The sequence below is a fragment of the Haemaphysalis longicornis genome, unplaced genomic scaffold, assembly GCF_048455015.1.
Source record: "Haemaphysalis longicornis isolate Haplotype H1 unplaced genomic scaffold, Haemaphysalis longicornis Haplotype H1 scaffold_3, whole genome shotgun sequence".
NCBI lineage: Eukaryota > Metazoa > Arthropoda > Arachnida > Ixodida > Ixodidae > Haemaphysalis > Haemaphysalis longicornis.
Window position 1 is genome coordinate 213,834,614 of NW_027526335.1, and position 142,646 is coordinate 213,977,259.

Below are 142,646 nucleotides of genomic sequence, written 5' to 3' on the forward strand. Positions count from 1 at the left end.
GTATACAAGTGAACCGGACGATTCGTGTCTGCACTCGCCGATGATTCTATTGACCCCTTCACTGTGAACGTGCTTTTTGTCTTTTAGAGCGGAAGTGTTTTATTCCCGGTTACACGGAGATTTCGCTGACGTCATATCCATCACGGAAGTGACGCCATGAAGACGAAGCAAGCGGCCTGTAAAGGGTGCACCCCTGCGCACAGGATCTTCTTGCGGGGAAGCAACCTCTAGTACTAACGAGTACGTTATACTTATGGTTGTTCGTTTTCAGGTTTTATATTTTAACACGAAAGTGTTTTATTCCGCGATACCCCAAGATTTCATCCTGGTCCTCACCAACGTCACTCCGACTAAATTTCGTGAAAGGGGGAATCACGACTGCCCTCCCTAAGGAGGAACAATCCTGAACCCCATCGGTCACGCAGGTTCGGTGTGTGACAAAAACTGACACCAACCATGAATGTTTACAAAAACCAAAAGGGACGTTTCGGCTCCCGAAGGCTCACGGTGTGATTGCGGACGGGAGCCTAAATGTCTTTTTCGGAAGTCTCTTACGGGACCCTTGATCATCATGGTCGGTGCCACTTTTTAATCGTTGTCATGCGTTTTCCAGACCAGACGGGCGACCGTCCAACCCTTGATTTCAGGTTTGGAGTGTGAGCACAATCAAAATCCGCACTGTTTCACGCATGAGCTTCACGCCCGCATTCTTGTGGAGAACTGATTCGTGGTTTTTGTTTACATTTGCCCCCCGTCTTTTCTTTGCCTGCACCAAGCTTTTGTAAGGTACGTTTTCTTTCCCTGTGTCCGTCTCAGTGATCACAGCAAGCGCAACTTACCTTCAAAAGCATGTTACACGAACTAGCCCGACATCAAGCTTTACTCAGCCTGCACCAAGCTCACGAGTTTTGAAGACGTCAGTGGCACCGAAGTTTCCAATGCTTACTTTTTTTTACAAACTAAGCAGTACATGCGCCACTGAGACACTTGTATCGCGGGCTCCATTTGTGTGCAGCACGCGTCGAACACGTCAGCTGCGTGTGGCCAGCGGGGCGAGGAAAGGTGTCAACCCAAAACTTCGGGGTCTTTGGACATCCTCATCCATCCTCGCGTGCCTGCACCACTGAAGCAGACCCTTTGGAAAAGAGGGCGGTAGCAGGAGTAAACCAAAACGATGCGATCGTGTCGACGGCACCTGGCACCTTCTTCGACCGTTACTATACGCGTTCACCCCTCCGCTTTTGAGAGCACAGAAGAGACATAACATTTATTGAGAGTTTGTCTTCGACGCAGGCCGTGATGGAGACGCCACGCATGTGCACATCCACGCGTGGACGCTGGCTTCTGCCGCGAACAAAAGGCAGCTGGACAAAAGAACAACAACAGGGGATGTAGCTGACATGATATACGTGCACACACAAGAGAAAAAAAAAGTCACGATTCACCGTAATTCACCAACTGTGGCTTAGTTTATCAATGCTTGCATTTATTTTTTCGTTCGCAGCCACGCCTATGGGCTAGTGTTTGTAACCGCTCATTCTAATATTACTGAGTGGAAAAGCGTGGTCAGGTTGGCTGAGATTTCGGCGCACGTTAAAGATCCCCAGGAGGTGAAAATCCGGAGCCCTCCACTACGGCGTGCCTCGTCGCCTGCGTTGCGTCGGCGCGTTAAACCCTGCAATCAATCAATCAATCCTCTTTAACTTTTTTTAATATTTTCTCACACCTTTTGTAACATAAATTCGATTTTTTTTTGTGCTCAACCTCATTCACTACGTGTGTTCGCATCCCGCTTTCTTGCTCTGTTTTTTACAAGGAATCTGTCTATGTTTTGGATCCAGCAGACTGTCTCTGACAACCACGGGGACAAGAAAGTTCCCCCCCCCCCCCCCCCGAGGCGCGTTGGGAGAAGTGTGGAGGAAGTCACGTGGTTTTTTCACGCTCATCGGAGGCCACTGGCAACTGACTTGACGACAATAACAGCGCTTTAACGGGACGCTGTTATTGTCGTCAAGTATGTATCAACAAGCCCGCACTACCACGCTTTTTCACTGGCAACCGCTTCCTGGCGCCGAATGCCGGCCCCCCGAGGCCCAGCCGGTAGCCAATGGTCGGCAGGCGGAGATGAAGAGCAGACGGCGCCCGAAGCGCCGCTTGCCACTTTGAGCGCCGAGGTGCCATCTTTCAGCGCCCGAAGAGCCGAGAAAGATGGCGGCGGCACAAAGACAAAATAGAAGCATGACAGGGTAGCGCAACAACCTCAGTCAGAGGAACTACTGCCCAAGCGGATGGGCCCCAAGCAACGCAAAACAAATCATAAGAGTCTCTGCTCCACGAAATTTCACCCGCACAGCTGAAGCGGGCCACATCGAGTGCTTGAAAAATCAGAAAGCAGCCGGCCTGGACGAGACTGCCAATGAAGCACTCCTCTGCAGGTGCCACAAGATTGTAAGAAAGCACGAATTACACTCCTACGCAAGGGCAAAGGCAAAACCAACGATGAATTTATTTGTGTCCTAGCGACCAATAGCTGTATTCAGTACAATGCTAAAGGTCTTGTGCACAATAATGAATCTCAGAATCCAATGATATTGCGAGAAAAACAACAAATTAGCAGGTTCCCAAAATGGTTTTCACCCTAACCGCTGAACAAGTGACCACTTCTCATCAACCTAGGCCATAGAAATGAAACACAAAGACAAGTCACAACTATTCCTGGCATTTATTGACACGGAGGGACAAGAATAGCAAAATTAAACGTACAAGATAGACTGAATTAACTAATAAAGGAGGTGTACAGAGACTGCACTGCAATATAGGTGGTATTCATTGAAAAGTTTAGCTGTAAATTTCTTCGCTTGGCCACACTGGAAACGGCCACAGATATGGCGCGGCTTATGCCACTGCGCCCGCATGCCGAAGAAAAAAAAAAACACCAGCGTGCGTCGTCTGCTCCGTTTCAACCCTATTCTCAACGTTGGTGTCAACACAGATGTTATTAATCGCACTCACGTTGGTCTCGAGGCATTACTTTGAGTTCGGTGGCATAGAGTTTGGAACGTCCAACACAAATCCTGTGCTTAGCACGTACAAGTACCGCCATCCCGCGGAGCCCGACGTAACCAGTGACGGTGCACTCACATGGTTGCCTGCATGCGTGCCTCGCCAGTGAATACAAGCAATATAGACCAGACAAATGCAAGTCACCGGATGTCAATATGTATCACCATTGGGCTGAAGCAAGGCTGCGCGTTATCTACAACGCTCTTCAGCATCTACGCCAACAAACTCTCAAATACCCTTAACAAGGAGGGAGCAAATCTACGCATATTGACCATCAGGAAAAACGGACAAGAAGAACACACCAAAATAACACGCCTCGTTTTTGCCGATGACATTGTTCTTCTAGCAGAATCCGCAACAGACCTGCTCGACATCTGCTCAAAGATAGCAACAAAAGACCAATTGAAATTTAACACAGCAAAAACGCAGTGGATGGGCATAAATGTAAATAACGAGGAGATCAAAGGTCCATCCACGCTCCAAAATGAAAAGCCACACGGGGCGAGTTCATACCAGTACCTGGGCATCACCATGGGAAGTCAAACGAACTGCCTCGAACAACACGAGAAGGACACCGTGAAAAAAATCGAACACGTTGAAAAGGCTGGCTAACATGGTCCCTACACTGTAGGGCGCACACTATGGAATACACTCGGATTCCGTAACATATGCAGATGATGTGCTGATCCAGACCAGCAGTGAAATGCATGGAGCAGCACTTAGATGATCTGGGACCCCAAACTCCGCCATCACAGATGAAATGGGCTGGCCCCCTACGAAGTCAGAGAGGCGAGGGCAAAACTACGCTACCTCGGTGGGATCAGGCTCATGCCGACCACGAATTACTGCAACGGCATATACATGCACCTCCGGCACAGAAATAAGAAAGCCGACGGGTTAAAAGCACTCGGCAGCCGCGAAATGAAGTACAACCAAAACTCGACAAAGCACGAAGCTAAATCAGAACCGAAGTGGCAACAAAACATCAACAAAGAGCTCGCAAACGTGAGAAAATGACCCTGGTGCATAGCGCCCTCCAAAAAGCAAAGCATCGCCGAGTACACATAATGCCACACTGTCTCTAGTGCCATACTGCAGTGGCGACAGAACCAGAGTCCTGTCGTTCCAGGCACGCACGGAGCAAAGGCAACATGAGCTATTCGGCGCGGATCCAACATGTCGGCTGTACTTGTGGAGCTCAGAACGAGACGATAGATCATGTTCTCCACGAATGTCAGAAGCTGAACGGAGAGCATCAACAAGCGGAGACATTAGCCGACAGCCTGGCACTCACGGACAACACTGAAAAAAACAAAACAAGAAAAAACAGCAAGCTTCGCACACCAAGCGGCGACTGCGTCGTTGAGCAATACTGCAGTGCGGACGTGTCGAAAACGGGGTCTTTCCTGTACAGATCAGCAGGTGGGGAGCTGATTGGACTCGCCCGCCCGACACTTCGACTGCCTGGCAAACACCCTAGACTGGCATCGCTCTCTGCCACAACTGGACCGGCCATGGACGGACCGGCCTTACGCGCGTCGCCCACGAAGTGTGTGTGCGCGCGCGCTCGGTGTATGCCGTGTACTGATGATGATGGTGATTGGTAATGGTATCCCCTTTGTAACGGGGTGATGACGCGTCATCCCACCAATGAATCTAATATACCTATGTTGCACTCGGTTTATTTCTAGCGCTGCTTTTAGGGCGGGCTCCAAATAAATTTCGTCTGCTACATGTGGTAGCTGTCCTAGGCACTATTCCCCTTTGTGCTCTTTTTCCGCCAGCATTCTAATCTTCTTTTAATCACCTCGAGATCCTTGAAGTTTACTCCCTCTGTGTTGCCCTGAAATTCTAGGGCTTCGGGAAGCCGAATATTTCCCTCGTGTAGATTTGGATGGACACACTCACATTCCAACACTATAGTTTGTTTCTTTACGGCAGACCACGCGTACCCCATCATTTTGTGAATACTTCACCACAAAGCTCTTAGTTCTCAAGCAACCTGCTCTAGCCTAAAAAAAGCGAAGCACTGGCCTTAGAATTATCCTAGAAATTTTCCTTTCTGATGTTCAATTTCTCTGCCCTGTAGATGTCTAACGACGTTTCAGCTTCCATTTTTTTCTCTCTCCGTTCACTTCTTTCTATCTTCCTTACTTCTTTTTTTTTGGTATACCCTGGCTGTGTTTGAGTCTTGACTGTTCTTTCTATATTTAATCGTTAGCCTTTTAGTCTTTCTTGGCCATGTCCACGCTTATCATGTATAGGTACCAAAAACTTCAGCTGTCCACCTACACGTGGATTTGCTGCTCTCAACCTCCCCTCAAAAGATATTTCACTCTCGAAGTTCAAACGACGCTCAGCACGCATCTCCCTGCACCACTACTTCGTTACTTGTTTTACCATGCGCTCCTAAGGCCAGATGCTCTATCGTTCTCTGGTTCACTCCAAGGCATAATACAGCGTCTTATTGCAAGTAGAGTACAGCATTCGCAAATGTGAGACCCGGAACCATTACACCTGTCCGCATTCCTCTCACTACTTCGTATTTGTTATGCCCCAACAAAGCTATTAGCTTCATTATAGCTGCGTTTCGCTTTCCTATAGTGGATATCCCCTTCGTCTACTCTCGCTCCCAAGTATTTACATTCCTTGCCTCTGGATATAATTCGCCATTCTGGATTGACACTGCGTCATTGAAAACCATTGTTCCCGATTTTTTAGTGCTAAAATTAAACCCGACGTTTGTGGCTTCCTGGCCACAGATGTTTATGAGCCGTTGAATATATCTCTCGTTATCAGCTAAAATAACAATGTCGTCAAAGTTTAACATTCCCGGAATAAGCTGTTCTACCACTTCGCCTAGCCACATGTGCATTAGGCTGAAACCTAATTGATTTTCTTACACAATTTCTTTTTCAACCCTGCCGTGTAAAGCAACAACAGCATCGGGCTCAAAGGGCGTCCCTGTTTCAGTCCCCGATGGGTGTTTACTTGCTACGTGCATTTCTGCCCCTCCCATGTCGGGTGTACTCTATTATCTTTATAGATTGCTTTAAGGAACTGTATTAACTGTACTGCTGACGCCCCTGAAGCCACCAGACGGGGAAAAAAAAAAACTACTGTGCCAGGAAACGTTCTGGTGGTGCTGGTGCTAAAACATCATTCCAGACACTACACCATGGGTGGTAACAATTACTTGTTCACGTTCCTTCATGTGTGCAAATGTGCAAGCTTTCTGTGGCGCTCGAAGCGCCTGCTCTTAGTCAGAAGAAATCAGGAGAAGAAATCCCCGCGATAGTAAAACTGCGCACCGCGCCTTCACCGTATTGAACATTTCATAAAAAATGAAGAAAGAATGTCCCGGGCCTTCATACTTTGCCATTGGACGGCTTAAATTGTCCTGGAATACTACCTTCCCAGCAATGCATTTGTGTTCAGAGGTGAAACCGACTTCGTGTGAGCTCGCACACTGTACGCTGGCTTTCCCACATTGTTTGTTGCTCAGTGCAGTATGGATCATTCCACGGAGGTAGATTGATTACAGAAAGCGGCTCCAACCTTTGTGCTACTGAAAGTACCATCCCGAAGCAAAGTAAACGTCGATTGGCCGCTAAGACGACTCCACCGTTTCGCCGAGTTCCATTTACTTTTGTCGTGATTAGTTCGCAGTGAAGTTGCAGAATCACTGTCTCCTCCTGTCAATACGTGGCCATCTGCGCAGGGAGTACGCATGGTTACAGAAAACGGTTGTAGCTTGTTTTGCCGGAACTATACGGAAATAATGACAGTTAGCCGCTCAGACGGCTCTAGATATGTATTTAGAAATGTATCTAGATATGTGTATATGAACATATGTATATATGTATTTCTTGTGTAATGTTTTCTTGGACTCTGGTTTTTTGTAGTGCTTTTTTGAAAATATTGTCCATTTCGCATTTTTCTTATGTACCCCCCCTTACTCGATTCCCTGCCAGGGCCTGTAAGGTACTTTAAATAAATAAATAAACATTACTCCCCACAGCTTCGCTGGTCATCCTGCTTCAAAGAATTCTTTCAGTTAAACTTTTACGGTTTCCAAGAGCGGCCGTTATTTCCTTCGGAGCCCCAATTCTGCCCCCCCCCCCACCCCCTGTCACCAGTGAGTACGTATGGGACATTTTTATTTTACGTGAATGTCCATAGGTGGTGTGAGCTAGGGCTTGGGCGAAAAAGAAGAAATAAAGGTGGAACGGGGTGTTAGCAGATTGTTGGTCCGCGGCGCCGTTCATGTCGTACTTAACCGAACCATACTGCACCAATCTACTCACCTGCGATGACGCCTTCGGGTTGTCGCTCAGGGCAAAAGTAGCTGCAAAAGTGATTTCCTCGCGGCAGCTGCGGTAGATGACTTGGCGTCCCTTTTCGCTGTGAAGAACGAATAACCGTACAAAGCGTGAGAAAACCGAAGATCAAATAGTACCGTCATCGCCGCTCTTCACAAAAACAACAAAAAGCGTCATATTATGCATAGCAGTCACGGGTTCATGCAGTTCGGGGTGCAGTGCTCTCGCACCGTTCATTTGTCAGGACGCCGCCTTTCTACCGCGGCACTGCCCGGTGGTGTGGATATAATTGTGGAGAGGGCGTAGAGTTCCATATGGAGAGGGTGCCGAAACAACGACCAACAGGGCACGCGTGCGCGTCCAGGGCCCGCTTGCTCGAACAAACGTGCTTTATTGGCAGTCTTATTGACAGTCCAGTCTTATCACAGAACAGGGAGGAACGGGTTGGTCACGTGGGGCGTCGATTTTTACGCCGCTAGGGAAGAGCGGGGAACGCGGCAGAAATACTGTCGCTTTGGCGTTGCCGGCCAAGAGCAAGCGTTTGTTTTGAGCCATTATCGGTGGAATTCTATAAATGTGTCCCACCGGGCGACCTATGTGAACACTATTACGATTCATTCACAATAACCCGGTAACTGGGCAACTCACGCGACGCGGCCTCTCTGCGCCGTTTCCGACGGCACGCAGTGTATGCCCACCCCATGCTTTCTCTGCGCGATAGAGGCCCTGCGCAGGCGGAGGGTATCCGGGGCATGAGGCATGAATTGGTGGCCTGTTTCGAAACCGTCTGCAAAGCGGCGCAGCTGTTCCGAAGTCGTATGCAAAGCGGCCCGCCCGTCGTGTGCGAAATCAATTGATACTCATGACAGCTCGCGTAATGTATATATGCTACCGGAGTGCGATGTCACATGAGCGCAACCTTCGCGCACGTTTTGTCTCGTGAGGAATCAGTCACGAGTGGGCTTCGGGTTCATCGCCCCCCACACGGATGCAAATAGCCCTACAGTGCGGGTCAGCATAAGCCTGTGAACAAGACTGCTCGAAGCAGGCTTATTTGAAGTCTTATCGCAATGTTATTGAGAGTCTCATTGGCTGTCTTATAAGTTTGGGGGAAGCGTATTATAGCGTAGGCAACATAAGACCCCAAATAAGTCTGCCACTAAGACTACACTGTGAATAGGTCTGTCTTATTGGGCTTCGAGCAAGTGGGCCCAGGTGCTGGAAAGGAAAATCAAACGAACACAGCGCGCGGAAACGACCCTTCGGCAACAAAAAGTGAGGACTTCTCACATCTCTATTTCCCAAGCCAGCCAACCCCCATCCCCTAGATTTCTTCTTCCTCCTCCCCCTCCTCCTACTCTCGAGCAGAGATCGGGATACGAGCCGCTTTCCCTTTTCTTTTTTGCGTACGAATGACGCTTTCCACTTACTTGTCCATTGCACGGAGGAAAAATTCGGGGTCTCGTTTGCCGTCAGATACATTTAGGGTGAGGTGAAACTCTACGCCTCAGCACAAAACGTATTCGGATAATCAAGAATCCACGACTCAACGTTGACTAATTAAGCGCGAGACGCAATCTGGCACGTAGCGCTTCACGTATTGTGCGCTCTTTGTACGAGCCACCTGTTCACTTGTCCGTACGTGGTATACGTACGTTGTATAGTCAATGGATGTGTCTTTCTCCTCACTATTATTTTGGTGAATGTTCTTGTACCGCGTTCACCCACTCCAGCTTAAAACCTGGCAATCAGGCTAGCAATAACTAAAATACAAAACCTCTAAGCCCCAAGAAAAAAAAATGCGGTTAGGGAGGTTCCGGGAATCACACCCGGGGACTTCACGCCGTGAAACAGGCAACCTAACCAATAAGCCACCCCAAAGGCCAAAGAGGTATGGGTTAGCAGCACTGGGGAACAGCAACACACGCAGCCAATTGGAAAGGGAAAAAAACGCCTTCCGTCGTCGGAATGGAACCTGGGACACTCGCATTGGGCAACCGATGTCCATCCAATTTAGCTATCATCGCTTTTTTTTTTTATTATCGCCCGGTTTGGGTCAATACATACACCCAAAACTAACAAAATTTCACCACACGAAAAGGCAGTGTGTCAGGTTTAAAAAAGCGGCAGAGAGAGAGAGAGAATAAACTTTATGGTAGCCTCGCCACGCTCTCCAGCACAGTCACCCACCCGGGTGGACTAGGCTCGGCTCCGAACACCTCGATTATGTAACGGATATTCTCCCAAAGATATTGCCTCCCTGGCCTCGCATCTACATCGGTGTACCTACGGGCCACGTGAGCCTCCCATATAGCCATTTAGCGCCTGAAGGCAGCCACGGATTAGTGTACCATCGCTTTAGCGCAGTGGTTCGTGCTGCCCATGAACTACCCTTTGCGAAAATTATGGGGGACCCCACAATGGAGCGCATGTTGGTAGATGTCATAATTTCGAACAATTTGCATTTACCTCTTACGTCACGCATTCTATGCCCGCCTTTTGTGCTTGGCATTTACACGATGCGCGTCATAACGTTGAACTAGTTGCTCTTGGATCGAAAAGTCTTCCGCCTTTACTGTGCCTGGTGTTTTTCTTCTCGTAGCTGGCGTGTTGTGCAAAAAGCAGATGTTAAAATAAGTGCTACGCGGGGAAGCTAAGTGTACATGTCACGTGGCGAAGCCACCTTTCTGCACTGCCAGCAAAATTCTTGATCGATGAGGAGGGGAAGCATTTAGAAGGAGAGCACGCGTTGGCGCACATTCATCGAGTGATTAGTGAGAAGTTTAGGGCAATAGTGGTAGGGAAGCGTGCACCGATGACATCAGCGCCACAGAAAACTGCGGAAAGGGAAATAAGTTTGAGCAGCCTTGATTGGAAAAACGCAGGAAAAAAGCTTTCCCCCCAGACAGCAGTGGGCCCAGACGGAATACGAATGCAACTGCTAAACCTGCTTGGACTTAAAAGTAAGGAATCGGTTGTGAAGGCAACAGATAAGGTGATATAAACCAAACAAATACCAGAGGACTGGCTAGAAAGTAGGATGAATTTAATATATAAAGGCAGAGGCGACAAAGCCAGTATTGATTCATACAGACCACTCACAGTAACGTCACTGATGTATAGATTCGCAATTCAGGGGATAAAATCAGAAATTCAAGCATGTATGGAAGAAAATAAAATACATGGGGAACTGCAGAATGGATTTAGGCAAGACAGACGTTTGGATGATAACTAGTTCGTGATGACGCAATGCATTGAAATTTCGAAAGCGCAGAATAGACCACTATGGATTACGTTCTTGGACATTAAAGGGGCATATGACAATGTAAACAGACCCCGGATCCCAACCATGAGGCATAGATAATTAGAAGGATAAGAATGGGGTGGAGTGCATACGGCAAACATTCTCAGATAATGAATGGCAGCCTACCATTGTCCCTGAAGAAGAAAGTGTATGACAGCTGCATCTTACCGGTACTCACCTACGGGGCAGAAACTTGGAGGCTCACTAAGAGGGTTCAACTTAAATTGAGAACGACTCAGCGGGCAATGGAGCGGAAAATGATAGGCGTAACATTAAGGGACAAGAAGAGAGCGGAGTGGGTCAGGGAACAAACGCGCTTTAAGGACATATTAGTAGAAATTAAGAACAAGAAATGGACGTGGGCAGGGCATGTAATGCGAAGGCAAGATAACCGTTGGTCATTGAGGGTAACAGAGTGGATCCCTAGAGAAGGCAAGCGTTGCAGGGGGCGGCAGAAAGTTAGATGAGCAGACGGGATCAAGAAGTTTGCGGGGATAAATTGGTCGCAGTTAGCACATGACCGGGATAATTGGAGATTAATGGGAGAGGCCTTTGCCCTGCCGCGGAGAATTCTGAAACTCCGGGGATTAGATGACGAGTTAATACAGTTCCTTATAGCAATCTATAAAGACAATACAGTGCATCTTACATGGGAAGGAGAGAAATGCGCCCAGCAGGTCAACACCCATCGGGGACTGAAACAGGGATGCCCTTTGAGCCCAATACCGTTTATGCTTTACATGGCAGGGTTAGAAAAGAAACTGGAACAAAGTCAAGTAGGGTTCAGCCTTACCCACATGCTGCAAGGCGAAGTGGTACAACAGCGTATTCCGGGAATGTTATACGCAGACGACATTGTTGTTTTAGCATGATAACCAGACAGATATGCAACGGCTAATAAATACTAGCGGCCAGGAATCCACCGACCTCGGGTTAAATTTTAGCGCAGAAAAATCGGGAATAATGGTTTTCAATGACGCTACCACTGACGCAGTGTCTATCCAGCAAGGCGAATCACCCAGACTAACGGAATATAAATATTTGGGAGTGTGGATAAACGAAGGGGATAACTACTTAAGAACTCACGGTGAGCAAATTCAGGGTAAGGGAAAGCGAAACGCAGCTATAATGAAGCATATAGCTCTGTGGGAATATAACAAATATGAAGTAGTGAGAGGAATGTAGAAGGAGTAATGGTTACGGGTCTCACATTTGCCAATGCTGTACTCTGCTTAAAATCAGGCGTTCTAGAAGGCCTTGAAGTGAACCAGAGAACGGTAGGCCGTTTGGCCCTAGGCGCGCATGGAAAAACAAATAACGAAACAGTGCAGGGAGATCTGGGCTGGGCGTCGTCTGGAGCTGGAGAAGCACAGAGTAAAATATGTTTTGAGATGAGGCTGAGAGCAATGGATCAACGAAGGTGGGCAGCTAAGGTTTTTAGGTACGTATACTTGAAAAGCGTGGATACGCAGTGGTTAAGGAAGGCTAGAAGGCTAACGATGAAATACGGAAAGAACAGTGGAGAATCCAAAACAGCCAAGATAACCAAAAAAGAGGCAAGGCAGATTGAAACCAATAAATGGAGAGGAAAAAAATGGAAGCTAAAACATCGTTAGAGATGTACAGGGCTGAGAAATTGAACATCAGAAAGGAAAGTTTCTAGGATAATTCCCAGGGCAGTGCTTTGCTTTTTGAGGCTAGAGCAGGTTGCTTGCGAACTAAGAGCTTTGTGGGGAAGTATTCACACAATGATGGGGTATGCGTGGTCTGCGGTAAAGAAACAGAAACTATGCGGCACATAGTCTTAGAATGCAATGAGGGAAATATAACCTAGGACAGTTACCACCTGTAACATAAAAAAATGACACCACCCTCCCGCGAGGGAACCCTGAGTTGATGCGAAGCATCTCGGAGGTTCCGAAACGTTCACGAGATTGGGTATCCAAATAACGGAAAATGACGGAACTCCGGACGGCGCAGCGTGACTCAACCGAAGCAGCAACTGAGGGAGCGGCGCGAGGACCGGGTTTATTATATAGAGCAGATGGAGTGGAGAGGAGGAGATGAGAGAGGAGACGCGCATGTGCGCTTATCGCGCAGCTGCGGTGATGAGTAGCGCGCGCGCTCTCGCACAGCTGGCGTGGAGAGGGGGGGGAGGAGGAGCAGCGCGCGCGCTATCGCACAGCTGGTAACGAGAGGGGGAGAGGTACGTACGGACGGACGACGGACGACGGAGCCGAGAGCAAGAGATGCTTTGCATCTAAAAGTATTTTGTGCCTAATAAGCTTTTTGGGACTGCCCTAGCAGCGCTAGTACTAAACCAAAAGTGTAAAACATTGGTATATTAGTCCTTTTTGGTAACATGACACGTCATCACCCCGCTACAAAGGGGAAATCAGTAGAAATCGTCAGCAGCAGCAGCAGCAGCAAGTTCTGGCCAAATAGAGGTAAGAATGGCGGGGGGAGGTTTTGGAGGAGGCTTGGCGGACCCCTGAAATGCTCTCGCAGGCCCCCATTTGAGAAGCATCGCTTTGGCGTGTCTGTCGCTGCTGGTGGACCAACTCGTATGCCGCACTAAGGTCTCCCTGCAGCGGGGATATCGGTGTCAAACGAGGATTTGTTTTTCTCCCACTGCGCCCTCCTCCTTTGGTCCACGCTTGTGTGAGCGGCTTTGGGAAGCGAGGCGTCTCTTCGGTTCGCGCACACTTGCCGGCCGTTCAGCCGGACATTCGACGCGCGTCGTCGCTGCAAAACCCGGCAGTATGTGCAGCTATTCATAAATATACATGTCCCTTCGCTAGCAAAAATAGTTTGTCCCTCGTGCATGGCGCACATGGTGCAAAATGTTGCACTTTATAAGCGAGAAACGCGCCTTACCTCTGAGAAGGGGTGCTCCTTTCTCACATCACCCTCCAACGATGCCTAATCATGCCTGACTGCTCGTCACCTGCTCTTCCCCCCTTCCCTTTCCCCAACTACGGCCACGTGGCCTCCCCGATCTCAGTAAAGTCATATAATCCAATGCGACGTCGAAGTCTGCGGGACGCATGGTGGCCGCTACACACGGCCCTCAACGAAACGGCCACCACAAGTGCGCCTAGAGTTCCTGTATATGCTCCCTACGGGAGCATATGAGCATATACAGGAACTCTAAGTGCGCCTAGCTCAGCGCGACATCCCGCGGACGCCGGCTGCATAAAAGTGGCAACCACGAGCCGCCCCTTCCTTCGGGCGGCGGATGACTTCCTCCGTGGGCCTCCCCGGTGGACGCCACGGCCCAAGTGATGACGAGGAGCGCGCGCATGCCTACACTCACGCTTCGACACGAGGCTGAGCAGCAAGAAGACGGTGGGGAAGATGACGAGCGCCATGAGCCCGATCATGCCGATGATGGGCAGCCACGAGCGAGGCCGCGGCCCCGCCTCCACGGGGAACTTGTCCCGAGCAGCCCTGCGCCGGGGAGGAGGGGGAGGAGAGAGGGAAAAGAAGCTCTTTATTAGAAAAACAGTGCTTATATGGCGTACAAAATCACACCTCCGTGCTACTCTGTTCGGGTAGGGGGAAAAGGAAAAAAAGGCCCAAGAGAGAGGAGGGCAGAAAATAGATACAAGCTGAGAGAAGGAGCAAAGAAGTTAGGTAAGAAAAGGCAAGTGCAAAAGTCTCAGAGGGAAAAGATCGAAAGTTTTTGAAGCCGGTGTCGCCGAGGTATGAAAACAAATTTTACGGCTAGGCTTTGCTGAGAACAAGAAGGTCAGGACCCTAAAATGGTTTTTAAAGTCACTGGTCCTTGCGTGTAACCAATGCGTGCAATGTTGTGTGGCAAGATGGATCTGGAGTCCTTGTAAGCAGGGCAGTGGAGCAAAACATGCTCGGTGGGGTCTTCCGATGCACAGTTGTTGCACAGGAGAGAGGGAAAAACCTTGCCTTTAGAGTGAAAGGTGCGCTACGCCGTGCCTCGCAAGGTCACTCATCGCGTCGCAATGACATTGAACCACCGGACCGCAGGCGTGGCACGTGTGACGTCACAGCACGTGATTCGCTGTGTTACCACGTGACTGTAGCGAGGGTTTAACGGCTGCTTCTTCGGCGCCTGGCCAGTCAATCTCGGCGTGCCGGCTGGGACGTCTGTGCGCGCGCTTCAGCGCAAGCGACAGGCTGAGTCCAATCATGCAGTCGCCGAACTGTCATAAAACACTGTGTGCATGTATCGTTTGCAAAATTAAGCGAGACGCACATTTGGCTCGTGATAACTTGGTGTACAAGTGATAAATCATTATTTTGGCCTCTCCCGCCTTGGAGTTTCGCTCACGCCAGAAACATTTCACACCAGCTTTAGTTAGAGTCAAGAATTCAGTTTTTGTGCGTCTCCGTCGATTTTGATTGGCTGTAAGTTTATAAACTTTTCCTGTAAATCCGTTTTTGTAAACATTTTCAAACCAACGACGCATTATTTGAAGGGCTGCGCTGTACTGATATTGTCACGAAGCCAAAGACGACCGAGTTATCTTCAAGGAAAATAAGTTTATTGGAGCAAACTTGTGCTCCCTTAACAACTCAAAGAATACACAGGCGGCGAAGCAGCAGTCAACAAGTGACGTGCACATGCGAGCGTCGGTAGTCGAATGCCGAGGCGTCGACTTCGCGGGAATTTATCTTTGGGCGCGAGTGTTTCTGCAACCATCGGTTTACATCCAGAATAAAGATTATTCTAGGCTGTTCACGTTAGTTCGGAATGCTCTCCCTATCAGAAGAGATAACACATGCGGCATAGAAAGAAAGAATGGAACACGCGCTTCCCTTGGCACACAGATAACACAGACCGGCTCAGCGGGGCGGTAAAAGCAAAACATAAATAAACAAACCCAATGCATGGTTCGCGGCAATATATAATAAAGGCGGAACGGGATTCCGAAATTATTCCACGTGCACGAAACACTCTTCGTTCATCGATGTAACAGAGATGGAAGCTAGAATGTCCCAGGTCCTTCATAACGACATCAAGTATGTGCCGCGTCAAGCCACAGCAATTGTCCTTGAGTGTTTTAAGTGCGAATGCACTTTATAAGCGACCCCAAACCATCCACCGCCGGCGGCGGCGGCGGCGGCGTCGGCGTCCGCAGTGCTCCTCTATATTTAAAAAAGAAACAGCATCCGGCGCCAGGTTTCGATCCGAGGACTTTGCGGCCGCAGCGCGACGCTCTACCGACCAAGCCACGGACGCGACGGTGATATCAGTGTTAGTGACGCGCCTTATATCTTTAACGCATTCAAACTACGTCGTCAGCGGCGTGCGTTGGCGACTCAGCGGCGTTATAGCGGCTTGATAACTGCGTGGTGTACACGTGATACTACAAACCCGATGGAAGCGATGGAAGAGAAGGCGGCGAGGCGGTGGGCTGCGGGGGCCGAGCGCAAGCGCCGCAAGCGGGCCGACAACCGTGCATTCGCACTTTCACATTCTCCCCCTCGGGGAAATGCGGGGGAATTTTTCCTGCGCTCTCGTGTGATTTATGTTTAACCAACTAGCCCAGGCTTCAGCTTTTCTTGATGTCGAGGCTGAACCTCAACTTGCTGAACACAAGGAGGCCTCTTTTATTCCTGGTGAAGAGGTGCATTCGGGGAACGCACGGCTTGCGAGACACCACTTTGATTCCAGTGCCAGCCAGTAAGTTATGCCGGGAGATTGCAGAAAATGCGCGAGTTGTAGCGGAAATGACACTCCCGCAGGCTGCGTCATGTGCGCGCCACGGCAAGATGCAGCGATATGCGGACGCGGTACCACCCATCAGGGCCCGCCTTTTCCAGCCGCTTCATTTCGTGGGGATCGCGACGTTCCGCGCAAGAAATATGCTACGCAACGCGCCTTGCGCACGCGCGACGGGAGTGCGTCCGTGGTCAGCTGTTCGGAGTTCCTTAGGATGGTGATCGCTTTGGAATCGGAGTGAAGGCATACGCCACCTCGCCCCCGTATGTTACTTACCTACTCCAGCTTATTTATGCCTTTATTTACATACCCTAGGGGCCGGAGGGAGGGGTTACGAGCCGGGGCAATATGCCCTTAAAATACACTCGACGTTGCCGCGCGTAATTACACACAGATTTTAAGTGAGAAGGCTCGCCAAAATCACCTCATATCCCTTTTTTAACTCCAACTCATATTTCGTTTTAGGCTGTTGATGGCTTCAGTGGCCCTTCTACGGCTACTTCCCTGTTTCTTCTCACCAACACTCGCTTTTCGCCAGTGCCCTCTGCAGGCCAGTTAATAGTTTCCTCGGCGGCGAAACGCAGTGCCTCAAGAAGGAGGCCTTATTTCCCCCCATTGGCTACAGGTATTTTGCCTTTGGTGCCAGTGTCGCAAAAGTTATCTTCCCTGATATCCTGCATGCCTGCATTACAGCTTCCCCATTGTCCCTTTGTGTCCGTTCTTTAACGTCCACACAACGGTCTCCGTTACCTTCACTTTTGTAATGGCCCTCGAGACTGTTTGTTGTCCTCATTAATTCCGAATTCTGCCGCTATATTTCATGTCCACTTCCGCCATTGAGCCCCCTGTGCTCTCCGTTTGCCCGTTTCTTCTCATCTCAGTTTCTAATACCCCAGCCACACGGCAAATATAATGTCGCTCCCATCTCGAATGTCATTTGCAAATGACATTTTGGGAGAGAGCGCGCAGCTTTCGTCGCGTTGTCCGCGGTCGAGTTGAGAGGGAACGATTATGCGCGATTTCTCATCGCGCGTAGTTTCGTTAATTGTGAACGGATTTTCATAATTCTTGCGGGAGGAGATTTCTGGGACAATAGACTTTATCCCAAAATACATTACTAGTAGTCGATGGCAAGTGCTGCAGGGTCCCTTTAATGCCATTTTCTTGATGCGCTGCTACACGGCCTAAGTTAATGTCATTTGCAAATGATGGCAGCTGCGATGGGTAAAAACTTCCGTAGAAAAAATGTTTTAGTATTAAGCGCGCAACCCGCCGCGGTGGCTCAGTGGCTAAGGCGTTGCGCTGCTGAGCACGAGGTCGCGGGTTCGATTCCCGGCCGCGGCGGCCGCTTTTCTGATGGAGGCGAAAAGCAAAAACGCCCGTGTGTACGAGATTTCGGCGCACGTTAAAGATCCCCAGGTGGTCAAAATTAATCCGGAGCCCTCCACTACGGCGCGCCTCATCGCCTGCGTTGCGTCGGCGCGTTAAACCCTACAATCAGATCAGAATCAGTATTAAGCGCTTCAATTCGTAAAAACTCAGCGAAAAGAGCTTGAACACCTTTACTGCACTTTAAAATGCACTTTAAGCACAGTTGCAGCAACTTGCCGTCGCACCAGCATGGAGCATATTGGCCGCGAGGCCTAGAGTCACTAAAACCGTATATAGTGACACTAGCGAGGCCCAAGGCTGGCCTTGTAGCGAGATTAGCACTTTCCTTTTATGCCGCAGCCCTTCGGAGCCCGTCTCTTGGCAGAGCCGCGTCGCCGTCATAACCGAGTGATCGATGGCAAGACCGAACAGTGAAAGAACGCAGAGGAGGAGAGTGTCGCGAAATTGTGAGGGGAGGGCGGTTCGCCGTGGCGGCGCGAACACTCTCCGAAAGTGTGCAGTAGGGGAGCGGGGAAGGCCGTTTGCTGTGCCCCCACGAGACGCTCGTCTGCGCGACGCTGGCGAAAATGTGTGGGGGTCGTGCGCGTGAAGCTACGTGCACACTGGCGTCGAACTTGCCGTGCCGCCCTGCCGTCGGCCGCCAGCGACGTCGCCCGCGCTGCAAGTGAAGGCTGCAGAGCAACGCCGGTGGCGGCATGTTTGACGCTTCACGATGGTGTGCGTTCCCTGCCTAAGACGCGGGTCGCGGTCCCTTCCTGAGACGCACTTCGCGCCGCCGACGCAGAGGCTCATCATCGCTGCCGCCGATAGAACCATGAGTGCTGCCTCAGCGCACTGCTGCTGCGCCCAAGTATCGCATTCGGGTGTATCGTAATCGCCAGCCAATTTTTACAACTCTTCGGCTTGTTTCATATGAATAAATAAATGAATAAAAATTATGCGCATGTATATATTATATTGCTACTGACGCTTTATTAAGCTGTTACGGATGGGCATTCCCACCGAGTCTCTGCTGGTGCCGAGATAATACATACTTGCTGGCAGAACGCAGTCGAATGGGTTCACAAGCTGATTCTTAATATGATTTTGAACGAATGACAGTCGATGGGAATGACATTAAATTTGCCGTGTGGCAAACGTAGTGTACTTTACGCTTCCCTGCAGCTTTCAAACCAGCCCGCTTCATTTGTTCCGTGCGCTAATCGACTGGCTGCAGCCCTTTGGTTGACTTCCAGCCTCGACAGGATTTCCGACTTTACGTATACCTCCTCCGTCTCTAGTGAGATGCACCTTTTTTCTAATACATGTCGTTCCTGCAGGTTGCAAAATCTAAAGGAACATTAGAGTGCAGCGTGATCCCTTCATAAATGGTGACGCGTGTATACGGGCACAGCACCTCGTATGCACTCATCATATATTTACGGCTTTTCCTGTTTGCAATGCGTCGTGGTTTTAAAATTTCAAGATCATGGTCGAATGCTCTAGGCGCTTCTCTGCACATAGTGCTCACATACTAAAAGCGCCCTTATTTTAGGTCGCCCATTGGTTTAAAACAAATTGCTCCTGCAACATTAAATTAACACGTGCGAGCAGCTAGGACACACCGCAGGGAACATTACGTGGCGTCACGAAATACTTACGGATGAGGAAGTTCGGCTGTATACAGATGATACAAATAAATAAATAAATAAGCGAATAAGGCATTCAACTGAGCTCTTAGTTTCCCGAAGAGGCCGCTTCCTAGAAGTATGCAATTACAGCGCAGGAACTAGTGCAGTTGTGAGGTTACGTAATCAAACAACTTTTCAATGTATTGCGAGAGGCGATACTTCATTTTTATTCAGATACCCTAAAAGCCCTGGAGGGCATTACATAAAGCAAATTGATGAGAGTAGCCCATGGCACCTCAGTTCTAGCTTACACTGTGAGTAATAGTTAAGTCGCTAGAAAATGCACCAGTCTAGCTGAAGGCGATGCATTCGAACTAGAGTTAGAGTCACCATTTTTGGCTAGAGTGACCATTTCCATCTGAATCTACCATTTCCACCTAGATCGAAATATTGTCCCAGCTTGGAGTTTTCATTTCTAACTAGTTTGTCAATCCTGCTGGAAAAACATAAGCGTTTCTAGCTGAAACTTATCCTTAGCAGCTGGATCCAGATTTTTTCCAGCTGTCATTTTTATCTAGCATTTGCCAGTCCAGCTAGAAATGGCACTGAAAATCTATATTTTTGCTATAATTTCATTTCCTATTTTTACGGGGTTTGTGAGCATGACGCAAGAAGGACCAATTTTAATGGGAAGCATCTTGTCGCTGCTAATCCCGGCTTTAAATGTACAGGCCTGCCTATCCGTCTTCCTATCGCGAATAGACCGGACACAACAGCTGCTTGGATTGACTGTTTTTGGCATCCCGTTGTGATTCGGAATGAAGACATGGGTCATCTCACATACCATATAAGCCGTGTTATACCATGTTATATTCACCTACTAGCCTCCTCATTTGAGTGCTGCTATTGGCGGTAACTCCAAATTAAATTAGGCACGTAACGGGTGCGCTATGTCGCGTTGTGTTCTTCTCGCTGCCTCTCCTCCTCTACAAGCATTGCAGCCTGCTTTCAGTCAGTTCCACTGCTTTCTACTTTACGTTCTGTACCTTACCCTTAAACGTAAACCTAATTAGGGCGTCAGGGAGGCGGTCGTATCCCTCACCTGTATTTGCATAATTACGATCACTTCCCGGTGAAATATGAATCGCTTGATTTTTTTTTTGTGCAGGCCATAGATGGCCCATAATTGTGGGCACAACTTTAAATCTCTTTGTTCACAAACAACCGTCTCTGGCTTATAGACGGTTGTTTATATAATATATATATATATATTGTGAGCTCCAGCAGAATCTACAGTCCTGGGACAATCTACTGTGCTGGGACAATCGCCGTACTCCGATAGGACACCCTATCGTCATCGCTTCATCTTCATCATCTCGGTTTCTAGCATCATCATCACCGCTTCCTGACGGGGTCTTCCTGGGTCCTCGGCTCTCGGAATAAACCGCTCTCCTTCGCGAGTCCTCGACTCTCTCAATAAAAAGAAAACTTCGAACAAGGTAGAAACTACGGTTGTTGCCAACGTTTCAGCAAAGAGACTTGCCTTCTTTCTACCTTGTTCGAAGTTTTCTTTTCTTGTGTTCTCTACCATCTTCAAAGTTTTACTGCTCCCTGGATTATATATATATATATATATATGTATATATATATATATATATATATATATATATATATATATATATATATATATATATATATATATATATATATATATATATGTATATATATATATATATATATATATATATATATATATATATATATATATATATATATGATGTATGCCATCACTGTATCTGACGAAGGCCGGTCCCTCGGCCGAAACGTTATTAAATCTGTTCTCTGTTTTTACCGTGGTCGAAACCATTTTTGTGTATATTCTACCGGCGTCCAGGAAAACTTTGTTGCTGTATATATATATATATATATATATATATATATATATATATATATATATATATATATATATATATATATATATATATCGGGAGTATTAGAACTTTGAAGATGGTAGAGAACACAAGAGAAGAAAAACTTCGAACAAGGTAAAAGCACGATTGAACTATCCTATTAAGTGAAGCTATCCTATCCAACTTGAAGCTACCCTATTAAGCTCTTTTCCGCATAAACCTCAGGTTTACCTCCGCTACATAGACGACATCTTCATGATTTGGGAACACGGTCGCGCGACTCTAGAAACGTTTATATCCCATATCAATTCTTCGCATCCGACTATTAAATTCTCCTGCCAGTATTCTGAAAAAGAAGTGAACTTCCTAGATACTACCGTCATTCTAGACAACGGTAAACTTAAAACCACGCTTTTTAGAAAGCCAACAGACAGGCAGCAGTACCTAGATTATAAAAGCCATCACCCCAGACACTGCAAACAAGGGATCTTTGTAGAACAAGCCACCAGGCTTAGAAGAGTATGCAGTGATGACAGTGACTACGTAGAGCACCTAGACGAACTCAAGGCCACCCTTATGAACAGGAACCACCCCAAAAGCTCGCTCGATCAGGCGTACCAACGTGTGTCTAATCTCAAAAGGGATGACGTTCTCAACAAACAGCGGCAAAACGAAAGCGCCAGGCCACCTGCCCTAATAATTAAATTTTCAAACGCCCTCCCAAACGTAAACAATATACTGCGGAAGTACTACCCCATTTTAGCCAGTAACGACCGACTTAAAAAGACTTTCCCGGAAGCACCAAGGGTTACCTACCGGAGAAACAGGAATCTAAAAGATATTTTAGTGCATGCTAAAACAGGGCCTTCAAAGCAACCAGTCATAGCCAGCTGCTCCCGCCCCAGACGCAAGACTTGTAGGCACCTGCAAACAGACTGCGTTGTAAAAAGCACAGCCAGTAATTATGTCCACAAGATTAATTCAAGTTTTACGTGCACTTCATCTAACATTGTGTATATGTTGGAATGCTCAATGTGCCACAAACAGTATATAGGCGAAACGAGCCAACCTATGAGCCTACGGCTTAATGGTCACCGGGCAGATACTCTTAGCAAATCCTCCATAGCTGTAGCGCAGCATTTCAACCAACCAGGTCACAATTTTGATGACCTTAAGTTATATATACTTCAGTCAAATTTTAAGTCTCGTAGGGACAGGAAATACCGAGAATCCTACTTAATTCACAAATTCAACTCCATGGAACCTGCTGGAATTAATGCGTCTAAGGGCAACTTGGAATCCTTGCGATATTCACCGGGAATACAGCATGAGGCATTTTCGTGCATATACCTCATCCAAAGACTATGACCTATCACTCTGCTCTGTACCTGGTCACCTATTTTTATTTTTTTTTTCATTCCTTAGCGTCTAGCTTAATACTCGCCCTCATCCCTCCAACCTTTGCTTTTGGAATTCAATTTTATTTATTTAATTTCTCTCTTTTTTTTTTTTTACTCCGCGTGGTCTTGTGCCCCGTACGTCACTATAACTTTATCTTTTCGTTTTTGAGTTTCAGGACAGGCCTGTTCCAGGAATGTTGCCGTGGGTGACACGTGCCATTTCAGTTGCCGGGTCATTGCTTTTTCTTTTGTGTATGGGTTTATGTGGTTTCCCTCCCTGTTTTTTTTCTCCTTTTTTTTTCTTTTTTCCTTGACCTAGTTAGTTTCCCTCCGTCTCTATCTTTTCTTTTGACCTAAGGCTTGCAGATAGTTTCTGATAAGGACCCCACCCTCACCGCCTGGTCTACTTCCGGCGGTTCTGAGATCGGGTCCACAAACACCCTCTCATCCTTTCTCTCCTAAAATTCCACGAATATCAACCACCAGCTGACTTCCGTGTGACCTACTTCGCGGCTTAAAGTAGACAACCTTCTTGGCCCCTCAATCTCTCCCCCGACATACTCCCAAACCAACCAGCTTGCTCAATTTCGCTTCCATCTTTCCCTCTCCTTTCACCTGGGGTCCTACCCCTATATAAACCGTGCCTGCCAGGCGAGAGATTGCCCTGAGGAAAGCAAGTTCTCTTTGCTGAAACGTAGGCCACAATCGTGCTTTTACCTTGTTCGAAGTTTTTCTTCTCTTATATATATATATATATATATATATATATATATATATATATATATATATATATATATATATATATATATATATATATATATATATATATATATATATATATATATATATACAGAATCAGTATGGGAAGAAATGAGGGGCTCGTTGAAATGTTACAGAAATAAGGATTGGCAGTTTAGAATGCCAAGGAAAGCAAAGGGAAGGATGTGGTAGGTAACAGATAAAGAATTTTTGGGAGAAAGAAACAAAGTGGAGAAAAAATGCCCGCCGAGTGGGATCCGAACCAATGACCTCCAGAATACGCGTCTGGTGCGATACCCACTACGCTACCGGCGGGGATGTTTTCCCCTCCACTTTCTCGGCTATTTACGTGAAGGAATTTTTCGTCTGCGCTTTAGGGTGGTAGCCAGCGCCACTCGGACTAATATTCGTTTCTGTCTGTTTGTCATGTCCGTTAATATTGGTTGTCTTTTGGCTCAGTGGCTAAGGCGTTGCGCTGCTGAGCACGAGGTCGTGGGTTCGATTCCCGCCCGCAGCGGTAGCTTTTTTGATGGAGGCGAAAAGCAAAAAAGCCCGTGTGTACGACATTTCGGCGCACGTTAAAGATCCCCAGGTGGTCAAAATTAATCCGGAGCCCCACGGCGCGCCTCATCGCCAATATTGGTTGTCTTTACTTCACTCTTGTTACACGCCGTTACTGTAAAAAGCGCACCCCCCCCCCCCCCGACCCCGGACACTTTGGGGCCATTGAAATTGATACAATACACCGATACACAGAGAAGCTAATACACTACACAGGACTTCCCAGCAAGGATGTTGTTGAAGCCATATGCGATGCGTGTATACGACGTACGCGGATATCAGGCATTTTTGTGGTTTTCTTTGGCCCTGCAAGCGAGTATTGAAAAGCTTAGATCTACTTTCGCGGCAACAGATGTAGCGGCCATGCCGTCGATCAAGCGATGCAAGGAGCTCAAACTGGACGTTGCTCGTTGAATGTTCGCTGGCGTACTTGTGCCACACGCTGTCACCGTCTCGAACCAGTTGCGGCGCTACATAGCGCTGCAAATGGCTCGGGGAGACTAGAAAAACGCATGCTATGTGATATCTTGGTATGCGGTACCGTTAAAGCATATGACATTTACGAAATTCTTGCGAAATTAAGTTACTCAAACAACATGTGCTGTGGCGAACGCTGTGCTTCATGGCGCCGGCGGAGGGTGCTTTACGGAACCGTATACCTGTTTTTTTTTCTGAAACAACGGACTTCTGGCGGCAACAAAAACCTCGTCAGGTAACACAAAGAGCTATATTCACCTGGTGGTTCAGGGGCTGGTGCGGGCTCCATTGTCAGTCAAATTTGTAGTTCCCACGCCTTCGACCAAGCAGCCGTCGTGGCCGTCGTCTGCAGCATCGTCTTCGTCGCTACGCCGCACGGGCCAAGAACCGAAACTGAAACTGCAAATAAACACGTAGATAAGCATAACTGTAATAACTTTAGTCAATAATAATCCAAAAATTAGATTTTTAAACATTTATTTTAAAAATTACAATAGTACAAAAATAAATAAAGCGGGCACAAGACTCCCGTCACAACAAACTTCAAACTTACTGGACTTGTGACCAGACCGACCAGACTTGGCTAGAGTTGTCAGCTTGTTTCAACATGGCTCCTGTGCAGTCCACGCGCGGTCGCTGGTTGGTGTAGTTTTTTCTGCATAATCGCGTGTTGACGGCTACAAAATGAAAGTGAAGGTATTGTCTAGAAACCCAGATGACTATCTGAGAGAAACAAAGCATGACATTCATAAAGGTATGTATGAATTTTTTAGTATGTGAACATCGATCGGTTGCCAAGTCGTCCCGGCGTAGCAAGCATGTTCACACGCATGCTTACAGTACGGACACGACGGACATGCAACGGCTGGTGTTGTAAAATAACATCCATACTTCGCATAGTGTTGTTTGATGCCATTTTCTGTCTGTTTGCGTCGTGTTTTGTGTGCTGGTTTGCTGTGCTTAGGAGTGGAGGCGTCAAGACTGCCGTTGAGAATAATGTGGACATGTGCCAAAAGACGTAACGATGTCAGATGTGCTCCGCTAGTGAATAAGCCGCATCGGGTCATCCCTCGTGCAGATTCAGTATCTCCGCCTCGTAGAACAAAAATAGGCCAGCTGAGCCAAGCCCTCTGTTTTGGTGGGAAGCTTGCATTGGTCGTAAATATCGCACAGGCCTTCCTGGAGAATCAAGATGCACTACGTTGTACTGCTCGCTAGCCGCTGCAGGTGCACTACAGACAAGGCTCAGGGCACGCATACCATTTCAAAGCTCTGTACCAAAGCGAAAAAAAAAAAAAGGAATCGCGGTGATGTATGTACAAATTCTGTCTTTACTACTTGTCACTGCCCTGCTCTTACCTCAATTTGGGAGAGTGAGAGCGACACCAAAGCTTCTGGGCAGCTTGAAATGCTTGTGTGCGGGGAAGAACCACAGCCCTGTCATATGTGCAACACCCGTGCCTGCTGCCTTCTGTGTCGCAGTGCAGCGCAACTTCGACCCCTCGCTGCACCCGTTCGAGGTGTGCCGGGAGTACGCGCGCGCCCTGAACGCGGTGAAGCTGGACAAGATCTTTGCGCGTCCCTTCCTGGGCAACCTGGAGGGCCACCGGGACGGGGTGCAGGTGCTGCACAAGCACCCCCGCTCCCTCTCCCTCCTCCTCTCGGGGGCCTGCGACGGAGAGGTGGGCTTTTCTCTCTCTCTCTCTCTCTCTCTCTCTCTCTCTCTCTCTCTCTCTCTCTCTCTCTCTCTCTCTCTCTCTCTCTCTCTCTCTCTCTCTCTCTCCCCCCCCCCCCCCCATCCTAGCCGACTGTTTCTTTTGTGGAAAGGGCCAGGCAGTGGTGGGAGCAACGCATGATGTCTAAAATGTTCTTGTCCTGCATCTACACCAACCCACCCGGCTGTCAGTCTTGCTTGGCCAAGGTGGAGTTCCGTGTCCTTGAATTCACAGAGCAACCATGAGAGGGGGACTGAGAATGTGCGTCTTGCTCTCCCTCTCATCCGTGTCTGCTTCTTGGTTGCACTGTGATTTCAAGGACATGTTGAAATTGATGACAGAGCACGCAGCATGTGTGGCTTGATCATGAGCAGGAGGATGCTTGCTGAGTTGCCGCACTGCATGTGAGTGCGCAGAAGGCAGAGCAGCAGCTCACTGAAACTGAAGAAAGGGAAGGGGGAGATAGGCCATTAAATCTTTTTCTGAGAAAGTCGTTGAATGCGTGAAGGGCAGATATAAGCTTTCCAATGTGGTGCCAGCATGCGGCGGTGGATTTGAAAACACAGTTGGAGTGCTGATGTCACTTGGTGATGACACCTTACCGCCTGTAACATTAGGCCAGTGGAGCAGGAGTACATGCAAATTTGGCAGGTCCTGTGGCTGAATCAAGATGCAAACTCGTGCCAAAGGGCTCGTTCTTTTCCCTCTGAACTTGGCCTGTAGCTTTGCATGGCTGTCTTGTAGCGGGAATGGAGGGGCCTGTCAGCTTTTCTATTCCAGAACAGGTTGTATGCACGGTTGGTGCAAAGTGTTTGTTTGTTCTGTTCCTCCACCATGTTTCCATCCTACTCATCATCATACCCTCTGGCTGAGGCCAAAAAGTGTAGCAATCTGGTGAGGTGTTGTGCTGCTACGCAAGGTTGTTCTGAGTCTTGCCTGTGCTGTTGCTATGTGTGCTTCTAAGTAGGGCTGTATTTTGGATCTCTGCCTGGTGCCAGGTGCGTCATGCAGACAAAGTACGAGTTTGTTTTAATCGAAAGATTTTGTGTTTCATAGTGCCCCCAGCGCTTGGCCATAAGCAAACAATGCTTTATTCACCAATAAGTTAATTTACGTTAAAATTTTTATTCTCCCATCAAATCGTGTGTTTTCGTGGAGTCTGCAATGACATCACAGGAACCGCTCTGCAGGCGATCGCGGAGCCTTGCTTACTGTTAGCAGGGCTCGCAAGCTTGGACGTTCCCTGTCTTCCCTATAGGCGGCGTAAAAATCGACGCCCCACGTGACCAACCTTGACCAACCTAAAGCGCTGTTTTCGACCATCAAGCCCACCAGACGGCGCAGGCAAAATGTTACTTTTGGTATAGAATACAAAACATTCATTCCGTGACTCAAAGAGCCCACACAGTTCGCTTACAATGTGTTATTTAAAAATACTATTAACAAGTTCCGCATCAAACATCCGTTGAGCAAAAATGTACGCAACTTTTTACGAACAGCCGACTGGTGCACCACCTTGTTTCTGAATTCGCAACCACAAAGCCGCCAATTCAAATTGAAACCGCTGCAACGGCCGACCGTTTCAATGTGCGCGGAGCACCGGTTTCGTGACTGTTATTGCTGTTATGTGCTTTTGCGTCCATCAGTTGTTGAGAGGACTGGCAAAACACGAGAATTGAGTGCTTGTGGAATGACAAATGTGGGAAATTCCGCATCGGAAGGCAGCTGTCGAGGCCAGAATATTCGATTCTTCAAACAGAAGGTGAGTGTTATGCACTCCGCTAGAAAGACGGTGCAAAGGAAACCGTTGTCGCCGTCAATACTTCATTTGTGCCCTTCGTTCGAAATCTTAGCGCAAGTGAACGAGTTGTTATGGCAAAAAAAAAAAAAAATGTTGTCACGAAAGCGACGTACAATTGCAGCGATCGAAATGAAATGATGTCCTGGCCTCTGTAAACTTGCGGATGTCAATAAACGATTTGTTCTCACTTGCTGCTCACTGTGGTCTGTGCCAGTCGAGGCCATCTGGTCACCTGGCGTAACATCACTTCACTAGCGCGGCGCAAGTAAACACGCGACCAGCGTGCCAGCCAGGAGCCAGCAGGAGCAGCCACGGCCGGACTCGACGCCCCTTTCGCGCGCGGGAGGAGGAGAGTCGAGTCCGGCCGTGGAGCAGCGAGCCGGCGGCCGCCGCGCGAGGGCAGCCATGTTATTAAGGAGCTCAAGCGGCCTGTGCAAAAAGCATCCGCCATGTTTACAAAGCCGTGTTTACAGCGCCATCAAGCGGGCGTACTGGGTAGTTCACGACGCCGCCACTACGCTTTTTCTGGCACTACAGGCAAAGCTAGACCTTTGCTTCTCTAAAATCCTCCCTGTTCTGTGCTGTTAGTCAACCTACATGGCACCACCTTACTGCACTAGGCCGTTTTCTGCCTTTGCTTTGTTTTTGACATATTTGTACCTGGCTTGTTTTTGTTGAGGTAGAAAATAATCGTTTCGTGAAACATGGTGTTCGCTTGACAAATATAGTCACGTAAGACACTGTCACTTACGCCAATCAGCCAGTGTCGTCTGAGACAACCCCAAAGTGCTGCAGGGCTGCGCAGCTAAAACAAGCATAGTGTGCGCAGCACCAATAGCAGTACGCGTCAATACTTCTACGTTTACGAGTATTTTAGTAACTTCCACTGTTACCCCACCATTCTTACTACTGTGGAATGAATATGCATTACATTCAAGCAAAAACAGCTCGTTGAGCAAGCTTATAAGCCCCGCATAATTCGCGTTTGCGTTTTCCGGCCTCAGCCAACTGCACACCTGGGCACATGACATCATAGGTTCTGTTGTTGGAAATGAGCTAGTGGGTTGCATGGCCATTCCCTTTCTTCCCAATTATGTAGCTTGTTTGAGTAAAGTTTGTCTTCAAAGTGGTGACAGTACGCTTCTAATGAGGCAATCTTTCGAATGAACCATACTTGTGTTTTGTCTGCATAGCCGCTTTATGTAGCAAGCTCCCTGAGCCACGAGGGGATGACCTGCACCCCCCCTGATAGTCAAGACGGCACTCGTAAGAGCCAGTGGTGCTCATCCCCCCGCATAAGCAAGGGCCAAGGGGTGCATGTGCAGTCAGTTGGAACATTGCTTCCCGCACCACAGCAGACACAGACGCAAAAAGACAGCCATCATTCTTTACCGGAGGCCATGACGCTTCCTGCTTTGAATCCCCAACATTCATGTATTGGACGCCCGTGTGTTCGAGATTTCGGCGCGCATGAACGATCCCCAGGTGGTCAAAATCAATCCGGAGCCCTCCACCGTGGCACGCCTCATCGCGCATGTAGCGTCGGCGCAATAAGCGTTACAATCAAACCACCAATTGACGTGTTGGTATCCCACTCAATTCCTCAGGACCTCTTCGCCTTGCCCCATGCTTCACGTGTGTTTGTGGCTTCCTTGCACACCTTGTGCGTCATGCAGGAAAGCCAACGCTGAGGAGATTTCAGTTAGTGAGGTCGGCCTGGCAGGCTGCCTGACCTGCTATGCCAGGCCTCCATGAGGATGTGGGCTGCGAAATGAAGCCAGTGTGGGGATGGTGTTGCGTCACAGGCAAACTTCAGGGAGACTTGTGCCATGCACTGATCCACAGATGGCAGCCCCCGTTTGCTGCAAGCCCTTGCTGATCCCCCGTGCTCTCCCAGGTGAAGGTGTGGAACCTGGCGGAGCGCACGTGCGTGCGCACCCTGCAGGCCCACCGGGGCATGGTGCGGGGCATCACCTTCCCTGGGGACGGCCACCGCTTCATCACGGTGAGCACCCGGTGGTCCTGCTCCTCTCCAGGGCTGCCACCGCTGACTTTGCGCTGCCGTTTCATGAGTGGCTGTACCTGGGAAATTTCGTTTGGAACTTGGCTTGCAGAGAATCTGGGAAATTTTTGCCATAACGGTAGAGCTATTGCGATGCCCTGCAGTTGGGCTATTCTTTCCTCAATGTGCTTACCCTTTTTCCACCATTACATATGAACCTGGAAACGGCAGCCCGTTGCCCTAGAGGTAAGTGTGCAAGCTTTTAGCGCTGGAGCAGTGCATTAGGGATGCTGCAGTGCGGGTGAGCCACACGTAGGGATGGTGCTCAATGGAAACAAAAAATGCAGCGCACAAGCCACGAGAAGTCTCGTGGCAAGTGAAGAATGGAGCACCTCCCAGTGGTTGCGGAATAGCACACGGCTACAGCGACGCATTCCCTTCTTGAGTGTTCTAGCATGAAACTCTAAGCAAATGAGGACATGTTCCCTTTTCCCAACGTGAGATGGCAGCAGGGTGGCGTGTTGCGTGAGTGGCACACCTCTCTTGCAGGTGGGTGATGACAAGAACATCAAGACGTGGCGGACAGAGTCACCAGCGTGGGGTGAGCCGGACGAGCCGGTGAACACCATCATCACCCGGGTGAGCAGGACACAGTCCGAGAAGGACGGGATGGCAGCCTGTGTCATGGTTCTGGGCAGGGGAGTGGGATACAGTGAAGCCTCGTTACAAAAGACACGTGGTCATGAGGGACATTTGAATGAAAAACGGTTTGGTCGGTTCTTCTAAGACCCGCCGCGGTGGCTCAGTGGCTAAGGCATTGTGCCGCTGAGCGCGAGGTGGCGAGTTCGATTCCCAGCCACGATTTCGGATGGAGGCAAAAGGGGTCAAAATTAATCCGGTGCCCTCCACTACAGTGTGCCTCATCGCCTGCATTGTGTCAGCACGTTAAATCCTGCAATCAGTCAATGAACCGGTTTTCCTACGTTTGCCATGTTCGCAACATTGCATGCAAGAGACGTTGGTTATGAGAGACATGTTTCTTGGGTCCCTTGAGTGCCTCTTGCTACACAGTTTTACTGTAGCAGGGGACTGACTGGAGTTAGTCCCTACATTCCCTTCCCAGTTGTGCTCCCATGTGTGGGCAGGCACTTTTGTTGGAAAACGGAATCCGAACCCACAAGAAAGAAAACAACTATTTACGCTACACCGAGTCTTTTGCTACTCATGAACAGAGTGTCCAAGATCCGCATCTTTTTTTTTTTCTCTCTCTTTTCCTGAAGCCATCCAAGCTGGCCCTGTGACATGTCCTCTTCTTTATCTGCTGTGCCTGACAGTGTAAAAAATCAACAACCCCTCTGCCAGAGCGCCGACGATTGGGGAACGCAAAGCTTTCCACAAGGAAGAGCATCAAACGAACTAACCCAGAAGCTATTTATTTGTGATTAGTGCGAGGGGGGTAATGCCTTATGCGCGTAATGAAGGGCTGCGATGTGGGTCCTCTGGGGTGGTGGTGCAATCGGATTGATGTCGGCTTCACAACGCGGGGGACCCAGGTTCGATTCCTACTACGGGAAGCGATTTGATTTCTCTTCACTTCGTCCATGATCAGAGAGAGTTGGCTTCTCTGCAGTGCATTTTGGGCAGACTACAGAGGAGGTCAGTGGGAGGCTGAAAGCTTTGCAGGAATACGCTCAAGGGGGAACACGGACCTTCTCTCGAGGGAATTTTTAGGACACACGTGGAACTGTATTTTCTTCCGTGTGCAGGGCATGCCTAAGGCTTGTATGGCGTTGCTTCTACGTTGAAGCCACTTGCAGCAGCTGTACTTGTGCAGTAGCGCTGGAGCAGTAGCAGGGCCTTCCAGTGAAAACAGTCCTACCAAGCTGTTGTACCCGTGCAGCAGTGATCAAATTGGGGAATAAATGTTAACATTTTGTGTTGCACTGCAGACTAGGGGCACATTCGAGACAAAACATTAGTGCACAGGTCGGGCAAGCGATGATTCAGTAACTACAAGAGCCTGTTGCATGCAGCTAGGCCAAAACTGGTGCAGAAAACAAAACTGCTGTGTTAAAGAAAAACTTTCTAAGTGCAAGTGGCCTAAAATTATCCACTTGGGAATGTGTGTTAACCTGGAGGAGTGTAACTTCAGGTAGCCACACGCCACTTTGGAGTAGCACTGCAGAAAGTTCTCTTTGGGCGTGTTGCTATATTCTTCTCAGGTGTTAAGTTGCACCAACAATTTTATACTTTTATCACAGCTGGACAGAAATGGTTTTTGGGGTTCAATCATTGCCCACCTACTAGTATATCGCTCATTGCATGCAATGTGCCAGAATTGGTAGTCGGCAGTAATGAATGAGGGATTCAAGAGTGGGTGTTTCTCAAGTATGCACTTTTAATCTGTACATCAGTGATATTGTTTGAGAGTGTCAAGAAGTAAAAATTACTCCCACCTCCTCTCACGGGAACCCCTGTGTAGATGCGACGCATAGGAAGTTTCGTTGTTGTTTCCGTTAGGTTGATTCTCCCATCGCGTGAAACGTGCCATGAACCCCCTGCCGCGGCTATGACGCAACGTGGCGCGGCTATGACACAACACAATCCAACACAATCCACTTTAATCCAATCCAATGCCCCTCGTGAGAGAGTGTTCGCTATTGGAGAGGAGAGGGGGTGAGCGGCGGAGAGCGCAGCTTGTGCGGCAAGGAGAATGGGGGAGGGGTGTGGACGGACAATGACAACGCCGTATGCAGGGACAAGGCGAGTGAATGAGATGCCGTCACAATGTTGCTTGTCTGCCGATGGTGTGACCCTACTTTTTTGGTTGAACTCATCTGAAAGTCACAGAATCAAAGCTAATGCTGTTTTTCGCACTGGGTTTAGTTGATCAGTAAAAATGAATGTGATCACATCAAAACAACAAGCCAGATATTATTCCACAAAGCATCTCGTTCAGTTCAGACTCTGTAGAAATAGTGTAGAGCTGAATTTATCAAGGAGTGCACAGAATATTCACCTCAGTTTGGGGGATCATGTTACTTGCGTGGTTGTTAAATGATCTCGCATTTTAGCTAATACCCTCGCTTCGTTCCACTTGCAGATAAGCTTTTGGCTGGATGACTCTCCACTCTTTGTATATTATTATGCATGCCTACTTTGCTCACAGTGATTGTCCCCTGGGTGGTATGCATTGCAGGTGAAAGGGACAGTTGTGTTTCCTCATAGTTTCCTTAGAATTGCAATGTCTTTAGAAACTAAGGAATCGGTTTGCACTGCGGGTGTGGAGGTGACTGCTGACCTTTTCCCCTTCCTGGTTGCATGCAGGGGGTGCTGACGGGCATAGCGCACCACCTGCAGGAGCCCTTGTTTGCCACGTGCGGGGAGAGCGTGCACCTGTGGGAGCACCAGCGCTCCGAGCCCCTGCGCACGCTCAACTGGGGCGTGGACACCGTCTACGCCATCCGCTTCAACCCCATCCAGGTGGGCCCCTCCCGGAGAGTGGGTAGGGAGGAAGACAGAGCCTCTGGGGGGAGGGAGAGCCAAATGATGTGGCAGAGCAGCTGGACGGCTAAGTGAACATATGTCAGCTGTTTATGCATCTCTCACTTCCCCTGGCTCTCTCTTGGTGGCACTGGGTTAACTAAGGGAGTAATGGCAAACAGATCTATGGAGATGCATAGCAGAGACATTCTGAGAGCCCATGCTTGCCAAGCACTTCTTCTGCTGTTAAGCGCTTGATCAGATGTCACCGAGACAGCCTTGCTTTGACTTGGGGAAATACACTGCTTATAATTGTACACACAGTTAACGTTGTACGCAATGTTGCAGCGCGGCACTGTGTGCAAATAAGCTGATTTGATTTAAAGGTACTCTGAAGACAAAGCTGGAGTCGGTCTAAATCGACAGATGGGCATCCCCAGGAAACGAGGTACCAATCTCTGGGCCAGTACCTTTAAAGTAGTCTCACAAATGATCAGAAAATGAAGCTGTCCGTTTCTCAGCAGAGATGGCCTAAACAGCGGCTGACTGGGTGAGCCAAGAGTCACGGGACAAACAACAGAACAAGAAGCGTGCACACAAGCTCTCAAAGAAATGCGCAAAATCTTTCTTTACACATTAACTTTTACAGGTCATAAACAATTATTAATGTACAATACGCGGCAAATGAAATGCGAACATGAAAATAGGAATCGGAAGACGCAAATGGCGCGATTTTTTTCCATACAAATCGAAATGACGCATGGCTTGGTTACAAAGACCAAGTGCGGAAATGTGGCTTTCCGAATGTACTAATGGCGTGCCATTATGAGACCCCCACGGACAGTATTTTTCAATCTGGCATGTTCTCATTCACATTTTCGTGTTCGAGTTTCACTTGCCGCGTATTGTACAGGTGCAATGCAAGCTGTGCCGCCATTCACAAGCTGCCAAGCTGCACCATTGCTGGCGGCTGCAGTGGTTATTGCAGGTTCGCCCTAGTGGCTGTGGCCGAGATGCCTCACTTGGTAGGTTTTCGTTTTCCTGCTTGACCACACCGCTGTCTCACTCGCTTTCGCCACGGAATAAATGCTGAGAGGGCCACGGGGCAGTTGAACTTTCGTCTGAACCAAACTTGCTAGTTGCCCTCACTTTCGTCATCCACACCTTTTACAATCTCGCATTTCATACTCATGGGAAAGCGGGGCCGCTCCTCTGCCTCATGTGAAATTATGATATGAAATTTAGTCTGTTGTAGCCGATAGTCTGCTCTAGCCGGGTCTGTTATGAGCAGAGTGGACTCCATTTAAAATGCATGGCGACCAGACAAACCAACAGAAATGGTCTGTTGTAACCGGAAGTCCGTTGTTGCCAGATGCTCAGTAACGAGCGTAGACTGTACTCATAGTATGAGAGGGGGCGCTTGATCGATATTTTACGGTAGTACGACCGTGCGCTTGATGCAGTCTTGCCCTGACCTGTTCTCTTCCGATGATGGCACCGCGCAGACCAACGTGATGGCCAGTGCGTCGAGTGACCGGAGCATCGTGCTGTACGACACGCGGGAGTCGCAGCCCCTGCGGCGGGTGGTCCTGGAGATGCGCTCCAACGCCGTCTGCTGGAACCCCATGGAGGCCTTCCTCTTCACCTGCGCCAACGAGGACTACAAGTGAGCGAGGGCATCCATTCCTGTCATGGTCTGGGGCCCAAGTGTTGTCTGCGACTTGGGCACCTTGACCTCTGGCATTGTGGTTTTGCCAGCTCTATACGTGGGGGCGCAGGAACCCATCAACCTGCTGCAATACGGCGATAAGCTGACCTTCTTAAGGTTCAAGAACTGGGCCAGTTGGTACACCAACGCCGCTTGTATAACATGGCCTATCGTTTCCGCCGGTAATGGCAAAGCAGCCACTGTCCCATTCCTCTCTCCTGCTCCTCCCCTCCTCTCACCAGCCTTTCTGCTTGTCACCGACCGGAGTTGACCCGACTGATTGGCGCATGCCGTCAAACAGTCAGGCATGCACTGAAGGTGAGGCCTAATGTTCCGCTTTAAGGGCCCCACAACGTGAGCCGGTACTGAGAGCTTGATATACAGCAATTGTGATAGGTACTTTTTTCAATGGGTGCTGGCTGACATCAGATCTCAAAGCATGACGTTAGACCTAGCATTGCAAGTGTATGCTTCATGTTAGGTAACCTTTGAGTTGAGTACTATGATGTGCCAAGAAACGTTGTACTCATTGTACATTCAGCTGCACGCACTGGTTAACGACGTTTTACTCACGCACTGGTTAACAACGTTTTACTTTGAAGCGTTACATTAGGCCTAACGTCAGGTCGTCGCATACTCGTGTAGTCCCCTCCCTCTGCTGCACATCAACCCTTGTGCAAGTGAGCTGTAAACTGGAGAATACATGAGGACTTCACTGAATGAACAATTTTATACATTTGCAAAAGTGGCTGAGGCAGGCAAATAGTGCTCTTGCGTTGTATAAAAATAGGTGCACAGAGGTGGACATGGGCACCAAAAGCTAGTATTCAGCTCAGGGGCCAAGAAAAACGATAGCCGCAATGCAGCAGGTTTGCAGACTTGCATGCAGTCGGTGCAGATGTTGCTTGTTGTCAGAGAGGAAGAAAGAAGCCTGCCTCCAGTCTTGAAGCTGCTGACCGTTGTGCTGCAGCTGCCGCCCTTTGAAGCAGCATAGACATAAACATGGTCCCATATCAAGATCTGAAACCTTTTGTAAAAAGGAAGCTGCGGGACCACTGGCAGCAACAATGGGACAGAGAAGCAGAGAATAAACTACATGTCGTTAAACCCAAAATAGAAAAGCCCCCTGCTGAAAAACATGACAGATTTGTGGAGGTAGCTTTATGCAGATTGAGAATTGGCCACACACACATCACACACTCGTACCTTTTAACAGACGCAAACAAGCCACACTGTCATCGGTGTGGGGGGCAGCTCTCAGTTCTTCATATGCTTATTGAATGCGAGATGTGCAACCTAGAGAGAAAACGTCACTTTCAAGAAATGTACACTCATTGCATGCCCTTGCACCCTTCATTATTTTTAGCAGATAGTCCCATGTTTTCTTACAGAAGAGTGTTTAATTACCTTGCCGATGTTGACTTCTTAAGGGGGGACGCGGGTCTTAGAATGGTCCAAAATCGCGAAAATACGCATTTTGGGAAAAACACATTTTTGAAGTCTTTATACCTTCAAGCACCTACTCTAAAAGTTTCACCGCTGAATTTGATCGGGAATAATCTCAAAAACGACTTTGAAAACGCAGCGGGAGCCGCAAAACGCCGAAAAACGGGCTAAAAAAGCTTGAACTTCGCGCGCGCGCCACACTCGAAGCAGACTGCCGGCGGCGGCCATCTTGGGCTCGCTTTGTAGCTGATTTCTTTGTGCGTATTTTGCGCCAACTCAAAATGGCGTCGCATGAGGAGAACGAGCGGTACCGCCGATTTACCGAAGGTCGTTTCGGAGCCGCTGATTGGCAGGAGCAGGCGCGCTCGAGTCGAGCCCCCCGTTCCGCGTCTCTGATTGGTCGGCGCCGTTGAGCCGCCATTTTTTTTTTTTTTTTTTTCGTTTTGTTTTTGTAGGCGCGCGTTCGGCGCCGCAGTATTTTCAATTCAGGTGTGCTTTCTCTGCCGTTAGTGACTGCAATTCTGTCACAACGTCTTTACGTCTCGTGCCGCAATGCCTGGAGACTTTTACCTCAAGGAACTACGCGCTGCAAGCGTACGGAAACACGATGGAAGACGCCGTAGACGGTGGTGCCGAGATCGCCTGTCACGTACGAATCTGGTCCGAGAAGCGCCGTGTGAAAACGTCCGGATTTAGTTAGCTGTTGTGCTTTGGTCTCATTTGTGAAAAACAAAGTTGGCAGCACAATATGTTTGTGCTTTTCTTTAGTTTGCATAGACATTGAAGGAAGTGCAAAGTAGGAACTACCGTACTTGAAGTTCAGCAAAAAGTGCAGTTTTCCAGCGCTGTTTACAAAAGTTTTTCATTACTTGCATAGAGCCTTCCTGATTATTTTTGTGGTACGGTCGCATATTGTTTTTTTTTTTTTTTTTCTTGAGGAACAGAGTGACACGGCGCTTTTTATATTGGGCCATGCTGTAGCAAGAGTTAGAAACTAAAGATGCATTTCTCTCTTATTTTGCGATGTCATGCTCTGCCTGAGTGTTTCACTATCAGGCTTTTGACCTAGGGTGATAAGACTGGTATCATTTATTTATTAGATCTAGCAGGTGATGCTGTTTTTATCACTCTGGTATCCATCGCCAAATTGTCTAGCAGGTGATGCTGTTTTTATCACTCTGGTATCCATCGCCAAATTGAAGTCCACTTGCAGCTCTACAGTTTATTTTGTGAGGTCACGCTTTTCTTTGCGGGGTGTTTCCTTATCTTACTCTTGAGCCAGGATAACAAGACTGGTATAGTTTCATTTGTATTGAATTGGTCTAGCAGCTGATGCTATTTGCATCACTGAAGCATTGATGACCAAAGTGCATTTCACCTACAGCCTTGCTGTAGGTTTGAGATGCATTGCAGGACAATCTAGTTCTGGGTGGCTGCTGTGCTTTAGTCTCATTGGTAGCACAAAAATAACAACAGCACATGGTATTTGTGCCTTTCTGTATTCTGTAAAGACACAGAGAAAAGGTGAATGAGGATATACAGTTTCTGAGGTGTAACAGTAGAAAATTTAATTTTCCTTTGCAATTTGTGCGGTATTCGTGTGAATTTACGTCAATCTTTTCAGAGTTATTTTTGTGTTACAGTCACATACTTGGTATGCTTTTCTGCATGAAGAATAGAGCTACAAAATGATGCTATTTATATTGTTGTAGCTATGCTGTAGCAAAAGTTACCGTGATCTGAAACTTCAAATGCATTTTTCTCAGTTTCTTTTTTTGCAAGACCAAGCTCTGCCTTACGGGGTTTTTTGTAATGTTGCTCTTGGGCTAGGATGACAAGACTGGTACCATTGTATTCGTACTGAATTGATCTAGGGGGTGATGCTATTTTTATTGCTCTGTCATTGTTTACCTATTTCCAGAAATTAATAAAAATGAGGCAATTTTATACGAATTGCTGATATCAAATGTTCACCTCTTTCATGCTTTGCAAAAGTCTTCAAAATTAATAAAAATAGCATAGCCCCCCAGAGTAGACCTTTGGCATTATGTCCGTATAAATCATCATTGAGTTTGCTAAAGCGAAATTGCTCTAAACCCCCGTAAGAAATGCCTCAATAAATAAATTTCAAAGTGTTGTATTTCTTGAACAAATGAAGCTATGTCAAAACCAATTACATATTTGAAATCAGTGTAAAAAACTGCTTAAGACTGCCAATTTTCATCTAGCTGGCACTAATAATAAAAAAAATTGTCTAAAGACCCACCTCCCCCCTTAAAGTACATAACATACTCCCCATGATCTCGCTTGGCCTCGTGTTCCGTCACAAAACAATGGCGGTATTGTGGGGTTTTTAACACCTTGCATACCAATATTTTTTACTTTTAATATAGCCCTATACACCAACTTCCATAGTTTAATTTTTATGTAGTGGATTTTTTACAGATTCCATTTTAATATCGTCTCGTAGCATTCCACCATTGTCATGGTGCTCTTTGCCTTCGTCGGCCTTGCAGCATAAAACCCTAAATCATCATCAGCCTCCAGTCTTTTCCTGAAGGTGCAGGGTACTGCAAGTAATCAGTTCTAATGTGCCCCTTTTTTCTGGGAATGTGCCCCCAAGAGCAGAAGTTTACGGACTACGAAAGCAGCAATTTTGAGTTATTTCTCTGCCGCACAACAGCCCAGAGTACTACGTGCGGTAGTTTTCATTAGTTCACTACTTATACGACATCTCGCATGCATTCGACAGTTTGTCGGGCTGCCATAGGAAGAGGAATAAGCTAAAATTGCCATTTCCCTGGTCCGTAAACTTTTTATCGTGGCTGTACACCCAAAAATAGCACGTGTGTTAAAATTGAGCACCAGCCTTAACCATGATAATGGTTGCTTATCACTGCTGACAGAGCAGGGAAACCATGGTCACACGTTAGCATCTGTGAGGCGTAAAGACTATTGCACAAGCCACAACAGGGCTAAGACAAAAATCAGAAAAATGCACACAAAAGTTTACCGTTTTGGACACGGCTAAGGCATCTACTGCATGGTATTTTACATGAAGGCAACTGAATGCATAAATGATTTGTGCTTTAGAGAAAACGTTTTGCACTTTTCTTTCTTCTCTGTCATGAAAAACCAGGTTCAAATTAGTTTTGATAAATGCTACTGTAACTGGCCTTGAGGGTTGCACTACAGTGGCACGGTCTATACTTACTTTCACTGAATGTGTATGGCTAGAAAGCATGTGGCCAGGATCGAGGTATGGAGTTCCGTAATCTTCGGTTTCGTTGCAATGAGATCTAAGTCTGCCATTTTAGTTCTTCGTCCCCTGGTTGCGCCGTCCCATTTTATACACGATACAGAAGTGACAGCACCTAGCACCACCTACTGGTTTACTTTCAACACTGGGGACACTGTTTTGATCGACTGCTAAAGAGGGCCCACCATTCGATCTTCGTGGCTTTGATGTAGACTCTTTGGTTCCTGTTAAAACAGCCAGCATTTGAGTCCCCGTATTCCTGCTTGTGTTTTTTTTTTTTTCTGTTTTCACAGTTGAGAAATTTTGTGCAAAAATGTTCTTACGAGTGCCTGTACCCATTTTTTTGCGGATAGCAGCGGTTAGGCATCTTCTAGACTGTGGTAGGCAGTGTGCAACCTACCACTGTAGTGGTCCTGAAGGGGGCTTCGAGCACACTAAATGACCAAGCACAATCGTTAGGTTGGGCGGTCAACGTCATCTGGGCCATGTATACCTCTTTTACGTGCAGCGGAAAGCTCACACTTTCGTTGCAAAGTTTGTCGCCCCGTTCCCACCCATTCCTGCGCATTTTTGGGCTCCGCCATTTAAACGCATACATGTCATCGATTCTCCCATGTGTGTCGTGAAGCAGAAATCCTGCTATTGGACAGCTTTTTCTCACACTTCCGGCTAAAAGAATCGTCGTCTGCTCAGTACTAGCGCTTTCTGCAGCGCGCTTAACCCTTTTGTGTTCATTTATATTTATCTTTTCTATTCTTTTACCATGCTTCTTGTTAAGGCGCGTTCGGTAGGCCGACACGACGCCGACACCAACTTCTGAGTTGGCAGACCGCCTTGTCACACGACGGCGACGACACAACACGAACAAATCAGCCGATCGAAAGTCCGCGTGGTGTGACTGGCTCGCTGACTGAAGACGCCGACAATACCGACCAGCCAAATGGCCGACGGATTGTCGGAAATCGATTGAGAAGCAAAAACTGCACCCTGGCAACATTCATGGTGTAATGAATGCAGCTCTATTCTGTTCGTTCCTAGAGTGTAACAAACATAGTAAGGTCCACGAAGCCCATGCAACTCAACAGTAGCGCTAGTGCGATCCACATTTAGGCCTTTGACGCTTCGGCCGTTCGCTTTGACGACAATTCGTTTCTTGGAGTTGCAAACTGCATGTTCACGTGCAACCAGCAATGCTTGTAGAAAATTTAGGCTCAGTTAGGAGCAGAAGCGGAGTTACGGAATGTTTATTAGGTAATAAGGAACCAATATAACCAATATATACTATTCTCAGAGGGCGAAATCGCAGTCGCAGCTGAAACAGAGCTGTTGGTGGATGTCAGCTATAGTGGCGGCTTTATGGAACCTTACTGCACAACTGTTATCCACGAAATGTTCAGTTAACCAGCCAGGAATCCTTGAAATCAGGTAGAAATGCATGCCACACAAAGGGTGAGTCTCAATGTAGTATACAGGTTGTTTCGGCGAAATCTCTGCTCATTTTGTGGCGCAGTAGGCTAAAGCCTCGCACCAGCTTAAAGGCCAACTGCACTCAAATTTTCGACAATGTAAAAATATTGTCACCTAACAGTACGTATAAAAAGGGTGCGAACTGCAAAATACTGCGCTTCAAACATCAACGCGCGCGACACAAACGGCTCGCGTCATGAGCATTTTCGGAAATGAAATCAGAATAGAAAATGTGGCCATAGCGGCGGGCGGACGTGACGTACGTGATGGAACGGAAGCGGCCGCGCCAGAACCGGTGGCCGCTCAGAGCCGCCTTCAAATGCGTGTGATAGCACCAAGTTTCGCTCTGTTATTTTTACAGAAGAACTTCCACTAACGTTTGCCCAGGATGATGGAGTTAGGCGCAATTCCGGCATCGCATTGCTATCAGTCAAGATGAAGTAGACCGCCCGACAGTAATTTTTTCCATCATAATAACTGCCGGAGTAGCAATTTTTGGCATTGCAAGTAAAAAAGCGGACCCTGATTTACAGAGCTACTTGCCCGTACTACTCCGAAAAGCAGCTTTCGTTATAGCCGACGCCTCGGCTATCAGGTCGCTCTCTTTGAAGGGAACAAACCGCATGCGGGCGGCGATCAGTGACTATTTCTACCATACATTACGTACAAACAGCTTCGTGAATGTCGGCCCAGTATTTTTCGCCTTGCTGCGCATCGAAAATCTAATTATAAAAGTGGTCTGAAACTATAAGCCAGCTTGCACAGCTAAATGATGCACTAAAGCACTTCCTATCTACTGCTTTTTTCTACTTCAACCAGAGACAGGTGCCGTTGACAACATTTTACTTTCAAATAAACTAAATCTAACGCTCAAAGTAAATACTTCACTTGGGAATTGAACAAAAATCTAGTCTATTATTTAGGAGAGGAGCAGTTTCGTTAGTTTTCGCACTTCGCGAAGACCACGACCGATATTTGTGGGGATGTTTGTTACTACGAGCTAGGCTGATTTTGGTTCACTTAGCGAGTGAGGCAAAAGTCGCACAAATTTTTATAGCCGCGTGTACAACAACTCTATTTAGGTCAAACTTTTTGAAAGGTCGAAAAGACGTAGATTGCGTTGGGCCAGCCCAAATATGGCCAATATTGGACGCGGAAATGCAAGTGGTCAAGAATTTATAAAATGTCGTTTTTTTTCTGTGGTTAATGCAATAGCAATGACAAATAAAAGGCAAGTGCTCGTTTCGCGCTTTTTTTTTTTTCTTTGAGTAAAAATATTATTTTCAAGTAAAAAGAGTTTTGCTAACTCCAAGATGTTCGCAGCGCGTGAATAGTTTGTAGGCTTCTAATCTTTTTTATTGCATTGATAAAAAATGGCGGATATGTGGTTAGTTGTGAACATGCGATGGCGACGGCGATGCAGCGCACTGGTGTAGCAGAGAAACCCCGGGCAAACGCATCCCTGCGCCCGGCAGAGCGCCCTGCAAGTCGCCGGAGAAGCGCGAGCTTCACGGGACAGGTTCCCCAACCTTCGTCACGGGCCGCTCGGAACTTGTTTCGGTGACACTCCGCCAGGTGCGAACGTCGTCTGCTCGGGGGTACTTTGAATGGCGGTACCTAGCGCTCACTACTTATTTGAACAAAGAAAAATTTGTGTGCAGTTGGCTTTTAAAGGAATACTGACACCAATTTTTGACGTTAACATTATTGCACAGTTCGCTTCCTTTACTCAACAGAATACCCTGGCTGAAATATGAGTGGCCTGCGACGCGAAGAACACGCTTTAATTGGATCTCATTTATCGCGCCGACGGAACAGCACGTGGAGCGGCACTCAGCAAATGGATGTCAGCGTGACATCATCCTGTGGTAGCCAAAAGAAGTGACGCGGACAGCGCTCGTCAAAAACTCGTGACGTCACTTCACGCGCGCGGCCCCGCGAGTGGCGACTGGGCGCCGGCGTATTCACAAACGCGTGCACGTAGCCAGAGCTACAGGCATAACCGCTGTCCAAAAAGTCACTGTTGGCAAAAATAAAAGTTCCACACACGGGAAAGGAAGCGATAATATAGCCCGGAATCGTAATAGAAGTCGCCATCAGGATTTTTCTGAAAGCGGTCATCGAATTTCCGCTGCAATGGTAAGCCTGGCACTTTCAGGCAGCTCAAAGCTTAGCCGTTCAGCTCCGGTGGCGGTACGGTCGAAACAACGCCCCCGCCGGCCTCCGCAATGTTTTGACGTCCGCACAAAGCAGTGAGGTCATGCTGGGATTCTGTCATATGCGGCTTTCGGGGTGAGAGCATGGGAATTGGAAACAAACGATTTTCATTCTGTTCAATGTAATTAATTATTGCACGCTGAAGTATTAAAAGTAGAGTTTCGGGTTCGCCAGACCATTAAGCATCGATAAAAGCAAAAAAAGTGGAACACGAAATTTTCGTGTCGGTACTCCTTCAATTAAAGTCGTGGGTTCAAATTCTGGCAGCATGCTGCTTTTTTTTTCCTATCTAAGTGGCATGGTTTGCGAATGGTATTTGCAAATCCAAAACAAAACTTTTTGGTTGAACTGTGGAACTACCATATCAAAAGTCAAGTCATAGGCACGATATGTTAGTTCTAAATCGTGCTTTTTATATATAAGAAGGCACTTGTACTTTCAGAGGACGAAATACTGATGTGTGTATTTTGTAGACTTGGTAGGTCTTCATATAGTGTCAAGATATTTTCCCCCCTCCACTTAAACAAGACACAACGTAGGCTTGTGGGTGGGGGGGAATATAGGGCCACTTCCGGCAGCCAGACCCTCCGCATATCGCAAGTGGAAGCACTGAGCACGTAAAAAACGAACAGCCTCTGTAGAGAGAGAACGGGCTCGAGGCCACCCGGAGAAAAAGCGAGGGTGGAATAATTGTTTCGTGCAATCATATGCGGTCAGACAAAGAGGCAGGGGCGCACCGCCCCACAACTCGCACTACTCGAGACCACTCGTTATATCTGCTACGACGTACTTGTCTAGTAGTTGATAAACGCAGGGTTGCGTAGGAGTTTCCTGGAAAGTAAGGGGGGAGGGGAAGGGCAAATGGAATGCACACGCATTCTGAAGAACGTCTTTGTGCCGTACCGTGCAGCCCTTCGGCAGCTCTTTGTTATGGTTATAAATGTTTAGAACCGGTTGGAATAATGGAATGGAATAGTACAGTTGAAACTCGATTTTAATCAAGAAACCCGATTTTACAAATTTCCCGATTTAGCGAACAAATTCGGGTTCCCTGCGTAGTTGCCCATAGGTGTAATGCTTTTACGAACTCGAAATAACGAAACAAACTTCGCCGCCAAACCCGATATAATGAAGCATTGGTGGGAAAAAAATATGCATAGAGAAAGCGCTTTTTCCAAATTTATGGCGTCTAGCATGTCTGGAAGTGTGCTGCTAGCGCAGTGCAAGCACACGAGCTGGCAGTGTGCTCGCAGCTTGTGTTGCGGGCTCCACAAGCCCACAACACGAGCAGGAAGAGGCATCGCCCAGTTGTTGGGAAGAGCTTCGTTGGCGTGACGAGGTGGCCGCAGATGAGAACTTTGACGACTTTGTGAACGCCGACGTAGACGCGCACACTGACACAGCAGAAGTTCTCGACGACGAGGAGATATTGCAGCTTGTTTCCGGCGCACAAGAGGAGTCTGAAGGTGCGAATGATCCGGATACTGTCGAAGCTCTCGTGCCCACACCATGGACGCCGTCGATTTTCTGAGGCGGTTTGCCGGGGCACGCGAGGGTGTCGAGGGCGCTTTGACTTCACTGGCCAGCTGCGAGAAGTGTGTGCTCCCTCTGCTCACAAAGGGCGCTCAGGCGAAAATCGCAAGCTTTTTCTCGAGGCACTAAGTTTGTCATTCTCTCGATTTTGTGAAGTTCCCGATTTAACGAAATAATTTGCGGGTCCCGGTGAATTTGTTAAATTTCAACTGTACTACAACTGCCTCGCATCGCATACATGACGTCACCACGACACGACCAAGCTCGACATTGGTGCGAGCGATCCGCCAATTAGGCAATATATAAACCGACGTCGGTTCGGAACGCATGTTTGTGCTCACTCTAATGAATTTTGAGGCAATTCTTTAGTCATTCGCTCACATATTTTAGACTCCCATACGTACCACAACATGTGTGGTGACTGGGTCGTTCTCTTTCCGTGTGATCCTTCAGCATGGTGTGGAAGCTCGCGCCCTATTCCTTCCGTCAGCTTTTGCAGCCGTGAGCGGAGTGCAGGATTCATAAGCAAAATAATAAAAAATGGCCCAAACGGAACCCAGAAGGTCAGACCAAAGCGAAGCTGCGGCGCAGAATATCGCTGTAGCAGACGACGACCCCAACCAGATGTTCTTGCAGATGTCACCGAGAAGCGAGGCATCATGGGCAGTCACGCTTTCGCAGTGGGAAGAAGTGGACGAAACAAGAGAGAATCACTGCGCGGGCAAAAATGCGCTGGTTTGATTTGCAATAACTCCACTAGTACTCAAGTCATCGCTTTAACAAAATTCTTGAAGGATGGGACATTGATTTACCCGAGAATATGAACAGTCGTGTATTGGCAAAACCTCTTTCAGGGCCACTTTAACTGATGCTCTGTGTCGTGCAGAAAGGGGTGCTTCTGTACAATGTACAAAATGCGTAATCACCCCTTGCTCTTGTGGGGCCTTTGTTGCTTGGAGTTGCTGACTGCGGCACCTCTGTGTTCTCCTGTCGTCGTGCCTCTCTCTCTCTCTCTCTCTCTCTCTCTCTCTCTCTCTCTCTCTCTCTCTCTCTCTCTCTCTCTCTCTCTCTCTCTCTCTCTCTCTCTCTCTGCCTCCCTCCCTCCCTCTCCCTCTCTCTCTGCCTCACGTGGCCTCTTGACAGTCAGTTCAAATAATGTGCACTAAACAAGGGGGATGATGTTTTAGAGCCCGATGATCACTTTGTGTACTGCTGCTGAGACCACCCTTGCAAAACTGCCACACCAGAGCAGTAGCATTGCCTAGTGGACGTGTCTGGTCTGCTGGCAGTCACCTCAGAGCACACAAAGAGCTCTGCTACTGTTGTCGGTGGGTGCTGTGCGTGCGCTCCTGCTCTCTTGCCTGTTCCTTTCCTGTAATGGGTGGTTCTGTTTTGGTCGCCTCCTCTTTCGAGCCCATCTTTTTCTCTTGTAGTTGTTGTTAAGTGTAACTGTGTAAGCTCTTTAGTCTATATGAGGTGGCCAAGGTGCCTGTGCCCCACTCATTTCCACACTGCTGTCTAAATCGCATCATGTGCGTGCCGAGCGTCCAATCTCGCTGCTGTGGGGAGCTCAAGCGGGAGGTTTCAGTGTGGCCTCCCTCCTCCATTGCAGCCTGTACACCTTCGACATGCGCAAGCTCAAGTCGGCCGTTAACGTGCACATCGACCACGTCTCAGCTGGTGAGTGGAGCTGCCATATAGTGCATGGGTGGGCTCTTGTTGGGTGGCTCAGGGTCTGCGTCACGGCACCAGCCCCCGTGGCCACCCGGCAGCCACTTGGGCACCAAGGCAGCTGGGAACTTGTGCAGCACAGCCGAGGGCACCAGTTGTGGCCAATCAGAGGGGACGTACAGGCCGGGTGGGATGCAGGGACAGGGGCGCCTGCCTCCACGCCCAATGAAGGCTGAGGGAGCCAGCCAGACAGGGGCACTGCCTTCTCTCACCGCCGCGACAAGCATTGTGGGTTTCAGCTAGCTCACAGGGCCTGGTTTACACGAACAGTGGAAGGAATAAGTTACGCCGAAGTGGTTTCTTTTGAGGCTTGGGTAAGAGGTAGCGAAAAGGAATGCTTCAGGATGCACACATTGGTTGGTTGTACGAGGTGAACAGTTTTGTGACCAGTAGCGAGCAGTCAGTGAATCATGTGTTGGTATATTTTCTTGGCGTTAAAGTCGGGGGTACAACACTGGTCTTAAAACAACTTCTTTTAATTTTCACATAAACTTTGTGAGACTTGCCAGTCTTGCTGCTTTTTTCGCACTGATATCAAATATGCCATAATTTTTTTCAGTTGGTCAGTTAGTTTCCAAGATAATTAGAGATAATTAGCCATTTTTTGGTCAAGCGATAGACAAAACGGTGTTGGTCATAAAACTGTAATTTCTATATTTTTCAGTACTATGAACTTTAATGAATGCAATAATCAAAGCAGTTTTTTGATGCATTGCTTGGAACTAATTTTACAGCTCATTAAACTTTGGTGGCACCAGTGGCAAGGAACCTTATTTTAAACACCGAAGTTTAATTGGCTGTAAAATGATTCCAAGCAATGCATCAAAAAACTGCTTTGATTATTGCTTTTACCAGGGTTCATAGTATTGGAAAGTATAAAGATTGCAGTTTTATGACTAATACTGTTTTGTGTATTGTTTGACCAAAAATGGCTAATTATCTCCCGGAACTAATTGACCAACTGAAAAATAATGGCATATTTGAAATCAGTGGGGCAAAAGCAGCAAGGCTGGCAAGTTTCACAAAGTTCACTTAAAAATTAAAAGAAGTTGTTTTAAGACCAGTGTCTCCCCGTATGTCCGAAATTTCCAGTAATGTTATTTACACAGCAAATGCTATTTGTTTGGCAGTAAGTCTCTTTGGGTAATGGTTGTTGATTCAATAATTAGACAAGAAACAATGGTCATAGCTGTGTATTGCATAAGTTAGCTGTCGGGAAATGTCAGCCATCACTCAACCTTGGTCTCTGTCAGCCCGCTTATTTAGCGTGGCTTTTGGTTATAGAACATTGACCTTCCCCGACTCTGTACGGCAACGTGGCAGCCTCCATAAAAGCAATGACTGGTATGAAAGAGTGAACGAATTAACGCTTTATTTCCACTTACGTACAGTGGAACCCCAGTGATAGGTCCTGCGGTCTTGCGACACACTGCTTCTTACGACAGATCGCCATGGTCGCGGCAAACTCCCCACAGAAACAATGCATTAAAGATCTTAATTATACAATGCTTGGGTGCACACAGTCCGCCTCGTACGACGGACCCTGGTGGGAATAAAGCTGCGTTTTTCTCATCTTTTACTCCACTTGGCCACCTTGTTCCATCGTTGCCTTATTCTTAATTAACCGCTTTTGATGCTGCCTGGTGTGCTAGACGTGTTAGCTGCTCTGCTGCTTCGGAGGCACCGTGGCCTTTGTTGTTGGCAATGTGCTTGTGAACAGCAGGCAGGTCTTGTGCTGGGGAAGCGGGATGGGACTTTGTGGTAGCAGGAGAGGAACAGCACTCTGCTCTCACGAGCGACTGTCTCTGTTCGCTTCACTGGTGAAAACTATGCGACTGGCCCTATGCACGGGTGCTGAGAGGGGCCAGTGTGGTTCACTGCACCGGTGAAGGCCGGGAGGGAGCTCTGGGCTGTGGTCTCATCTAACAGGCCCTGCGCGCACTCACTCGCCCCCTCTGTGGCCCATCCCGCAGTGATGGACGTTGACTACTCCCCAACCGGGAAGGAGCTCGTGTCGGGCAGCTATGACAAGACGGTCCGCATCTTCACCACCGACCACGGTCGCAGCAGGTACCACATCATCATGTTTTGAGGCACTCGTATTTTACTTTGAAATGCTACGGCATTGGCTAGCCCACTTAGAAGCCTCATTGTGCCCCAGGGTATTTAGAAGGTGATTGGTCATTTACGGAGTCGCAAAACTGTGATCTCTGTATTTTGCAAAACTATGAGCCCTGGTGAATGCAATAAGAGAATCGGTTTTATGAGGCACAGGTTGGAACTAATTTCACAGCTTTGGTGTTTGCAGTGGGCATTCAGAGTGGTTCCTTGTCACTGGTGCCACCAAGGTTTGACACTTTCGTGACGACGGAAAAATCTGCTGTTTTGAGGTGCTCCGGGATTTTTTTTTTTTTCCTTGCCGCAGAAAAGTAATTGATGCTGAAATGCAAGATACAAAATGTTAGAGGAAGAATAGGATTTTCCAGCAGTAATAATTTCAAACAACAAATTTTATTTAAAAATTATCAAAAAATTAACAAAAAGAAAAAAATGATGAAAAGAACAATGCCACTTTGCACAGGGTAGGCGTAAAAACAATTTCAAATATGCACTCTTATAGAATAACACTTCAAATATGAGCGGTGTAAGTGCAATAGTTATTTACATACAAAAATATAAACACTAGTGCCTATCATGCCATCGTGCGAAGCAGTTCCTTGACTCAGGGAAATAGAGACTGGCCGTGCAAGTTTCGCAGGCAGCATTTGTTTTCTGCTCAACCTTCTCATCTTTGTAGCACAGCTTGCAGTTCCGGTATTTCTCAGTTTTTTGCGGTTGGTGCTGGGGAGCCCGAGTTGCAGTTGTAGGGGACACGACCCGCGAAATGTTGCCCAGCAGCTGTTCAATGAGCTCTCGCTGTATGTTGGCTGTCTGAAAATATGCATCCATGCATACTACTTATTCGTGCGGTTGCGTATCTCTCTGGTGACTTCGTCGGTGAAAAGCAACACAAAGAAATGGACGGCTCTAATGAACTGCCACGCGCTGCTCAGGTGCGCTCTGCCAAGGTCAACTCCGGGCCGTCTTCGTGGAGAAAACTCTGCTCTTTGTGCAGCCTGCACCAAGTGGTCTCGCCTGAACAAACCCTGCAGATAAGAGCTGTGACGTTTAGAACAGGGCCGGGTCTGTTTACAACAATGCGTGCCCGCGATAAAGCGAAACTCAGCGACGCACACTTGTTGATGGTCCCGGGGCGACTTGACGTCCGTTCGCTGTCCGTGCTAAAGTCTGACGAATTGAAGCCGTCTTCCATGTCTGCTGCTACTATCATGCACAGATTCATAGACCAGAATCCGTCAAAATTCGCCATTCACATGAAGCATCGGCGACAGCAGCGACGCCATAACTGAAACCGCATGAGCTCGTCTCCCCACCGGCGAAGGACATTTAAAAATATACCCCCCGCGACAGGAAAACGAAACTCGATAGTGAAACTGACATAATACTTCCTCCTTTACCATTTGGATGGTGTTAGCGGTCCAGAAGCGCTCAGAGAGCACCAAAATTCGTATTTGTATTCATCAGTAACATACCATCGATGAGAACAGGCGCGGTCGCGAAATTGTTAAAATGAGCTGTCAAATTAGTTGTAAGCGGTGCATCATAAAACCGCTTCTCTTGCTGCATTCACCAGGGTTCATAGAATTGCAAAATACAAAGATTAGTTTCATAACTAACACTGTTTTGTCTATTTTGTTCCTCCAAGAATGGCTAATTATCTGTAATTTTCTTGAGATCTAATTGACCAACTGAAAAAATATGGCATTTGAAATCAGTGAGAGAAAAGCAGCAAGACTGACAAGTTGCACAGAGTTTACTTGAAAATTAAAAGAAATTGTCTTAAGGACAGTGCCTTAAGCCAAAGGCAGTGGGGCGGCTTCGTTGCGGTTGCTTTATTCCTTCAAAAAATGTTACATATGCTTTTAAAAAATGAGCCCCTTTTGCTTCAACATGCTTTGGTAGAGCACTATTTGCAGAGGCTTAGTATTGGGGTGATTTTAGTCCACTTTCACCTCCCTTCTGTGCCAGTAGCTCAGCTGTAAATGTACATTATACAAAGTCAGATAAGCTGGTGTCAGGCTTAGTCACCGGTATGGCTAGGAACGGGACTGGAAATGACTTGACTGTATGGCTACAGACAAAGAGAAAGAAAACTAGAAAAGTTTGCATGATAAACGATGCAACATACTAACCTATCCTGGCGTCAGCTTAACTGAATCAAACAGAACCTACGGTGGCGGGAGGTTCCCGTGCTGCCGCTGCCAAGTTAGGCCTCACTTTGGCGGCTGACTTCGAGACAGAGGTGCCCGCCTCGGATCAGTGCTGATCACTGAGCAAAAAGAAGTGCGCAGTTTCAGATTGATATTGAAAGAGCCTAGGGGTAGTGCTTTCACCAGTTACACCATGAGAGCCAGTGAAGAGTCCCTCTGGTATCTTCTGCAGGGAGGTGTACCACACCAAGCGCATGCAGCGGCTGTCGTGCGTCCTGTGGTCCCTGGACAACCGGTACATCATCACCGGCTCGGACGAGATGAACATCCGCCTCTGGAAGGCCTACGCCTCGCAGAAGCTCGGCACCGTACGTGTTCTCTCACTCTCCCCTGCGTTTCTCTTTGCTTACGCTACACTTGTGCAGTGGAAACTCGTATTAACCTCGTGTCGCCTGCTAGTCAGCCAGCCATTTCTATCTAGTGGGAAGGTGCACAAGACCCAGTCAGTTAACTTTTCCCCATGCTGGAAATTCGTTATTAACAGATGTATAGCGCAAAAAAGACGAAGGACAAAGAATGCACGAGGACGAGGTCGTGCATTCTTTGTCCTTCGTCTTTTTTGCGCTATACATCTGTTAATAATGATCGACCAACTAGCCCAACAACGTGCTTTACTGGAAATTCGACTGGAATTTCTCTACGAACCGTGAGAGTGATTTGGTAATGCTGGCACATTTGCGCAGTGCAAGTTACCATCCTGGACACCACTGAAGGTCACGGACTAAACTATAGCGGCAGCACTGATGACGTCATTATCGCCGTTTAGTGGGTGACTACAGGTCCATGAATAAGGTGCCTGTATTGAATAGCTGGGAATACTAGTAACAAAAAAGTTGGCATAACAAAGAGGCAAACTTAAGAATGTATTTCCGTACTTGCACTTTTCAAATTAAAGTGTTTTGTTTATTTCAGTATTTTTTTCTCTATTTGGATGAATTGAAATGGGCTGTAGCAGTTGTAGATTGCATTGTGTTACCAGCAAGTGAAAAAACTAGATTTTGTTCTTGGCTGACTCTGTGGGGTTCTACATTTCACACACTAGTGATTTCCCACCCCGCAGCCATCCGCGCTCAGCAAACATGCCTTGCGAGCGCCGGCTGCGGACGGGTCTGTTGTTTGCGGAGACAAAGGCAGGAGGCGGCGAGGGCAAAACATCAATGGCAGCATTTATTGCAAAGTGCAAATCAAATACACTGCATACAGACTAATCGTAGGCCATAACGGTAACACTGGGAGCGAGACATTAAACAACGCTAGAGATCGAGATGGTTCGACTCACCGATGGCATACCGGAGCAGCGGAGCGCGGCGGAGTGCGAACGCTGTTGCAGTCTCCCAGCTCGTCCGGACGCGTCCCATTGTGGCGCGTTCCCCAGGTCAGGACAAGCGCTCCGAAACGTCCGCGCGCTACCGGATCCCCAAGACAAGAGCGCGTCCTCACGTCATCCTACAACCCACCACACCTCGCCTTTTTGGTGGCGCTAGTATCGAGGAAGAACTGGTTCTCGGGTAAGGCAGAGGGGAAAAGGGTCAACGCCTTCACCAGGGCGACAACAAACCGTCCGGTCGCTGGCGCCCTCCCGTATGGTTCCCGTCGCATGAGCGAGGCGCGTGTGCACACCGGCCGCGATGGGACACTAGCCAGAAAGGGGTTCGCGTGAAAGTCGCGATCCCCACAACTCCTAATAGAGGGTGGAACGTGCAAATTTGTTTTGTCCTCAGGCACCTCTTGCTTTTGTTTCCCCTTCACTTTTCAAAGGTCACCGGCACACCTCAGCTCGGGCAGAAAACTCGTGTCAAAACAAAGCGGAATCGCAGATATTCTTTCACGGACAAGCTGAGGGCAGCTGGCCCACTTTCGTGCAGCTTTTGAGGCCGGCTCGGTATCTGCTGTCTGCGAGTGCTTTTTATTAATTGCCGAGGAATGAGCAATCGAAAAGCGCATTTCATTCCTCACGCCATTTCATGATATTCACGTGACGTCAAAAGTTGCCGGAAGAGGGTGAGACGGCGGTGCAGTCTAACAGTAAAAGCAAAACCTACCAAGGGAACCGTCGTGGCCGCAGGAGCCACTGGTCATACGACAAAACAAATTGCCTGCCTTCCATTACCTTCCACTATCTTGTGCATCAATCTTGGTGCCGTACGGGACGCGAGATGGTGATTAAAAATGTGAATGTGCCACGCGGCCTTTTCCTTACCCACAAAACAGTGCAACCGCAGCGAGGACGACGACAGGGGTGCTCTTTTGGTTTGCACTATCGTTATGGATAGTTGGGTTTTAGTCGCTTTGATGCACTTGGCTTAACAACTTGGCCTTATCTGTTAGATTAACTTGTAACAGTGTGTGCAGCACTAAATTTCTTCCGTCACGATATGGTAACACTAGTGATTTGCCTGTTAGCCTATCTGCCAGGTGTGTGCCTAAAGTGTTTACAAGTGCCCAAACCACTACTAACAAACACACCAGTATGGAACAAAAAATGTGCATAACATGATACAAATATCATTTGCCTAAGTACATACCATAGTGGAAGCGTAGCAGCACACACAACACCCTGAATCAAAAGACTTGGTTTGATGCACACATTTTATTCAACTTCAAGACAATTAAGCAGTGGTTTTGAACAAGCACTTCATCACGGCATGCACTTCTAGGCCGAAGCACAAAATGGACAGGTGATCAACTGCCTCCTGCACGTAAGGGTAGCAGACTAATGAACTCATACTTCTAGCGAACTATAACACAGGACGAAGAAAGAAAGAAAGAAAGAAAGAAAAGACGAAACACACGCTAGACTTCAACTTGGTTAATGCGAAAGGAACAGGAAAACACGCATATATGTACATGATTCGAAAAAACAAAAACAAACAAGCTCATGATTCCGCAGAAATGAAACGGTGCAAAGTTTTCACTCGCTCTTATCACTTTTCCATTGATGCACAAACAACGCCTGGTCACATTACAGGACATGGTCTTCACCGACACGTGTGCACATCGGTCGCCGATTGCGCATGATCATGGGACACCCCCTCTCTTACCAAAAAGTCAATTTCACTTGTTGAAAGTGTCAAAGATGGGGCACTGGCGCAGTTCTCGCCCTCCCTGTTAATCACAAAAGCCTCGAAAACTTCCCTATCAGTTTGAGAACGACTTCTAAGTTCTAAACAAGACTCTCGTCTGCATGACGCTCGTCTGCTCATCTGCAAGCACTCCTTTCTTGCAATTTCCAGTGGGTGGACTGTGTTGGAAAACAAGTGACTTCACTCCAGCGCAAGCCGAGGAGATGTTGAAGAAAACACATGCACACTGTACATACCCAGTGCTGGGTTGAATCGTCACTAGTGACAATTCCAACATAGTAAGCACAGTCCACCCGCTGGAGCGTGCCGTCGCATTTTATCGCGAAGCGAACGCGACAACACACGCGCAGCTTCGGCCGCCGCTGGCCTGGGTGCAAAACTTCGTTCGGACAGACAGCGCTTCGGGAAGTAGGGAAAGACTTGTTCTATCGAACGCAAATTACTGTCCACAGAAGAGGGGCACTGTGGAAGGCCGACGCACCACTGGCCGCCATGATGTAAACAAGGAGGTGACAGACATGCGACTTCGCCGAACCTGCAATAACCACTGAAACCGCCACTGGCGCCACTGCTTGGCAGCTTGTGAACGTTGGCATGGCTTGGATTTATACCTGTACATTTGTAATTGCATACGACTTGTGAAAGTTAATGTGTAAAGGAATATTTTATGTGTTTCCTTGGGAGCTTGTGCACGCAGTTCTCGTTCTGTTGATTGTCACGTGGCTCTTGGCTGACATCATCTCTGCAGGGCGGCTGATAGCTACATTTTTTTATTATTTACGTGGTTATTTTCGAGGCACTGACCCGGAGACTGGTGTGTTCGCTTTCTCTGTGGATGCCTGTTGCTCTGCCAATGCCACTCTGCCATGCAGCTGGGCCACCGGGAGCGGATGGCGTTCCAGTACCAGGAGAAGCTGAAGGAGCGCTTTGGCCAGCACCCGCAGGTGCGCCGCATATCCCGGCACCGGCACGTGCCCAAGCACATCTACAACGCCCAGCGGGAGAAGCACGCCATGGTCGTCTCCCGCAAGCGCAAGTACGCCCCACTGCCGCAACTCTTACTGGGATTGCACCTGTTGTTCTGCCTCTCGTGTCAGGGTTGGTGTAGCCCTACTAGCCCGGACCACATGTGCATTGCCCCAGTTTGCCTGAAGATTGGCTTTCTTGCGCTGGTACTTGGCAGTCGTTGGTCTAGCTTCTCATGTCAGACTACAAAACAGGGAGGGGACGTGCTTGGTTCCCAAACTGCATTTCCAGTTCACTGGCAGTTTTGGGCAGGTAAATTCCTTTTGTCGACTAATGGTGGAACAGGCAGAGGCAGTGATGGCCTGGCGACATAGGTGAAAGAAAGAGAGCAGTTGGATCTGCCGTTTTCCAAAATGTTTGAGGCAGTTTTTGGAGCTCCCGTCAGGGTGCATCGAGGCGAAAAGTAACATTTCTTCTCAACTGAAAAGTGCTAAAAGCCAAAAAGAAATGTTAGGCTTTTGGCCCTGTTGTGTGCGGCCAAGCACACAGGGTTGCCTTCTCCGACACCCGAGTGTTAACTGAATTCCCCCTACCCTTTCTATCCTTTGCTTACAAACACAGTTTGCCCGTGCTACATGGAAAGAAAGCTTATGTAATGCTTTGCAGCTGAATTCCCTCACGGTCAATTCAAGAAATTGCCGTCTCCTTCTAAGCACCCATTGTTAATCACCAGGAGAGTGGGGCCAGCCTCAACCTTGGCATACAAATACAAGGTCAGGGCCTGCAACTCGCTGCCGAAGCGAGGTCAGGCTTGGCTGACACTGGGCCCAAGTACTGGCACGAACCTTTGAAGCTGCGGTAACTAATAGGAAGTGCTTAGGTGGTGGCCTCAGGGTATTTTAATTTGCTTTTCATTTTTCGCATACTTTGCTCTATAGAACAATGCTGCCCGACACTCGGAATGTTAATAGACGACAGAAATGTTGGCCACAACTTCCATGGCACACAGTGTTTATTGCCTCTGGCTCCAGATACAGGCTTTGCGACGACCTGGTTCTTACAACGGATCACTACGGTCCCGGCAAACTTTCCATAGAAACAATGCTTTAGAAACCCCGATGATACAATGCTCAAGTGCACGCGGTCCGCTTCAGACCTCTTGCACCGCTTTCTCCCAACCTTTAGTACTTAGCGCCCATTTGATGCTGCTTGATGTAAGAGCAAAAAGTTCAGCGGTGTGCCCGACCACTTGACAGACTCGAGCAGGCGGGTGCTGGCATGCGGGAGCCTTCGACGGCCCTACTGGCCCCACACAGCAGCAGAGCGCTGACTGCGAGAAGTCGAAGTCCAGGTACCTGGCGGACCGCAATTTGATGGTCCCGTTGAGCCGGCAAACGTGAAAGCACTTGCGCAACACCCCGCGCCGCTGACCGGACTCCCACTTTGTTCGCCTCTTGCCCTCCCCCGTATCACTTCCCCGCGGCACTTGCATGTTACCCTCTCGTACTGCTCGGCGGCGCTGACACGACTTACGTCGCACAAGCTAGCACAGGCAGGGCATGAAATGGGAGTTTTGTTTCAGAAACTTGGGATTTCTGTGAGGGGCTTGCAAATTACACAAGAATGCGCTAAATATAGTAGTTTAAATAGGCCAGGGGTGGAACACGATCCAAGGGTGGCAGGCAGAAGTGCCTTTTGTAGCACCCTTGGAGCAGCCAGAGAGGCCGTTTGTAGTAGTATGGGACACCGTTTCACACCACGATGGGGCCCCCTAATCTCCCTACATGCCACTGTGCAAGCCCCCTGCCAAGTATGCCTTTCATCCGTCTACTATCCCAAGTGACCTGGGAACGCAGTTCTTGTACTATATCTGGAGGTTTACAAGATGCGGAGTTATCTACCTTCAGCCCCAGCGAGCACACCTCATTATAGGTAATTGTTCAAAGGTCACACCTCATGCGCAGAGCTAAAGGGGTTCAGATAACGGGCCTTGCTTCGTGTCCGGTAAACGGCAGTGCTTAATCAAACTCGTGGTGGCATTCCGTAAAACAAGGTTTCATTTTTTCTATCAAACTGCGGTTTTAGTGCCTGCAATGCTGAACCTGGTTTTGTCTTTGCCCGTCGCCGGGGCTGCGAGAGTCAATGAACTGCGGGCGTAGACTACGTAACTGGATGTTATTAAAAGGCATGATTAATGTTGGACCATCCCCCACAAAACAGAGCTAACCCAAAGCTCACAGGCGAAATTGGTAATTACCTCAAAGCAAAAGCAAACCGAATTAACAAGCGAGGGCAAAGTGTCCAGAAACGCGTTTGTTCGTACATGCTGCTACGAAAAGTTGCAGGCAGCCAAGCCAGCATCATCAAATATGGGTGACTAAATTTACCTCTAATAAACTACAACTTTTCATGTTACTATTATTCTGCTTGTGATAAGCCACAAAAATATTGTAACGAGATGAAGAGGAAGTGGACAGTGCACTGCAGCGCCGTTTTCATCCTATGATGACCATGAAGATGATGATGATACTTTCTTGATTATAATTCCTGCATAGCAGAGCACATTTTGGGCACGATGGGATTGGGCTAATGTGGTCCCATCATCCCCACAACATGTAGCTCCCTTTTTGCAGGGAATTCAATTGATGCCCCGTAACAACATTTTACTTTTGGTCATTTTTCACCGATTGTGGCGCAGCAGCCGAATCGCAAACAAAAGTTTGCAAATGCGAAACAAAGAAATGCAGAGAGAAGGCAGAGCAGCAGGTGGGAGAAGGAGCTTCGAGCCTGCTGCCTTACGGCTAAGCCATAGCCAACTTTTATAGCCGCTCGTAGCCCTGATGAAATTGAAACCATAACTGCCCTGATGAGAATGAAAACGCGATGTTCAAGCCAAGTTTTCGGGCACAGGGCATAATGGCAGTCGTATCTAGCAGCTCAATTCAGGTGCTGCGGTGCTTGGCGCCTAATGGCGCAGCTGTTCCACCCCTGTAGGCCCACCTGTCACGCCTGACTGCCTACTAGGGCGGTATTTACTTGTACCCAGATCGTGTGACACCCCGGTCGGAGGACGTTGTCCCTTGAAAGTCGTATTATTGGGTTCCACTGTACTAGCTCACACTGCTTCACTTGAAGGAAGCTCTGGGTTGGCATGGGGCTAGGAGCCAGCCAATTCCTGTTCTTGAAGCGAGGCAGAGTTTAGGTTGATGCGAGCTCATCTACAAGCGCGGGCAGACAACTGATTTTTCTATCCCTATTGAAAGGGCCTTAAAACACCGTTGCGCAAAACGGTGTTGGTGATAGTGCCCTAGCACTTTTTAAATTGAAATTTTTATATCTGTGAGCCATGTTAGCCTTAAGTGTCGACCAAAAAATAATGCTGGTAGCGCAACAACATACTTTTGTGTGTATGCAAGATGAAAAGCGGTATTTGAAAACTTGTCTGTAGCTTAAAAAAAAAAAATGTTTTTTTAATCACTACAAGCAGCCAGCTCTATGTATTGGCCATCTGCTTGGATGGATGAGGTAAAATGCTGGCTTCATGTTGTGGAAGTCGACAGTTCAATTCCCCCTGGGGTGCATCCTTTTTTTATTTATTAAAGCTGCTGTTGGTGTTTTTGGAAACTGAGAACATATCTTGGCATAAGAAACACCCCCAACTCTGGCAGAATTATGGAACAACGTACAAGGAGGAAGCTGCTTTACTGGGTCTGCTTACTGAACGCCGCCATTGATTCTGGCATGCAGGTTCTGTTAGCCACACTTGCGGGGTCTTGCTCTCCAAAAAGGCAGTGCTGCAGAACCCCTCCCCCCCAAAAATGCGCACCTTGGGGGGGCTGCTGCTGTCTTTCACAAAGGACGTGCACGGAGTTCCTTGCACACCCGTGTTGCATCAGTGCTAGCAATGGGCAGCAGGTGTGGCAAAACAGGTGCCTTTTCCCGGAGGTTAGGCTTACTAATCGGGTCACAGTAGGGCAGCGCATCTTCTTCTTGGCCTGTTCTGATGCGAGTGCCACCTGTGCTTTTCTGTCTGGTGTAGAGTTTGTGAAATGGTACGTTGCATGCGCTTGTTGCACACACACACACACTTTTCAATGCCTGTCCCTTCTCTCCCAACGCAGGGAAGCCAACCGCAGGGCCCACAGTCGTCCAGGCACCGTGCCCTTCAAGGCCGAGCGGTCCAAGCACGTCGTTTCCGAAGAGCAGTGAGAAGAAGAATAAAAGTCACCACACACTCTCTCTCTCTCGATCCTGTTTATTGTTGTGCTGCCGTGGGTGATCCAGGTTCCCCCATTCCAGCCTAGCAAAAGAACACCGGTAACAAAAGCCAGACAAAGGATTTCACTCGCCAGCCAGATCTATATGTACAAGAAGCCGTCGCTTCCCTCTCACAGCTAGTCTTGCGTTGCTGGCAAGCGCTGAAAGACGATGTGTGCGTGTGGTGCCTGGGCAGCCCGAGGCAAGCAGTCTAATTAACTTAGCGGCAGACCATGGCGGAGCTCTCAGTAGACCCTGACGGCAGGGGGCACCATCTTGCACTCGCTCTGGTCCAGTGTTTCATCGATGACTGGCCGGTAGTTCAGTGTGACCTGCACGCAAGCGGTGTGGTCAAAAACACTGCACTGAAGAGACAAAAGAGTGTGCCCACATAAACCAGAATATGGGTCGCTCCCTCCTTGCACTGAAGTTGATCAGGTAAGTTTTAGAACAGCACTAGGGTTGCACTATCACCATTGCGTGCCAGCTGTCGTATGCGTGCCTATTCTAACTCATTTAATTCCTGTTTCATACTGCGTCAGCCCATTAGGATGAGTGCTGGAGCAAAGATACAATTCACAACTGTACTAACATGCAAGCGGCTAGAGCTCACAAAACCAAGCGCCAATTTGGCATGCCCATGGAAAGTGTCTGATACTGGTCGAACTATCTAGATACACTCGGAAGAAATAATGTTACAAACACTGCTAGGTGCATCCAAAGTTGGAGAATAGGGCGGTGGGATCTGCAAGTTTCACGCAGTGTCATTACTGTTCACATTGGACACCATCTGGTGAAAGGCGATTGCGCTTGCGTGCAAGTGACTGTGCGGCGAAATGAAGGCTCAGGTCCTAGTTGCACCATTTTGTGCAAGTACAAAACGCAAGGATTTTGCCTTTCAAGAAAAGTTCCAACACGTCTGATGAGTGACTTGAGCACACTGCAATGCTGATGAAAGATGAGGAATGATGGTAAATAAAGTATGTTCCTGGTGAGCTTTCTAGGATTTTTCTTTTTTTTTTACACCTTTTTTCACCTCAGTAAGTGGGTCAACCTACGTAAATTATAATCTGACCTATAATCCTGCTGATGTGCCAGGTGCATACTTCAAGAAGCACGCAGCCCAATGAGAAATAAACCACATCCTTGAACGGGTGCTTTAATCAGGCGCTAGAATCGATGCAAGCCTGCTGACAAGGGGATCACGAGTAGTGTTCAGCACTGGCGCCCACGCAGACAACAAAAATTTCCCCTTTCTTCTGTCTACAAAAGTGCAACACAAGCTTTGCAGCAGGCCGACAGAATGAACCAGCACGCACTCCAGCACCGATAAACCCAACGGCTAGCGCTACGTAGACAAGCCACCAGCTGCCAATGCCAACACTACTACAATGTACTAAAGCAGATTAGAGGAGGAACCCCTGTTGTAAGCAGCGCCCCTGGTGACCACTGCTTACCAGTTGGCTTCAGAAGTTTTGTTTGTTACATCAGTGCTCATTTATTGCCCTAAATAGTCTAATTTCTTTGTTCCATTATAAGAACTTTTATAAAACCCATCAAATTATAGTTTGGTTTAAAAATGCTTAGGTGCAACAGGAGTTCTCTGGGGAACGCCTGTGCTCCATACAATTTTTTCATCGTAAAAGGGACCCGCACCCTCCATTGGTTCTTCCCCCACACGACACCTTCTAGTGCACTAACGCTACTCATGAATCACAGGCACTGCGGTGCCTTCCCTGCCTCCTTGCACATGTGGACAACATTGGACCTCGCATTGCTCCCTCCCTCTGTTGTGCATCAAACACGGCACAAATGAGTTAAAACATAAAAAAAACATTGCAGGTGTCGTCGAGTGCGCGACATCTGTCAGCGAAATCGGCCAAGGAAGGCCAGAAATGCTCTTGCACCAAAATAACGATAACAGCCCAGTCCCCTGCTGCACTGCTCTGGTGAGCCCTGGCCGGAGCCCACCTTGCCCGAGGCGATGTCCATGTCGGAGAGGGTGTGCTTCCGCCAGTGCTTGTCCATGGGCAGCTTCTGCTGGCCCTCCAGGGGCTTGGCATAGTTCAACTCGTCCACCCGGTCCTGGAGGGGCCAAACAAGGGCACCAGCCAATCAGGGCACAGCCACAGGCGCGACCAGAAAAGGCCACAAGATTGGCAGATGGCCCTCCCCTGCCGCACCTTGAAGTCCTCGCGGGCATGTGCCCCCCGGCTCTCCTTGCGTGCCTCGGCAGCGTAGATGGCCTGGCGGGAGCACAGCAGCAGGTTCTGCAGCTCCAGCCCCTCCACCAGGTCCGTGTTCCACACCATGCCCCGGTCCGTCACCTGCCACAGGGGTGAAGTCGCACAGCTGCTCCCAACAAATGGCTTTGGCTTTAAACCTGCCGCCCCTGGGATTCTTTCCTCTTTCATGGGGGAGGGGGAACACGCAATTTTTGAAAGGATTTCAAAGGCAAACTAGACACTGTTTAGCATAGGTTCTTTTTTTGTACCTTGCGTTCATTTTTGAGCTCGCACCACAGCAAAACATCTCACACACTCAACGTAAGGAAATTGCTTCCGGGTCCCCGCTCCATTTGACTACTCAGTAATCACTGGCACTGCTGCAAGTGCTGGCAATAAACGTGACTGTGTGGATAGGATGCGTCGGTATGACAGACACTCAGCTAGCTCTCTCCTTGGAACGATTTTATAACGACTGAACCTTGCCTGCACACGCCATCCACTGTGGGAGAGTGGTTGGTTGTCTGCACATGTGTTGTCTGGAACCTCTGAATAGAGCAGCGCACCTTGCACACCTAGTCCCCTCGTTGCTGGCAGCGATACCAACCCTACCCAACAGGCTCTGCTGTGGCCCAGTACGTGAGCATGTGCGTGCATCATAGAAAGGCAGCCTCGATCAGCCAGCAAAGCGCACGGGTGCAAGTCAGGGGAGCTGCTGGCTTGTGTCGGGCAGCCGGAGACATCCCGACGATTATGCCTGTGCTCGACCCGTTACCTGTGCGCTAAGCAGCCGGGCCACAAGCCATTTAGGTGCACCTGCCACAGTGCCCAGAAACATGTCGGAACAAAACAGCGACAAGAGCACGTATCACTGCATGTATCGTAGAACCTCGCTATTCAAGCTGCTTTATTTCAAGCATCTAGGCAGTGACGCATGTCATCGTCAGCGGTGCCAAGAGTGTGCACTGACGTCATAGTGTGGTAACCACACGCAGGTGCCTGCACCTTTGCGTTCATGTGTCTACACACTTGTGCATTGCAAAGCGTGCAAAGGGGGTGTGGGCAAGCACCCACACGTAGGCGTGCAAGCGCGCACTGTGCCGTGCCCTGTCGAAGTGGCCCAACTATATTTCTCAAATAGCGCGCTATTTACAGTGATCAACACTGCTGTAGTAATACGCAGTAACATCTCACAGCAGAGCAAAACAACCTCCAATGTCAGCTTCTCACTGAAACATGGCAGCACTGACGCATCACTAGACACACACGTGGCAGTGAGAGTCGGGCCAAGCAGACGAAGTTCGATCTCGCACCCATTTTTCCTTCCCAGCGGTGTCTAACACAGCTGTGATGGGGGAAGCGCACACACACCCAATAAGCCTCAGTGGCTGGCTACCATCGAATGTAAGGCGAGGGTTTTTTGGACCTCAAAGTCACACTCTGGCTTATATTCGAAGCTCAGTATATATCTGGCGATTTTTTTGACCCTCCAAACTGCACCCTCGCCTTATAATCGTGACTGCCTTACAATCGAATAAACACAGTGTGCCGGTGAACTGTGACGAGACAAGATCAAGCTTAATGACAGCAGTGTTGCTTGCTCCAGTCGCTGGCTCCATGGTTTGGGCAGTGCAGCAGTGGCTGCAGAACCGAAGTGTGTCGGGTGGTGACTGCAATTGGTCCCGGTGGATGAGGAGCTTCCAGCGTGCTCCCAAACGCCTGGCCCCACCAGACCTTGGAGAACACGATGCACTTCACCATTTGTGGCGCACAGGTGCGTGTGCGCGTGCGGTTACTGCTTTGCGGCTGTGCTTCCATCACTCAGCAACCCTGGACAGTGTAGCGGAGCCTACGACACTGCTTCCGCACCCACCACTCTTCTGTACACTGGAGTTCCCACACTCAAGACAATGGCATCCAAAATGGGGCACAGCCCAACCAAGACAAAGGACTGCATGCAGGCGCAACGAGATGGCAAAAGACCAGCTGGAGATCAAGGGTTGAACACAATGCCCGCCACCGCACGGAGTACCTTGATGTCCTTGAGCTCGTTGTAGACGCCGTCCATCTTGCGGCAGCCCTCCAGCAGGCTCTCCCCCGTCCGGAACACAGCTGCGTGCTGCTGCATCGTCTGCGGGCGAGGGGGAAATAGGGAGTGAATGTCGCGCTCGAGCAGTCTCCTCCGTTCCCATCTCCCTCAAGCTGCAGCTTCTGGGTCACACAGCAAGGCACTGCCTGTGGGGACGGTCATGTCCTCCTTCCTCGACCAAGGGCAATGCCGCTGAGCAGAGCTCCAAAAGGGCACGCCTGTTCCGAGCCCCAACCCTCGATGCAGTTTAATGCCCAAGAAAGTGGCCACGGAATGGGGCCCCCACAAGGGGTGCACTGCCAGTGCCCAGGTGAACACAAACGCCCCTTCAGATAAAAACATTTGCACCTGGAACCGATTCAAAAAAGCAAGTGCCTCAAATCAGCCTACTTCAGATGACACTTGCACACTGTGTGCAAGTGTCATCTGAAGTAGGCTGAGTAGGCTGCTTAAAATAGTAGTACACATCTCTGACAAGTTGTTCAACATCAAAGCAAAAGGCATCTAGGCCCTTTGAAAATGCATTGTGCACTTTGTGCAGAGTGCACTCTCCAACGTCGACCAGATTTGGGTTAATTCTTTGTTTCAACTTGGACTTCACACTCTTCATGACGTTAGGGCCATCACTGAAGAAGCAGAGTAAGCCTTGCCTCGGTAGCTCAGCCAGGGCATCCTCTATGCACTCCACGATTATGTCACCAGTGGCCCGGCCAAGGTTAAACGAATGCAAGTGCTCAACAACCACCTGCTGCCTACTCTCGGAGAAATACCGCACAAGTAGATCTAACTGCTGGACACGCTGCTCAGGCTTTGGAGTTTCATCAATCACAAGGGCAAAAAACACATTCGGCCGACACAACTCTGCAACGAGCTTTGATTTGAAGAAGGGCCCCAGCCCATCAGAGATGACGTAAGAAAGCTTGGCCCTTGCGCAGTTGAAATTTTTGGCCACGTCACTGTCAGTAAACATTTTTTTATAAATGTCCGTAGCAGTGGTGCCCCAGGCATAGGGAATGTCCTTTGAAACAACAGCCATAGCAAAAATGGCTTCCGCCCCACACACTTGATCTTGCAATGTGGCACGAGGCGTTCCCTGCGAAAAATCTATCGTGGCTTGCACAGTTTTGGGAGCTAGCAGCACACCACTCGAGTCTCGCCGCTTCGCTGCTGCCTCCAGATGCTTCTTTTGGCTTGCATGCCGCTTGACAGCAGCAGTGCCATGCTGCGCACAGAAAATTGTCACACTGCAAAGAATGCAAAAAGCCTGCGTGTCCTTTACAACTGGCTTGCACCACTTGCTGATAGCATCGCCGTTGCAATCCACTTCGTTTACCACCGACGCACTGAATTTCGTACTTCTCCCTGTAAGAAACAAAATCATGAAAAGCCCATCTAAAACAGAAAGCGCACGCACACAAAAAGTGCAATATGAAATACAACGGTGCAAAAATCGGCATCGTTTTATTAAAACGCGGTGCCTTTTGCCGCATGGATCCAAGCCTCGTCGCCTACTAAGCTCACGCCAATTCACTGTCCGTGCGCTTGCTGCACCGTGCGAGTGTTCTTCGTACCGGCCCGGCCGTGACCGCAAGCTCGGATAATGCTAGGATCTTCTTGGATGCAGCTTCCGATAGTGCATGTGCTACGCACTCCTTGTCGTTCCGCAGGAGGAGGTTGCAGCGAACATCACGTTTCCGTTGCCCCGTACTAAATGCGTGCAACACGTTTATAGCCGCGCCAACAAGGCTACGCCACACGCACTCACTAGAAAGCTAAAGATGCCTATCGCGAGAGACGTCGGCACTAGCACGCCTGATCGTAAACGCCGTCACGCGTAACCCTTGTGCGTTTGCCATGCTTACCAGCATACTCGTGCCAAAGTTAAAATCTCTCTCTGAAATTTCAATCTGTCTCGGAAATTCAGCCGTTAGAACATTTAGAACGGGTGCGTATTAACATTTTACGACACGCGAATTAGTGAACGTGAGCCCTGCTACTTTAACAACGGCGGTGTGCTGACCCGGCCTCCATTCTACTGGCTATGTCGGCAGCGTTCGTCAAAAGGTTCCACTCGCTCGAATAAACCGGTGGCACACCCACAAAGTTTTTTGCGCGAAACGGAGTTTGAATAGGTGCTTACCTTTGCTCATGTTGAATGTCCATGCACAGCCAGCAGCGTTGTAGCCAGCGGTCAAAATACAGCAAAACGCAACAACTTGTCGAGTGCCCAGCCCCAGCACCCGCCCGCACCAACGTTTATACAACGTTGGCCCAAGGTTGGCCCGCACAGCGTCTGGGCAACTGGATTGGATTAGATAATGCCTTGTAAAGGTTGCCAACAGAGCATTTATTTCCCACTAAAATTAGCGCAGCTGAGAATTTTTGCGGCTAGTCGAACATTTTGGCGCAGCGTGGCGCAATTTCAACAAATTTCAGGGTTTTAGCGCAGCGTGGCTCAAAGAAATGAAATTGTATCAAAATGGCGCAATTGGCGCAGCTGTAGCACCCCTGCACACATCAACAAATTTTACAGCGCAACGTCTCACAGTTTTACACGTGGGTCGGCCACATCTCAGTGCAGTTCATCAGGAATTTTTATTCCATCAGCTGGGAAAGCCCTATCATACCGGCTTGAGCAACTACGTCGGCTGAGCTTCATGGGATAAAAGAAGCCATCCGATACACTCTTCGCCAGCCGTCGACACAGTGGACCATTTTTTTGTGATTAGAAGGCAGCTCTTCAAACCCTGCAACAGGCTAGCTGCTTCAGCCTTCATGAACATGCCCAGCGAGAAATGTGAAGTATCTCCACCATCTCGCATTCGTCTCCGGACATCGTGTGACACTACAGTGGCTCCCAGGCCAGGGTAACCAGAAAGCGGATGAGGCTGCCCGCAGGGGCCTAGAATTGAGAACGCCGAGGAGGATTTTTTTCACGAAAAATGACGCCTCAGCTAACGACGAAGGCAGTAGTTTTGGCTGAAAGAAAGCGCTTATGGTCCCTTCCGGAGTTTTATCAGGCCTTTCTATATTGCATAGACCCGTACACGAGAATGAGGCTGCCGGAACATACCTCGCCCACTTGTGGAGACACTGTACCATCGACTGCGCCTTGATGCAGCGTTTACAAATTCATTCCTTTATCGTATAGGCCAGACTTCCAACCCATACTGTGACAACTGTGGCTCACCCGAAGCCGTCGAACATATATTACTAGAGGGCTCTGCTTATGCTGTATCAAGGGGCCGCTTACAGCAAAGAATTGAATGCCTCCAACCTGGACCATTAACCCTAAGCTTGATGCTTGGACCATTCCGCTCACCATCCTCCCAGCGCAAAGCTCTGCCTGCATTATTTGAGTACCTCGAGGACGTTGGCGTCGCTACAATATTGTAGCCATCTCCCTAGCGCGTACAGTCAAGCTTTTACTCAGCGCCCTTAAACAGGACTCTAGTCATTTTTAATTTTTATTCTTTTCTTCTCGTCTCCTACTCTTCTTCTTCCATCTACTTCCTTTGTTTCCTTCTCCCCCCTTCCCCGCAGAGTAGCATGTCTGGCAAACCTCTCTGCTCTCTCTGTAATAAAGAGTCTCTTCTCTCTCTCTCACTAACAGAATGTTCACAGCAATTTCCTTTGCATACAACACACACTACAGAGGCTGTTCTGGAACAGACAGACAGACAAACTACCCTGTGAAGGTCCCCTGCAGTAAATGTTTGGACACCAGCAATGGTGCTCGCTGCTAGGACCACTCCACACTCCCGTCCTCACGCACAACCACTGACAACCAGTGTGTCCCAGTGGTGCAGACCACTCCCTCCCTCGAGCTTCGAGTGACGACGTGCTCACCTTCTGCATGTTGAGCCTGATCTTGGAGACGGGCAGCGACCCATTGGCATGCCGGAGCTTGTCCAGGTTGGCCACAGACTCCTCACCAGCATTCTGCAGAGGAGGGGGAAAGGGCAGCTCAGTCTCGCTCATTTCAGCGCGGCTTCTCTTTCTTCCGTACAAAAATATAAGCAATACCAAAAAAGGAAAGGAAAACGAACGTGTTTCCGAGGCACACTACGCTGCAAAACAATCAATTCAAGAGGACAAGGATTTGCAAAAAAAAAAAACGTTTTTTAGAGAACAAGGACATAGAAGCCTTGTAATGATAAATTTGTAGCCAGAAAGCAAGAAATAAAATAGTAGAGAAAATTTTGAAGTACAGTAGAAACTTATTGATACATTAAAAAAAAAAAAAAGAAAACAACGCGAGGGAGAAACGTACTATCCAGGAAAATGTACGGTCCGCCACAGAAACCAAACGAGAGACAAAAACGATGATTTCACTTTTTCACTTGTACATGTCAGTGAACGTGTGCTGGTACATGTTGTGGCCCTTTGAGAGCAAGAGCTCCTTTTCCAAACCGGGGTCATCCTTCACACCAAAGTAACTCCGCACCTCTTCCTCCCTGCCCTCATCGCCATCTTTCTCAGAGGCTTTCTCATGGTGTGATTCAGCCAGGATTTCTTCCACGGGTAGTGTTTTCCATGTTGGGATGTCGTTATACAGGCGACGTTTACTAAAGGCAGCCGCATTACCAAGTCACTCCAATTTTTTAATTTTGATTGCAGGGTTTAAGTGCCGATGCAACGCATGTGATGAGGTGCACCGTAGAGGAGGGCTCCGGATTAATTTTGACCACCTGGGCTCTTTAACGTGCACACCAAAATCACACACAGACGTTTTTGCTTTTCGCCTCCATCAGAAACACCCGCGACCAAGTGACTCCGGCAAGCCCAGCACTGCAGAAAAGCCGCCATGATGACTCAGGCAGCCTGACCGTCACTTGGCGCCTGCTTATTGCGCCGCGTGCACCGAGGCTCGGTCTGCATGCACGTCAGCACATTTTTTGCTCACCATAAAACCTATCATCCGGGTGTTGTTGAATGAAATTTTTAAAATTCTAAACGTGCTTACCGGGAAATCATGTTACACAGGAACGTAGTAACTGAGGAAAAAACCCTGCAACGCTCTGGGGCATTTTTAGTGTTCATGATTGAGAGCGTAGTAACCAGGTAATTGTATGAACAGGAACAAATGAATGGGGCTCTACTGTACACAAAACGTTTTACTACACAATAGCCTTTCAGTGTGAGAAAGAAGCACCGAAGTTCGTCCCTGGCTGTAAAACAATAGCTGGAAGTCGTACAAACAAGCGAGCTGTGCCAAGTGGCGAAACAGTCCCTTGAAGTCGAATAGGAGGGCAACACTGCAAGCCTGGCAGCACACTCATAGCACCTGGGGGTGCATCCTGATGTCCCCCCCATCCACAGTGCAGCCAATCAGTGCTTGCAAGCTTCGGATGCCATCTGATGCAGCTATTGACACCAGTGAACATGGGGTCTCGTCTTTTTACCACCCCGTAAAAACTTGTTGCTTGCCCCATACAATTTCCCCGAATCGTCACAAAGGCGGCGGGCGGGAGAGAGAGATACGCACGGCGGGCAGGTCGGGCGCCTTGTCCCCCGGCCGGCACTGCTTGGCGATGGTGTGGGCGCAGGCGCGGCCGAAGACGACGATGTCCAGCAGCGAGTTGGCGCCCAGCCGGTTGGCGCCGTGCACCGAGGCGCAGGCGGCCTCGCCCGCCGCGTACAGGCCCGGTACCACCTTCTCGCCGTGGGTGAGCACCTGGCCCCGGTAGTTGGTGGGGATGCCGCCCATGTTGTAGTGCACCGTGGGCAGCACAGGGATGGGCTCGCGCGTCACGTCCACGCCCGCAAAGATCATGGCCGTCTCCGAGATGCCCGGCAGCCGCGTCGCCAGCTGCTCGGGGGGCAGGTGGTGCAGCTGCAGGAACACGTGGTCCTTGTCCGGCCCACAGCCCCTGCAGGGCCACATCCATCCCGGAATGGGACACCATCCGCGGCAACTCGGGCGCCAAAACACTACACCGCTGTTAGAGGCCAACTGCACTCGCATTTTTCACCAATGTAAAAATAACGTCATCTAATGGTACACATAAAAAGAATGAGAACTTCAAATAGGAACACGGGCAATGCAAACGGCTCATGAGCATTGGCATTTTCGAAACCAAAACTTAAAAAAAAAAAAAAAAAAGGTGGCCATTACCGGTGGACGGATGTGACGTACGTGATGGAACGGAAGCGGGCGCACCAGGGATGGCGGCCACGCGCTGCAGCCTCCTAATGCGCATGGTAGCATCATGTTTCACACTTATTTCCCCAAAAGAACTTCTACTGACATTTTTCTGAGGATAACGGAGTTAGGCGCAATTGCGACATCATGTTGCTATCAGTCGAGATGAACTAGACCATCGGCAGTTATTCTTGCGCCAAAATACCAGCCGGAGTAGCAATCCTTGGCATTGCGAGGAAAAGCACACCCAGATTTACGAAGCTGTTTGCTCGTATGATATTGAAAAGCAGCTTTGGCTACCCAGTGCCTTGGCTATCATCTTGTTTTCTTTTTTCTTTCCTTTGGTGGGAACTTTAGTAGGCCACAATACTGGTGTAAACCAGTGGGGGGACTCAAGAGGCCTATAGTTCATCTCACAAGCTATCTGCAGCACTGTGGAGGCTACATTGTTATCAATAGTGCGCCCACTGAGGGCGCCTACTCCGCCGTGAAGGGGGTCCTGAAAGGACACTCCCTTCTCCCCTCTCGGCAAGTGGCACCGCGCGGCCCCGGCGCCTTTTGTCGCTTCCTTCGCGGTGAGTTAGGCGCCCTGAGGGGGACAACAATGTAGCCTCCAGAGTGCTGCAGCTAGCTTGTGAGATGAACTATAGGTTCGATATCTATTTAGGCCTAACTGTGCGCAATTTTCTGTCCGGTTATATTTCTTCGCTTCTGCACAATCAGTTTAGGAACTGCTTCACTGCTACAGACACCCCACCAGCTTTTCCCCTCAATGGGCCACTTAATGGCCTCACATTAGAACAACACAAAGGGAGCGGGGAAGTGATAAGAGGACACATTCGGCAATAGGACACCAACGCTTTTTCAAGTGCTTACAAAGCATCATAATGTTTCTTGTGTGTGTATGTGGATTACGGCCCACACAGGCGAGAAATGGGGCACGCCAAGCGGCAGCCCAGAATAATCGGTGCTGACCTGCCCTCCCGGATCTCGATGGTCATGGCCCGGGAGACGACGTCCCTGGAGGCCAGGTCCTTGGCGACGGGCGCGTACCGCTCCATGAAGCGCTCGCCCTCACTGTTGATCAGGTAGCCACCCTCCCCTCGGCAGCCTGCATGCCACCACAGTGGGCCTACTCAGCGAGGGATCACCATCGCCCCCCACCACTCAAGGCACGGAGCGAGAATACGTGTAGGAGGCCAAACTGCCCACGACAGCAGGCGCAGGCGAGCGACCAGATAATGTCACAATGGCAACCAAGGCAAAAAAGAAGGCAACAGCACCTGATGGACGAAATGATTGCGGCTACAATTCCTTCCAGGGCTGCACAGTGAAATGCCAACTGCAGCTGGGCCGCACAGTTTCTTCTCCCACAACAGAAGAAACTTGACCTACTGCTGGTGACATCTGGCCACCCTAGAAAGCACCGTTTCCCCTCCTGGCTTGTTCTTACTCCTCAATCGTGACCACTGCAGGGCCTCTCCCGCAAGCTTCCAACATGGACACAAGAGTGAGTGGACAACGGTTTACAGGCACAGCCAGCCAATCTGTCCCCGGAGCCCACTGCAAGACGGCCGCTGCTTTCTGGCCAAACCTCTGCCATTCTCACTCAGACTGAACAAGAGTTTCTTCCCTTTACACTAAATCAGGAAGCACACTTCCAGTTGGCATCTGGTGCGAAGAATGCACTTCCCAACATACAGAAGCAAATGCATCAAGAACTGTTACTAACCTCTGGTGTGCTACACAATTTGACCACTACCCCAAAACTGCCAGCCACTTAGCAAGCTGGCTGTCCTTGTGTGCGTTTTTTGTGCAATACTCGGGAACATCTGGTGCCCACTAGACCAAGATTCAACTCTAGCAAATAAAAGCTGCGGAATATTGTGCCCTACATAGCACCAACTGCCTGCAAGCGTACACACTTGTTTACGGCAGTGATGTACAGTTGATCCCGGATATATCGAACACAGATATATCGAATTATTGCATATATTGAACACTCCAAAATCCCCTTAGAAATCCTATGCGAAAGCAAGGATTTTATATATCGAACTTATTTGCTATCCCCTTGGAGTTCCATATATCCGGAATCGACTGTATTCATTATTTTATTTTATTTGGATAAGTGCCCACAAACAGCATGATGCACCAAACAAACAAAGGAAAGGAGAGGAAAGGAAGATGTGTACAATAGAGAAAGAAGAGCATAAGAAATGAAAATAACATTAATGCAACAAGCATTACATGGCTGGCTCACACATGGTTCTACAACACAAAAGAACACACTCAGGCTTTAGGCGCATTGTTAACAACTCACACAAAAGTGCTGTTACAGTCAAAGATACTCAGGTCAGGCGCTTCAAGTGAGTTGTAAAGGAGCCATTCTCGGGATAGGACTGACGGCATGATAAAATAGTGGCGAGGAACAGCGTCATGTGGGGGCATGAAAATTGATGGAAGTTAGCAAATCGGCAGAGTGAACAGCACCATGAATGAGCTTGTGAAAAAAGCACACATCGAGGTGTGTTCTTCTGTCACTCAGTCTCCTTAATCCAATGTGGTCGAGCGATGTGTCGTACGTGTAGTATATTCTCCTGAAAAGGTAATGGTCATAACAGATTCTCATCTGGACTCGTTCCAGAGAAAGTGACAAGTATGGAGGAACAGAGTTCCATACAACCGAGCAGTACTCTAGCCGGGAACAGGGCCAAATAGCAGGTAGGATGAGTGAACTCTTTCGTGATGTGTATTAAAAGTCCAAGAAATTTAACTCCATCACTGCCTGTTCTTTCCATGTGGTGTTTAAAACTTTGTGATGAATCAATATGCACTCTTAAAGCGGTCCTGAAATACCTTCCGCCGATGCATGGATGTACATGTAACCAAATAAAGCAATGTATTAGCAATCTCCTCCTGCAAGAATTTTGTTAAAGCGATGAGTATTAGCTGAGAAATCGTAAATCAAAAGCCGCGCATTATCGTCGCGCCATATTTCCTCCTCCTTTCAACTTTTTCTTCGCTGTTGTCGGCACGCGAGCCTTCCCTCCCATGATGCTGCGCTCCTCAGCGGTGACGTACTTCCGCTATTGCGCTCCTCAGGCTGCTGTCTGCTACGGGCAAGCTCTTTTTCGGCCTTTTCATTTTTGTTGACACCATGGACATGGATCCCGCACTCCGCTCAAGGCTGGAAAAGCGAATGAAGGACCTGGCGACATGTGTGTGGCCTGGCCTTGCCCTTGCGCGGTGCACGTTGCTGCAGTTGCTATCGGCGGCACGTGACTTTTTATCGGCGGCGAACTTGCAGCCGCACGGGGAGAATCGTGCGCTCGTTCCCTTTGATGCACCGCGCACTGTTTATCCAAAAAGTCGTCTCAGATGTGGCCTCGCTGGTGCCGGATCTTATTTTGCGGCGGTGGTAATTCCTACTGGCGGCATGTGAAAAAGACATTTTAAACCGACACAGAACCCATGCACAAAACGCGCTGGATCGGATCGCTTTATCAGTGGCGATGAACGGGAAGGCGCAGAGCAAACCAGTGCCGCACTCGAGCAGCGAGCACCCGTGTTCTGACAAGTTGCACCTATGAGTTGCATTCAACACTGACGGGAAAGCGTTTGTTTGTTTGCAGTTGTTTGGATAGTCGTAAAATGTCTAAGCACTCCGCTGGCAGATCAGCTGGCGAGTCATTTCGCAAAACATCTGACAGATGGCGCCGTATGCATTAGTGTGTCGCTACGCAAAACTGATGAGACGCTCTACTAAAACTCCCCTCGCGGTGTTTATGTAGCGGGACGCAAAAATTTAGTGTTTAGCGTATGAAAAGGCAACAAACACTGTACTAAAACTCTCTATTAGCAGCAAAATAGCGTGCGCACGTGAGGCCGCAACATGGCGGCAAGTAGCACGAGATGGAGGAAAGATTTTTTGCTTCCGATGAACCGATGAACCAAGTTCTTTGCCCCTGTGTTTTTAAATACGTCAAGTGGTTAGCACGTCGCTTTCACGCAGCTCTGTATCGTCGTAACATTGCTGACTGTCTGAACGAAGCTTACAGCTAAGCCAAGGCAGCCACCGAAGCTGTGTGTGTGTGTGTGCATCGCCTCCTGTGTTGTGGACGCATTCGTTTCACGATGAAGTGCAACGTTGTACTTCTGCGGGTGGATAGTGCTTCCCATGGTCTGGATTATCTTTCTCGAGCGATGTACGACTCAACCTCGCATGGGGTATGTCCAGTGTGCCTGGCTAAAAGCCTTCTCGGCTTGCGCGCCAGAGTTAAGCGACTTGCTGTTCGTCCCCACAAACCGGGTGTGAGGGGAGTGCCGAATTTACGACGGGCAGAAGGAAGCAAACGATCGTCTGTCAATCACGGTTCAGACTTGCAATGCATGTTGTGACGTGTTCGTTCGAAACGCATCTCTGGATTGTTTTGAAGTTGAATAAAATGTATGCGTCAAACCCGGGCATTCGGCTCAGGGCGTTCTCTGCGATTGCACGAAAGAAGTGCCACGGGGCTTAGACGCTTTCTTTATGGAACGTACTCAGGTAAGAGAATATCCATGTCGTGTTATGGCCGTGTTGCATTCAATACAAACGGTTAAGCGCTTGTTTATACTTGTTTGGATAGTCGTAAAATGTCCAAGCACTCCGGCATTCCGCTGGCAGATCAGCCGGCGAGCCGATGCTAAGCAGACATATCTCTTTGCCGGAAGTGCGTGAAAAAGCCGCCCAATAGCAGGATGTCTACCTCATGACGAACATCTGGGAATCGATGACGCAGACATGTGAAGATCATCATCATCATCATCACCAGCCTATCTACGCCCACTGCAGGGCAAAGGCCTCTCCCATTATTCTCCAATTACCTCGGTCCTGTGCCAACTGTGACCAATTTATCCCCGCAAACTTCTTGATCTCATCTGCCCATCTAACTTTCTGCCGCCCCCTGCAACGCTTGCCTTCTCTAGGGATCCACTCTGTTACCCTTAATGACCAGCGGCTATCTTGCCTTCGCATTACATGCCCTGCCCACGTCCATTTCTTCTTCTTAATTTCTACTAATATGTCTTTAACACCAGTTTGCTCTCTGACCCACTCCGCTCTCTTCTTGTCCCTTAATGTTACACCTATCATTTTCCGCTCCATTGCCCGCTGAGTCGTTCTCAATTTAAGTTGAACCCTCTTAGTGAGCCTCTGTGAGCCTCTGAAGATGGCAGCGCCCAAAAACACGCAGGGAAGGGTGAGAAAAGGGCTACAAGCGTTGCAACAAAAGTGTGAGCTTTCCGCTGCACGTAAAAGAGTAATACTTGGCACAGCTGACGTTGACGACCCAATCCAACGATTGCGCTGTTAATTTAGTGTGCTCAAAACGCCTCTCAGGGCCCCTTTAAGTCCCGTACTGTTGACACTCTAGTAATGGAACCACCGTGCAGCTTACACAAACACTGAATCGGTACCTGTTGACGATGGTATATCACATTTGCCTTGGATGGGTCGATGCGAAGCGAATTTTCTGAACACCATGCCGAGACGGTGTTGATGTCATGTTGTAGAAGAGAGCACTCGCCAACCCTGTCTAACGCTTTTTCTGAAAAATCTTAGTCTCATGAGCAAAGAGGAGCATTTCAGGGTGTTGCACGCACTAAGCCAAGCCATTGATAAAAATCAAGAACAGCAGGGGGCCCAAGTTGCTTCCCTGAGGCCCTCCAGAAGTTGACCAAAATTCACCAGAGAAACAGCCCGAGGCTCGTACAACGTTTGTACGGTTAGACAAATAACTTTCCAAAAGCATCAAGTACATCTTACATATTCCACAGTATTCCATGCGTGCTGGCTTCCCCAACTCACCCTCGGTGATGAGGCAGCCGGCACCGTAGATGCCCGTCGGGTGGAACTGGATGAACTCCATGTCCTGGAGGGGCAGTCCCGCGCGCGTCACCATGGCGTTGCCGTCGCCCGTGCAGGTGTGCGCCGAGGTGCAGGAGAAGAAGGTGCGGCCGTAGCCGCCCGTGGCCAGCACCGTGTTGCGGGCGCGGAAGCGGTGCAGCTTGCCGTCCTCCATGCCCAGGGCCAGCACCCCGCGGCACTCGCCGTTCACCATCAGCAGGTCCATGGCGAAGTACTCGATGAAGAAGGCGCAGTCGAAGCTGAGCGACTGGCCGTACAGTGTGTGCAAGAGCGAGTGGCCCGTGCGGTCGGCCACCGCGCAGCACCGGTGCGCCTGGCCCCCCTTGCCGTAGTTGTACGACTGGCCTCCGAAGGCCCGCTGGTAGATCTTGCCCTCCTGCGTCCGGCTGAACGGCATGCCGTAGTTCTCCAGCTGCACACCACGGGGGGCGGTCAGGCAGCGACCCCAGACGCAGTCCCACTCCCACCCCGCATCTTAGCGTACAGCAGCTCCAAAGTTTTGAGGCCGTCCCTCAAACCCCTGGCTGCAGCTTCTCCTCACTGGCAAAACTCTGCACGTTCCCTGGTCATCCACTGCAGAGCAGCCGCTACAACAGAGCCCCGCAATGGGGCTCATAAAGAGCTCGGCCTCTCTCTCCTTCGAGCCCAAAAGCACGGCAAAAGCTAAGTTATTACGCCACAGAATGGCACACCGCCGTGGTTCGCCCAGTGAACTGGATCTGCTTTGCTTCCACTGCCATTCGGTTTAAATTGGCAATTGAATGTTTCTGCTGCTGCAAGTGAAAGGCAGCCAGCCCATAGCAATGACTTTATAGAGAATTGCCCATAAAAAAAAAATTCCTCCAAAAAATGTGGGAAGACAAGGAAACCTCCAGTGCAGGTTTTTCTAGTTACCTTGGCCTCCAGATGTGAGAACTGGACATTGTTTCTGGATACTGTTCTTTCAGTTGTTCAAGAAAGTATTTCAGAGGGCCTTAAAGAGGGGAATAAACAGGAAAGTCCACTTGCAGGAGGAAATTACAATACTGTCCTGTAGGAGGACCACCAGTGAAATGAAGTGCACTCAGAGTATCTGGCTGCATTGTTACACTGCTGCAATGCGCTGTTCTGCTTTAAAAAAGTACGTGCACAGTGGCAACTCATCTCTGCCGAGGCAACTGTCCTTGAAGGCCCAAGTTTTCGCAGAACTTGCATAATGTGCAGCCACTGCCATGTGTGGCTTCACTGGCTAAGCTGCTGCGCCCAAGTACGCAGGGTGGATCTTGGCCACAGCGGCCATTTTGTGGTTTGTCTGCACCAACGACGTAACACTCTTCAAATCTGAGGAATACGTGATAAGCCTGTTGGTGTGTGCAGTTCGAGCACCATAGAACACAGTTGTAGCCCCACTCACACAATGGACGAGACCTTAGCCACTGGGTACTCCTATCATCACCGGCCTCACCTCGAGGACTGTGTAGGGGGCCTCCTTGGTCATGTAGTGGATCGCGTCCTGGTCTCCCAGCCAATCGGAACCCTTCACCGTGTCATACCTGTCCCAACAAGAGAGAGACACCGGTCAGCCATTACCGACAGTTTTGCTTGCTGCCTTGTTATCTCGCACCTCTTCGACTGAAAGTCGGCAATGGGCACTCTTACTTCAACAAATATGCTGGGGGCTTTGCTTGTATTTTGTGGAACTACTGGCATGACAGCACTCACACCGACCTAGCACAAGAGCCGGTTATCATGATAACACTTCTCAATGCCTCGTACATGTTAACGGTAGAAGCTTTGCGAAACAGAATCCCCATCTCAACTATGTCGCAGTTAACCGCACCCCTGCGCATCTAAGACGTGAAAAATGGCCTCCCCCAAGCCACACCCCCACTCTTATAAGAAACCGGCTCCCAACGGCCTCTCCTAGATAAGCACGGGCCCCTCGAAACTTGTGCTCGGGAACAAAGACAGCACCACAAGACAACCCTGCAGGACTGCCTCCTCGTAATAACTACGGTTCAGGGAAGATACCATCTGGGAGAGGCCAAAGGAGAAACGCACATGTGCCACCGCCAGTCGTCCGGCTCCATGTTTCCCAGGGCTGCATTGATGCCTCCCTACAAGAGGGGAAGGGAAAGAGCACTGCAGTCAGGGCCACAAACACAGCTGGGAACCCTGCTCTCACAAAAAAAGGAAAGGAGCAACGATTGCCCACGTGGGCTTGCTGTGATTGCTTGCGTGTGTTAGGACCCCGTTCTTTTGTTACAGCCTTCTAGCGATATTGAAACAAATCCTGACACAACACTTCACTCCCATATTACGCAAACAGGATCAGAGAACACTGGCAAGCTACTTGAACTACCGTATTTACTCGCATAATGAACCCACTCACGCATTGAACCCTCCCCCCACTTTTCTTCTTGGGAATTTGCTTTTTTGTCACTTTGAATAGAACATACAGAGGGGATCTCAGCATGGTTGCTGATACCGTAGACAATCGCAGTAACTTGATTTCACGCAACGGTACACGCAGAAACGCTAAAAACGCATTCCAACAAAAAGAAATCTCAACAGTAGCCAGAGACGTGAGCGCGAATGCCGTGGCTCACAATTTAAAAATAGCGAGCTTGCAGAGCACCACCTGCTGAACGCAAAACAAACCTTCTGGCGTCATGAAAACGTTGCTGCCTGCAAACGAAGCGCAAAACGTACTCCGCACTCATTCCCTACTCTTCGAAAGATTAATTGATTGTAGGGTTTAACGCGCTGACGAAATGTAGGCGATGAGGCGCGCTGTAGTGAAGGGCTCTGATTAATTTTGACCACCTGTGGATCTTTATTGTGCTCCGAAATCTCGCACACACCAGCATTTTTGCTTTTCGCCTCCATTAGCCACTAAACCACCACGGCGGGTCTTCCCTCCTCTTTACTGCTCTGGCTGGTTCCGGCAGCGTGCAAACAAAGCGCTAAACGTACTCCGCATTCCTCTGCTGTTGCTCTTTCGCAAATTCGCCATTACGCTCCACGGTTTCGTTGTTCAGATGTGTTCCGACCTTTTTTTGTGCTCCTGGTGCACGCCGTACGATGAGCCAGTACATGCGCCACACAGCCGGTTTTAAACTGAAGGTGGTGGAGCATGCGTTGATGCACATCGAAACCGCGCGGCTGGGTGACACTTCAGTGTTGACCCAGTGCGTGTACGCTACAGGCAAAAGTGAGAGGTTTTTGGACAGGAATCGCCGTGTGTTTGGTGGGCCCAAAGAAGGGAAGTTTCCCGGCGGGGGAAAAGAAGTTTTGGAGGGCCTTGACGGCAGGGAAGACGGTGCACTGTGGGCCGACAACAAATGTGAAGCCGCAAGCGACTTCAGTGAGGAGGACAGCTCCATGGCGAGTAGGGGGCCACTGGCATGTTGTGAATAAAAAAGATACTTAATTACATAATTACCTACGTGTTTTTACGAAAATGGTACAGCTCTCACAGCGCTTCTCAGCAACTTCATGGTATGAAATTTCGACTTTTAAAACTTTTCTGCAACTTTTTCCACATAATGAACCCTCCCTCCAAATTCATGTCGAATTTTCTGGAAAAAAGTGGGTTCATTACGCGAGTAAATACAGTACTAACACCAACTGACGTGTATTCCACAAGCTTAGCACCTACAATAAATCAATTAAATCGAGTCAGGTTACCACAGAATCCAAACTTGTAGATATGTTTGCTTGACTCGAATCTTTCAGAACTTCAAACAATGCCAGCTGCATACTAGAAACAGCAACTTGAAATTGTAAAGGTTGCTTCCCAGCGCTTGACAACTTAGCACGATGCCCTACTGTCTTAACTACAACACCTTGAGACAGGTCCAGGCGCAGCAATGTCATTCTTTAAGGCATTCCAGATGAGCACAACAGTACATGGGATCAGACTGGGGAGGAAAAAAAAAAAAAAAGCAGTTTCCGCATTTTAAACAGCACTTCTGAAATAGAGCACGTGCACCATACCAGCACTCCCCCACTTCCAATATAACTCCTTGTCCTTCAAAGTTAAAAACCAGATGTTTGCACTCAAAATTAAAAAAAAAAAAACAGGAAATTCAACTAACTATATCTGAAGACTATTCACCTGCTACCCGTCATGAAAGGCGAAAACTTCTTGTTTTTTGGCAAAAACTTACCACACACGCCCTCCTTTTATTCACGACATAATGAGCCATTGGTTGATAAAAACTTCTACAACTACAATAAGCGAAAGCGTAGCAAAATCTCCAGGCATGACACGAAGCCCAAAATCTCAGACCTTCCCAGTCCTAGTCTTCCTTTGTGCTGCTGTCACAGGGAACGCACACCAACTGGTCCAGTTTGCCACGCTCGATTACGCCGGTTGCAACGACAGCGACCCCGGCACCCCAGCCCGAGGAGTACAGCACTAGCTTGATGAAGGGAGCTCACCTGGGCGGCGACCGTGTGCGAGCGCGTGGGGAAGAGCTTGGTGATGCAGGCCGTCTTGAAGCCGGCCTCCACCAGCCCGGAGGCTGCCCGCAGTCCAGCTCCGCCAGCGCCCACCACCACTGCGTCAAACGTGTGGTCCACCAACTCGTAGCCGCCCACCTGCCACACCGGGAAGGAGGAGGGTTCACTTGTTGCACACCAATCCCTCCCCAGCCTCGTCCCGTGCACACCCCAACTCGACCTTGTTCCGGGGGCCATACACTCCGAGCCCAAACTGGCTCAACGCATCCCTTAATGGATTATTCAAATGCACAGACACCTCGAGATGCACATCTTGAGGTCCTCAAAGAGGTCCTCATCAAAGAGGCCCTCACACGGACAGACTGAGGGGAGGAAGCTCAAACTAACACACAAGGCTTGAAGGTAGCGAAGCCGTACGCAACCTTCACGACCATTACGAAGGTTTAAGTAAGTGATTGCAGCCAATTTGCTCCCTCTTTGCTGCCGCTACGACCTTTACTCCATCACTGTTGCTACAAGTGTGAGCTTCTTTCGTTCTTTTTTTGAAGTTATAATCACTGCACATCACCTTGGAGGGGCGTACACTATGACGCGCGTTTCTCGTTCCGAGGAAGTGTTGCCACAATTACGGCGAACACTGGAGTCTTCTTTTGGCCAACCCTAGCCAATCTCCCTTCGTGACAGCGCCTGGCTCGACAAACATGTGCCGGGGACACTGGGCAGTCGCCGTGAGGCACGCACACACGAGCATGGGCCATTTTCTTGGTTTCGTTAACTGCCAGGTGGTTGCCACGAGGCCTACGCTCACGTGCGCGCTGCCGGCAATTTCCAGGTATTTTTAACTGCAGACCCAAAAAACTGCTACGCAGCTCCACTGTCAAAACTACAAATACTGACACCTCCCACCTCCCCTTCTTCCACGAACACACTTCCCACGTGCTTCCAGTGCCACAAAGCCACAAGGGGGCTGTGGACCGATTTTAATCCCCCCGGGGTTCTCTAACGTGCCTGAACCTCCGGCGCACCACGGCTCCTTCCCCTCTGCCCTCTTTCAAGGGTGGTGGCGTTCCAGTGGAGGAGAGAATGAGTGCCCAGTGTAGTTTGGCTTGACGCAGCAGCCCCACGGGGGCTGGCAATGGTCCTCTTTCGCGACTGCCAACAGCTGTGCCACATCAGTGTGTGAGCCAAAAGGCAAGTGGGGGAAACACCTCCTCACCTTTTCACCTTTCAACACGCCTTGTCGTTTGGATCATCGCTGCTCATGATGGCCCACAGATGCTGCAAATTCTCTACTCCAACGTACTACTCGGAAGTGTGCTGCTTGCAGGTTCACAACATGAGAACGCCCAGACTCCAATGCCAGCAGAGGCAAACTCATTTCACACTGGGGACCAGAGGTCGCAGAAAGGTCAAGCAGCTGTGCAGCGGTCAACTCCTTATAAATGCTACAGGAGACAGACTGAACCCTGTCCAGTGCCACATAGTGTGCACTTCCCCCGTTAGAGAGCTTTGGCATTCCGTGTATGCCCAGTGTACAGTGCGTACCGGGACCCGACTGGATACGTGCACCTTCGATCCCGATAGGGCGGTTTAGTTCTTGCCGTGCCTGCCCATTCATTCCGGCGAGGGGTGGCCTTTCTTGCCCTGCCCACACGTGCAGGTACCAGTACAGACCGCACGCACGGTACGCCTCAACTCCAGCAGTACAGTAGTGGCTCTTGTAATGTGCCTCCTACGGCTGTGGTCTTAACACTCGTGGCAATGTGTTTGCTACATCTCACAAGTAAAACAAAAAAAGAGCACTTCGTGTTGCACACTTCCTTGAAATTAAAAGTGAGCTGCACATCTGCAGTGGCTTAACATCCTGCCTTTATGACTCGGTCAGCCAAAGATCATCCGACATTGCGCAATGGACCTTTTCCCAGCAGCGCTCTGCGCATGCGCTACTCTTGCTTCCAGCGACCGATCCGCCATTGTTGGGGGGCAAAATGTAAACAAAATGACGCCATACTGGATCAGCCAGTTGTGAACGCCGAGCCAACTAATAGCACTTTCCATTGGGCGAACAGGAGCACTTCTAACTGCACCCAAAGTGCTCTCACGAGTTCTGGCGTCTTCCAGTGGTCGGGCAGGAGCAGGGCGTTGTGTTTCATTGGTCGATGAGGAGCACTTTTTTGGCGCCGAGAGCAGCCGAGAGCAGTTCTCGGTGCTCCGTCGCCAGCGGCGGAGTAACAGGGAACGCCGAGGAAGTCACATGACCTCTTTTGCGTCACTTCTGGTTTTATCCCCGGGTGGCGGAGGAAAAATGGCGGAATGCAGCAGCCGCGCTAGTCGCTCAGTGTGTGCGGCAGCAGCTAAGCGCAGCCGTCTGGACAAGGAATTGCTGCTACTTTTAGATGATGAAGGCACCACAGATTCAAGCGCAAGCTCATCATCGTACAGCAGCAGCAGCGACGACGACGACGATTTGACATTGCATGAGTTTATGTTCGAGCACCTGTTCACCCCGCCGGAGCGGCGACCGAAGGTAGAGTCGTATCTGGAAAAGACGGTGGACGCTGTTATCGTTCGCAGCTAATTTTTGGGAGACACGATGGTGACCCCTTTATCATGAACATCCGCGCGGCTTCTTCATTCGTCGCCATGCGGAAGGCAGACACAAAACCACCGGCACGTATCTGGCCAAACTGGCGAGGAATAACTGCGTGCGGACATCACGAGCGCGCGAAATGCTCCGGGAAGTGAGCGCGGGAAACGTTTGGTCACATGACTCTTGACATCTCGCCCTCCCCCTCTTTTCACTGCTCCCAGAGCAGCGCGAATGTTTCATTCGCGGAACGAAAGCACACGTCCCCGTTACTCCCGTGTGCCGCTCTGGCTGCTCGCTCCACTTGCTCCTGTTCGCCCAATGGAATTCGCCATAAGTGCTGCTCCGCTTTCCGAGCCATGAAGCGGCCAACAGGTAGGCACTATGGCTGCCATCGAAAAATTTCTCTGCCACCAAAACCATGCAACCGGGGACGGCTTCGTCGACTGCACGGGGCAGGTGGAAAAAAGGGGGCGTGTTCTTCTATACTCTCCCAAGTGTGGTTCGGGCAGGCGCCGCAAGAGGGCTACGTTACCGGAAAAAGGTCCATTGCAAGTGTGGGTGGAAACAAAGTAAATCAGTGCTCGGGCATGATTTGCCAGCTGCAATTAAAGTGCATAGCAAGAGCACCTCGGGGATGGGGGAAACAAAAAGAAATACACCTGTGGGGTTCTTAAAATGAGTCACTCCTTTATGGGTCCCTCCAAATGGGGGGGAAAAAAAAAGTCGTGCTTGCAGCACTGCTGCTCTCATTTCACAGCCGCTCTCGCCTTTGTGCACTGCCCCTTTCGAGAGAAAGTGCGGTGCCCTCCTAACTGCCTGCCTGGCCACTGACACCGTGACACCGTGCCTTCTTTCCCTGCCCCCCCATTTGTGGCCAACCTCTCCTATTCACCATCCCCACAAAGAGACACCAATTCTCCTGACAACCCATCTTTTAGTGCAAACGTGACCAGCAGGGGGTAAGGAAGAGAGCTGGCAGCCCAATGCAGCCTTCAGCTTTCTGCCGTGTCCACTTGACAGGCTCCTTTCTGCCCCTAGCAACCAGTCGATTCATGCACTGCACAGAACCCAGTCTCCCACACTCGGCCTTCACTCCAGTGATTCAACATCCTTGCATAGGACCGGGTGTGCACAATGGCAGTGAATTGGCCACCCACACTTCCCGTGTCCTCGACACTGGCAACATTCATGTGCTGCCCCAGCTGAAGACACCTGCCTCGTGCTTGCTTGCAGTGTGTACCACACTCACATCACCCTAGCCACAACTGTATCAGCTAGAAGTATACATCTCAGCTGGCAAGGAAGGGTGAAAAACGCCAACACTTCCCCTTTTATTCGGTTGATTCAAACGTCATTCCATTCAGAAATTCCGCACGGCTCAGGAGGCTTCGAGTTAATGAGGCATCACTCAATAGATGGTAGGAAAGTGTGCTCGACAATGTGCAAGGCGCGATGCACATACAGCAGTCCTGGCGGCGGAAACAAGCTGTCATCCAAAAAAGAAGGCAGCAAGGGTGGAAAAAGGCACCAAGCCTGAGCTTGACAAATTAAAACTTTTTGCGCGTTCACCACAAACACTGAACAAAGAAACGAGGTAAAAACCAAGAACGCAGTGTGGAAGCCTGAAAGGGCAACAGCTAACTCGCTCTGTTGCCTCTGGACCACCCAACCATTCATGCAAAGCTCACAATGCATTTTGCGGGATAACACCCCTTTCAGCACAGAGTGTCCTCAAACATTCCTCCCACGGAAGCAGAGAAATGTACCAGTCTGCACCCCCGTCAGCCGGCCATCTGTGCAGGGCCGCACACACTGCCCGTCACAGTGGCTACAGTACACAGAAAGTGCCCTCTCACACTGGCTGAGATATTGGCATAACAGTAACGATTAAATGACTCCACTGCAGCTGCATGCTTGCCCAGCTGTTGGCACTGTTTTTCAGCCTTGCTGTTGAGCTGGATATCTGTAATCCTGTTTCGTCTACCGCCCACAGCTCCGGTGTTTCCTTTCCTATTTCCAAATCTATATTTCACTCAGAGTGCTTTCTTTATCACTTTGTAACTGCCTATAACAGCCCCAACCTACTCAACCATCCAGGCAGAGAAAGCTTTGCAGGCAAATTGGTGCGTTTGGACACTGCACGTGCGGCAACTACGAACAAATTTCTCAACTGCAATAAAAAAAGTCAGTGGCTTCGCAAACGAAGCAAAGACACGAATAGGCTGTCACTAGACATAAATGGGCAGCACCTGGGAACTGCCCCGTGCGTCACCTACACCTGAGCAATCCACAATGTGTGCATGCTATCAGGGACAGGTTTCACCAACAAAGAAGCGAAGCAAATCTCGGGGCTTGCCGTCGAAATTCTGTCATGCCTTGCCCTTCCACCAGAGTAGCCCTTCAGCCCTGAGAGCACTCAATGCAGCGACATCCATTTGTGCATAAGAGGCCACATGAACACCCTCACGTCATGCTGCAACTAGTTTTGGTGTGCACTCATCAGCTGTCCCCTGCTCCTAACTGAAGTGCAAGGCAGCACCTTGCATGCTCAACTTGGCTTGTTCAGGCGAATAAAATCAAAGGGGGGGGGGAGGGGGGGGGGGGGTGACCCACCTTCATTTTCCACTTTCCCAATGCCACTACGTTCCCAGTTCGAAACTGAGGCACAGTTAAACCTTGATGTAACGAACCGCTATGCAACAAATTCCTGGGTTTAACGAAGCTTTTCAATTCACCATTGCCAACCCCATTGAAATACACGTGTTCGCAGCCTCTATCTAACAAAGGCATTGCGACAGTTAAACTTGATGTAACGAATTCGCTTCGCTGTTGAACCATTGTTTTTTGCACTTTTTCTGAAGAACTGGCTCGAGAAATGCACAAATTTAGCAATCTTCACCCACAACGAAAACTACCGTACGTTTGCCAGTGTGACTGCGGTAGTACTTGTGACTGCGGCGTGTACTTGCACGTCTCCACCGCTATCGGTAGTGTCTGTTCTTCGGTAAGGAGTTCTGCTGCCACAAAACGAAAAGTTCCGCTTTTCAAGACAAGCTCGCAATTTTAGAACCCATCCTCGCTGGAAAGGAGAAAGATGTCGCCGCCCGGTACAGTCACCCTCTCAACAATTTTGAATGTGGAAAAGAGCATAAAGTTCGTGAAAATGCACCCTTTCAGCATAAGTTTGGTCCTTGAAACGGGTCAAAAGCGATACTTAATTAAGTGACGTTTGTGAATACAGGGTAAGTGACCTTGCTTCTTTCGAGTGCCGTGTGGTGCTTAAGCTTGTGCAAGAGCAGCAGTCGCAACTTACGTAGTTTTTTTACTGCGAAATAAATCCTTGAAGGTGAACGCAGCATGTGAGCATGAAGGTGAGCTCTGAGCCTTAAATCGAAACCTGCATGCAATGAAAAATTATGAATTTTTGTCAACTTGGTTATATCCAGGTTGAACTGCATCACAATTCTGAGACTGCTTGGTACTCGGGCAACTGCTCCAACCGCACCCAAGTTCCTGAACAAGCAACTAAGTGCAAATGCAGGCACGATTATTTGACAGGTTGACTGTTTCAGCTCCCAATGCACGAAATTAGGAGACTGCCACCCCCGATGCAGTCATCGTGCTTTGTTTGCACTAATGTCTTTGAGGCCACTGCTGTCCAAAGGCAGGGCTTGTCTGCCACCTCGAGTTCCACCCCTGAGCCCACAGTATGGTGCAACCGGCACTGCTGAAAGCGCTCCCAAGATGAAATTCTAAAAACCAAGTCTTCGCAGTGCCAAAAAGCGGAAAATGATGGATCTGTTCCACAAGGGATATTCCAGTGCACACGACACAAGCAAGCCGTCGGTTGCTTGTGGGCACGACATCATGTGACCTTGTACTGATATACCATTATAGTATGGCCCGATGCTGCGTTGCACCAATGCCAAAGATGAATAAAAGTCGCTCATCTGCTTTAGCTTCTAACACTAAACAGCAGGAGGAATGCCGAGAACAGAAATTGTGTAAATGTACTTTTGACCTTGGCACGCACCTAGCCTAGCAAAACTGTTCGGTGTGCTTTAAAAGTGCCAGTGACATCACTCAGAAATGAGCTGCTTTTTGCAATAGTTTGGACAAGAACTGAAGAAGAAGATCAGTCGTTAATTTCGGAAAATGCACTTGGCAATATGCAAACGCTGAACACCTGCCCCTCGTGCCTCAGTGGTTCTCGTTTTGTTCCGCACCTGGGCACATTTCAGCAAGTGATACCAATACTGTTACATGCATAAAGGGAAAGATTCCCCTAAAAAACAGCTGGTCAGTGCAAATTTTTTTTTCTTCAAGATTGCCATAAAAGGAAATTAATCGGGGCTAAATTAAAAAAAAAAAATTATATTTCAAGCATCGTTTGGTCAAATACTCTGCAAAAATGCACTCTGCCGACTGTTTCGGTACTGTTGCGGTATGGAACAACAGGAATACTGGTTCGAATACGGAATAGGGACACTTTTTTGTGTGAGTGGTTTTCAGACTGCCAAGTTTCCTGTTCACCAGGCTTTTGTCAGCAAATTTTTTTGCAGTGGGGTTATTGCTGCAATTATCGTGCGATCGGTGCACAGGACGTTAGGTTAGTTTACGTTAGGCTGGCTGGGTTACACTGGGTTAAACTAGGCACTGCCTAATGGGCAGATGGGGGAAAAAAAAATCGGCAACCGGTTCGTCCTTTTCCTGCAGTAACTTTAGAGGGCTAACAAAACCATTCGATTGCGATGACGGCGCACGCGGCGCTAACAGGACACCGCTGCCCCGAAAGACAAGCGAAACAGTGCGGCGCTCACCTTCTGTTCATTTTTCCGAGAGGTGTGAAGTTTCTTCTGCAGAATTCTGCTTGCTGTGCCGCTTATCTGGGCGTGGGAAGAGAGAGAAAAAAAGGAGCAGCTGTTATTCTTTTCGAAATCGACAGAGCCTCGCGGTTGACCGCCGTCACAGCGCCTTGGGGAAAAGTGCGACAGCGCCAAGATAGGCGAGGAGAACGCACTACCGTTACGCCGTCATTAGTACCAGATTGTACGCCGGCGCAGACGTCCGACGCGTCGAAGATACCACGTGCCATAAGGAACGGCTGCCAGGTCCATTCATTCCAGCGTCGGGGCTGCCGGGGCCCCTCCGGAACCAAAACATTCGCGCTGAACACACCACTTTGGAGGCGCGCTTCTGTGCCAATTACGCCTGTCGGTCAGCCCCGGGCCCCCGTGTTCTCCGCGGATAATTAAGCGCTAAAAAAGAGCCGACGTTCCACAGCAGCCAGCCCGAACTAACCAGGCAGTAGTTCGCGAGAGACTCTCAGCGAGGGATTCGTGCCGTGGTCCGCGCACGGGAAGGGCCGCCGTGAAAATTGGTTATGCAAAGGTGACCCCGTTGATGCGCGCAGCGAGCCGCGAGTGAAATTCGACGGTACGAACGACGTTCCCGCGCTCGGAGCAAAAATCCGACGCAGCAGTGTGACAACCTAGCGCTGCTAACGAAGCGCGAATCTGGCTGCTGGCCTGCGTGTTTCGTGTCCATCAAGCGAATGTTTACGCCAGCCAGAACACTACCAGTTACAGCGTGTGCGCTGCTAGCCGACCGCTGCGCGTCCCCCTTGACTAAGCAACGCCGAAGCAGACGTGGTGCCACGGCCGGAGACTACGTCCCCCAGGTGCGCGACAGCACCGTGTCAGACTGAAAGAGCGGCGCTTACCCGAGAATCACGAAACGCCGGCCGGATGAGCCATCGCGACGCACCACACAAGGTCGCCATGTTGCCTAGAGAAGAGGGGGAGGGAAGGGAGGGGGGGCGAACATGTGAAAACTTGCTTCTTCCGACCACCAGAACCCACTCGCTCACGTGGCGGCGCTAGTAATGAGACGCGTCGTTCTCTGCAGCACAACGCTGTCATCTTGTGATGCGCGGCAACCACGGAATTCGTGGGGATCAAACGTTCCCAGTTTAACTTATGTATCACTGAGGACTAATCGATTCCACGGCTGGAGACACGGCCTATGGTGGCTAGAAATAACCTCTAGGCGCATTCATGGCCCATGCAATTTTGCTGACGATGAACACCATGCATTGTTTCGTTTTGAGCATGACTTCTGGAGTTCAAATTTGATATTTACGCTCAGAAGTCCTGACCTGGCGTCTATAGAAAACAAATACGTCCCGGGAGCACAAGTGCCGGTCGACCCTGCAGATAGACCACACCAGTCTAGTGGTCAGCGGGGCATTGCACTGTTCCGCGAAGCCTTACCCTCTCTCCCCGCCCCCTTTTTCATTTGTTCTTTTAAATGCAGAGCATTTCAGTAACTCACGATGTCACCAGCGTTGACGTCCGTAGTCGTAGTCCGCACCCCTCCCCCTACACTATATAAAAAAAAAAATACTATCCGGCGCCTGGTTTCGATCCCTCGACCCTGCGGGCGGAACGCAATGTACATGGTGCTCTACCCACTGCGCCACAAAGCCGACACAGAATGGGAGGCTACGAACGCGCCTTATATCCTTGACTCATTCAAACTATGTCAAGAAGCTGCTGATACAACGCATTCACTACCACCAACTCCCCAAACACTAAACGTTAACGCAATACACCCACCCCCTATGCGACGCATTTACTCGAGTCCCCCTCGCGGGGAGATGGGCCCAATTTTTTTGCCAAACTTTGCTGTTAATGCAGCAAAAAAATGTGCCTTCGCTGCAAGACATGTATGTTTATTTTTATAACAGAAAAGTGAATATATAAAAGTCAGCCTCAAAAGGCGGACATTGAATATGTGCGGGTGACCTTCGCTGGATGTTCTAATTGTTTGACATCCAGACACAGGTCAATACTTTGGGGTCCTCCATCACTTTTGCAAGCCCGAAAGGGGACCCTTGCACACGCAGCAGGTGGACCAGAGGCCTACTACAGTCAAATCCGGATCTAGCGAATTATACTATATATCGAACAAAAATAACCCAGTTACGGAAATACACGCGAAACATATTCCTTATAACGAACTTCACATCTGATATATTGAACTCGGCGTGCCTAGAATGGCCGCCAAAATGCATGGTCTCGGAGCGGCGACTGAGATGTTGATTGGCCACGACCACTGAGCCGCGACTGAGACATTGCACCTCATATGGAGTGACATGACGCCCGACTCTTTCCGTAACTGTTTCCGACGCGCGAACTCACGATGGAACCCGCCCAGTCAGTGAGTCCGGACCAAGACGGCAGCTCGCCAATCTTCCCGATGCTGTGCCGAAAGGAGTGTCCTTCGAAGATTTCGCGATTGTCGACGACGACGTTGCCTTCACTGTAAGCCCCTCGGACGCGGGCACCGTCAGCAGCACCGTCGTAATGCTGATGAAAAGCACCGAGGAGGCATAGGATGTTGCGAGTGAAAGCAGTCCAACGCTTAATGAAGTGCTTTTGGCAGTCGATGTCCTCCACCAATATTTCTTCGATGTTGAAGGACACGGACTTGCTGGTGCAAACAAGGTCTCATGTAAAAACAAAAGTCACCGCTTTTTTTTTTTGGAAGTAGGCAGTTCAGGCGTTAAGTAGCTTTATTATTTGCAATAAATCGATTGTTTTGTGTATGGTAATGACATACTTTATTTTGTTCGTTTCTTCATGCGGGGATGGCAAGGGGATTCCCGCGTATTGCGAATTCGCAACAATAAACTCGTCATAGACCGTTGCGCATATTGCAGTTCGCTATAACCGGGTTTGACTGTAGGAGTCGCCGGCCCAAAAAGTGTGGATGAAGAATCGCAACTACCACAACTATTCTTCTGGGTGCACCACGCTCTCTTATTGCGTCTGATGATGATGATGCCCTCAAAGTTTTTGCCACGTACCCACAGGGGGGGGACTGGCCAGGGCTAAATACCTTGAGGCCCTCAGAACACTAGTTTATCTCTGGAAGGCTGCCATCTCTAGCCCAGCTCCCCACATGCAAGAAGCCCTCGCTCAGTTGGCTGAAGACACCGAGCTCCCAAAACACCGGAAGCCCCGCTGACCAGATGACTGAGCGAACAGCTCAGTGGTGCAATCACCACAACTTTTGGGCAAAATAAAGTTACTACTACTACTATCTCTGGAAAGCCAGAGGCCGTAAAATGAAAGTTCCGTATGATTAAAACCCCAATTGCCCAATAATTAGAACCCTTCAGCAATTAAAGCGACCCGACTCAATTCAATTAGATTGACTTAACTATTACTTTTATTATGATATAACCAATAAGTGCTGGCCATGTTTAGAGCCACTAATAGTTACAGACATGATGCACAACTTCCTTTATCAACATCTTGTTGTCAAAGAGAAAAAAATACCAAACATGCAGGCATTCCTGCACATTTTATTGGTGGGACCTTAACAGACGTCCTTGCGTGAATATGCTGCTCTGACAGCCATGGACCAAGCTTGGAAGAGTCGTACATATTTCTCTGAACACATCCTCGGGTAATCTGCCGGGCATCAAATGTGAGGTGTAGACGCGTTTTTCTGGTGCAGGTGAAAAGCGAAAAAGTGCACCTTTGTGTCGCACGATCAAAGATACTAAAGATGAAGGCACCCAGGTCAGGGCCACATGATGGAAACCATCGAGTGGCCCAACTGATCTGATCACCATCATTGTTAACGTGTGGCTTCAGCATGTACGTGATACTTTCAACTTTTTTTTCATCAGGACATTCAGCCAAACAAGCAAAGCTTGAAGAACAACTTTTTGCTAACTTCTTAGAATGGTGGCATGTGGCTTAGTGAAGGCAGCCCTCTCCTTTCTTGAAGGGAGCTTGGTCCTCTCCACTCTATTGTTCTGTGCTCTTTTGCCGCTCGTTCTGTTGATACACAGAATGCGATCGACGCGAAAAATTTTCTGGCATGCCCCAACTATTGCTCACGCAGAAAGAATCACAAGGAGACTAAAAAGTCTTCATTTTCCTGCAGAGACTGGGGGGGAGGTCACAATTTGTGGGGAACCTATTTCTATCGGTGGGTGTATGTAACATTCGTAATATAGGTGCAGCATATGAAGAAGGTTAGTGCACAGAACTCGAAAATGCCCACTGATTTGCTGCAACACAACAGCTCGGGTATATACTGGCAAGGGCGCAGGTAGTACCCTGCCCGCACTTTGGCTGCCCTGAACTGGAGCACCTGCTGTGCTCCTGCCCTCGCCGCGATAGCCAAAGGACCAACTTGCAGGCTGCCTACCAGCTCCTGGGGCTCCCTAGCACAAGCGTAGAGGAACTCCTGTTCCCCAAGTCCATCTGCCAGGAGGCCTTCCGCCCCCTTCTCCCCTACCTGGAAGAAACAGGACCGATCCAACGGATGGAGTGCAGTGTCCAACACTTGTGTTCTACAGTTTGGGCTGTGCAGTGTGCAGCTCAGGTGTTTGGTGCAGAATTTATACACCCCCCCCCACAAAGATTCCCCAAGCAAGAGCACTCCGCCCAGGGATTGACACCCCCTCCCCCTCCAAATCGAAATTCTGGATCAACTCATGTTTTGGTGCTTCGGTGTGCGAGGTGCACTCTCCCACCCCTGCTACAGCGACCGTACAGACTGTCTACCTGTAGTATGTATACTCTTTCCTTCCCTATTCTCCCCCACACTGCAATGTACGCAGGTTCACCCTGTGCCAGTGTGGGTATGATGACATCCACAGGGTGTGCTTTCCTTGTCCCGAATTCAACCACTTGAACAGTGCCTGCGTGCATGCACGGGTGTTGCAAGCTGCATGCTAGTGGGAACGACTTTTGTGGGTGGAACTAGCGTGAATGGAACGAAATACAAAGACGGCTGCTGGAACACACGTTCATTTTGCGCCACATGCTCCCACACTTCAGCAAAGGAAACAGCCCGACACGCACGGGGCAAGAGTCCAGCAGAAAGAAAAAAGAAAGAGGGCTGGGGGAGGGGTCTACAGAGAAACTCACGGTGAACACAAATGGGGTATGCAGAAAGGGACACACGAGGCCTGGGCCCCATCTTTCTCGCCCACGTGGCTGCCCTTGGAGCCAAGAAGATAAACTGCAGCTTGAGCCTGCTCAAGTCTGTCACGATCGTTGCCCGACTGAACCGGGAGACGCGGGGAGGAGGGGGGATTGGCTGGCTCAGAGGAAGTAGTCGGGCGTGCGGCGGGTCACGTGCGGCTCCCCTTTCCTGGGCGCCGGGTCAAACTGGAGGAAGGAGTACTTGAGCTGGTCGTCCAACTCCATGATGGCCGCCTGGTTGCCGCAGCGGTAGCAGTAGTTGGGCGCGCTGAAGACGGTCACCACGTTGCGGTCGTGGCACCAGTTGTAGCCCTCCATGACCAGCTGGTGGGCGCGGGCCACCAGGGTGAGTCCGTTGCTGTGGTTGAAGGTCTCGGAGATGTCCTGGCCGAAGGTGTAGCCCGCGCCCCGCGGGGAGATGCCCCAGCCGCCGCGGTCGTCCGGGTCCGACCACAGCAGGTCGCACATGGGCCCCTCGTGGGGCACCTCCTGCAGCCTGTCCAGCGCCCGGATGTGGTCCAGGGTGTCGATGGACGGGGACAGGCCGCCGTGCAGGCAGAAGATCTTGCCGTCCACGAGCGCCGTCAGCGGCAGGTAGTCGAACAGGTCCGTGAAGTACTTCCACACGTTGGCGTTGCCGTACTTGCGCAGGCACTCGTCGTAGAAGCCGTACACCTGCGTGATCTGCCTGCTCTCGTGGTTGCCCCGCAGTAGGGTGATGCGCTCCCGGTAGCGCACCTTGAGCGTGACCAGCAGTGACACCGTCTCCACCGAGTAGTAGCCCCGGTCCACGTAGTCCCCCATGAACAGGTAGTTGGTGTCGGGAGACCTGCCCCCGATCCGGAACAGCTCCATGAGGTCGTGGAACTGGCCGTGCACGTCGCCGCACACCGTCACGGGGCACTTCACCTCTTTCACGTTGGACTCCTTGGCGAGGATCTCCTTGGCCTTGTCACACAGCGTCTTCACCTGGTTTTCCGTCAACTGCTTGCACTCATTGAGCTGCTCAATCCACGCGTCCAGCTCCTTTAACGCTTTCTTATCTTCTGCAGACATCCTCAGGACGAACTTGAAGCTCTAGGTACAACACGTTTTCGTTGTCTTTCCTATTTACGATAGGACACTGATACAAAAATGCACTACAAGGGCCGGCAGCCGTCCTTCTGTTCTGTTCGTTCGCGCTGGTATGGTGGCTACCATAACGCTGCTTCCACCCAAGAACGTCCGAGTCCCCTTGTAGTGCGCGAGATGAAAATAAATTGAAACCGAAACCAAAATTATCCTGCGTAGGATTTTTTCCCACTTATAAGACATTTAAAATAAACTAAAACGTAATGAAAACGGTCAGTATGAATAATAAAATTCTCTGCGAACTTTTTGTGGCACTATGGTCTAGCCACCATACCGGCACTGCGTGATTTGCTTCATAGAGTGAGAAACTATGATTTGCTCGTAGCAGCAGATCCGCCCTCTCTTTTTGCTTTGCCTTTGCGACGATTTTTTTAAAGTGGCTACCAAATGCGTTTATTACTGCAACTAAAAGGAAGTCGGCCAATAGCCGCTACACCGCTCGAATGACGTCATTCGAGTGACTGGGAAAGAGAGAAAAACATTTTGAGCAAGTTTCAAAGTTAATGTAGCTGAGGGGCATATAAAGCAGCAGTTTCTGGATGTGGCAGTTTGCGACCCCTTTATTTTAAGTATTTGAGTACATCCTGAAAGCATTCAAGGTATTAAAAAAATGTTGAAAAAGTGTTGCACGGTCTCTTCAAGCTTTGAACGTGCTGGCCACAGTGCTGGCTACAGCAGGCCGAGCAGCTGCTTTGGACTAGTACAAATGGTACAAACATATACATGGCAGCGCACATATTTAGCCATCACCTCTTTCTAGTAGAGCTGTTGTCTGCGATGGTTAAAAAGTGCATGCGTGTAGTGCACTTACAGCTTTAACTTTTAGCCATGGCTTTTAACACCTCATTCACTGTAGAGTTGTGACTATTTTCACATAAGGACACCATGCATTGATCCACTATCACTATAGCAGGACGCTCTGATGAGTAGACCTTGCATAGTGTGGACACCGCCCGAAGAGTGAAAGCTCAAAGAGTGGAAGCCCGATGCTTGCGCACATTCTTGTAAGCTGATGCGCGAGCAGTACAAGAGACTGTTGGAAAAAAAGCATGCCGTAAAGACCCGCAATTGTGCCGCCAAGAGGCAGAGGCCCACAGGCAGATGCACTGAAATGGCAACAAGCAGCAGCAGCGGCAGAACACTCTGCAGAAAAGAGGCTCGTTGCATCGTGCTGGCAGGAAACTGCTGCATCTATGGGTAAATCCCTTAGAACCGCTCTACTCATATGACACACTGGTGGCAAGCGTGGCTTGTTTTGCGAGTGCTTGGCTGTGGCCCAGTTCTCATATCTGGCATACGTACAGTGCACGTACACCAGATATGAAGTGCTGTGCCTAGTGTGTCTCGCATTAGGCACAGTACTGCATGTCGTAGTGAAGCCAAACGATGGCGAGGAGCGTGTAGTGCAGGAAGCAAGCAGCTCGTGCTGAAGCCTGGTGCCGACGCAGCCAGAGCTAGTGCTGGAGTGCTTCAAGTCGGAGCAGTCACTGGTGGTGGGTGGAACTGCTTTGTGTGGTGATGATTTTTAATGGTATCCCCTTTGTAACGGGCTGATGACATGTCATCTCACCAAAGAATTCACCGTTGCTTAACCGCGCCACTTGTAACGAAACGTTTGTAAGCATGAAATGGGCACCTAGCGGAGCAGCGCAGCCGGTGGCGGTCGGCGAAATGTTCTTGAGCATGGCTCTACTCGTCATTCCAGAGTGCATAATGAGTTATAAGCATAGAGGGGCCATGAAGACAATACAAGTTTGGTAAAAGGCTGCGTCGATACGATACCAATTTTGTCGCAAACTTTGAAAAAATAATGGAGATATTAAGGAAAACAGCTGAAGCAGTGATGACGTCCCTAGCCACTTTCCGGCCAGTTTTCTATGATGTTACGGACTGAATTGTTTCTGCCATTGGCAGCTGTTGAGCAAAGGCGCTGCCAGGAAACATGACTGAGCGATTGTAGAGGAGCCTCTAGTTCCGTTTGATCCTATCACTTCAATGAACTGTAACCTAATCATCACTTAATCACTTATTAATGACAACCTACTCTTAATCACTTTACCTTAATTAATCAACTGATTCACCCAATCGCTGAATTCACTCGATTCACTTAATCGGTTATTCACTAATCACTTAGTCGCATCTCTAATTAATATTTTTTTTATTTTGTAATATAATTTTTAATTTATTTTTAACAATTAACAACTAATCACATTAATCACTTGATTCACTTAATCACTAGAATAATCACTTAATCACATCCTACTCATAACCTAATCACATCGATGGACTTCAACGTACCATGCAAGTAGCATAATGATGACTAAGTTTCTATTGCTGGCCCATTTTACGTCACTGCTACGCATATAAGTCAGTGCAGTACGAAATGCGGAAGTTTTTGAATATTTCTCGCATTTTAATTTTGTTAAAAAAAGTCTATCGTGGCCGGAATAAAGCTGGGTGCGTTACCAAAGGCGGGTTCTTTCAGAATGAACCACGTTGCCTTTTGTCTTCATGGGCCCTTTAGTCGCAAGGTGTTTTCCAGATTGGGGAATCTCAACAAGTGGGACAATGCGAGGCATGCCACGTGCGTGATTTGTGCGAGTGCTGTGGACTGCACGCAGGCTAGGCACATTATCAACTAGTGCATGGCTTCTCAAAGTGGGTTTCGCAGAACCTAGGGGTTCCGCGAGCCACGGATAGGCAAATTTTCCCTCGTTCTGCACTTGCCAAGTAACTTAGATGGCGAATCCGAGGTGTGATAAATCTAAGGAACCTCCAATGCTCATGCCCGAGTGTCAGCAAGCACATCTCAGTGCATAACACAAAGGCGCAAGCTGCGCAATAAATCCCGCCAGCAGCTTGTAGCCAGCCCCACTCCGAAAACAGGCCGCGTGGTTAAGCTATTGCACTTGAACCATGCGCATTTCTCCTGTTTGGAGATAGGTGCCGCCAGCGTACGCGCTCGCGTAAAGTCGACATTCACGTGCAATAAATTCAAAAGCAAGCAAGCTTGCTTCCTTTTGAATTTATTGCATGTGAATGTAGCGTGAGCGGAATGAGGAATGGAAGGGGGGGGGGTTCCTTGGCATTTAACGGAGCTTAGCAGGGTTCCCTGGGACCAACATGCCTGAGAACCCCTGAACTAGTGCATATCACGATGCTCAATGCGCCAAGCTATGATGTGGAGTTGGAAATCCAAATTCATTCCTTCATGTAACTGTTGCAATATGCACAGAACAAATTTTAAGTGCCGCGTTATTGCCTATATATATACGCGGTTATGCGTATCAAGGAACACCTATGCAGCTAAATGTTCCTGCAAAGCTGTCATTGATGGCCGAATGAAGCATGTTGCGGGGCTGGCATTTGCAGTTTATTTGTTTATTTGGATGAGTGCCCACAAACAGCATGACGCCTTCAGCGTGGTGCACAGAAGAAGCAAAGGAAAGGAAAGGAAAGGGAGATGTGCGCAACAGAGAAAGGTGAGCATAAAAATGAAAATAATAATAACAATAGAACAAACGTAACAAACGTCACATGACTGACACACGATTTTACAACACAAAAGAAGACACGTCGATGAAGAAACAGTGTTGTGCACTGGCAAAGTTGGGGGGGGCCTTCAAGATTTATCCTGAGGAGAAAGAACTCAATGCTGCATAGACTCATTACTTATGGTGGAAACGTGGCTGATTTTGCACCAATGAAAATGCTCACAACAGTCACCTGATTGTGTTTCCAGAATAGATATGGCATGAGTGTGTGAAATCATTGCTTCATGCAGAAAGGCTTTGCTTGTAATAATTGTGTGAGCCTTATGCTTGCAACAGGGCTTATATTTGCGGGCTAGTTGGTTCATGGTCTCTGAAAAACCAGTACTACAAGGCTGAACGATGACACAGACATGCTCAGTAACAGGTCAAGCTCCTGAATTTGAGGAATAATAAAGCGCAGTGCAAAACCTCGCTCGCGCCATTGTGTTCTACTCACATGTCATCATGTTCGGGTGTCACACCGCATGCCCTGTCGAACAACTTCTTTGTTTCCAATTCATGGCTTTCGGACGAAGGCACATTAGGCACTCTAAGCTTCCGACTCCTCGCCCATTCCCCACGCGGGTACGTGACAAGAAAAAAGGAATGACGACATTAAATTTTCTTGTTCCGCTGCCATCAAATCCCATCAAATCACGTTTTTTATTTTTGATAGTGGTGGCCATTTTCTGTACCAGATGGTAACGGTGGCTTTTTGCACAATGGGGCACTTAGGCTTTCACCCTGAAAAAATATCGACAGCAGTAGCTTAATCACTTATGCAGGTGAGAGGTCGGAATGGCGCATATGGTTGCTTTTCCTCTGTTGCACGCATGCTTTACGAGGATAGAGTTTGAACGTTTACATGTGGCTGAATTTTGCAGTTCAACTCGTGCAATCGTTTGTGTATAGGGAAAATCTAGGCATCATCAAGTTGGTTGACCACAATTACAAGTGAACACTTGTGGCCAACATTTTCTCCAGGATGTTGGCACCATGCGGGAATGTACCGTGTTCCCACAGGCCCTTTTGTTTCCAACCTGTATTGCATAAAGCAGGGAGGGATGCTTAGATGCACCAAACATGTCAATCTTTCTGAAACTTGATTGGGAGGGTGCTTATAGGATTGAGAAAGTGCAGAACATGGGGAGATTTTATGGATTGCCTTGCAGATGCACAATTTTTTAACCTGTTCAGAGATGCATTATCGGATAACAGAGTGAAATCAAGTCAGTATCAGGTGAAGGAATATGAACATAGAAGAGTGTGGCTCAACGAATGCAAGGCCTACAAAGACATCCTGCCAGGCCATGAAGTGTAAGAAGACACCAAGAAATGGCATAGGCTTGGTGTGTGTTGCGTTCTCCTTTAGATGTCGTCGAATGAAACGTGCAAAAAAAAACATTTGGAAAATAAATACGTAGTCTATTGAGAATTGTGTTCGAGTCTGTTATTTTGTGGCTTTTGTAAAATCTGCTCACGTCCACAAAGGTGCCGTCTGATTGCTGTCGAGGTGCACAGTGGCCAACTTACGCAAGGTTACCACCTACAAATGCACCATGGCGACTCACCACTACAGGAGCTGTGGTGGGTCTGCAGCAGTCACCTTTGTTTGCAGGAACACGGACTAGAGTTCTTAAATATCTGCAGTTGCAGAACTCCTTTTAGGTACAATGTAAACTGCCACGTGGGCACTTTGGTCTTAGGGACCCGCTGCGGTGGCTCAGTGGCTAAGGCGTGCTGCTGAGCACGAGGACACGGGTTCGATTCCCGGCTGCTGCAGCCGCTTTTCTCATGGAGGCAAAAAGCAAAAATGCCTGCATGTTCGAGCTTTCGGCGCACATAAAAGATCCCCAGGAGGTCAAAATTAATCCAGAGCCCTCCACTCTGGCGCGCCTCATCACCTGCGTAGCATCGGAACGCTAAACCCCACAATCGATCAATCAACTTTGGTTTTAGAAGCCAGAAGTGTATTCACCACAAAACCAATTTGAGTGAGAAGAGTGGTGCTCAAGATGTGCGCGACGTCAAGTGTCCTTAAACGCAAGAAGAACTTGTATGCGTTGCTGTGCGGAGATGTTTGTGGCATGAATTAAGAAATAAAAAGTTGATGTTGGGACAACTCCCTTCTGCTCCCCCTCTTTTCTGCATTCCTCGATGGCAGTACGAATGAGAGTGAGGAAAGCTAAGAAAGGTGAGCAGCCCATTAAATAAACTGAAATAACACGAGGCGTTTTGAATAACTTTGTGGTAGTAAATTTACATGACATATTTAAATTTTTCCAAACTGAGCTTCACCACAACAGAACTCATTTGTTTGCATCCTTCTCTTTGTTCGCTAGTCACAAAGAAGTTGAGTGCTTGCAGCTGTTGCACTGCAGGTGTTTTTGGCATCTTCCAAGCTCACAAGGGATGAAGCAACAACGTTCAGACGACTTCAAACTAACACGTATCCACACCGTACCCTTCTTCATGCCATTTATCCGACAGATTATCCAGCCACCTGCCACTACTGCCCAGCGCCCGGTACCCTATACCATCAGGTGTGGGAGTGCCAAAAGACACCGGACCTGCACCCAATCCCCAACCCCTCTATACAACAGTGGACGGCGCGGTTGACCAGCAAGGACCCTACGTTCCAGCTTGACCTGGTGCAAAGGGCCCGCGCAGCCAGCCGCAGCCAGGGGATCCCGGACTAGGGATCCCCTCCACCGGGCGGGTGCCCTAACAACTGCACCTGTTGTTTTAATAAAGATTTGTTTCATTCATTCCAAGCTGAAGCAGGTCTCACAAAGGCGGCTGCATGCTGAATGCACAACAGCCGTTTCCCACGCCCAATTTTTCTTACCCTCCGTTTTTACTCTCGTCACTGCACAGATAAATGTATTGAGCTTTGGCATTCGAGTGTGGCAAGCTAAGCAGCACCAGCGCCAACTTGGTCAGGTGTGCAGTCGTCTGTGCCGTCTTCAAAGCTCTTGCTCACGATCTGACGTGCCACCTCGCTGCCATTTGGGGTGAAGGGAATGCAAGTGGCAAGTCCTTCCACTCTATAGCCACACACTCCAGCCCACATCGCACTTATGAATGACTCGGGAAGTCATGAACGTCGTTTGGGGGGTCCTGACAAACTTGGGGGTTGCGCAGTCAACTTTCTTTAGGTGGGGCTACATTGGAACCGAGGCATTCCGGGAAAACATTTTCCACTGCACGGTCCAGCAGATCCTTCAGCGCATGTTCACTTTCGCCACTTACACAAGCCTTCTCCAGCGGCAGCACATTATGAAGTTTCATGATGCTTGAAAAAAGTGCACAATGATTTTCATCTGGCTGTCGCACATTTCTCTGGTTTTTACTGGCAAAGAAAGGGGCCGGGGGGGTGAAGCTATTGTGTAACAGGGCTAAGTTTCGCAACTGGTACGCATTTAGAGAGCTCTAGGTGTCTTCAATTTGGCTGCACCCATTCAGGTAGTGCAGCACTCGCCTCTTCGATTTTCGAGTGCAGCCTGCACTTTCCTCTTCGATTTGGAAATGGTGCAGAAAGTAGAGGACGAGTTCACGGCTTTCCCTGCACTTTTCCGAGAGGAGGTGCAGGAACAGATAAAAAAAATTCCCCCGCACCTCCCCGAAGGGAATCGTGCAGAAATGCGAATGCATTGGGTGCACCGATGAGTGTGTTGCGAGTAATGGCGTAATTAATGACGAGAGTGTGAACGTAATCATTTATTCATCAGCACCTGTTTGTGTTATCGTTGTACCTGACGACCACAATCACTGCCTTGTGATCGCTAAAGTGCACGGTCAAAGGGTCTGTGAGAAGCATACGCGCGTCACAGTTTCGCGTAAAGACCAGATCAATGCAACTCCCGTGAATGGTAGTGGGGCACGTGTCGAAGCCGGCAGAGAGACAATGCATAGAGTGCCTGGTCTGCATGTACTCGACCAGCCACTCCCCACTCTTCTTGCGCACGTCAACGTTGAAGTCGCCAACCAAGACTATGGGGTCAGAGGGTTTGGAGCGCACGCGCACACTTTCCATAGCCGCGTCCAGCTGCGCGGCAACGGCGTCTCGAGCGAGGTTGGGCGCGAGGTACACGGTCACCACAAAGACTCCGTCTCCGGTGTAGGCAAGGGTGTACAAGTCCTTGTACGGAGATGTGTCTCGAACGGGAGACGTGGCAACGGCGTGCGATATCAAGTTCCCTCGGGCGTGTCCTCTCCCCTTGCCCTCCGCTACTCCGCCCGAGCTACCACCTGCTTCGGTTGCTAGGCGCGCCACAGCTGTTGCTAGGGGCGAGGAGGAGCGCGGAGAGATAACACCTGCGGGCGCACGCCGACGGAGCACGACAACCCCTGACTAAGAAATGCATTTGCATTTACGACGACGACGACGACGACGACGACGAAGGCAGAACTACGAGGCGCGCGCTCACGTGCACTCGCGCTGGAGGAATGCAGGCGCACACCGGCCAACGGAGCAAGACAACCCCCGGCTAATAAATGCATTCGCATTTAAAAAAGTGCAGGACCGGTTCTGCAGTGGACGCACCTCAGCCGAACTAATCGTGAACTCGTGCGGAAAGTGCAGGCCAAATCGACAGGAGCCGAGCAGCGAGGTATAAATGATTGCAATAGTTCGCACTGGCTCACAACCACCTTCCAAGCTGGGGGCCGCATGGCTTCACCTCGTGGGCCATATCCACAGTTCAAAACATAATTAAAGGCCAATGGCGAACTGGTGAAACACATCATTTCTCCCCTTTGTGCTTGGTATGTGTTTCGAGTGTTTCCAGTCTTTTTGTAATGCCCTGAGCAGTCACGTATTGGAACATAGCAACCAGCAGCCTCTCCTTAACTTTGCAGAATTATGCTACTGTATAGCAGAGCTAAAGCATGCCATACTTGTGTGAAAAAGACGCATTATTGCCACCTCCTGCAAGGCACACCGTACTTACATTCTTGATACACACACTAGCCGACAGGTCGTCGTAATCTACTTTTATTTACATTCCAATTTACCGACAGTGGCAAATACATTGTTCTGGTAAAAAGCTGCATAAAAAAAGGAAGGCCACAGGTCACTGAGACTGGGCAGTGCCCTCTCCCTCAACTGCTTCCCTGGTCGGTGCCGGCTTGGCGGCCGATTCGTTCCCGATGCGAGACTTCTCGTCCATGGACTTCTCGAACAGGGTGTCGAACAGGTCGGCCTTCCTCTGGTTTTCCCTCGTCAGCAGCTGCTCGTTCCTCTCATAATTTTGGATCTGCAAGGGAAGAGAACAACAGATGCGCTTGTCAACTAGTGCGTGCAGTGAAAGGAGCTGGGCTGACCTGCTTCTGCGCACCTCCCCACTTCCCTTTTGACAAGCGCCTTACCCCAAGTTGCAGGTGGCAGCAAGAGAAGTCTTTACTCAATAATTATCAAGACATTTCTACCATTTCTTTTAACCATCTACGCAGCATCATTACACTTAACTCATGATGTTGTTATAAGGATAAATATCTTCCTCTTTCTCGCTATTGTATTCGTAAGCTTACTACTTTTCCAAACCCTGCTCAGTATGTATTTTGAGTGCTGTTTATAGTCACTGCATATATTGTATACATGTTGCGTTTTTTGTTTGTGTTGTTTTTTGTTAATATTGGCCAATGCCGCTTGCCGCCTGTCTGCAACGGGGGGCTGGGGCTAGTCAAGCTGTTTTTACGGCTTTTTTTCCCCGGCTCACTTTGCTCGAAAGTGATTTGTTTGTTGTTTTTTCGCGCAAGAATAAAAACAAATCAAACCAAATCAAATATCCACCAGTTCAGCATGCACCGAGTTCATCAGTTGTTGGCCCGCATGCCGTTTGGTCAAGCGATGCGGGAGTGAAAGATACCCAGTGTGCACGCTGTGGGTTCAATTGTGCTCGCGGTTTACTGAGCCGGTGCTCGGCAAAAAAAGTCCCCACTCAGAGTGTTAATGTACCTTTTCTAGCTGACCCAGCAGCTGCCTCAATGATGAAGCGCTGCCATGCTTGGCCAAGGAAATTACCCACCCTGCTGCCAACACAAGGCACCCGGTAATCGCGACCCGTTGAACGCTTAAAGTAATCGTGGCCCCACAATGAAAGCGGCACTGTTTCATTGAGTGGCCACGAAGCAAAGAAGTGCAGAGTTATTCGTCCATTATTTTTTAGGTCGACAAATCAAACTGTTACCGCCCAAAGTCTGCACGGCAATACACGAAAGGTTGCCGAACCTTAGTGTTTCACGAAAGCATACGCACCGAGGTAACGTTATGCGCACGGAGCAACCAGTGGTAGGAGGGTAATATTTCAGGCATTTCAATTTTACCGCATCGTCTAGCCTTGCAAGCTGACACATGGTTTCAGTGCAATTTCACAATTTGATTCTGAATGTGCAGCCAGGTGAAAGGCACTGATCTGAGACTGACCAAGCTGTTTGCGCGCACAACATAATAAGCACAGCCTGTGATTTGCCACTGATCGTGCGAGTTCGTTCCCCGACAAAAGTGAGATGACAACTAGAGCGTAGGCTGATCAAAGCTCCTCTTCAATAGTCTTTGGTGATCACGCCCCTAATTTACAACTCGCAACAGCAGGAATTTTTCCCCAGGCAGCTGATGCATATACGACTGCTGCATGAGGCACTGCGTCTTGGACGGTCGCAACACGGTGCGCACTTTTCATGGTGCATAACTTCACTACCAAAGGCAGTTCTGTGGAAACAACAATGCGAAATGCGCTGCCTCTCATGCGCATTTGGACACTGCTGTGAGCGACTGCTTAATAAGGCCCCAATTTTAGGGGCCTTACAACCGCTGGCATTGGTGCGCCCCCTTCCGTTCTATCATGTACGCCACGTCCAGTCGTCAGTAACGGCGGCCTTTTTTTCCAGTTTCCTTTCTGAAAATGCCTATGTTTATGAGCCATTTGTGCAGCATGCATTCCCGTTTTGATCGCTGTGTTTTACATTTACTGCTCTTTTTTATGTGTGCTATTAGATCATAATATCTCCACATCGAAAATTTGAGTGCAGTTAGCCTTAAGGGAGCCCTGTGTTACTTGTTTAAGTCATTGGCAGGGGGGGGGGCATGTGGCAGGTCACCATCGGCAGTGCTTGTGCATGCCTGATTTTCAGGGCACAAACGTCCTCCACAGATTTAGGATGCAAGAAGAGACACGCTCGAGGCCTTTTGCATCAGCAACAACTGATAAAAGCATGAGCACCCCTTTACTGGTCTTGCATGCAAAGGATAAAGCAAATCTCCAGTGGAAATCAAATTCACTGCTGTGAAAGCCGTGCCATGTGTCTCTTGTAGGATTTCTGTGCACTTGTTTGTGCTGCTGCTTTTTTGGCAATACACCCTCAGTTGATGTGTGGCGCCCACCTTATCCAAGTGTCCCTTCCTCGTGTCCCCATTCTTTGGAACTTTTTAAAATGCCTTTGGGTCTGAGCCATTTTTGTAGCATTTTGCAGCCCCTCGTTTCTGCAAGCAGCGCTCCACTAATGAGTCAGGAGATGACACTAAATCACAAGTACAAGTGCGAGCTCTGACTGCTCAATCAAATCGTAATAAACTGACAGTAGGTGTCAGCAAGCACTTGCCACCAAGTTTCATTTCCAACTCTGGGTAGATTTTTCGGTATTGCGTGCTTGTCCAGAATACTGTGTTGGACATAAGTGCAAAGTTGGCCATTGAAAAGGGTTTTTTGACATCACAAGGGGAGGATTAATGTCAAACTGCCCGATTTCTTCAAGAGATCCATCCAGTCCGAAATAGAAGACACCGTCATCCTTGTCACCCCGTCACCAGGGTGAGCGACAGAAGAGCAGAGAGTGACGGAGTGGAGATGGCGTGTGAAGAGAGCTGCTGCTGTTGCCTGGAATTGGCACAGAAGCTGCCTCAGCCTCAACAGGCCTTGTGGCTCCCACAACTGCTTGTACGCATTGCCGAATGGAGCCTGCCGTCGGTGAGGGGAGCAAAAGTGGAAGGAGTGGCAATGACAAGGACACACTGGTGGGGCAACAAAAGCAGCAGCCAATGGCGCTGCTAGAGCACGACCACGGACAGCGCACTAAGTGTGATGGGCACAGTGTGCGAGGAATGCCCAAGAAATGCTGCCTTCCAAACTTGTCACCTTCAAGTCCGCAAAGGACAGGGACGCGGCGCTCATACACTCTTGGGAGAGTCACAAATAAATCTTTAAATAATCTTTCTTTCTAGGCTGTGTCTGAAGTGTCGTCCAACAGTACAACAAGCACACCACTACACCGACGCCCACCAATGTTTTGAAAAAAAAAAAAAAGCATTTGGAACTACATTCAGGGTTGAGACAGCTGAATGAGATTTGGGAGCAGTTTTTGGAGCAGCGAAATCTCGATTTTGGAGCAGCACAACTTTAATTTGCAGCAGAAGAACAACATTTATGATGTCACCTTAGGAGCTTAAAAAATCGGATTTTTGGCTACTCAACGGAGAAAAATGCATTTTAACAGGTTTTGAACATACCTAACACTGAAACGGCCCTTCAATAAAGTTTTTCCTACCAGAGTATCACAAGGTACGAACTGCACTACCTTTTTACAAACCAGTTTTATTAATTCTTAGGCTCTATGCATAGATAGCGTAGAGTTCTGTTGAAAATATCGAATTGAAAAACTAAGCAATCGTTAAGGCAGTTTTATTATCATCTAAATGCCGAAATTATTATTTTTGTAGTAGAGCCACGGCAAAAGTTGCGCGAAGTGAGGTGACAGTCGTAGCCCCCCATTTCAATCCCCACGGTGCACGTTCGCTACGATCGTAATTTGAGTAACGTTGGTATGTTTAGCCACCTCCTTTTTGCCTTAAATTTCACTTCAGATAATGAACCATTATTACTAGTGTGCAATAATAGCCCGTCCCACTATCGAGCACCGCTTGAACATTTTGCGGCGATGTAGCCTGCCCCGCCACTTATGCAGTGTCGATCATCCCATTCCCGCCGCTCGCAAGCTCGCTGTCAAAGGCAGGAATAACTCGGCATTTTATAATACCGCAATGAGTCCGAAATTTCAATTCAAGTGCGTACTGCGCCCCACACTCAAGGCCGAAACACGGCGAATTCGTGTGCACCACGCAACTTCCCGCAACAGATCAAACGACTAAATGTAAACCCAGCCACTCCCACAACCAAAACCATGGTAGAAATCGGCGAAGAGCACTCTGCTTGAACCACAAGCAGCTGCTTTGCCCGGTGGCCATGTTTTCCGATCTTCACCACCACAAGATGGCGGCGCCCAGTAATGTCGTTCCGGAGATACGGCGCTCCAAAAATTGCCGTTTTTTCATCAGCTTGCACAAGTAGTTTGACGCCTTAGTACACATAGGTATTTTTTCTACAGGACTTCGCAATGTTTTTCGATGGGAAAACTTCAAAAAAATGCACAGATTATAACATGTGCAACCCGACATTATGACTTTCGAAACAACTATCTCGGGGAGAATTTTATGCAGGTTTTTTTATTGGATGATCAATCTATTAAACCTTCACGAACACCATCACCATGGGGGTGCTGGAAAATTATGCCGTCAGTGAGCATTTTCCCCCAGTGAAACTGACGGGAGCGTTAAAATCCTTGGCTCAGACTGTTCTGGAGCAGCTTGGCGCAATTTTAGCCATTTTCAAGCTTTCGGAGCAGCCTGGCGCAGGAAAACAAATTTGTATCAAATGTGTGCAATATGCGCAGCTGTCTCACCCCTGTACATTGCTCTAAATAACGTAAAGCATGATAACCCAACCTAAACTAACAGAACATGACCTAGTGAATACAAAGCAACCATTGAAAACACCAAAAACTAACCTTAGCCATGAAAATTGTAGTTCAATTTAAAAGTGAAAAAAAAAAAAAAGGACATGAGCTGGTCTTGAACCACTGTCCCTGGCATCAACTAAACCGGAAACTCTACACAACAACGACGGCCACTTTGGGCAGTGCTAGCCGAGTCCTTAATATTAGAATGTCATCAGATGGCACTCCAGCCGTGCCTGCAGTGCTGAGCTAGAGCGCTGTCGCATGGCACTTTAGACACTGCATTTTTTTTTGTTTTTGAATCTGACAAATTGTTGATGCAAAAAGAAAAATTTTTTTTTGCATGTGTTTTGAAAATTTTACCTACAAAATGTAGGCACTGAATTTTTTTTTTTTATATGGGCGGTTTTACAGCAATGCTTGCTATGTCTCACCGATGGCATATGGCATGTGGAAAATGCGCTGCAGGAAAGCCAACTTTTTCTCTCTGACGATGATGATGATCGTGGGGGAAGTGGAAGGAAAAGAGTTTCCCCATGGTCGGAATCGCGCTTGTGTCCCTTGCATTATGAAGCCGACATGTATCTGATTGCGGCATTCCGACACACTCGAAGTAGTTTGGATTTGGAAAGGGGTGCATAGACGTGCAAAATTAAGCAGAAAAATCATGCATCCCTCCATTGAATGACGACCACGGTTGAATACGAAGCTCTCCTCGTGCAAAGGCAAAGTCAAAGCCGCTGAAATTAGAAGACGAAACTGCGCGCAAGTCAAAGTCAAAGCTCAAAGAGCCAAAGTCTAAACCATCTGCGAACAAGAGTCCAAGCCCAGATGACTAGTACCAAGGAATCTCTCACGAGAAGGCTTCGTTTTAACCATTGTCGTCGGTAGAAGTAGGGGTGCCTGATTTTTTTTTTATGCAACTTAGTTTTTATTATTTATTTGCGAGCATTATTTATGATAACATGTTACTGCAATCAATCAGCTACATTTCAGGCCACTGCAATGTGTTCAGCGAAAGAAGTATGTATTTGTAAACCCCTAAAAATTGCTCAATTTTTCCAGGTAACAAGTTAATGCAATGCCATAGATGCGAGCCTGGAAAATGCTGCCCAGCTAGGCGTATGTGAATATTAGTTTTTATTCAATCAAATAATGCAATGTTGCCTTTGATCGGAATGTCAGTATTAAAATATTTTGAAGTACGCATTTGGCACTAATGACTAGCAACGGTAAGGCTGTTTTTCATTTCCCTGTAAGAATGCATGTGTGAATGGCAGTCTCTCCACAAGGAAAGCCTAAGCTCGCTTTTTTTTTTTGCTTTCTGCTTTTGGTTTTTGGAAGGCAAGTGCACACGGCAACTCTTGTCTGTGGTTGAGCATTGAGTAAAATCCCATGAAACAACTTCAGAAACCTTCTATACGAGGCACAACCTCTTATCATTTTGTATGGCAATCATATCTTATCTCCTCTGCCAGATTGCCCTCAATGTTTGAAGTTGACACTTTGTTGCACTGATGGCGATAACAGGCACAGCCACCACGGTGAATGGCAGATGTCAGAGTGCTCTTTATGACCCGACGGCCATCTGGGTGCAATCTGTGCGGCAGGCGTATCGTGCAAGAAGCCGCAAAAAATTAAAAAAATTCTGATAAACAACGTGAGGGGTGCGTTTATTGTGGCAGTACTTTTCAACGCACTGGCACGCAAGCAGGTACTGCAATGGCTGACAGTGCTGCTCATTAGTTCCACATCTGCAGCACACACGCAGACATGAAAGAAAAAAAAAAGAAAACTGACGACGCTCACATGCCATGTATAGCCTCGTGGTAGGCCAATTCACTGCAACTTCTGAGCTAACAGAGGCTTGACAGGCACCTTGCGGCAGGAAGCAGCAGAAACCAAACCATGCTAGGTACAATATAGAGGCATATTCAGTGTAGATCCTTTGTAACGTAAACGCTTGTGGTGCGAGACTGGATATAACGTGGGCTTTCCTGACCACAGGTAGGGTAGGGTAGACCATAGAACTCAATGCTAAAGCGTACCGCTTAAAATGCGGTTGCCCGAAGCAGAATACTGTTTATAGTGAGGTTTTTTGGCGGGTCCGCTGATCGACCGGTGCAGCTGGGGCATCATTAAAAAAAAAAACCCCTTCACCCCCCCCCCCCCTTAAAAAAAAAAAAAAAAAAAAAAGCCCTAGCCATTTGACGAATCTCGCACTCCCTTCACTTCTCTAACATAGACACAGAAGATGAAAAAAAAAAAAAAAAAAAAAAGGCACCTTTTAGTTTGGGTGTTCTTTTTGCACTCGCGTGATAACCACAACTGCCCTTGCTCTTGGCAAACTTCTGCAAATAGCGAGCCTGTCACTGCCACCCCCCCCCCCCCCTGCTGGGCGTGGTAAGTTATTGCGAGTCGCACCTTGTGCAGACAAGTAGCCGCCCTTCCCCTTTTCGAACAGCTGGAGGTAGCCAGCCGGGCACTACCTGCACGCTTGGCAACCGCCTTTGCCGTGGTGAACGCAAGGCGCAGATGACGTGACTTGCCTTCTTACCACGCTGTCTTCCCTCACTGTGGCATCCGTTCTTTTGGAAGCTAATAAATACCGGTCACTCAAAACATAAGCACAAAGCACAAGATACGGCTGCGCTCGCGGTTTGTTAGACCCTGCACCATCATCCGATGTGGAAGAAAACAGACAGAACAAACAGCGTAACCCCTGTTTTTAAGCGGCATTCGTTTGAGTGACGACAAAGAATGATTTAAAGATAGCTTGCGATATGGTCGGGTTTGCGCATGCTTTGTTTGTAGTGCAGTAGCGCTTATAGTGAAGGTTTTCGCGGCTCCCACGACATAGGTTATAAGCGGTCTACACTGCAGTATCACACTGCCAGATGAGGCAGAAAGCACACAGCGAGTCCTTCCACTGCACTGTTTGTGGCCCTTGGAGGGCTGAATTCCCAGTCAAGCAGGCTGTGATATGACCCTCAACTATCCCTTTGAATGCGCTGCCTCCTCGCCCCCCCTTTCTTTCTTTGGTCGACCTCTTGCCCTGGTGGTATTGCATGCTCCAAAGGGTATGCAGACTTTCTTCTGCCGGAAAGAGAGGGGAGAGCAAGCAGTGATGATGGGCCGAAACGTCCACGCAAATCTTGCCGGTGGCCAAGGAAATGCGAGCACGCCAAGAAAAGAGCACCAGCTTCCCCCTGGTGGCATGAAGCGCCAGACATTCCCAGCAGCCCCTGGTGGCTCACCTGCGACAGCAGCTCGGCCCCCTCCCCGGGCAGGTTGAGGCCGCACACCTGCGTGAAGAGCTCCTTGGGGCTCAGCACGTCCGCCAGGCCCTGCTTCTCGAAGAACTGCACACACAACACGAGGGGGGGGCTCAAGCAGGCGGGGCTTCCACCACAGGCGCGCACACCGTGTTCGGGGACAGCCTCAAAGCATGGCTGCCCTTGCATGTCTTAACCCTTTCAGGGTCAACGATTGCATGTTTGTCAATGCTGGCATGCTTAAAAAGCGAGCCTTTTTCAATCATTTCTCTCGCTTGGTATGTGCTGCCACACTGCGGAAATACGTGAACTTTTTTTCTTGTGCCGATGGCTCCGTTCTTTTTTTTCCCCCCATGCTTTACTAAGCGGTGCACCTGCTATTGCTTGCGCATTTGATCACGCGTGGACACGTAGCGGTTGGTTTCAGCTTCGTCCTCTAGGCACTTCCCGCTTCTTGCATCAGCGAAATTTTCTTAGAATTTTTCTCGTGAATAAACCACATGTATGTAACAACACAAACAATTTTTTTGTCACTTTATGATCACCCTAAAAAAATGACAATTTTTTTTTCTCAAAATAGATCCGTCCAAAGAGTTTATATCAGCAACAGAAAAAATTGAGACCCTGGGGGGTCGCATTTGGGGAAAAAATTTGGCCCTAACAGTGTTAATAACCTGCCACTGGGGTTGTCTGCATGTGAACTGCACCAGCTGGCGCACTCCCCTGGGAAAATTCTGGTAATGCTCCTTCAGTGGGGGGCGATGTCCCCTTCACAGCGGTTTGCTATTGACAACGGCTGTTCGCAGCACCTGCCATTAACCCTGGAACCCCTCTTTAGGACTGAGTTGAAGGGACCAGGCAGCCTGCTTCAACCAGGATGGTTCCGGGACATTTTGAAAGTTCGTTCTGGGTGTCCCAGCATACTGCCACAGTAAAGAACCCTGTCCCGTTTTTGGACGTGGACGAAATCAAGGCCGTCTTTGTGGGGGTTGTCTGATAAGTATGTTAAAAACAAAACTGTCCAATATTCTTCCCTGGCGGTGGCTGCTTGGTGGGCCAGTTGGCAATGCATTGTAGGAAGGATTAACAGCGCACTTAGACAGGGACAATCAAAACAGAAACACAGGACACAGTGGAGTGCTGTCTGTCTGCCTCCACTGTCCTTGTCAAAGGTGGCTAGGACCAGAACCAGATGTGCCAGCCATGCCTGGTGGTTGACAGCATTATACTTGGGAGTCAGTGCATTCCAGTGTACCATGCAATTTCTAGGAAAAGCAATTTATTACGGTGACTGCTGACGAGTAAAGCGCAACAAAATTACACAAGGGACAACGAAGAACAGAGAAAAGCACTTTACTTCGTCTCTTCGTCCCTTGTGTAATTTTTTTTGCGCTTTACTCGTCAGCAATGCAATACCAACTTGCCCAGAAGACCATAAAGGTGCCTGCCGTGTTTTCTTCATGGTGAGCATTTACACAAGGCTGTGGGTTCACAGATCTCTTTTTCTGCTGTTTTGATCCCCTACGTCTAATTTTTAATGGCCATTTCATGCAAAATTTGATCCTCTTAGGGTGCACAGTATCTGTTACTCCCCACAAGCCATTCAAATCTTTTTACTAGGAGTGAGTTCAAATTGCCCAGCGAGCACACAAACCATAATGTCAAATGTCAAGCAGACGGGCCATGCCGTGCCGTGCTTCGTTTGCCCAGCACAGAGCGTCACGGTAATAATAGCCCCCTCCCTCCCTGCCCCTCACCCGGGAGACGTTGGTGCAGTCGCGCAGCAGGAACTCGAGGGCGTGCGGGTGCAGGCGGTCGACGGCCTGGCTCACGTCGATGAGCACCACCTGGCCCTGGTGCCAGAGCAGGTTGTACTCGCTCAGGTCGGCGTGCACCAGCTGGCAGCGGCTGTACAGTTCCCGGGCCAGCCGCACCGTCTGCGCATAGGCGCTCGCCAGCTGCTCCCCGGCCAGCTGGGCCTCCCTCAGCTGGGGCGCCGGCACACCGTCCGCCCCCACAAAGGACATCACCAGCAGGTGCTTCTTCAGCAGCACCACCGACGGGCATGGCAGCCCTGCACGCTCGATCCTGCAGGAGGGCAGGGCACCGTTCCGACTCCTGCTGCTCGGACGAGTCAAACGTGCCCCACCCCGTGCAGTGCGACACGACAAAACTTGCCATTCCAGCCCCCCTCCCATCCTCCCTCTGCCCAGCTCCCATCAAAGAACCCCAGAGGTGGACCCATCCTCCCTTATCGATTGAGCTCAAGGAGTCTTGGGGACGCACCCACAATTTGCACACCAGGTGTAGTTAACTAGAGGAACGTGAAAAAGAGGACAGAAGGTCCACCAGTCCCTGCTGCCGCTTCTTTGCACACCACATCTGTCTGTCCTGTGACAGTTTGTGCGACCAACTGCAAGTGCCACCAAACACTGTATAACGAGTGTGCAGTACAGCACAACGGGATGGCCCAGCCATCCCGTTGTGACATGATGCACACTTGTTATCACGTGTTTACGCTAGACTGAGTCCTTTTCTGGGACCTCCTCATCCTCTCCTTCCGTGTGCCCCTGCCTCAGGACATGTCCTCCTCTTCCATTCAACCACTCCTCGAGGCCCAGAACACCCAAATGTAACGAGGTGCACACTAGTAGAAGGCTCTGGATTAATTAATCTCCAAAACCTGCAGGGGATGTTGACTACATGCCAAAATCCCGACAAACGGGTGTCTCTTTGTGATATGCATTCGTCAATCTCAGTCCCACTCTCTGCCTCGACCTCTGTCACTGCCGGAGCCTCCATCTGAAAATCAGCTGCTGTGGCCGGGATCGAGCCTGCTGCACTCTTGGGCGTGGCAGCACAACGCCGCAGCCACTGAGCCACCACGGCGGACACTCGCACTTGGTTCATCAGCAATGTTGTCCTGCTTCCTCTGAACGATAACTAACCTAACCTTTGAGCAAGCAGGTGAAGAAGAGGACCAGACAGAACAGGGCAAGCAGTACACTTGCCACCGATAGATAAAAGGTCAAGCACCGAGTCAGAAGTTTCCCTTTCTGGCTGTTGCATGTGGGCGAATGCTATGAGAATCAACACAACCAAGTCCGCCAGTTTTTCAACTTCCGTACCTGCGAGGTGAACTGCATATGGGCGAGGTGAACAGAGCAGGACAAAGTTCACAGAGGAAGTGCCTTCAGCGCACAATATGTGGAGCTGCTTTTTGCGGCACCCACATGAGCCTCGCACCAGAATCAGCTGCACATAGAACAATTCAAGGAGCAACTCCAGACTGGCAGTTCACACAGCTGGCACCGTGTGCGGTCTCCTCACTCAGTGGCGACGGCCCTCGGTGACCACAGTGGTGGTGCAGCGCATCGGAAAAACCAATTTAGAGCTACTGCTCAAAGTTCCCACTGAGCCCTACTACTCGGAGCATTCAATGCACAGAAATTGTGCCCTGCGAAAAATGCTTCAAATCTGTACAAATGCATCAGCTGTTGCATGAAAATAAGCTGCCAGTGAAGTTGCAGTGTTTGGGGCAGCTGCTGGTTACTTCTTTCACAAATACAGTAGACTCCCGTTAAGATGAACTTGAAGGGACTGTGGAAATTTGTTCATATTATCAAAAATTCATCTCGAGCAGAGGTTTTTTACATTGTGGACGTTACAAGAGAACAAGAACGTTGTTCGTCTTAACCACAGTGTTCATCTTAACCGAGTCCGCCTAAATGGGAGTCCACTTGCCCTCACATTATGTGCTTCCAAATCGTTTGAAGTTTATCCTTCCCCACTGCCTGTTCAGACTTGCACATGCCTAGTGACTGTGAGCCAGAAGTAGTGGCCCCCGTTAGTCTGCTTCCTCCCTGCCCTTTCTCTCCTGTTGCTCGGTTTCACAAGACACCGTGCCCGCTTCCCGGCTCACTTGCGCAGGTTGTGCATCTCCTTCTCGGCCCACAGGTGGATGACCTTCCGGGGGTTGAGCTTGTTGAAGCGGTCCCGGAAGCGGAAGTCCTCGCGGATGTACTGCTCCCGGTTCTTGAACTCGTTCAGCGTCGTCTTGAACACCTTGACCGCACACTCCGCGGGCACCGCAAACTCCTCACTCCTGCGGGGACACACGCGCACAAACCCAGGAGGTGAAGCAACACAAGGAGGAATGGCCTCTCTGTCTCTCTCAGCAGGCTTTGGTCGAGGTGGGCAAAACAGTGTCGGCTCCCTTCTTTCCCCCCCAAACTGCTCTCAGGCGCTCCGCCTCAGCAACAGAAGAGTGTGTGCACCATTGCAATGGGTGCACCACTAAATCTGCGTACACTATACTCTTCCCTCCTGTGTGGTTCTGGTGGTGCCCAAGTTTCCTTTACTGAGAGCTCATACTGGCAACTTGAGCTATAGTGAATCCCACTAGGAATGCCAGAACAAAATGACATTGACAACCACCCCTGTTTGGTGCAATGAGAGCATTGAAGACGAATGGTGAACTGAATCAGAGCTTTTTGGGAACGAATCCCTTCAGCTTGATAGGTGTGCAACCTCACCACACAACAATCAGCTCTTTTCTCAGCCACTAGAGCAATGAAAAAAGAAAATTCCACCGGGGGGAGGGTACATTTCACGCTTATTTTCGTTTACGTGTGGCTGACACAAAAAGGAAAAGTTTAGACTAACTTGAAGGTGAACTTTGCAGCCACTCAGTCAGTGTTAAATGTGGGACCCAGGGTCTCTGCTGGAGCTGCTGCAGTGAGCATGTGGACACTGACTGAGGGGATGCTGGAGACCAAAGCAACAGCATCAGCAGCGAGCACAGTTGCTGTGACCCTGCAGTATCCCCTACACATCCAATAGTAGTTTTCAGCGTGTCCTTACAGACCTGCCAACCCCACACTGCTCCAAGTACTACAGAAGATGCCAAGAAATACTAAGATTGCATGCAAAAATACTAAAATGCCATTTTATTCCTCAAAAACTCGCTTGGATAAAATACATAGCAAACATATCACAAAAGACGGACAAAATGTTCTAAGAATTAATTCTTGGAAGTAGAGGGCTGGGCTAGCACAGAGGCCGTTGCTGTCTTGGCACATCTTGCAACAGTCAAATGCTCAACTGTCTTTTCGGACATGCAGGCACGGAACTGTGTGCGCCTTTCTGACTTTGCTGAAAGCTCTTTCACACTCTGCATTGCTATGCGGGAGAGTCAAGACCCCCAACATAACTTTCGCAAGTTTAGCATAATTCAAAGTGCCATCCACTCCTCGCAGATCGGACACCGCACGCCACTGCTCGTCGATCCGTTCCTGCTTTGTTACTTCAGCGGGTAGTTCTTCCAAGTGAAGACGGGCAAACTCTGCCCGATTGTCGTCCAGAGCAGGATTGATACCTTGCCCCTCTTGAACTGGTACAAGCACTGGGAAGCGCACTGGGAAGCGCACTGGGAAGCGGTTGACTAAATACTTGATATCGGAAACCTGGCATGTTCAATGGAAGCAAGCCTTGCCACTTCTGCACTCTTCAACAGGTCACACTTGAGTGGAAATTTCAAGATCATGTACCTACTCTGTTGCCGGCACGAAGAATCTTCTGATTCATGTAAAAACTCCTCTCCTGCTTCTTTCTTCAGGCTTTACAAGCTCTGCGTGGTCTGGCTGCCAATTACTAGGTCTTCATCATCTCTTTGGGTGGTTGAAGACTTGTACTCAACGTTGGTCAGCAGAGCAAAAAAAACGCACACAACGCACCACACCAAGCACACTGTGAAACAAAAGAAAGCAAGCACATTTCGAATAGTCTTCGGCTTAGGCTCTAGATACAAGCCGATACAGTGTTGTCAGCACGACTTCGTGAAATGGCGAGATGCAGCCAGTAGATTGGATTGTATGGAACAACCTTGCCAAGTTTTCGGCGCGAAACTTCAAAAATCGTAAAAATATAGTTGTCATTACGATACTCGTAAAAATGTGCTGAAAATCGGGCACTTTACGATAAAATCGTAAAACTTGGCAGGTCTGCCTTTTGCATCAAAAATCTGTTCGGCTGCTAAACAGCTTTTGAAAAATGCTCTATTTTTGGCATCTAAAACATACCTTTGAAGGTGAGTTGCGCTTGTTGTGAACACAGAGCCGGACACGGGAAAAAAACGTACACTTTCACGAGAAGATGGCGCACTCGCTTTCAAAAGTACGTTACACCAACTAGCCCGACATCAAGCTTTACTGATGAACTTCATCTAAAAGATGCTTCCTAAATGCCTGAACACCTGACCTCCAGTCATCACTTTGCTCTTTCATTCCAAATACACTGGAACCCCGGTTATACGACGACCCACTTCTTATGGCAGATTGCCGCGGTCCTGGCAAACTCCCCATAGAAACAATGCGTTAGAAAGCCCGATTACACAACGCTCGGGTGCACGCACTTGGCTTCGTACGACGGACGCTGGCGGGGGTAGGCAGGCGTTTTTCTCCTATTTCACCCCGCTTCGCCGCCTTGTCCCGGCCTTGTTTTATTCCTAAACCCTACTTGACGCTGCTCGATACGCAAAGGTCCGCAGGCAGGCCAGACCACTCGCTGAACAGACTCGAGCAAGCACACGGATACTGGCGATAGCCCCATGCGGCAGCGGAGCGCCAGTGTGCCAAACGGGGAAAGTCCAGGTGGCCGGTGAACCGCCAATTCGAAGCTCCCACAGAGCCAACAAATGTGAAAACACATATGCAGCACCCAACGACGATGACCTAACTCCTGCTTTCCTCGTCCACTTGATCCACGTTTCTTCGTTTAACGACGCTCTCTCCCCCCATGTTGTTTCAACTGCCGCATCACCCAGTGGTTTTTTTCTTTCCGGCCTTGATCCCTCTTACCACCTAACTGATCCCTGCTCGTCAGTGCTAAGCTGCATTTTTGCTTGGTTCTTTTCTTTCACACCTTTTCTTTTATCGCGCCTCACACTATCATTCATTTCGCTATTTGCTTATCCTTCTGTCGCTACTAGTTTGCGGCCTTGCCAGTTCCCCCTTCTGGCCTTTTCCCCTTTTAATTTGCTGCTGGCGGCCTTTCCAGCTTGTCTTTCGTGAGCAGGGCTGGTGGGCCTGTGCAGATGCTGCGAGGGGAGGGGGGCACAAAATAGGGGTTGCTTACTTTTCTTTTTTGAGGAACTTGGGGTTTTAGCTACAGGTTTGCAAATTACACGCAAAGGTCAGGAGAGTATTGGTTTGGGCGAGTTGGTACATCTGGCATATTGAAGCGCAGCAAAGACGAGGACAGGAACACAGACGACAACACACAGCGCTCTGCGTGTCGTCGTCTGTGTTCCTGTCCTCGTCTTTGCTGCGCTTCAATACGCCACACGCAAAGGCGCTAAATATAGTCATTTAAATACATTCTTAGCCCACGTGTCCCGTGAGACCATCTATTAGGCTGGCATTTATCCACACTCGACCAGACGACACCCCGCTCACGCGACGCTTTCACACAGTCCTTTGAAAGTCGTATTACCAGGGCTCCACTGCATCACATAAGGTGAGAAAGTAAGTAGCAGCCAAGCTGCATCCGCACGCCCTCTGTGTCGCCCATGAAAAGAGAACTGCATTCCCTACGTTGATTGTAAGTGCACGCACGTGTGGTGCACCAAAGTCCTCAGCCGCACCTGTAGGCCTGTCCCCGGTGGGGGGCTTGACGGGGCGAGAGGGGTCTGCACTCACTTGCCACCAGCGGCGTGGAAGACGCAGGACTCCTTGCCCGTGCTGATGCAGCCGTTGACCTCGTCCAGGATCTCCCGGTTCACCAGCTTGTACAGCAGCAGGCGCGTGTTGGGGTCCAGCGATTGCTCCTGCACCCGGCATGCATGCGCGCTCCCTCAAGCCTCTCTCTTGGGTGGCACCACACGTTGCCAGGCGTGCCTTAAGCATGCCTCCAACCTTGCAATGCCGACGGTCTCCATCATACATGCGCTTTGTGTTGCAGAAGCTGCCACGAACCAAAAAACCACAGCCCTAGATTGCCTTTTTCCCCCCATCACTTTTTTTCACCAGACTGTAGCTAGCAGTACTTCTATCAAAGACCCCTTTAAGAAGCCCACAAGCAATGCTCAGCTCTCTTCTCCTGATCACCAGTAGATGAAAAGAAGGCTCCCTATTTCAGTTCCACGATTGTTGTGCAGCTGTTAAAACAATTATGTGGGACATATGACCAGATACTACTATAAAGGAGCCTGCACATATGGCATATCACAATGGGGTGGCGGCATGCCTACCAAATTTAGCCACATTGTGCTGCGCCTCTACATTTCGCAAGTCCCAAGTACAGCCTCTGCATGGGCCCCGTACTGAGGCTGCCTCATTTAAAAATGGCTACTTGTCATGTTGCGCAGGCACGCAGGAGGTTACGTAACTGCAAATAGCCTGTACAACACCTCTAAGAAAGCAGACAATGGAAAATACCTTGAGCCTGCATGCAATGAGACAGAAATAAGACACGCTTCCTTTGGCACTTTCCATTTTCCATGCCCTTGTTTCACGAAATATCCCAGAACTGAATTCTTGGTTTATTCCGGGAAAAATTGAGCTCACAAACAAAGAATTGTTGGTGGTATTCTACGATAGAATCATGAACACTGCCAGACAATTCTTGTCTACAGATAGCCTGACTTGCGCTCCAGGACGCCTTTTCGAGCAGAGCAAGCTGCTTCCTATTGAGAGAACACTATTCCTGTCTATCCTGCAAAGGGGTGCGTGAAAATGTGGCACTCCTTTTCTCCTTCCTTAGTGAAGGGTTGACAGCATAACAGCTGTGCTGTGAAGCAGCAGGCGTGCACGGAAGAGGAGGGGCTCACGGCAGTGGCCTTTTCCCGCTTGTCATGCAGCCGGGCAGCCCGGCGTCCCTCCTGGGCCGAGTGCACCTTGAGGGAGTTGTAGACGTGGTTCGACAGGCGCATGTCAAAGCCTGCACCATCCCCCGTTGAGATGCCCGGCGGAAGCTCCATCACCCTGCACGCAAGGACAGCCTCCCGTTACCCTCAGCGCTATCAGCTATGTGATGCACTGGCTAAGAATATCTTCATGTTAACTCATTAATATCAGTTTTCAATATCAGTTTTTTCTAAGTCGTCCGAAGGGACTGGGATGGAAGTACAAACATTTGCATCTGAAGGCATTTGGCAGCTTTGAATGTCGTCCGCGGTGGGCATTCGACTTAAACGAGCTCGAAGCACATCTGAACCAAGTGCCATTTGAGTTGAACGACATTTGGTTTGAAGGCATTTGAGAGGCCAGTGCAACGGTGTGGGACACAAACTTGACGCCCCTCCCCTTCCTTCCCGCTTGCTGTCCACACAGCCTGCCACTACACTCCCCCGTACGATGCTCCTTCATTTGCCTCAGTGGACTGCCAAGCCCCGAAGCTGTGGGAGGCAAATTCCCATCCAAGCAGTGGTTCCAGAATCTGCCTAACTGCCTGGCGTGAAAGGCCAACCATTCAGACGGCACAAGAAAGAAGGGAAAAAGTTACAGCAGCCCTCAGGCTCGCCTGAAAAATGGCAAGTACATGCACTAGGTTATTGTGGCTGCCATCAGGCAGCCATACGGTCCGAAACATCTCAGTTCGGCAGGCAGAGGAGAATGCCCCAGCTTGCCCAAAGGGATGGTGTCCCTTTCCCCCATGTGCATCGTGGGGGCTGGGCCTCCAAGTGCGTCACGGCAGAGTAAACACTGCCATACTGCCATCACTTCCCTTCCTTCAATGCCAGTGGGGCCTCAGCATCACAAAAATGGCCACCCAAACACAGAACTCTGACCTTAGCGAGAAAATGCGGCTACTCTCAACTGCAGCAATAAAAGGTGCCGATAAAGAGTTGCAAGCGGCCGAGGGGTATGAAACCATTTCACCCGCACACCAGGTATGGGGCCACTGCAAGGTTCACCAAGATGGCCCAGCACGAGGGTGGGCAAAAGCTCCAAAAGCCCCAAAGGTTCAGCCTCGATCAAACTCGATCGCCCTCAAGCGGCACCCACCGGCAAGCATTGCGGCGTCCACAGACGGTGGCGTCGTGCTTGGTGGTGAAGCCCCCGCCGGCCTGCCGGGCCACCCCCGAGCGCCCAATGGCCTGCGAGGTGCGCTGGTCCCGCTCAAAGGAGTCCCAGTGCCGCCCACCAGACTGGCCCAGGCCCATGTCCTCATCGTCGTCCTCTGAGTCCGTCTCCACGGGCTCCCGGGCACGCCGGTAGTTGTCAAATGACACGCTCACTGCACCAGGCACAGGGCTCGTGAGCCGCAACACCCGAGCCCACACAAACCTTTACAATGTGACTTCCCACTCCATCCGTGTCACAAGCTGCAACCCTGCTCACGCAATGCCCTCCGCGATTCCCTCACGTGGGTGAATCGAGGAGCGTATGCAGGGTCTGCATACACTGCATACGCTCGCTGCAGATCTCACAACCAGAGTGTTAGCCCACGCATGGTAGGGGGGCATTTGTTATGGCAGGCACACGCTGTGTTCAACTGGGGCCCACAACTGTACTGCATTCCGCTTCACACTCAACTCCAATAAAAATGTCTACTGGCATCTTTTATTTGCCCAACCTCAGCAGTTCTAGTAGTTCCTGAGCAGACAAACTGCTCCTGCAATAGAAATCCTATGGCCAAATAAAGTTTGCACCTCCTATGGAGAACTTCTGAGCCGTCCTAAATGAACGAGAAGACCTCGCATTCACAGCCGCCTACACACAAGGAAGACGAGAAAAAGTGAAGGAAATGGCTCCATTACCCCACCTTAGCTTTCACGTCATTTCTAATTGTGTTCCCTTCAAGTGTGGTTACCATATGGTGTGTGCATTAATTGGAGGCAGTGGAGCATGCTCAAGGCAAGGCTGTGCAGCTGCCTTCATTGTGGGTGGCTACCAAATCGGTGGCACATCTGCTTTGTTGCCTGGCAAAGGCCAGCTGTCAATCAAGCCACAGGTGCAGTCAATTGTGTGGTTCCAAGCTGAATACCTGCACATCCATGACTTTGAATTATATCTCTGTTCGCCTGTTATGTATGTATTTCTACTCCAGCCCCCCTTCCTGTAACGAGTGGAAAAGCGCTGTGGGCACTTACTGTGAAAATGAACGAATAAAAACTGCCCCAGGTTTCGCACCTAGTCACCACGACAGGGCAGCCATACCTTTGCTGGCCCCATTGAACTTCCTCTCCTCCCGGCACAGCACGGTGTCGTGCTCCCGGTCGTACTCGGACTGCAGCAGCAGGGCCAGGGCGTGGTCGTCGCTGCAGTCCTCCTCCAAGGGTGGAGGCCCCGCCACCGCCGCCAGGCACCCCTCCCCTTCCCCAGCGGCCACCAGGGGAAAAGGAGGCTCACTGCGGGCAGGGGGTTCACACAAGACCCCGTGAGTGGTGCCCCTCTAGGAGGAAGACCCTTCACAGCCGCTTGGGTTGCACACTCAAAGGCGAGCACTTGAACAGGCTCCGAGAAGAGTCGGGGAACTCAGGCCCGGCAGTGCACCATTTTAGCCATACTTTGAACAATCCCTGAAGCAACTTCTTCAGACACTGTGCAGACCACACAGTCCCACACGGCATTATTCGGACAACTTCCTGCTGTAATGCGACCAGCACTGTCAGGGTTACCTCGTATCACACATCTCTGTCCCTCTCCTTGTGCCATTCCTGTACAAGGTTTCGCACCACTGGCTTGGCCAATGCTGGGCCCGATCCTGCACACACCAGCGCATGTGTCACACGGGGGCCTTTTCTTCGAGTGCAGACACGGGCCGAGGAAAGCTTGTGGCCGAGCTGAGGCAGTCTTTCGTCATTTTGCCAGATCTCAATGCAAACGAAACCCAACAGACGCTACAGGCTATATGCACTTCGGTTCAATTTCAGCTGTTACGTGCTTCACCTGTTACATTAGATGGTAGTTCTTTGAACACCTGAAAACACAGCATGTTTTCACACTGTCAAAGCAGTTCTACCAATTACATGTGGTGTGCCACAACGTGCACATTTTTTTAGTGTACAGTGACTAACTGTTGCCAAATAAACTTTGTAAATGCTGTGCCTAAACTACTTTGTAGTTTTGTTTTCTAAAAAACTATCAGCTACATAGTTCCATGAAATGGTATTAAGAGTGTGTACGTACATAAATTTGCCCTTTTGCACATCTCTCTTAAAAATACCAGTGTCACACGTACACGAAAAATGACATTAAGTAATGCCTCAAGTTTTAATCGCATTAATTCGCTGCTACACAAAAATCTAATGCCATTCGCTCTAATGTCATTTTCCGTTTAAGTCGTTCCGCACAACTTCTTCGCTTGCACGAACGCCTTAAATCTGCCTACTCTCAAACACGATGAGCACCAAATGAAACTGCGAAACTCTCGGCACCAGTGTTTACGCGGAATCATAGCTGAACTTTGAAATGAGATGATTTGCAAAACATTATGTTACTCGACGTTTTGAAATTTCCAGATTTGGCTACCGCTGGCAGGCAACGGCAGCTGCTGAAGTCACTTTTAGAAACGACTCACCATTTTTTAGAAAGCACTATTTCTCCTAACATTTCCTATAAAAAAAAACACTTTTAACACTTGTAAGACGTTTTTTTTACGCTAAGAGCTTCAAAAATATGAGTGCATTTCTCTTTTTGGTCATTATCACCATCATGCCTAACACGTTTAATGCTTTTCCGTTTTGGCGTGTAGCACAGCCTGCACAAACAATGTCATTGCGTAACGTAAGGCCTTAAACAATTAACGTCATTTTTCGTGTATGTGTGGCACAGGTATAGATGGAACTCCTGTTAAACGAAACTAATTTTTTTGGTACCTTGAAGTTCCGTTTACCGACAGTCTACTGCATATGAAACTCTATAGTTTCTACCTGTACATAGCACACCATACTGCAAAAGGTGAGTTTGATACATTACCTCTGCCCATCATGCACTGTGGCCACTGCTACTATCACATTATCCTGCTGGGCCTTGAAACAGCACCTCTTAGGAGTGCAACTGATCAGGAAATAACTGACCAATTGAGCCAATCACCCGAGTTCGGCAAAAATAACAGCTCCAACATCCGGCGAATAATAGCATACAGTGAAACCTCGATATATCGAACAGCGCGGTGCCTGCAAAATAGTTTGATATAACCAGAATTCGATACATAAAATCACGTAAAAAACGCGTCTTAAACTAGTACAAATCTACAAATTAACGAATTGTGCAGTAAATACTCACTTGGTGCTTCAAAGTATTTATTCTTTTGGCTTAAAGTACTGCAGCAAGGTAGCCTGACGTGTTATACACGACTTCCTCAACGTAAACGTTCCACAAGCGACAGGCCAGTGCCTTCTGTAGCGCTACAGTAGCGGTGCGGTAGGGCCAAAACCGCTGAAGCCTCGGTCGAAGTCGGGAGCGGGGCACTATCAGCGCTTGTGGGTACAACCTCGGCAGCGTCTTCGTTTGTGCGCTCAGTAGTAACCCCCGCTAGGATCTCCACATCCGTCAGCTCCGCCGTCGTTCCGGTGCTGTCGTCACCGCCAACAAAGTCATCAATGCACATGCTTCGTGGCTCAGCACAACAAAGCGCTCCAGCTGGCCCCAGGTTTCTTCAAGCTCGCATTCTTCTTTTGCACCATCCAATTCTGCTTCGGTGTAACCGATGCGCAGCAGTCGGAAACGCCTATCGCGCCATTGCTATCCTAGAGGGTACTGCGGGATAGCTCGCCGCCTGTCAACAGAGCGCGAGCGGTCTGGGCAGTCTGGGGTGGCGGAGTTCGATATACCCATTTCATGTCTGTCCCAGTTCAAAATAAAAAATTAAAAATGCATGTAATTTTCCGCGTGATATAGAAAGTGCTCGATATAGGCAATAATTCGATATACCCGTGTTCGATATATCGAGGTTTGACTGTATAACTATAACTTGTGCACTGAGCTGTCTTCGCTTAGCAACGCCTGACCCTGCATAACAGCTGTCATCTGCTACTGCATGCTGCGAAGTAAATTTGACGTTATGCTGATGGTCTATGCTTTCTGTAATACGATTTCATTTTCGTTACATTCAACATGCTTCTCAGATGTGTCACTGATATATGTTACTACACTTGAACCTCATTATAACGAACACTGATATAGTGAATTTACCGGCTATAGCAAAGTAAATGCGAACTTTGGTTGGTCACGCTTTCTTTTAGGGACGCTTATTCTTTTTATTGCGAAACTGAAACTGTGACGGCCGCACGCGATACCGGCTATAACGAAGAAATATTTGGTTCGCGCCAGGCCCGAAACTCGAAAGCTGCATAGAAAAGCAAAATAAGTTACAAGGTAACACAGCAGTTGTTTTAATAGTTTGTAAAAAAACTGAAATAGAAAATGCCCTTTTGTTTGTTACACTTCGGAAATCTTTATCCTGCAGTGCTGTGAAAAACCGCCAGATGAAGATCACACTCCTCTTAAAATAAATAAAAACGGTGGCCTGTTTTGTCAAGCGAACTTTGTTCTGCTGTAATTTCACGTTGTCATGTTCCGGTCCGTTTACCGTAAAATTCCGAGCAAGCGCCCCCACCCGTGCAAGCGCCCCCCCCACCACTTCAGTGCTAATTTCAAATTTCCGCGCCCTTCCGGGAAAGCGCCCCCCCTCCCTCCACGCAGTTATCACGCACCACGTGCAGGCAACACTGGCTTGCTGGAGCCAGTCTAAGAATACAATCCAATCTGCTTCAACCGAATGCTACACGCCATTTGTTTCTTTGTTTTGGCGGTGGTTGGTCATGCATTCCAACACAGTTGCAAAGAAAATCGAGGTGATCCGATGGCACCGAGAGCACGGGAAAAACGTGCACCAGACCTCTCGACAGTTCAGCTCGACCGAAAGCGCATACGTGAATAGGTGAAGAATTTCGACAATCTCCTGCAGCAAAACTTCGGAAAAGCAAAACTTCGACGGAAGCTAAGCAATGGTGCCCCAGTGTTCAGCGAGTACGTGGATGATGCGCTGTTCGAGTACTTAGAGCGCAAAAGAAGTGCGGGATGCGCCGTTAGCAACTGGCCGCTGCCTGAAGGGGCTGTAAAAATAGCAGACAGCATGCAGTTAGGTAACTTTGTAGCTTCCAGCCACTACATAGGCAGGTTTGGAAGCAGCGGTTCGGCGTTGCAATGTGCCACGCCATGAACGAGAGCCAGAGGACGCCCGAGGAATCTGCGGAGGCATTAAGCGCCTTCCGGATTTCCGCGAACTTCCTGCGATGGCGAAACGACGTCAAAAGGCAACTTTAAGAAGCCGTCGCGGCAGCAGGTCCTTGTGGCGCGCTGCTTCAAGGGGTGCGGCATTGCAAACGCAATCGATGGCTCCGAGGACGGCGACCTGCACGGCGGGCTGGCAGATGTCGCAGCCGTGGTGCCAGAAGACCGGGGCGGACTGGAAGACGAGTGCGCTGAACTGTTTTTGGCTACAGACTCTGAGGAGCCTTTCGATGGTTTCGGAAGTGACGAACAGCAGTAAGATCAAGCCGTGGCACCCGAAGACTGAGGCAGCAGAGTGCTGCGAACTTTTTTTTTTTTTGCTGCTAAGTTTTCCAATGGTTTCCAAAGTAACTAACAGTAACATCTTTTGCGTAATAAAGTTCATCTTCCTAATGAAAGTTTAAAACCACGCGCACTGCGTTTTTTTTTCGTAAAAACAATTGTCTCCGCCATCTTGAATTTTGGTGCCGTTCCGGGATAGCGCCCCCCCCTTCACTTTGCCGGTAATTCCGCCTTGCTGAGGGGGGGCGCTTGCTCGGAATTTTACGGTAGTTTGAAATGCTATGAGTTGACAGGTTGGGTTACCTCGTTTAGACTGCTCTAAGCCTAGAATAATGCTTTTTAGTATGCAGGATTATTGCGCGAGTCAGATTACCGACTGAGTTTGAGCCGATTTTTACCCCTACTGCTACAACGAATATCGGATACAACGAACTAGTTTACTGCCCCGATAGTACTTCCTTGTGACGAGGTTCCACTGTACTGAATTTTGCGGGCGCGTCAGGACAGTGGCCAATCAAGGCACCATGCTGCCAGTTTCGGCGGAGAGCGCGCCGATCGCTCTGTCGCCCTCGTTGCAAGGGCCCGAGCTCACCTCTGCGCCACCAGGTCCTGCTGCTGCAAGGCACGGGCGAGCTCTTCGCTCATCACATCCGCGAACGACACATCGTGCTGCGGGGCCACGGGCGCTTTCGCCCAGGGACACGGGCGCTGGGCTGCGGCCAGAGGGGCCGTTGGGCTCGCAGCCGGAGCCGTCAGCACGGGAACGAGTACGTCGGCACCCTCCATCACGTCGTTGTACTGCCGAGTCCGCGCGCCGACGTCGTCTGCCAGCGAGTCCTCGTGCACCTCGATTAAGCTTCTTTTTCTTCTCTTGCGGTTGATTTAGGCTGCTTCGGGCGATATAAGGCTGATCCTTTCTGAAACAGAAGAGCGCAGTGAAGCGGAGATGTTGGAGTTGCCACACGCAACGAGGTGCAACAATTCGGCCCGCCAACCGCTGTTCATTCGATATGACGACGCCTGCTACGAAGGTGTCAAGCTGAACAACACTTACTTTGAGGTTACCTTGGCGTTAGGGTGATGGTTTAAACTTTTTAAAATAAGAATTTAATTATTTCTGCTACTTTAGCTTAGCTTACAGCTAGCCTCCCCGCGGAAGGAGGCTTCCCTCTGGCCTCCTAGCGGCAAAAACACTGCAGTTGTGATTATGACAAAAAAAAAAAAAGAAACACCCATTGCAATGCTATGCTAATTTGTTATAAAGTCAAGCAAGAGTAGTTTTGCGCAATTATAGCAGTTTAGAGTTTTATTACTCGCATTTAATTCATTACACCACTAGCGCTCGTTGAAGCCCAGCGTCAGCGACGCGTACCAGGAAAGGGAGTCGAGGAGTTACGTAAATAGTCTGCTGCAAAGCGGGTGTAGGGTACCCTCCCCCCGCAGCTGTGCCGTTGGTGCTGTAGCCTGCGTGCGTGTGACTGGCTCTGCTCCCCACTCCCGATCTGTGGGCCGTCGCGTGCGGCCGCTGTGTTTGCTAACATGGCACGATAAAGCATTCGCCGCGCGGTATCAGCATTCACGTATGGCCCGTGTCGAAAAAGTGACAGACGCGATGGTTCCTCCCGGCGGCACGTTGAACATCGGCAGCATCTTGGTCCAAGTGAGTAGCGCGTGCCGCTACGATCGCCGCGTAAACTGCCCGGCGATCCACCGGCGTTTTGTGCTATTCCACAAGCGTGTCTCGTTAGCCGTATCGTACACAGCAATCGCCGAACGTGTAGCACTGCTGCGGCGTGTCGGCGGTTCAAACATGCACCGGCGCTAGCTTGAACGGGGCGTCAAACGCCTCCTTGCGCACATGCGCTTACCGTTGCGTAGGCGAAAGCTGCGCCGCGAGGAAAGTGTTTGTGCCGAGACGGAAAACGACACCATGCTTCGCTAATGACTGTGTGTCTTTCCGCATCGCTGGAAGGCCGCTCTCGGGGCCTTCGAAGAGGCACCAGCCTCTGTTCGGAGTGGGGCTACACTGCACTGCACGCGGCGTCTGCTGTTGTGCCGCCCGACCCAGTGGCAAAAGCGACCTGTCCAAAGCGAACGACGCGTATGCAAGCGGTGCACGCAGCTGTTCTGTGCGCGCATGCTGTGTCCGCCGCGTGTTTTTGCTGCGGTGCATGATACTAAATTCTGCCGACGGGCACAAGCTTAGCCGTTTGCAGCGCGCTCGCAATCGAGGTGCTTGACACAGCTGGAAGTCCCTCTCCGTCTCGAGTATCGCTGTTTGTTATCTGGCTGCGGCTCCCCAAAAAGAAATCCAAGCCCACGCGTTCGCACGGTTGATAGCGTTGTCTGGCATCACTAGAGTTCGGTTGCGCCGACGTCCGACGCGGGGCTAACCGCGTTTGCGGTGGGAGCAGCCCGCCGAGGGGCCAACGATTACAGACCGTTAGTTTCCGTCGTCAATCGAAGGACGTGCAGGATCGAACTGGCGGCCGTGGCCGAATCAGCTCAAGGCACCCGTAAAACTTGAAAGAGCGGGATCGAGGTTGCGCTGCTTTGTCGTGTGCGCACATTCGTTCGTGCGACGGAAATGCAACACATTTTGTGTTTACGGATTTTAAATTAAGGTGTTTTCGTTTATTACAGAGCGGGAGACTTGTCTGACGTCTTCGTCGTTTGTAGTTCGGGTTCCACTTCAATGAACACAGAAATATCAGTCCCGTTGTCGATATTATTGAAGACACAAACAAGCTTTGACAAAGAAAACGTGCACTAAAAAACAGGGAACAGCATGAAAGGGAAGTGTGACAAATTGCACGTTATGGCCAAGTTGTGGGGCATTTTCATCGTACGCTTGAAAACTGCATAAACCACACCCACAAGGCCTTCACAGTACGCTGGCGTGAGGGTGTGTAGTTATTAACCCACAAACAATATTGGGTGAGTCCCTGCAGAAATCCGTCCATAACGCTTGACACGATGTGCTCCATCAACTGAGGCCATGTGGGGTATTTAGTAAAGGGCCCTGGGTCCCCAAGGCAAGCTGTCGCGGGGCACCTCAGCAAAAAGGAATGGATCACAGCGACAGGGGGCGAAGTACGAAGAAGAAACTTTAAGGTAACGGTAAAGTTTATTTGCCCATTTATTTCACGGCAACGGCGGAAGAAAAAAAGCTGCCAAAGCATCCCGACAGGCCCACCAGCTCCTTGGGTCAGTCGGCAATTAAACAGGACACCTAGTTGCAGGCAACAGCAACATAGTGAAAAAACTGCGCAATAACACACACTTAAAAAAAAAAAAAGAAACAAACGACACTTTTTCTGAAGTGTGTGTTATCGCGCAGTTTTTTCACTATGAACCACTACCAAGTCGCTCGGTTTGTTGTTCTTCTAGACTGCAGCAACCTTGGTACACACACATACGAAAGGAAGAGATTGCACAACAACGCATACAATTTCGCGCATGACAAATTGATTACAGTTCCAGTTCATCAACTGCCTATCGAAAAGAGAAAAAGATAGAGTGAAAAAAAAAAAACTAAAGTATGCAAGTACATGTGGACAAATAAATGTTCCAGTACGTTAACCCTGAATGTCCTGTCAGTGCCAGTAGTACAAATGTTCTGGCACCCTATCGGCCTTTGTACCGATATGCCGCTGACCTAGTCGTGCTGCGATGCCACCGGATCCTCACGGCTGTCGGTTGTCCAGGGTCGCTTGTGGTCCAATCCTTGCAAGCTGCTGGTGGGGCCAGTGATGCAGTGCCTTGCAGATGCCACAGCGCTGCCTTGTCACGTTGCCTTCAACACCTGCAGCTGCTCCTTCCGACCTGCTCCTCGTTTTCTTCCTCCTTTTGCAACTCGCTTCCCCTGCCTCACCTCTTCTTCCTCCTAATCCAGCTCCTCAAAATTCCTTGCTCTTTCCCTTCGTCAAATTCTCTCTATAATTTCCACCGTGATTGCTGACACAAGCATATGTTCCTGGAAGAATCCTTCCGCAATATACGACGTTTCCCACCTGGAAGTGGTACCAATTCTTTTTTCCGTCGTGTGACCGCAGTTACATCTTAGCAACACTTCTAAAGCGTGCCCACGCCCAACCCCCTCCCGCGTGAAAATCGAAGGCTGTCAAGGGAAGCTCAGGCCACTTACCAAACTTAGCAGGATTCCACATAAGCGATTCACTGCAGTGGAATTCCTGACCTTGATTAGGAATTACAGCGCAAGCTTTGTGCCTGCAGCATATTTGACTTTGCCAGGAGGGTCTCATTTCGGGTCGCAGTTGCATTTTGCAAATGTAAATAGTTAAGGTAGTGATGAATTTTTGGGGTAGAAATGACCAGCATCGTTCAGCCTAGGGAATGTTGGGCAGCATGATGTTTTACCTGAAATCAGGGGACCCGACTAGTGTGGCCTTATAGGGCATCCTCCGAACTCTTCAGCCACTCGGGCCCTCTTTTTGCAGGAGCACAGTTTAGTCTGACTATATTGGCAACGTGGAAGCTGTAGAGAGGATGGCGTGCTCTCAAGCATGCATGCTTGGTCCTCTCACCCAACCCCTCGTACAGTGTGTAGTTATCGCCTGTTTCATGGGTGCTTTACTCTTTTCCAGTCTATTCTGCACAGTCATCTGTGCTTAGTGTGTGTAAGCACATGCTACATTGCCGGTGTGTTGCGGCATAGTAGATGGTTAGGTAAGCACCTGCTTGTCTTTCTTTCGTCCTCTGTTACTGTGCGCTTTTCACATTCCCGTTTGTCGGTGTGGGGGTGGATATTCCAACCGCTCACATATCCCGCTGGCCTGCCCTGGTTGACTCTCGCCTCCTCTGTCGAGAAAAGAGGAACATCTACCCCCAAGAATGCTCTAGGGAGGAGTTTAACGCTTGACGCAGACGATTTGTAATCGCATGGTATGAACCACTCTTGCTTTTCTGTGCACTTCCCATGAGTACTCGTTTATTGGAGGGGGGAAAAAATGGACAGGAGAGGGTATTTTTGCTGTCACACCCTGTTTTTCACGAGCCTCCAAGAAGAAAAAAAAAGGCCACAGAAATCTTCTCGAGCAAAGGGAAGAGGGTAGAATCACCCGCTACAGGCTGTGTGCCTCAACATTATCAAGGTGCAGTTAGTGAATGGGCTCATTGACAGGCTTTCACCCCACTTCTGCCCCCTTGTTCAACACCTGTACGCTCTTGAGCATGACACTTGAGAGAAGTGGCATGCAGCTTTCACAAAAACTAGCCTGTTTGTGTCGTGCACTATTTCTCTCTGAAGTGCATCCAGAGCACAGCTTAGGTGACTGGAAACATCTGGCTGTGAGTGAATGTGCCGTTATTTCCTTCACGGCACGCTACGTGTTGTGAGCACCTCCCAAAACTTGCGCAGACCAGAGGAGTGCGAGAAAAAAATGTGCCAATAGCTTGTGTGCAGGAAAATGGCGGAGAAAAGAAAAAAAATAGTGGTGAAAAGCATGTGACAGCAGGTGCTGGGCAGGACTGGGGAAGGCGGAGGTTTAGGTTTTGTTTCATGGAAGAATTCGGGAAGCCTGGAAGCGGTCAAGAGGTCTGCTTCTTGTTCGACCATTGCATTGTTGTAAACCTTGATCCGACGATGAGTGGGTACAGAGAGTTTCAAAATCAGAGCGAACGAGGTAAGCCTTCCATTGTGTCCTCTGCAAAGCTGGTTTTTGGTTCGGGGCCCTGTGGCACGAAGGCATCAGGCCCTTTGTGTACTGGTGCAAGCCTTTTCAGTTTTGTGATAACTGACAGCACTCCTTTCTCTCTTCTATTCACTTGTGCTCATTGAGATTCCACAGAGAAGTGCTTTCCCTGTTTCAGGCATTACTACTATCATGTTGGTTGTTCTCCGGCGATAGCTCATTCCTTGTTCCACCAGGTGGCAGTGCAGTTGAACACGAAAGAAAAGCACAGCTCGGGGAGTGAGGAAGAAGGCGTTTCTCCTCGTCGGTTTTGTGCGGTCCGTTTTTCTTCTTCAAATGTTCCTAGAACTAAGAGCAGCTGACCTGCTCGACACACTAACCTGGCTGGGGGGGATGGCCATTGGCTGCGCAAAAAAAGAACCCCTGCTCTCGCATAAACTGCTGCGTAAAGGTGGTTGCCATGCCGGGGCCAGCCAATGAGAGTAGTCGGTGCAGCTGGATGGTAACGGGTCCCTCCATCACAGTTTACAGCACCGTCATGCCGTCCTATTTAAATTTCATTTTGATTGAAAAATCCAACCAATAAAAGCGTAAACAATTCCTGTGGGCAATTGAGTCTGCTTTCTGTGCACGCACATCATAACTTCCCCTGGCGCTGCGGGAAGCCACAAGGTGTGCACGCTCATTTTGCATTTTATTTCTCCTCCCGGTGCTGTTCCTTTGCCAGCTGTGTTCCATGTGTTGTTGGCGTTCAGCAGTGGCTGCGTCACGTGCCTCTTGTCCCTGGCTTCGACTTCCATCCCTTCCACATTGTTTTTTTACTTGTTACGTGACGGCATGTGGCCATCACATAATGTCAATTCCAGCCATTCAATGTGCAGGGGTTTTTTTTGCCTTGTGGGAAATTTCTGCATTAGAACTCTCTTGAGTGAAGTATATTTCTTCAAATTTTCACACCTGCTTAAAGGAGCCATGAAGAGAAAATACAACTTCGTTTAATTTGAAAGAACTAGGATTCAGTATCTCACTCAGCTCCATTACAGGCACAAAAGGTGTTTTTTTAACGAAAAAAAAGCAAGAAGTATTTAAAAACTTTCAAATTTTGCGCCACAGTGACGTGTTATGAGCAAGAATGACGTCATACGGGCCAACAATAAAACATAATTTTCAGTGCGTTAACTGCACGTTAGCACTCAAGTGATGCGGTCAAATGAAACTAGAGGCCCCATTACAGACGTCCAGTCATGTGTCGTCGCGACAGGTCGGTTAGGCGGCCGCCAATCACACAAACAAGGTTCCGTGACGTCATAGAAAAGTTGCGGGAAATTGGCTAGGGGGTCGCGACTGCTTCACACGTTTTCTTTAATATCTCCGTTATTTGTTCGAAGATTGCGATGATATTGGTATCATTTTTATCGGGAATAAGCAGTCTTTTTAATAAACCCAACTTGTATTTTGTCTTCATGGCTCCTTTAATACCTGCTTAATACACATTTAAATACACACACAAAAAAATAAGTTGTTTCAGCTAAAAGATATAAAAACTAAAACAAGCCTCATAATGCATGTGCCGATTCACTGATGCGTTCTATTAATTATGCAACCAGAAAGCACGCTATGTTTTTGGATTTCTTTGCAAGTTCCTCTCCTGGGAATTTTAATTTTTTAAATAATTTTAAAGCAGTGCAGGCCACAATAACAAGGTTTACACAATTTGGCTCTCGACAGCTGGTTTGTGTTTCTTTTCTACTTGTGCGTAGGCATAACTGAAGCCTTGTTGTCTGGAAGTGAAGACAACGATGCCTGTAAATGTTTTTAGACTGGCTAACATTCCTGCTTTACATTCTAAGGAACCCATATACGGCGCGTATATGGGTTCCTTTTGTATGCTGCGTGGGCAGTGTTGAGCCACTTTGATAGCTTTGAAATGTACTGCAAACGTAGTGCCGGTATTTGTTTTCTTGGGTTGGCCAGCAAAGGCAGCCCACAAGTTTAAAATCAACCAGTTGGTTGGAAACAGCTCGAGGGCTATTTCTGGGCCTGGGAAGCGTAATTAATAGAGTACAACCCTGGCGCAAGCTCTTTTCCGAGCAGTCGAGCAGCATCAAAGGGATGCCACTCAAAGGCTGTAGTCGCAGAGTGCCATCGTGCGCAGCAGAGTGGATGCTATACCAGCTGACGCTGGCGTGCCCTCCCCCTCGGTTGCGCAGGTGGACTGGACGGAGCCGTGGCTGATGGGCCTCATCACGTTCCACATCGTCACCCTGAGCCTGACACTGCTCACCAGGGACCGAGGCAATGTCCAGGCGGGGCTCTTCGTCGTGGCCCGTGAGTGGCACTTCCTCCACCCCTCCCGCAGAGCAGAGGGCCATCCACCCGTGTCTGTGATAATTGACCAGATTTAGGGGAAATCCCTGAGGTGGAGTAAGTTTCTATGAAGTAAAGTTCGACATCCACCTGAATGCAGCCATACGGCTACAAAGGAAAGCTATACAGCTTTCACAGAAACTTCGCAGTTGAAGAAGAATTCGTCCTGGTCCAAGACGAATATGATGCGTAGCTACGACTACCAGGAAGGAACAGTTTGAAGAAACCAACTTGGGGAGGAGGGGGGGTAAAGCAAAGAGCAAAGTGAGAGGGTGTCACAGGAGAAACACAATTGTCAACAGTAGCAGCACTGTGTAGTACTGTCTGCCGCATTTTTTGGTTTGGCCTGATAAACGACACCTGGCCTCAGATTTCATGGCATGGCTGCGAGAAAAACTTGATGAGGCATTGCCTATTCTAGTAGGTCCTGAAATTTGTGGGCTGATTAGACTTTCTGCCAGGTTCTGTGAGCCCCGCACGGGGCACCTTGAGCAATCTTGGTGACGGTATTGGCGACACCGTGTACCCCGAGCCCCCACACTTGCGCTGTTACCAACCATGGCAATCAGTCGAAAGGCGGAGGGGCAGAAGCCTCTAACAGTGGCCGTCGGAGCCTTGGTCAAGCTCTGGCCGATAGGCTCCCTGTCCGTTTAGCGGGCGGGGAGCTCCGGTACCTCTCTAGTTATCAGGGTAAGGCTAGAGAAGAAAGCACCCCTGTTCCCTGCTCTATACTATCTCGCATGGTATTTTCTAAACCCTTTTCTAAACCTGATCGGGCCCCGAAGAGGACCCGCACCAAAGCCATCTTCAAGCCAGTTTCAAACTTTGTGTTCGCAAACCCGGAGAACTTCCCACGATTTTTGGTCATTCAATCAGTGGACAAACAAACACCAATCACCACCAAGTCCGTGTTCCTGATTGCAAAATTTATTGAAAGTGTTGTTGGAAAAAACTACGAGGCAAAAAAGCTAACCTCTGGTGACATGCTGATTGAAGTCAAGAGTAAATAACAGTCTTGTAACTGACTAAAGCAAACAATCATTGGAGATCTACCGATCACTGTGACACCCCACCGTACCCTCAATAGCTGCCAAGGAGTTATCTCGGAAGTTGAACTTCTCAATGAAAGTGATGCTGATATCCTCGGAAGGCCTGCGTGAGCAAAGTGTTACGGCAGTCAGACGTATCACAATGAGGCGCGACGAAAAAGAGTTAAGAACCAAACATATAATCCTGACATTTGACCGTAGCACCCTACCAGAGTCCGTAGAAGCAGGTTTCCTCCACTGCCAGACGAGACCATACATCCCGAACCCGTGACACTGCTTTGAGGGCATGGTATTAACAACTGTCAAGGCCAAGAAAGATATGCAAAATGCTCAGAGCATGATCACAAGACGGATGATTGCCGCACCACACAGTTCAAATGTTGTAACTGTGATGGGCTTCATGCCGCTTACTCTCGGTCCTGTCAGAAGTTTAAAGACGAGAGGGAAAAAATAAATCTCAAAGTAACTTAAAACATCTCATACCCAGGGGCCCGGAAAAGACACGCGATGCTTCCTTCAGGAAGCTATGCAGATGCTACTCGCCGGGGGGTGGGGCGGCGTCAGGTTTCGGTGGGAACCCAGTACAGCACCGCTGACCTGGTCCCGCCACCGCCCCCACCGTGCTGCCCTCGGCAGCCCACGCCATCACACTGCCTGCGGACTCCGCAGTCACAGTGGCGACAAACACACTCGGAGGTGGTGTCGCCACTCCTGTGCCTGTTCCAATGCCCCTCTGTGGCTCTGGGGGTACTGCGAACACTGACATGGGAGCAGCGGCTGCCGCTGTTTCATCTGCCCCACTGCAGCCTGCACATGGGCCAAGGCCACCAAGCGTCTCTCGGGGCGCCCGTGCGAAGGAACGTGACCCAATGGCAACTGCAAGGGCATCAGATGATGAAATGGGTGTAACGCCATCCTCACCGGCATCACAGATGTCCAAGGAGAGACGGCACTCCGTCGAGCGCCAAAAAAAGCCACTGCCCAGGGTAACAGCTCCTACACAGAACACATAATACGCACATAAAAGACCCCTTGAACAATGGAACTACTCTACTAGCAGCATCAATTTTCTTTGTGGACTTTTATGGCTCTTCACAACACTGTCCAATGGAACTGTAGGGGCCTAATGAGAAACCTCGATGACGTCTATAAAAGCCTGCAAAAACACCAGCCAAATATCATGTGCCTACAAGAAACACATTTAAAACCCACACAAACCAACTTCCTCACTCAATAATTCAGGAAAGACAGAGACAGCTGCACTCATTCGTTTGGTGGTGTTGCAATTGTCGTGCAAAAATCTGTTCCCTGTCAATCTCTTCAGCTACTTACTCCCCTCGAAACAGTGGCGGTCCGGGCAATCATTTTAATAGGTTAGTTACAGTCTGCTGCTTATACATTCCTCCTGACTACCACCTGTCAAGTTCAGAATTCAAATCCTTCATTGGCGAACTTCCGGAACCTCTGGGGGTCGGAACGCACAGATGCCCGAGGTCGCTTGCTGGAAAAGTTTCTTTTATCATCCGGAGCCTGCCTATTAAATAACAAACAGCCCACATAATACAGTACAACACACCACACATACTCGCACATAGATCTGGCTATAGGCTCTTCCATTCTTTTTCTGCTTGTTGAATGGGGAGTGGACACTAACCCATACGGAAGTGACCACTTCCCAGTCACCCTAAGATGTCCAGAATCTGGCCCCCACAGTTCAATTCCACATAAAAAATTCAGAGAATGTGATGCCGACTGGGGAAAGTTTAGGGAAAAATCAAAACTCCCCTACACTACCATCAGCCATTTAGGCATTGATGAATCTTGTAGCTTCCTCACGTCGCATATTCTTGAGTCTGCCGAAAGTGCCATTCCGCAGAGCTTGAGCGGTACTCGTAATCTTCAGGGGCTTTGGTGGAATGAAGAATGCAGACTTGCGCAAAAGGCCCAAAGTAAGGCATGGGGTGTCCTACGCAGATATCCAACGGCCGAAAACTTTATAGCCTACAAGCGATCAAAGGCACTGGGTAGGCGCACTCACCGGCAGGCCAAAAGAGATAGCTGGTGGTCTTTTTTAACTTCAATAAATTCGTATGCAGATGTGCGGAAAGTGTAGAATAGAATTCGAAAGTTCAAAGGACAGAAAACGCACAACATGCCTTTGGTGTGTGCTACTGGTGACACGCTTTTAGACCAAGCAAATGCACTTGCACAACATTTTGAATACATATCGAGCTCTGCCCATTACACAAATACATTAATCCAGTACATGAAATCTGTGGAACGCAAGCCGATTCGGGATAACAGACAATCAGAAGAGCGGTACAACTCTGAACTCGCTATGCAGGAGCTGATGTTTGCTCTCGGCACATGTAGGGCTTCTTCACCTGGCCAACTTGAATCACGTACACCATGATCCAGAATCTTCACCCAGACACCCTTGAAACACTCCTTCGTCTTTGCAACAAAATATGGCTAGCAGGACGCTTCCCTACCTCTTGGAGAGAGGCAATTGTAGTGGCTATACTGAAGGAAGGGGAAGATGCCTCGCTCCCAACAAGCTACCGGCCAATGGACCTCTCCTGGGGTACGTCATGCGGAGGCCGTGACGTCACGGAAAGCGCACGTGCTGGGTGTGGCCGGGAGGGTGGTTGGCAAAACATTCCGACCGGCGCGCGGGGCGTATGCAGTGAGGCTGCATTAGATGCACGCAAAAGTGGAGTTTTTGTTTGTGTGTTGGCTTTTCTGATGTCGGTGGGCTGCTTTGCTCTCGGCTACGCAAATCTTGCGAGCAGAATCAGCGGCACCAGACTTTTCGGAGTCACCAAAGAGGTAAATTCGGCGTGTATTGTAGATGCACGCAATGTGCCGAAGAGGCTGGCAGCCAAAGCAGCGACATGGTCTGCTCTTACTCATAGCAAGATTTCCCATTCTCGAACTTCTGCTGTTCTCCAAAGCGCAGTCATACCGTCTACATTGGCAGTCCGCGCTGATTCGTGCCATGAAATGATGCTGTTTACCAACCATCTGCTATCATGCAGCACCAGCAGAAATTTGGTCAAGTGAAATAGTGCCGGGGGGGGGGCAGAGGTAAATTTTCTTGCTGTGAAATATTGTCATGTTTTGAGGAGGTAGAGTAGTGTATTAAAAACACAATGAATGCCTAACCTTCTTAGGCGACGCGAAATAAATGTTTCCACGAGGGATCCGCGATAGCCACCTGCCGCCAGATCAATGACGACAAGTTTGGTCTTATGGGGGGGATCTGTTCAAGACGACCGAAATTCATTGCTTGTAAGTGCAATAAATTTTTACCTTGATCAATTATATTCTGCCTTGAGGATGCGGCAGAACAGAGATGCTTGCTGTGCTTACATGTAGCATCGTGCCTTCGGCGCGAGATGGGCCGCTCACGCGACTCGAAGAAACTCGAAAAATGTGTTAGCCCTAAGCGAACAAACTCAGTGAATGTATTCTTTTGTTGCGGCCTCCTGACGCTAGCGTATGCAACGGGCGTACAAGGACACTAACTTTAACTATCATGAAATGTTGACTACCGAAAATTATTTCAGTGTGCTGTCGCAAGCTATACGCACTAACCATATGTGGCTGGTATGTTACTCTCACAATGACAATGAACCATTTCGCGATTTCACTGGGGAAAAAGGTAACAACACAATCGGTCAATCACATAGAGAATGACACCACCGCTATATTTTTATCGGAATAATTTTTGGCTTTTGCTCTTCATATTTTTGTTTCGTTGCTGCTTATTTTACTTTTTAATTCTTTCATGCTTTACCTTTCCTTTTCCCCTCGACATGAAACCGTGAGTACGCCACTGTCTCCGGGCGACGCAAAGGGGAGCATATACGCTGCCTGAGGCACCGCGCTTAGCTTAAAGGAGCCATGAACACAATATACAAGTTGGGTTTATTAGAAAGACTGCTTAGTCTTGATAACAATGATACCAATATCATCGCAATCTTTGAACAAATAATGGAGATAATAAAGAAAACGTGTGAAGCAGTCGCGACCCCCTAGCCAATTTCCCGCAACTTTTCTATGACGTCACGGAACCTTGTTTGTGCGATTGGCGGCCGCTTAACTGACCTGTCGCGACGACACATGACTGGATGTCTGTAATGGCGCCTCTAGTTCCATTTGACTGCATCACTTGAATGCGGACGTGCAGTTAACGCACTGAAAATTATGTTTTATTGTTTGCCCATATGACGTCATTCTTGCTCATAACACGTCACTGTGGTGCAAAATTTGAAAGTTTTTAAATACTTCTTGCTTTTTTTTCGTTAAAAAAACATCTTTCGTGGCTGTAATAGAGCTGAGTGAGATACTGAATCCTAGTTCTTTCAAATTAAACAAAGTTGTATTTTCTCTTCATGGCTCCTTTAAGCGGACCTCGAAAGCAACAATGAATGAGCTTTCCTTGGTATGTGTCCGAACACAAAGAATCTTAAAAAAAAACATCCTTGGAATGCGTCACAACAGCACCAACCTTCAGAATGACTCGTTTAGTCTGTTCTGTCACGCACTGATTATCCGAAAGCGTCGCCCTTCAGTTGACCTTACAGTAAACGAAAGTGTTGCGGAGGTTGTAGATGCGGAAAGCTACATGGAGGTGCGACGGCCACAGCTAGGATAGCTAGAAGAACTGCGAGTTGGGCTTGTTGGTATAGGTTCATAATGGGAAACAGCGCAAAAACAAAACTTGGACAAGAAAGACAAACGGGACGAAGCGCTATGTTACGCGCTTCGTCCCGTTTGTCTTTCTTGTCCAAGTTTTGTTTTTGCGCTGTTTCCCATTAGGATAGCTAGACCCCCACCTGCAATGTAGGCGGCCAGTGGCGGCCCGAACCAACAGCACATCGTTCCTTTCGGGCGCTGCGCGGCCAGGCCGGGCCGTCGGCGCAGGTGCGTTCTGCCAACCGCCACCGCACTTCGCGGCCGCCAGCAGGCGCCACACGTCGCGCACGTGCGCTTTGTGACGTCACGGTGTTTACATACAGGGAGAGGTCCATTGCCCTCACCAGTTGTCTAAGTAAGGTATTTGAGAAAATGATAAACAAAAGACTGACGTATTTCCTTGAGTATAATGGCATCCTTGATAACTGCCAGGCAGGATTTCGTTCAGGTAGATGCACAACAGACCAGCTGGTAGCGTTTGAGTCATAAGTCAAAGATGCCTTCATACATAAACAATATTGTCTCTCTGTATTTTTTGATCTAGAGAAGGCATACGACACTACTTGGCACTACAGCATTCTTCGTGACCTCAAATCTATTAGTATATCAGGAAATATGCTTAACACAATAGAAGGCTACTTGTCAGAACAGACATTTCGTGTGAGGGTTGGGACGGCACTCTCCAGAGTGTCTGTACAAGAAAATGGTGTTCCTCAGGGTGGAGTACTGAGCTTTATTCTATTTATTATCAAAATGAACACACTCAGAAAGTCATTGCCACCTTCAATATCATGCTCCATGTACGTTGACGATGTACAGATTAGTTACAAGTCGTGCAACCTCTCAATGTGTGAAAGTTAGATTCAACTATGTATAAAGGAACTCTAAATGGACAGAAGAGAATGGCTTTAAATTAAACCCACAGAAAATTACCTGTATCCTGTTCTCTAAACGTCGTGGGCTCTGCCTTGAACCTGACCTTACTTTAAATGGACTACCGTTAGCTGTCACAAAAGAACACAAGTTTCTGGGCTTTGTCCTTGACAAGACTGACGTTTATATCACATATAAAGAAAACTAAACTAAATTGCTTAAAAACATTAAACATACTGAAAGTCCTGGCTCATCAGCCTTATGGTGCAGATAAGCAGTGCCTCTTGCATCTTTTTACCACCTTGGTTGGGTCCCGCATGGACTATGGAAGTGTGGTATACGGCTCAGCCAGCAAAACTGCTTTAAAAATGGTACAGAATTCCCCTTCATCCCTCTTTATTTTTAGGAGACGAACCAGTGGTCACGAACAAACTTGTTTTATCATATCTCGCTGAAGCCGATTTTTTAAGTCTCATCTTGTACCACATGTAACTTTCGGATCTCTCAGCATTAAGAGAGCTACCGAGGGTTATGCACCCATCGTGGTCACCTTTATCCACCATTATGACCATCATCAAATTTTTATTATCACGGCCCCTTACACCCATATAGCGTATTTACTCGCATAATGAACCCACTCACGTAATGAACCCTCCCTCCCACTTGTCTTCCTGAGAATTCACTTTTTGTCACTTTGAATAAAAATGCTGCGGGAATATGTTTTTATCTCAGCATGGTTGCTGATCCCTTAGACCATCATAGTAACTTGATATCACGCTACAGTATGCACAGAAATGCTAAAAACGCATTCCAACGAAAAGAAATCTCAGCAGTAGCAAGAGACGTGAGCACGAATGCCGTGGCTAAGAATTTAAAAATTGTGCGCTTGCGGAGCGCCACCTTCTGAACGCAGAACGAACCTTTTTGCGCCGTAAAAACGTTCCTGCGTGCGAACAAAGCACAAGACGTACTCCGCACTCCTTCTCTGCTCTTTGTTGCTATGGCTGGTTTTGGTGGTGGGCGAACAAAGCACTAAGTGTACTCCGCACTCCTCTGCTCTTGAGGTTCCACGACTTCGCCATTACGCTCGTGTTTTTGTTGTTCAGCTGTGTTCCGACCTTTTTTTGTGCTCCTAGTGCGCGCCGTATGATGGGCCAGTACATGATCTACACAGCCGGATTTAAACTGAAGGTGGTGGAGCGTGCGTTGATGCACATGGAAACCGCGTGGCTGGGGGGCACTTCGTGTACGCTACGGGCGAAAACGAGGTTTTTGGGCGGGGAACAGGGATCGCCGTGTGTTTCGTGGGTCCAAAGAAGGGAAGTTTCGCGGCGTAGAAAAAGAAGTTTTGGAGTGCCTTGATAGCATGCAAGACGGGGTGCTGTGGGCCGACAATAAATGGGAGGTGGCAAGCGACTTTACTAAGAAGGATAGCTCCATGGCGAGTAGGGACCCACTAGCATGTTGCGAATAAAAAAGAAATTTGATTACATAATTACCTACTTGTTTTTACGAAAATGGCAAGGCTCTGACAGTGCTTCTCTTAGCAACTTCATTGTATGAAATTTCAACCTTTAAAACTGTTGCAATTTTTTCCCGCATAACGAACCCTCCCCCCAAATTCATGCCGAATTATCTGGAAAAAAGGTGGGTTCATTACGCGAGTGAATACGATATTAAGCTCTTTTAGTAATAGGATCGTACTTGTACCATACACATCTTAGACACTAAAATGACACCGAAGGACCACTAAATATGACCTTGGCACTCTTTGGCCTTGGCTGCCCTGGCGCCACAAGCACCCACATGCTCCAGGTTCTGTGGGCGTTGGATTTAAGC

General features: G+C 49.0%; 5 protein-coding genes, 1 long non-coding RNA gene and 1 pseudogene across 7 annotated transcripts in view; 2 read left to right on the forward strand and 5 right to left on the reverse strand.

The window, feature by feature from the left end:
• Window positions 1-1,247: 1,247 nt before the first annotated feature.
• On the reverse strand, window positions 1,248-24,894 carry LOC144175977 (uncharacterized). The gene is made up of 4 exons (XR_013323734.1): window positions 24,761-24,894; window positions 14,006-14,139; window positions 7,371-7,467; window positions 1,248-1,364 (listed from the first exon to the last, which is right to left on the reverse strand). It is a non-coding gene; the product is annotated as an uncharacterized LOC144175977 (long non-coding RNA).
• Window positions 24,895-25,082: 188 nt separating this feature from the next.
• LOC144175972 (DDB1- and CUL4-associated factor 13) lies at window positions 25,083-59,483 on the forward strand. Its single transcript, XM_077705055.1, has 11 exons — window positions 25,083-25,256; window positions 25,985-26,184; window positions 29,916-30,023; window positions 30,570-30,659; window positions 33,348-33,503; window positions 35,009-35,169; window positions 46,746-46,813; window positions 48,838-48,934; window positions 51,368-51,503; window positions 55,151-55,314; window positions 59,366-59,483. The coding sequence occupies exons 1-11, from the start codon at window positions 25,187-25,189 to the stop codon at window positions 59,451-59,453; spliced, it is 1,338 nt and encodes a 445-aa protein (XP_077561181.1). The 5' UTR covers window positions 25,083-25,186; the 3' UTR covers window positions 59,454-59,483.
• Window positions 59,484-88,747, reverse strand: Sdha (succinate dehydrogenase, subunit A (flavoprotein)). The gene is made up of 13 exons (XM_077705052.1): window positions 88,627-88,747; window positions 87,725-87,790; window positions 80,294-80,452; window positions 77,909-77,964; window positions 77,313-77,400; window positions 75,809-76,280; window positions 70,936-71,071; window positions 69,304-69,688; window positions 67,665-67,757; window positions 63,759-63,857; window positions 61,685-61,828; window positions 61,473-61,586; window positions 59,484-59,833 (listed from the first exon to the last, which is right to left on the reverse strand). Exons 1-13 carry the CDS (start codon window positions 88,684-88,686, stop codon window positions 59,747-59,749), a joined length of 1,959 nt encoding a protein of 652 aa, XP_077561178.1. The 5' UTR covers window positions 88,687-88,747; the 3' UTR covers window positions 59,484-59,746.
• On the reverse strand, window positions 64,207-67,650 carry LOC144173768 (uncharacterized). The gene has a single exon (XM_077702040.1). The coding sequence runs from the start codon at window positions 65,194-65,196 to the stop codon at window positions 64,207-64,209; it is 990 nt and encodes a 329-aa protein (XP_077558166.1). The 5' UTR covers window positions 65,197-67,650.
• A 3,974-nt stretch (window positions 88,748-92,721) lies between the features above and the next one.
• LOC144175975 (serine/threonine-protein phosphatase 2A catalytic subunit beta isoform pseudogene) lies at window positions 92,722-94,147 on the reverse strand (annotated as a pseudogene).
• Window positions 94,148-102,554: 8,407 nt separating this feature from the next.
• Window positions 102,555-127,376, reverse strand: LOC144175971 (serine/threonine-protein kinase RIO3-like). Of its 2 annotated transcripts, none has more exons than XM_077705053.1 (10): window positions 127,218-127,376; window positions 126,756-127,080; window positions 121,802-121,992; window positions 120,647-120,878; window positions 119,470-119,623; window positions 118,340-118,467; window positions 114,565-114,747; window positions 112,400-112,730; window positions 110,625-110,729; window positions 102,555-102,836 (listed from the first exon to the last, which is right to left on the reverse strand). In XM_077705053.1, the coding sequence occupies exons 2-10, from the start codon at window positions 126,947-126,949 to the stop codon at window positions 102,654-102,656; spliced, it is 1,701 nt and encodes a 566-aa protein (XP_077561179.1). In that variant the 5' UTR covers window positions 126,950-127,080; window positions 127,218-127,376; the 3' UTR covers window positions 102,555-102,653. The 2 variants fall into 2 exon arrangements, with proteins under 2 accessions (XP_077561179.1, XP_077561180.1); XM_077705054.1 differs by having other exon boundaries at window positions 126,756-127,076; window positions 127,218-127,352.
• A 193-nt stretch (window positions 127,377-127,569) lies between these two features.
• The window catches only part of Tmem18 (transmembrane protein 18), a 24,712-nt gene continuing 9,635 nt past the window's right edge, over window positions 127,570-142,646 (forward strand). Inside the window, exons 1-2 of the mRNA XM_077705058.1 lie at window positions 127,570-127,823; window positions 134,028-134,145. Coding sequence (XP_077561184.1) covers window positions 127,746-127,823; window positions 134,028-134,145 — 196 coding nt within the window. The 5' untranslated portion in view covers window positions 127,570-127,745. The remainder of the gene's footprint in view (window positions 127,824-134,027; window positions 134,146-142,646) is intronic.

Coding starts and splice junctions, on each gene's coding strand:
- LOC144175971 (XM_077705053.1), bottom strand. CDS start 126,949: ATGGAGGGTGCCGACGTACTCGTTCCCGTGCTGACGGCTCCGGCTGCG. Junction 114,748..118,339: donor TTCCACGCCGCTGGTGGCAA/GTGAGTGCAGAC, acceptor GTGTCCCCGCAG/GAGTGAGGAGTTTGCGGTGC. Junction 102,837..110,624: donor GGGCCGAGCTGCTGTCGCAG/GTGAGCCACCAG, acceptor CTTCCCTTGCAG/ATCCAAAATTATGAGAGGAA.
- LOC144173768 (XM_077702040.1), bottom strand. CDS start 65,196: ATGATTTTGTTTCTTACAGGGAGAAGTACGAAATTCAGTGCGTCGGTG.
- LOC144175972 (XM_077705055.1), top strand. CDS start 25,187: ATGAAAGTGAAGGTATTGTCTAGAAACCCAGATGACTATCTGAGAGAA. Junction 33,504..35,008: donor TCCGCTTCAACCCCATCCAG/GTGGGCCCCTCC, acceptor GGCACCGCGCAG/ACCAACGTGATGGCCAGTGC. Junction 35,170..46,745: donor TGCGCCAACGAGGACTACAA/GTGAGCGAGGGC, acceptor CCTCCATTGCAG/CCTGTACACCTTCGACATGC.
- Sdha (XM_077705052.1), bottom strand. CDS start 88,686: ATGGCGACCTTGTGTGGTGCGTCGCGATGGCTCATCCGGCCGGCGTTT. Junction 63,858..67,664: donor TCAGGCTCAACATGCAGAAG/GTGAGCACGTCG, acceptor CCTCGCCCGCAG/ACGATGCAGCAGCACGCAGC. Junction 59,834..61,472: donor TGGACATCGCCTCGGGCAAG/GTGGGCTCCGGC, acceptor GCTTGCGTGCAG/GTCACACTGAACTACCGGCC.